General features: G+C 38.7%; 4 protein-coding genes across 14 annotated transcripts; 1 reads left to right on the top strand and 3 right to left on the bottom strand.

The window, feature by feature from the left end:
• Positions 1-18772: 18772 nt before the first annotated feature.
• On the bottom strand, positions 18773-35274 carry MAT2B (methionine adenosyltransferase 2B). Of its 2 annotated transcripts, none has more exons than XM_025388960.1 (7): positions 34918-35274; positions 26200-26394; positions 24410-24524; positions 24083-24235; positions 21403-21596; positions 20444-20557; positions 18773-19924 (listed from the first exon to the last, which is right to left on the bottom strand). In XM_025388960.1, exons 1-7 carry the CDS (start codon positions 34945-34947, stop codon positions 19754-19756), a joined length of 972 nt encoding a protein of 323 aa, XP_025244745.1. In that variant the 5' UTR covers positions 34948-35274; the 3' UTR covers positions 18773-19753. The 2 variants fall into 2 exon arrangements, with proteins under 2 accessions (XP_025244745.1, XP_025244743.1); XM_025388958.1 differs by lacking the exon at positions 34918-35274 and adding an exon at positions 32595-32816.
• An 11168-nt stretch (positions 35275-46442) lies between these two features.
• On the bottom strand, positions 46443-79086 carry HMMR (hyaluronan mediated motility receptor). 4 transcript variants are annotated; one of them, XM_025387131.1, is made up of 18 exons: positions 78702-78999; positions 75647-75745; positions 74821-74900; positions 71910-71957; positions 69547-69735; positions 68149-68235; positions 67957-68057; positions 66175-66249; positions 65870-66048; positions 65227-65375; positions 63752-63966; positions 60640-60756; positions 56608-56754; positions 56222-56374; positions 56028-56127; positions 54745-54921; positions 47839-48001; positions 46443-47270 (listed from the first exon to the last, which is right to left on the bottom strand). In XM_025387131.1, the coding sequence occupies exons 1-18, from the start codon at positions 78745-78747 to the stop codon at positions 47251-47253; spliced, it is 2145 nt and encodes a 714-aa protein (XP_025242916.1). In that variant the 5' UTR covers positions 78748-78999; the 3' UTR covers positions 46443-47250. The 4 variants fall into 4 exon arrangements, with proteins under 4 accessions (XP_025242916.1, XP_025242917.1, XP_025242918.1 ...); XM_025387132.1 differs by having other exon boundaries at positions 71910-71954; XM_025387133.1 differs by lacking the exon at positions 71910-71957 and having other exon boundaries at positions 78702-79086.
• A 44-nt stretch (positions 79087-79130) lies between these two features.
• Positions 79131-85892, top strand: NUDCD2 (NudC domain containing 2). Its single transcript, XM_025387142.1, has 4 exons — positions 79131-79593; positions 81831-81879; positions 82374-82525; positions 85423-85892. Exons 1-4 carry the CDS (start codon positions 79405-79407, stop codon positions 85504-85506), a joined length of 474 nt encoding a protein of 157 aa, XP_025242927.1. The 5' UTR covers positions 79131-79404; the 3' UTR covers positions 85507-85892.
• Positions 85893-94139: 8247 nt separating this feature from the next.
• CCNG1 (cyclin G1) lies at positions 94140-101843 on the bottom strand. 7 transcript variants are annotated; one of them, XR_003119780.1, is made up of 8 exons: positions 101314-101548; positions 99631-99894; positions 97512-97765; positions 96881-96959; positions 96703-96801; positions 96283-96477; positions 95237-95486; positions 94140-94813 (listed from the first exon to the last, which is right to left on the bottom strand). XR_003119780.1 is itself a non-coding variant. In XM_025387135.1 (7 exons), exons 2-6 carry the CDS (start codon positions 99892-99894, stop codon positions 96286-96288), a joined length of 888 nt encoding a protein of 295 aa, XP_025242920.1. In that variant the 5' UTR covers positions 101314-101843; the 3' UTR covers positions 94143-95486; positions 96283-96285. The 7 variants fall into 7 exon arrangements, 6 of the variants coding, with proteins under 6 accessions (XP_025242920.1, XP_025242921.1, XP_025242925.1 ...); XM_025387135.1 differs by having other exon boundaries at positions 94143-95486; positions 101314-101843; XM_025387136.1 differs by having other exon boundaries at positions 94143-95486; positions 96881-96956; positions 101314-101843.
• Between the last annotated feature and the right edge of the window lie 37127 nt (positions 101844-138970).

Here is a 138970-nt window from a genome sequence, read left to right as displayed (position 1 = left end):
AGAAGAAACCCTAAAAAAAAAAAAAAAAAAAAAAAAAAAAAAAAAGCTTATCACTGATCAGAAATGCAAATCAAAACCACAATGAGACAACACCTCACACCAGTCAGAATGGTGATTATCAAAAAGTCAAGAAACAACAGCAGATGCTGGCAAGACTATGGAGAAATAGAAATGTTTTTACACTGTTGGTGGGAATGTAAATTAGTTCAACCATGGTGGAAGATAGTGTGGCGATTTCTCAAAGACCTAGAAACAGAAATATCATTTGACCCAGCAATCCCATTATTAGGTATATACACAAAGGAATATAAATATTCTACTATAAAGATACATGCACATGTATGTTCATTATAACACTCTTCACAATAGCAAAGACATAGAATCAACCCAAATGCCCATCAATGATAGACTGGATAAAGAAAAATGTGGCACATATACACCATGGAATACTATGCAGCCATAAAAAGGAACAAGATCATGTCCTTTGCAGGAACACAGATGGAGCTGGAGCCATTATCCTCAACAAACTAACACAGGCACAGAAAACCAAATACCATGTTTCTACTTGTAAATAGGAGCTGAACAATGAGAATATATGGACACAGGAAGAGGAACAACACATACTGGGGCCTGTGGGGGGTGGGGGAGGTGCGGCAGGGGGAGGGAGAGCCTCAGGATAAAGAGCTAATGCATGCTGGGCTTAATACCTGGGTGATGGGTTGATAGGTGCAGCAAACCACCATGAGACATGTTTACTTATGTAACAAACCTGCACATCCTGCACATGTATCCCAGAGCTAAAATAAAATAATAATGGAGCAGATACATATGTACAGCTATAAAATGACCTACAAAACATGCTATTCAATGAAAAAAGGCAAGGAATACAACAGTATGTACAACATCCTTTCAGCTGTATTTTTAAAATGGAATATGTACATAAATATATGCTTAATTTATGCATAGACTATATGTATAAAAAAACTAACTAATTGGTAGTTTGCAAATAGCCATTCCAAAAATATTAATATGTTTGTATAGCATTTGTATATGTTTTATTCTTAGCTCTTTAGCTCTTATTCGATTTCAAGATCTTTAAGGATGAAGATTGGACTTGATTTTTTCTTTTTTTTTTTTTTTTTAGACGGAGTCTCGCTCTGTCACCCAGGCTGGAGTGCAGTGGCCGGATCTCAGCTCACTGCAAGCTCTGCCCTCCGGGTTCACGCCATTCTCCTGCCTCAGCCTCCTGAGTAGCTGGGACTACAGGTGCCCACCACCACTCCCGGCTAATTTTTTGTATTTTTAGTAGAGACAGGGTTTCACCGTGTTCGCCAGGATGGTCTCGATCTCCTGACCTCGTGATCCACCTGCCTCGGCCTCCCACAGTGCTGGGATTACAGGCTTGAGCCACCGCACCCGGCCGATTTTTTCTTGATGTTTCCAAATGCACAGGAAAACACACAGAGTAGATAATAAATGCCTGTGGATTAACACGCCCAAATTTACGTGGGGAAAATTCAAGTAAAGGAAGGGGTGTAGAGCGAAATATTAGTTCAAGCTGATGATAAAAATGATGTGAGGACTTATTCGAGGAAGGGCTCATTTGTTGAATACAACAAATTTTACATATCCTTTTCATCGTATATCAATAAGTGTACCTGAAACTTCGCAATAGCCTGTGATTCTAATTGCTGTTGAGATAAGTGTAACAGAAAAGATAAAGCTTTCCATTTTGTCCCCAGAAAGTGGGTACCTCATCATGTTTATCCTGCAACCCAATCTTGCACACAGCCATCTGCAGTTTTATTTGCCATTGTAAAATTAACAGCCCGTGTGGTTCCTAGAAAAGGTCCAGGTTGGAAAGGGAAGTTCTCACTGCACTGTGTGCAGTCAGAAACAGCTGGCCCTGTGGCCGGGGAGGATTCTACTGCTGCCTCTGCCCAGGCATTTGCCATGGGTCATTGCCATTCTTGGAGCACCAGACCGTCCCATCAGCTCTTCATGATATGATACAAACCCACAAGCAGGTGGTTGCTGCTCCACTTCATTTCTTCCTTCAAAACATTTCCGGAAGATCATTTCACTTACAAGAACATGTAAGTGAAATATAAAAGATCCAGATCAAAAATAAGTACACCCAAGCACGTGTGACTTGGTCCAATTTCAGAGATGTAACTCTTCCTAGGTGGACTTGTAGCATTGAAAAGTCCACCAACCTGAAAAGTCACGATACCTGAGGTTACCTTAGAAGCAACATATTAAATCTCTTCTTCTTCAACACACAAAAATTAGTTAATTTCCTTTGCAAATTATGAAGCTGAGAACATTGAAGGAGAGAAAGAATTATCTGACACTTTTTTTTTTTTTAGAGACAGGCTGGAGTACAGTGGCAGTTGGCAGGCGACACCACACCGGCCAATTATTTTGTAGAGACAGAGTCTCACTTTGTTGCCAAGGCTGGTGTCAAACTCAGTCTCCAAAAGTGCTGGGATTACAGGTGTGAGTTACCACACCCTGCCTTAGCTGACATTTTAAATTGTATCAAGCACCTACCATGGTCATGGACTTTGACAGGGGTTATCTCAGTTTTCTTCACACAAATATCTGTTTCACTGTTGAGGAAACTGAAGCTCAGTGAAGTTGCTAAACTTGCCCAAGGTCAAACTTCCAGGGTGTTTATATGTAAACGTCAGGATCTGCATTCAAACTCAGGTCTCTCTGACCTTAAAGCTGATACTCTCCCCAATACAAGAGCCAGTGAAAAACAGGGGTAAGCAGTGTGAACTCTGGAGCCAGGTCACCTGGGCATGAATCCTGACTCCACCACCTGACAACAAGAGGCCAAACACTTATCACTGTGTCTCGGGTCTTCCACCTATGAAATGGCACAATAATAATATGCAATAGGGTTATTTTTATCACAAATTTATCACAATTTATACCAGTAAAGCACTTAGAAATGTACTTAGTAGGCACCATTATTATGTCAAATGATAACTGAGCAAATCAAGAAAAACACTTTGGTGAGAGATAAAAAGGAATATGATCAAGGTATAAAGCAGAGGAAGGTAGATGGACATAACAGAAATAATCGGGAGGTTTCAGAGTTTCTACCTGTGATGGTGTGGATGAAAATTGGAAAAAGCTCGCCAAGAGAGAACACGGACTGATGAAAGTGGAAGAGAACATTAATGAAGACAAACTTAGAAATTGGAGTCATCCTGTGGATATGAAGACTCTGAAGTTTGCTTTTTTATTGGCTTTGTTGTTGTTGTTGTTCCCTAGTCTTTAAGCAGAAAAGACATCACTTTGTTAAACTGTCTCAAAAGGAATTGTTTTGAGAATTTGTGTTTAAAGTAAAGTCTATACAATTTGAACTCCTGTGAGGGATTTATTCCACCTTCCTCAGCTCAGGCAAAGGCTTCAGGAAACAAAGTACCAACTTTGATTCCTAAATGAGCATCAGTCCCCGTGGTTCAGTTACTCAAAGCTTCCCGCAGCACTGGGCCTAATAGCTCATGCTGCACAGCTGGGTTCTGAGCCTGGGGCTCCCAATGACTTTTAAGAGAGCTTCATGATTGGTTTGCTTCCATGGGATTTGGATCAAGATAAAAAATAAGCCCAAGGTTATTTGGAAACAGTTCATATTTAAGAGACCTTCAAAAAACTTCACAAATAAAAAGTGGTCTATAAATATTGTATAATAACCCTATAATAACTTCCCACTTGCTAATGTTTATCATGGGGGAAAAAATTAGCAATGAGCACATCCATACTTCAAAAGTTAGGAAATTGAGGAAAAAAATCCAAGTAGCTTAGAAGAGTTGAAATCAGTTTACTCACAGGGGAATAGTAGTTCATAAGGGAAGAAAATTGCATTTGAATTTCCCAGCACTGTGATAAAAGTACTCTATCTAGATGACACCTCGTTCTGACTAAGCATCCCCAGCCTCCAGCACCCAATCCACCAACCCCTGCCCTGAGAAACTTATTATCCGTGATCCATGGAGATTGCATTGTTCTGTAGTTACAGGGATGGGGTTATGCAGATAGAAGGTTATCTGTCTATCTTTAATGCATAACGTAGAAACAAACGCAACGATCTCAGTGACACTTAACAACTGGAATGTCTTTCCAATTACCATCCATCACCATCTTTTTGTGGCATTTGCACTAACCCTTACCCTTCATCCTGGCGCAGAGCTGCCCTTTAGAACACACTCTACATCAGCCAGCCCGATCGGCCATTTTTCATTGCAGACCTGCTGGCTGAAAAATCAGCATTTACAAAGCAGCTTGTGATGCAGTGAAGAGCCCAGACAGAAATGTAATAAACAATGTTTTGAATTACATTTTGGACATTTAAAAATGCTCTGGGCTCAATTTCAAAAGGCATTTGCATTTGTAATGAAAAAAAAAAAAAAACCATCAGTGAGCTTCCAGTCTCAGTCTCAGGTTAACAGGACCTTTTATGTTGTAAATTTTTTGCAGGAGCAATTACAAATTGTACACAGATTCATTATTTCTTGAGTACTTTATCAGGACATTTTCCCATACATCTAATTTGTCCTGTCTGAAATGTAACTTGACATAAGGGATTTTCTTAATTGCTTTTGAAGCCCTTCCAAGATAATCAGCTGCTTTTTGGAGCATGCTAAAAGACAGTAGACAATATTGCCAGTCTGTCTTCGGATCACACGCTGAAGTTTTTGGGTAAGAGATAGCAAAGAAAGGCAACATTTGCCTTTTAAACTATTCAGTAGCTCCATTTTAATTTGCTTTTCATTTGAATGATTTTGTCAGTGTCTAACAATAGCAAAAAGAAGTTGCTCCATTTTTATATGCCCTATTGTAATGGCTGTCACTTTGGGGGTCGATGCAGTCAATATTTACAAAAGGATTAAAGTATAATCTTTATTATTTTGAAGAATCTTAACCAAAGATTAAAGATAAAACCAAAACTAAAGTAACCCAATTTTGGGAGGAGAAGGTATACTGTAAAAAGCCAGTTGTGTTTCTGCTATCTTCCTTCAACAGATTTAAGCAAATAATACAACACGTATTTATTTTGGGAGAATGTTTTTACCTTGAATTTTCAAGCTGCCAATTCTAAACAACTTCATCTTTTAGTTACAGAACAAACTGTATTTACTGCACATGTAGGCAGGATGATGTTCCCCCACAGATGTTCATACCCTAATCCCCAGAACCTTTCATGGTAAAATGGACTTTGTAGATGTGATTAAGGTAATGGACCTTCAAACGGGGAGATTGTTCTGGATTATCAGGAAGTACCCAATCTAATCACAAGCATCCTTAAGATTGGAGACTATATCCATGCTGTTTTCAGAGAGCTGTGGGATAGAAGAGTTGGAGAGATTTGATGCGAGGTTTCAACCTGCTGCTGCTGGGGGTTGAGGACAAGGCCACAAGGTAAGGAAGGTGACTCCCTCCAAAAGGTGGGAAGAGTCTTCAGCTTACAACCTGCATGAAAACAAGGACATCAGTCCCAGAGACTCAAGGAACTGAATTCCACCAACAATCCAAATGAGCTGAAAACGCATGCTCCCCTAGATGCTCTAGAAAGAAGTGCAGCCTGCAGATACCTTGATTTTAGCTAAGACCTGTGTCAGATTTCAATCTTTATTTTCAAATTAATAAAGATTGTACTTTAATCCTTTTGTAAATATTGACTGCATCTACCCCCTTACACTTACTGACCTACAGAACTGTAAGATATTTGAGTTGTTTAAGCCACTCCATTTGTGGCAATTTATTAAAGCCACATAAAAAATTAGTATGCTGTCCACAGCATAATATCCTGTTTTCATGCCCAGATCATCCTTAAAGTGCCCAAATACAAGAGATTTAATACCAGTTTTACTACACTTAGCGTTTAGTCAGCACCACCTTATGGAATGGAAATTCAAATACTGCTTGCTAAAATCCAATTAAATGGAAAATATAAAGACTGTAGGCTCGCTTCAGGAAGCTAACGTTATTAACTTAAGAACACTGATTGGAACATTGGGTAAAAGATGAAAATTATTAGCTTTGTTTTAGATCAACAATGTTAATCTGCCAGGCTGACCCTTAATCGTCTCCCAAGAATTGCTATTGGCAGGAGTCAGAAAATTGATTTTTCTCAATTTTAAAGCTTAGCCTTGAGAGTCTGTAATAAGAAGTCCACAGGAGTTCAAGGAATATTTAGATCTTTTCAACTAAAAGCTACTCCAAACATGATAGGAATTATTACTAATAACAGCATCATTTTTTTTCCAGGTGAAGGCAGCCATTATTAGTAGCCAAAAATGAAATGGCTAGTTTACTACTTCATTTGTATTAAATGATAACCATATCTAAGATCCTTGTGTTCCAGTTGTAGTTAATTAACTTTCCCAAAGACATAATGGCAAAGAGCAGCAATTCAAGTGAGCCAGAGGATCACACGCTGCTATGTAAGGTGTCAAACTAAAGAAAACTGAGAGCTTCAGCTCTTAAACTGGGTTAGGATGTTCAAGATCCAAGCCTGTAACATCAATAACGGTATGGTGTTCCATAATAAGATAGTGCATTGAATACATATATCAAATTTTGTTTTCCTCTCAAAACCCCAAGGAAAAATTTAAAAAAAAAAAAAGAAAAAGAAAACAGACCTAACACAACTAGAACAGAGAGAACACGAAAAGAGACAGCAGAACAAAATTTTGGACGCTGAAAAGCAGGGAACTAATGGTAAGAGATTTAACCTACCTAAAAGAGTGAATTTTGGCTAGAAGTGGATTGAGAACTAAACTAACTTACTCTGAAAATCCTCAAAAGGCTTGGGATCAGATACCTCTGAAATCTTGGGTAAACGGGAAGGGACAGAGTAAAGAAGAAAAAGTGACGTTAGATTCCCAGACACCCTCCCCAACAGCTTCTGATGACTGGACATCTATTCCTTGGAGAGACCAATGCAGATAGGTTCTATTTTCTCCCCTCCCTGCCCCTCCTTTTTTTTCCCCAGACAGGGTCTTGCTCTGTTGCCCTGGAATGCAGTGGCGCCATCTTCGCTCACTGCAGCCTCGACCTCGACCTCCCAGGCTCCAGCGGTCCTCCCTACTTCAGCTTCCTGGGTAGCTGGGACTACATAGCGCCACCATGCTTGGCTAATTTTTAATTTTTTTGTAGAGACAGGGTCTCACTATGTTGCCTAGGTTAGTTTCAAACTCCTGGGCTCAAGTGATCCACCTGCATCAGCCTCTGAAAATGCTCAGATTATAAATGTGAGCCACTGAGCCTGGACAGAGATGTGGGTTCTAGACTGAGGTGTGTGTGTTGGGGAGTAAATGGGCAGGTACTATGCTGAAAACAGGAAGATTGAGTGAACATATGAAGGATGAATGCTAATTGCAGCAACTTCAAACTGTGTGAGAACTCTAATATAATCTAACAAAGAGTTCAAAATTGTTTGCCCTGTTATCATGGGACTAGGCCTCTACTGGATGAATATCACATTCTTTTTTTTTTTTTTTTTTTTTTTTGAGGCGGAGTCTCGCTCTGTCGCCCAGGCTGGAGTGCAGTGGCCAGATCTCAGCTCACTGCAAGCTCCGCCTCCTGGGTTTACGCCATTCTCCTGCCTCAGCCTCCCGAGTAGCTGGGACTACAAGCGCCCGCCACCTCGCCCGGCTAGTTTTTTGTATTTTTAGTAGAGACGGGGTTTCACCGTGTTAGCCAGGATGGTCTTGATCTCCTGACCTCGTGATCCGCCCGTCTCGGCCTCCCAAAGTGCTGGGATTACAGGCTTGAGCCACCGCGCCCGGCAGAATATCACATTCTTAAGAAAGCCTATTTTGTAACAGGTAAGCTTGGTTCTAACCATGAGCCTCTACATGACTAATTATGTGATCACCCTAAGTAGGAAGTGGATGGCATGAGAGGAGCCCTGGGTGCTAGCTCAGCTGGCCTAAAGGCATGATAGTGATGTGGTGAGCTCTCTCTTTCCCCTAGCATCACTTCTCTGTGATAAAACTTTTGCATGTCCTGGTGCGGTGGGTCACACCTGTAATCCCAGCACTTTGGATGGCTGAGGCAGGTGGATCACCTGAGGTCAGGAGTTCAAGACCAGCCTGGCCAATATGGTGAAACCTCATCTCTACTAAAAATACAAAAATTAGCTGGGCATAGTAGAAGGCACCTGTAATCTCAGCTACTCAGGAGGCTGAGGCAGGAGAATTGCTTGAACCCAGGAGGCGGAGGTTACAGTGAACTGAGATCATGCCATTGCACTCCAGCCTGAGTGGCCGAGTGAGACTCGTCTCAAAAAAAGAGCAAAAGTTCACCTTGATGCACTGTCATTTAGTAGCTTAACAGTAGGTATCTCAGGTTGCTTCTTCCATCCACTTAACCAGGCCATGGGCAGTCAGACCTTTGCCCTCCACACAGGAGACTGGAAGAAGCCCGAGAAATCTAATCTCCCAGGAGGAAAAACCTAAAAATAATGACAATAGGGGTTTCCCAACTGTGGGGAAAAGAAAGAGAGATCAGACTGTTACTGTGTCTATATAGAAAGAAATAGACATAAGAGACTCCATTTTGTTCTGTATTTGAGATGCTGTTAATCTGTGACCCTACCACCAACCTTGTCCTTGCAAGAGACATGTGCTGTGGTGACTCAAGGTTTAACGGATTTTGGGCTGTGCAGGGTGTGCTTTGTTAAACAAATGCCTGAAGGCAGTATGCTTGTGAAAAGTCATCACCGTTCTCTTAATCTCAAGTACCCAGGGACACGTACACTGCCAAAGGTCGCAGGGACCTCTGCCTAGGAAAGCTAGGTATTGTCCAAGGTTTCTCCCCATGTGATAGTCTGAAATATGGCCTCGTGGGAAGGGAAAGGCCTGATCGTCCCCCAGCCTGACACCCGTGAAGGGTCTTTGCTGAGGAGGACTAGTATAAGAGGAAAGAAGGCCTCTTGGCAGTTGAGATAGAGAAAAGCATCTGTCTCCTGCCCATCCCTGGGCAATGGAACATCCTGGTGTAAAACCGATTGTATGTTCTGTTTACTGAGAAAGGAGAAAAACGCCTTAGGGTGAAAGGTGGGACTTGCAAGCGCAATGCTGTGCTATAAAGATATGCACTAAAAGGTTGATGGAGATATTTACATACGCATATCAAGGCACAGCACTTTTCCTTAAACCTATGTCACAGAGATCTTTATTCATATATCTTACTGCTGAGGACATTCTCCCTAGGATGATCCTATTATCCTGCCACTTCCCTTTTTCTAAGATGGTAAAGATAATGATCAATAAATCCTGAGGGAACTCAGAGACCGGTACCGGCGTGGGTCCTCTGTATGCTGAGCGCCAGTCCCCGGGCCCACTTTTTCTTTCTCTATACTTTGTCTCTGTGTCTCATTTCTTTTCTCAAGTCTCTCGTTCCACCAAACGAGAAACGCCCACAGGTGTGGAGGGGCAGGCCACCCCTTCACCCAACTACATTTTTACCAATATAAAAACCATTTACATTGGTACCAGAATAGTGCTTTTCCACTGAGGTGAGGAAAAAGACCAAAAACAAAACAGTATGGAGGAAACATATATCCTGAAGACAAAAATAAAAGACAACAAAAAACTCCACACAACGAAAACAAAATTACTGTTGATATTTCTGAGCTATATGAGAACCCATACATCCATGAAACATGATAATGATGCAATTTTTTTTTTAAAAGGAAGCATACAGAGAACAAAGAAAAGCTATTAGGAATTAAGAAGATGGTAGCAAAAAAGAATTTAGTAGAAGAATTTGGAGGGGTATTAAAAAGTCAAAGCAGCCGGGCAGGGTGGCTCACTCCTGTAATCCCAGCACTTTGGGAGGCCAAGGCCGGTATATCACAAGGTCAGGAGTTCAAGACCAGCCTGACCAATATGATGAAACCCCGTCCCTACTAAAAATACAAAAATTAGCTGGGTGTGGTGGTGCACACCTAAAGTCCCAGCTTTTCGGGAGGCTGAGGCAGGAGAATTGCTTGAACCCGGGAAGCAGAGGTTGCAGTGAGCTGAGATCGTGCCACCGCACTCCATCCTGGGCGACCGAGTAAGACTCCATCTCAAAAAAAAAAAAAGTCAAAGCAACCTCTCAGAATGTAAAAAGACATAGAGCTGAAAAATTGGGAAGAAAATATGAAAATCAAAGAATCCTTGTATTAGTTTCTTATTGATGCTATCACGTCTTGCGTAAATAACATGAGTTTACTGTCTTACTGTTCTGGAGGTCATTAGCCTGAAATGGGTTTCACTGGGCCAAACCCAAGGTATTGTCGGGGTCATGCCCCCTCCGGAGGATCTAGGGGTGAATCCGTTTTCTTGCCTTTCTAGCTTCTAGAAGAGGCCCAAATTCCTTGGCTTGTGACTGCTTCCTTGCATCACTCCGACGTCTTGCTTCCATCATCACGTTTCCTACTTCTTTGAATTCCTGCCTCCCTCTTAAAAGGACTCTTGTTACATTGGACACACCAGGATAACCTCCTCATCTCAAGATTTTTAAATTTAATGACATGCTGTAAGAGTCACAGGGTCTAGGGATTTGGACATGGATATCTTGGGGAAGGGGAGGCGGTCATTATTCAGCCACTACAGGCAGAATAGGAGATGTGATATCTATAAAGTAGAATGAAAAAGAAAATAGGAGAAAAATAGCAGTGAAATAGTGAAGGATTTAAGTTTAAAGATTGAAGGAACCTACCAAGTACAAGGCAAAATGAATGAAAAGAGAACTACAACAAGGGACACCACTGTTAAATTTCAGAATACTAGAGACACAGAGAAGATCTGACAAGCTTCCAGAGAAGGGAGGAAAACATACAAAGGACAAGGAATCATAATGTCTTTGGACTTCACAAAATCAACTCTGGAAGCACAAACACAATGGAACAATGCATTCAAAATTCCAGGGAAAAATGATTACCCAGCTTAAAATTATATACCCAGGCACTCACAGTTGAGTCTTCACATTTTTATCTGTTACGGAGCCTTTCTCAGGAAGCTACTGAAAGATGTGCAGCCAAAACTAGAAAGCACAACAAAGGGAAAGAAATGAAACACAGGTAACAGGAGACCCAATACAGAAGAGACAAAGGAAATTCTGGAACAATAGTGAAAAGAGATGGGAAATACAAGGCAAGAGGTCCAGATTGGCAAAATGACTTACAAGAGTAAGTTGAGGGCGTCTGCAATTGCACCACCTCTTATTACTAAGAGGGCTTCTGCAACTGTACCACCTTTTTTCATTAAGTCTTAGAATGCCAGGATGAGCCTGGACCAGCTTCTTATTTGTTCCTTCTCTGCTCTCCATGCTGTGATGACTGGAATACATGAGGATCCTTATTTTACCTTCCAAGCATAAGCCTGAGAGTCAGATGTGGGGATGATTAGCTCAGAAACCGAAAATACTGGGTAACTCTGTTTCGCTTACCACATTCTTACTGACCACCCCGTCCCTGGTTCAAAGTACCATCCTGTGGTAGATCTAATTTTCCCAAGACTTACTCATGCCTTTGCCCGCTGGATCCTAAGGAGCTCTGTAAACTCTCTGGAAAACTGAAGCCAAAGACATTCAGTTAATCATCTCCTGGGAACTGTCACTTAGCAATAGAAATAGTGTGCTTTTTCCCGTAGCTAGATGTGTGCTTGTACCTATTTTTCAAACTAAATAATGTATAGGAGATACATACAGAGATTGTAAATAACCATAAAGATAATCCAGAATCTGATACAAAAGTCAGCATACCGGTCAGGTGTGGTAGCTTACGCCTGTAATCCCAGCACTTTGGGAGGCTGAGGTGGGTGGATCACCTGAGGTCAGGAGTTCAAGACCAGCCTGGCCAATATGGTGAAACCCCTTCTCTACTAAAAACACAAAAATTAGCCAGGCGTACTGGTGCGCACCTGTAGTCCTGGCTACTCAGGAGGCTGAGGCAGGAGAACTGCTTGAACCCAGGAGGCAGAGGTTGCAGTGAGCCAAGATAGTGCTACTGCACTCCAGCCTGGGTGAGCCTCCATCTCAAAACAACAACAACAACAACAAAACAGGATACCACATCACCCCAATTAGGATGGCTACTGTCAGAAAAATAGATCAAAAATAGAATTACCATGTGATCCAACAATTCCACTTCTGGGTATATATCCAAAAGCACTAAAAGCAGAATCTCTCAAAGAGAGATTTGCCACCCATGTTCATTGCAGCATGCTACAACATAGATGAACCTTAAGAATGTTACTGCTAATTGAAATAAACCAGTCACAAGTCAAATACTGTACGAAATACTGTATGATTCCACTCGAATGAGTTATCTATAGTAGGCAGATTCAGAGAAGAATGCTAGTTAGCAGGTGCGGGGGGGAGAGAAAAGGGGCAGTTGTTAATGGCTACAAAGTTTTAATTTTGCAAGATGAAGAGTTCTGGAAATGGGATGCATAACAATGTGAATGTACTTAATGCTACTGAACCGTATGCTTCAAAGTGGTTAAGGTGGTAAAGTTTATGGTATGTATATTTCACTACAATTTTTTTAAAGTAAAAAAAAAAGTCAGGATAATGATTACCTCTGGGAAAAAAATGATACTATTATGGTTAATGTTATGTATTAACTTGGCTGGGCCATGCGCTGCCAAGATATTTGGTCAATTATTCTGGGTGTCTGTGAAGGTGTTTTGGATATGATTAATATTTAAATTGGTGAATTTTGAGTAAAGCAGATTGCTTTCTGATATGGTTTGTGTCCCCACCCATATCTCATCTTGTAGTTCCCATAATCCCCATGTGTCATTGGAGTGACCCAGTGGGAGGTAATTGAATCTTGGGGGTATTTACCCTCATGCTGTTCTCGTGATAGTGAGTTCTCATGGCATCTGATGATTTTATAAGGGGCTTTTCCCCTTTGCTCACCATTTTTCCTTTCTGCCACCATGTGAAAAAGAACATATTTGCTTACCCTTCTGCCATGATTGTAAGTTTCCTGAGGCCTCCCCGGCCATGCTGAACTGAGTCAATTAAACCTCTTTTCCTTATAAATTACCCAGTCTTGGGTATGTCTTTATTAGCAGCATGAGAATGGACTAATACATCTTCCATAATGTCAGTGGGCCTCATCTAATCAGTTGAATGCCTGAGTAGAATAAAAAGATTAATCTTCTCTAAGCAAGAAAGAATTCTCTAGTAGTCAGTCTTCAGACTTCACTTGCAACATCAGCTCTTCCTGGTTCTGCAGCAGACTGCCTTTCAACTCAAACTGGAACATTGGCTCTCCTGGTTTTCAGTCTGCCAGCCACAAGCTGAGCACAGTGGTGTATGCCTGTAGTCCTGTCTACTTAGGAGGCTGAGATGAGAAGGTTGCTTGAGGCTAGGAGTTCCAGGATGTAGTGTGCTATGACTGCACCTGTGAATAGCCACTGCACTTGAGCCTGGGCAACATACTGAGACCCCCATCTCTTAAAAAACAAAAAAATAACACAGACACACAGACACACACACACATACACATCCTATTGTTTCTTTTCTCTAGAGAAAAATTTATGCCTAATACAGAAACAATAGGGGGAAAGCATTTGCAGAGCTTCTAAGGTACTTGCAATGTTCTTAACTTGAGCAGCAGGTACACAGGAGTTTATCATTATTCCGTAAACTGTACATACATTTAATGTACTTTCTTGTGTGCACTATTCTTTTCACAATTAAAAACATTTTTTAAAAAAAAATCTTAGTTTGGGATGCAACCAATCTATTCACCAAAGTTCAAATCTTTTTCACAAGTCTTCAAGATTTTTTAAAAAATAAATAATCTGGGTCTGATAACACTGTCTGTAGGCAGAGACTGTGTTAAATTGGTTTGGCAGACTGAAGTGGGTTATAGATCATAGATCTGTAACGGGTCATTAAGAAAAATTCAGAATGTTTTGGGGTTAACTTTATGAAAGATGACTGTCCCTCATGCTGCTGAGAGAAATGTTATCCTACTACATAGATATTGGTGTCATCTTATTTGGTATCATATCATATGGCATCTATTTTTTCCTCTTCTTTTCTTGACTTCTAGTTTCAGGGTGAATTCTAACTATAGACAAACACTTCTGAAAGCCAGAACCATCATCCCTCTTTCCACTTTCCAAGGACCTTATGTGTTCTAGGCACATAAAGCCTGAGGGTGACACTGTATAAGGAAAATAAAAAATTATTTCCAGCCCTCCTGTATGCCAAAGTGTTTGACTTATCCTGAATACTTTTTAACATCTCACATTAAAACATTTTAAAGCCTTTATATCAATTTTTCATTTCAAAGTCAACATTTTTCTAAATCTACAACAAACTGGGGGGAAATTGAAATTGTTCAATAATATGTAGTGTGTATATATGTCAAAAATTAGAATTGAAATGGGGACTACGGAAAGCAAAGTAACTGTAGACAGAGCTGGGCAATTTCATGGCCATCTTTCAATGTAAATCACTTGCAAGTAAATACATGGAGTGAATGTATTCAAATTCCAGAGATATATTTATATGCATACAAATTCAAGTATTCTGGCTATTTCTGTAGCAAAATACAGAAAATAACTTTCAGAAGTCCTTAGGTAAAACAAGTTACAAAAATAATTTATCTTCTTTGAAATATTTTTAAATGCATTTCCAAAATACTAAAAATAAATCTAGAAAATACTTAAAAATCCCAAAGAAAAACCACTAGTAATCTTATTTATGAGAGAAAACTCCTAATATCTTACAGCTGAAAGTGAAGGTAATATTACAAGACCACCATTTCTCCCCCATACCCCCACCCTTGGGCATTTGTTAAGTCCACAGCTACATTTGCTATCTGTTCCAAGTATTTCCACGACAGACGTGTGAAATAGGTGGTATTCCTTTCATTTAACCCTAAAAACTACTTCAAGCTCTGAAAGGAAAAGCAACTTGCTACTAGCATGTGAAAAAAATCACCTTTGAATCTAGAGTTGTTTCTTTTCACTATACATAATACTTCCTTCAAGTAAAACAATTATCTTGAGTAGCCTACCCTTGAATTAAAACCTACTGCACCAAAAAACATAACAACAAAAAAAGCCTACTGCTATATTTAATGTTGATGAGATAGATGATTTGACTGCCAAAGGGGTATAATTAACTTATATTCCAATCAGATACCCAGCTTACAATGGGGTTACATCCTGATGAATCCTTCATACGTTTAAAATATCCTAAGTCAAAAATGCATTTAATACACATAAACCTACTGAATATCACAGCTTAGTCTAGCCTACCTTAAATATGCTCAGAACACTTAGATTAGCCTACAATTGGGCAACATCTAACACAAAGCCTATCTTATAGCAAAGTGTTAAATATCTCATGTAATTTACTACATACTAAACTGAAAGTGAAAAACAGAATGGTGGTATGGGTACTTGAAGTATGGTTTCTACTGAATGTGATTACTTTTCACACCATTGCAGTCAAAAAATCCTGCTGAACCATTGTAAGTCAGGGACCATCTGTACACCAATAAATTGTGATTCCCTCATTGACACAATGGGATACATGCAGCCAAAAAAGGAAGGAGTTCCTTCTTTTTGGTGCTCTGCTGGTAAATAGTGGCACATGTGATTCTTGGTGCAGTGCTCTATGGGTCGGGAGGATCCTTGACCAGGTACAGTGGTCCCCGTAGTCACTGGCATCAGGGCCAGGTCACATGGGTCTGGAAATGATCAGCTGGCACGGAGGCCTGTGTAAAGTGGGGAGCAGAGGAAGGCTTGGCTAGTGTCATCAGAATGATTCTTATGGATGAATGAAGCAAATGAATAAATATAAGAATAATGAGGGCCAAGGCCGGGTGCGGTGGCTCATGCCTGTAATCCTAGCACTTTGGGAGGCTGAGGTGGGCAGATCACGAGGTCAGGAGATTGAGATCATCCTGGCTAACAGGGTGAAACCCCTCTCTGCTAAAAATACAAAAAAAAAAAAAAAATTAGCCGGGGGTGGTGGTGGGCACCTGTGGTCCCAGCTACTCAGGAGGCTGAGGCAGGAGAATGGCATGAACCCAGAAGGCGGAGCTTGCAGTGAGCTGAGATCACGCCACTGCGCCTTCAGCCTGGGTGACAGAGCGAGACTCCATCTCAAAAAAATTAAAAAAAAAAATAATGAGGTCTGAGCACTGTGGCTCATGTCTGTAGTCCCAGCACTTTGGGAGACCAAGGTGAGTGGATCGTTTGAGCTCAAGAGTTTGAGAGCAGCCTGGGCAACACTGCGAAACTAAAAATACAAAAATTAGCTGGGTGTGGTGGCACATGCCTATAGTCCCAGCTACTCAGGAGACTGAGGTGGAGGCTGCAGTGAGCCAAGATTGTGCCACGGCACTCCAGCCTGGGTGAGACTGACACCCTGTCTCAAAAAAAAGAATTGAGAACTAGGTTGCTGTCAGAGAAAGGTGCCACAAACATGGGAAGAGCCAAAATAAATGCTGTGGAGCAAGACTGGAATTGGGGCTATCGATGTCAACTTAAGGTTTCTTGTGCAAAGAAATGTGAAAAAGGTCAAAACCATGAAAGACAAACACTGAGGAAATGTTCCACCTTGAAGCTAAAGCAACATGGCAACACACACTAGTAATCTTGGACTGCATAGACCTATCAAGGACAACTAGAACAACTGATGAAATCTGAATGGGATCCTACACAATTGAATGGTAATTTCTTGATTATGATTACATTATGGGGTATGTAGATGTGTATCCTTATTTTTAGAAAATATACACTGAGGTTTATGTACTAAGTGAGTGATGAAGCATCATTATCTTCAACCTACTCTTAAATAGTTCAGTATACACATGTGGTCTGCATGTAGAAAGAAAATGATTGGGTAGATGTGCTTCACACTGACAACTGGGGCATCTGGAAAGGGAAATAAAAGCATACCCCTTTTTTTTTTGAGACGGAGTCTCGCTCTGTCACCCAGGCTGGAGTGCAGTGGTGCAATCTCGGCTCACTGCAAGCTCCGCCTCCCGGGTTTAAGCCATTCTCCTGCCTCAGCCTCGCGAGTAGCTGGGACTACAGGCAGGCGCCCGCCACTTCGCCCAGCTAGTTTTTTGTATTTTTTAGTAGAGACGGGGCTTCACTGTGTTAGCCAGGACAGTCTCGATCTCCTGACCTCGTGATCCGCCCGCCTCGGCCTCCCAAAGTGCTGGGATTACAGGCTTGAGCCACCACGCCCGGCCAATATAAGCATTCTTTACGCTATCGTGGCAACTTTTCTGCAAGATTGAAATTTTTAAATTAAGTTTTTAAAAAAGGACATTCTTGGCTGGGCACGGTGGCTCATGCCTGTAATCCCAGCACTTTGGAAGACCGAGGTGGGCGGATCATGAGGTCAGGAGATCGAAACCATCCTGGCCAACATGGTGACACCCCATCTCTACTAAACATATAAAAAAATTAGCTGGGTGTAGCGGCGCGTGCCTGTAATCCTAGCTACTCGGGAGGCTGAGGCAGGAGAGAATCGCTTGAACCAGGGAGTTGGAGGTTGCAGCGAGCTGAGATCACGCCACTGCACTCCAGCCCGGCTATAGAGCAAGACTCCCTCTCAAAAAAAAAAGGACATTCTTTATAATATACAACAAATTCCAAATGAAAAAAACTTCAGAGAATTGTATGTTATTCTTTGTGAGGGCAGAGTGAGAGCATGGACACATGTGTTTTGTGATTACATTCTTCCATATGCAGAGTACCTCTAGAAATGTATGCAAGGAACTGATCTACATCGATTTCTTCCACAGATGAAAAATGGGTGGCTAGAGAAGAATTACACTTTCTACTCTCTGAAACTTAATTTTGCACTATATGAAATGTAGTTAACTTAAAATATAAAACAAAATGCTTTAATTTAGTGGTTGCCAAATGCGATGCCAGACTGGCAACCTTAGAACCACCTGGAAGACATCTAAAAATGAATTAATAGGCCTCAATTACCAAAATGTATGTCAGTAAGCCCAGGGTAGGACCCGGGTATCAGTAAAATTTCCCCAGTTAATTTTCTCAGCCTACTCAATATGAAGATAAGAATAAAGAACTTTGTTACGATCCAGGCCAGGTGTGGTGGCTCACGCCTGTAGTGCCAACATTTTTGAGGCCGAGGCAGGTGGATTGCTTGAGGGCAGGAGTTTGAGACCAGCCTAACCAACATGGCAAAGCCTCATCTCTACTAAAAATACAAAACTCAGATGGGCGTGGTGACAGGCGCCTGTAATCCCAGCTACTTGAGTGGCTGAGGGAGGAGAATCGTGTGAACCCAGGAGACGGAGGTTGCAGTGAGCTGAGAATGCACCACTGCACTCCAGCCTGGGCGACATAGCGAGACCCTGTCTCAAAAAAAAAAAAAAAAGAACTTTATGATGATCTACTTCCACTTAATGAATAAATATACTTTCCCTTCCCTGAGATTTTCCTAACATTTATTTTCTCTAGGTTACTTTAAGAATATAGTATATAGTACACAGAAGATAGAAATATGTTAATCGACTATGTTTATCAGTAAGGCTTCTGGTCAACAGGTTTTTACTAAGTATTTGGGGAGTCAAGAATTATAGTGGATTTTAGACTGTGCAAGGTTGATGCCCCTAAACCCATACTGTTCAAGGGTCAACTATATAACAAGATTATATAGCTATTAATTTTTAGTTAAAAAAAATCAGTTGGCACAAATAGATACAGTATCTAACATTCTAGGATGGGGTGGTAAGTTCACATTCTGGATCAAGTGTTAATTTTATTGTGTTTTATTCAATATATACTAAACTATATTCTTTTGTATGTATCAGATGTTACATCAGAAGAATGTAATTTTTAAAAATTAAAGCAACAAAAGAATTAATTCGTTTAGAAGTTTGGTCCTTACATTTAAAAAGGTAAGTAAATACAAGAAAACTAAGCATTACATGCCAGCAGTACACATTTATTATTATTCATGAACGGTGAAAAGACTTACAAGGCCCATTATTATGAGTATAACCACACATATGAAATATCACTTAGCGGCGACATGGGATGAAAAGGACAGTTATATATTTATATTAAAAAAATACACGTTTGCATTCAATGTTTGCCTAGGAAAAAAATACATGTACACACGCTCTTTCAAGTGCTCCCCATAAACTGCTATAAAAGCAGGAAGCATCAAACTGTAGAAGTTCCAATATACATAACATGTTGAACTATCTCAAGCATAAAAACTGTACGTAACTTGCAAAAATAAAGTTCCTTTCTTCAAACATTTTGATCTGAGCTCAAGCAAAGCAAATAATGAACACCAATGATTTTTATACCATTTCACACAATTTAAAATAATCAACATGAAAAGGTCAACAGCTTCAAAAATCCTGAAAATATGGAGGTTATGAGAATGAACAATGCGTTTCATCTGAAAAGTCTACAGCAGATCTGCTTCATCCTGGCTCTCAAAGATTTAAGGATCATAATTTACTATACTCAAACTCCAAGTTTAGCCAGGACAAACAAAATGATAAAAAGAAAAATTACTGCAAACAGGGCAACATTGCCCTTTAGTTTCTTTAGACAATTTCACTAGTGCAAGAGCATCATTTACCTGAAAGATCCTAAGAGTCACAATTAAAGTACTCATACAAAACTATTTCCTTTGTTCTTTAAAAAGTGCCACATACTATACTTTTCATTAAAAAAAAAAAAACAAAAAACCCAACACAAATAAACTAATGAAAGACCGTTTGTCTCCATCTCTTGTCAATGAGGAAAGGCCAAAGTGATTCTTTGATTCCAATTCGAAATGGTGTTCGTTGGCCAATGCCCAAGGTCTCCAATTTGGAGCAGTCAAGCTGAGCATTTCTTGGACGCTGTGCTCCTAGGACAGGGCTGTCAGTAATCTTTAAAGAAAGATAAACAAAAAAATCAAAAGTAAGTGAAAGGTTATATTTGAGGGCTTTGTTCCCCCCGACCTTTTTTTTTAATATGTATATATTTTTAAACAGAGATGAGATCTCCCTCCACTGCCCAGGCTAGTCTCAAACTCCTGGGCTCAAGGGATCCTCCTGCCTCAGCCTCCCAAAGTGTTGGGATTACAGGCATGAGCCATTGCGCCTGGCCATTTTGAGGTTTTATATTTGCTACTCATTTTTGCTCTTAGCGTAAGAAATCTGGTTTGATAGTCCCTGGAAAAATAAACCAAATGCCTGTCACGATCAAGACAATAATACATTTTCTACAAACTTCAATACTCATGATCTTCTCTATAGATGATAATTTTGAGAAAAGCAGCACTATGAACAGCCAGCATACAAGCAAAGTTCACTTTGATTAGTGCTGAGAAATGAAGTTACCCAACACAGCAATAATATATACCATAGCGATGGATCTAGAGAAGGTTTTTAAAGCCATGTACTTACAGGTCTTAAGTGACTGCTGGGGAGGTTGAAGGCATCTGCAATTGCACACGCCATTTCATACTTAGTCATCTGTTCATTGCCAGACCAGTGAAAGGTTCCCTTAATTGATGGATCCTAAGAACAATGACACAATGAATTCAATAGTTTCAACTTTTTGAGTTGAGTAGAATAAGAGGTTTGACAAAAAAGCTTATTTAGAATAAGGTCTAGGAACTAAAATGCAACCCTCTTTTTCTGGAAAGCTCTCACCAAGATATCTAAAATCAAATTCCTACTAATACTCCCAGCAAAACACAAAAGAGCAATTTCTGGAATTTAAACCTTAAGAATTTTTAAAATCAAAAAAAGGCTCCAGTTTTACTTAATTGGTGGGAATATAAAATGTGATTACAGATTTTTATAAAAACAGTCCAATTTAATGAGTATTTTTAATTACCCTAAAACAAAAACTTAATAGAACCATTCAAGTTGAGCTAAACTTTCTTAAATATTGTCATGTTATGTATTACAAAATATAATTCTCATATATTAAAAAACTGTGGTCATCCTATTAATATTCTAAACTAAATCAGTCTCATCTTTCTTTGTATGGATATTATATTTAATACTAACTTTTTCAAATGTGCTGGGATTACAGGTGTGAGCCACCATGCCCAGCCCCCAAAGAGTACCTTCTTAACAGACATTAGGTGATTATTTTGAAGTTTTCTAACACTTTGCAATAAAAGAAATGATGGGGTCCATAGTACCTAAGAAATAAATGCAGATAGAAGAGCATACTATTTTTATTCTTCATGAATACAGTGTACTATATATAAACCACTTTTATTTGGTCTAATAGTTTTTAAAAAGCACTTCCGGCTTTCACTCAGTAACACTCCAAGTATAGCTATGAAAGTTCAAGCATGGAAAAGACAAAGTGGACCTTCGCTAAGACAGGTCTCAGGAATCCTTCTTACCAGCATTCTCTTCTCTGCTAGCTGCCGGCACACAGTGGCCACATCTTTGACATGTGTGGGGAACCTCTGCTGCCAGTGATCCATGTTTGCTGACTTGTTGCTGAACTGCACTTTATCAAACATAACAGTCACAGCACTTTCTTCGAGCTTTTCAACTTCCCCATACAGAATAGGAATCCTCAAAACAGCAGCTCCTAGAGAAGAATAAAAACAAATATTTTAAAGCTGACTGGCTCTTAAATTTTGATGTAAGATACAAGGGTGTGGATTTAAATAATATCAAAGTAGAAACCTTGCCTTTTAATTTAAAAAAAGCATAATGACACAGCTCACTTGTGACAATGCAATGTAAAAATAGTCAAGGCCAGGCGCAGTGGCTCATGCCTATAATGCTAGCACTTTGGGAGGCCAAGGCAGAAGGATCACTTGAGGCCACGAGTTCAAGATCAGCCTGGGCATCATAGCAAAAATTGTCTCTACAAAAAATTAAAATGAAAATTAGCTGAGCATGGTGGCACACACCTGTAGTCCCAACTACTTGGGAGGCTGAGTGAGGCAAGAGGATCTCTTGAGCCTGGAAGTTCGAGGCTGCAATGAGCCATGATTGCAACACTGTACTCTAGCCTGGGCAACAGAGTGAGACCCTGCCTCAAAAATAAAATTAAAAACAGTCAAAGGCTGAGTGTGGTGGGGCTCATGCCTGTAGTTCCAGCACTTGGGAGGCCAAGGCAGGAGGACTACTTGAGCCCAGGAGTTCGAGATGAGCCTGGGCAACATAGTGAGACCTCATCTCTACAAAATGTAAAAATATTAGCCATTCGTGGTGGGAGGATCGTTTAAGCCAAGGAGGTCAAGGCTATAGTGAGCTGTGTTCCACTGCACTCCAGCCCAGGCGACTGAGACCCTGTCTCAAAAAACAAAAAAAGAAGAAAACTCAAAAACACATTTGCTAAGTATCTTCTGTCATTTGGACTAGTTTTTATATATAAAAATCCTACATTATTATGATCATTAAAAATAAAACCTATCATGACAACTAAGTGCAATTAATAGTCTTTGGATGCTACATTAAAAAATAAAAGCAATAAAGGACATTTTTGGCATAAATGAGAAAATTCCTACATAGATTTGTATTTGATTACAGTATCATATTAATGTTAAGTTTCCAATGTATGATAACTGCATTGTAATTATTTAAAGAACATTCTTGGTGTTAGAAGATAAAAGGTAAAGTATCTGGAGATGAAATTCAACTAATTATCAATGGGTCTGGCAAAAGCATACGTATAAAACAAATGTGACAAAACATTAAAATTTGTGAATCTATGTGAAGGGTATATAAGCGTTCACATTAGTTTTACAACCACTCATTAATATTTAGATTATATAATGGTCCCTGCTGATGGTATACAATAACATTTTAACTGCAAATCAAACATTTTCTTTTAAATTATATGACAAGAGAACTTAGATATTGCTATGGTTTGAATGCTTTTGTCCTCTCCAAAAATCCATGTTGAAACTTAATCCATGAAGCAACAGTGTTGGGAGGTGGGGCATTTTGGGAGGTGTTTAGGTGGTCATCAGCGCTCTGCTCTCATGAATAGATCAATGCCATTATAAAAGGGCTTGAAGGAAGGAGCACATCCCTTTCTGCTCTTCTGCCATGTGAGAACACAGCATTCCTGCCCTCTTGAGGGCAAGAAAGATCCTCACACCTTGATCTTGGACTTCTCAGCCTCTAGTACTGTGTGAAACAAATTTCTGTTCTTTATAAATTACTGAGTTGTTGGTATTCTGTTATAGCAGCATGAAATAAACTGAGACAATGTATTCAAGGATGATTTCGACAGAATAATTTGTGATACAAGAAAACTTAAAAAAAAACCTAAATGTCCATTAGTAAGGTATTCTATGCTAGGGCTGCTTCTCAAGGCCATAGTACAGTCTAAGGCAGTAGTTTTAGTGCAGGGGCTCATTAAATTAAGTTCTATGCAGCCACTGATAGGAGTAAGATATCCCAGAGCTCGCTCCACTTGTACTGAAATGCAAAGATGTTGAGGGAGAAAAAAACAGGTTATGAAACAACATGCATACATTTTTTGAAAATATATAAAAATGCTTCCACACTTAATCACATTTGGTGTTTCTCTCTCTGAGGCAGCATTTATGAGAATTTTTATTCTTAGTAAATTTACATTTTTTCTAAGGAGTGTATACTTTTTACATAAGATGTGTATTATACACAAACTCACATACAGGAAAAAAGAAACACCATACATATAACAGAATGCTAACACATATAACAGAATACATAAAAACAAAATACATATATGTATTAACAGAATTACATATAAAAGAATACATATACATATAACAGAATATCTCACTCTATTATACTGCCCTGTTTTCTGAAAATAAGTTACAAAAGCTTGCATTACCTGACTTGTTTTCTATGTGTAAAGATGAATATGTAAACACTGATAGTGGAAACTGTCTTGAAGGATTCACGTAGTTATCTCTTAGAATTTTTTATTTTTTTATTAAATATATTTTAATTTTCTCTAATGAGTCATATTCATTGATTAACATTTTAAATTTAAAAACATTTATATGTATAAGTATAAAAGATTTTTAAAGTGTTAAAAAACAATCAGGGGCTAAAGAGATTACATCTTACCTAAATTGTTCTCCAGGACAGCCTTTTCTCCATCTAATTTTGTTTTGCCATACAAATTTAGGGGAGCTGGTATGTCTTCCTCTCTGTAAGGTGGATTTGTTCCATCAAATACATAATCTGAGCTAATGTAGATAAGAAATGCTCCAACAGCAGCTACAAAAAAAAATAAGACAAATCCATTAAATTTTTAGATGACATTACTCTTTCATGGAATTTAGAATGGTTTTTCATGATATATAAAAACGAATAACCATCTACAAAATTTTAATTTTTAAAAACTCAGCAATCACTTAATATTTTATGAAAATTTTATAAAGTCATCATTACCTGCTTCCTTTGCTAAATTCCCAGAAGCATCCACATTAAGTTGAGAGGCAGCATCTGGCTGATTTTCTACAACATCTGGTCTTCTCTCTGCTGCACAATGCACTATAACATGGGGCTGGAAGTTAAGCATTGACGTCTTTTTAACTCAAAATAAAATGAAAGAGGTATTACAGCCTTCTTAAAATTAATTCAGAGAAAAATGTGCATTAAATCAACATTCCTTCAACTAAGAATAAATCATTGTAATTTCTAATGTAATTCTGTCAAGCTGCTTCTTTTCCCTGCAAGGTTCAAACTTAAAATATTTATAGGGACTGAAAAGAGTATTTCATAATATGTAGACACAAACCAGAAAAATAACTGTCAACTACTGTATTTTTATTCTGGTGTGATGGCTCATGCATGTAATTCCAACACTTTGGGAGGCTGAGGTAAGAGACTGCTTGAGGCCAGGAGTTCAAGGTAAGACTGGGCAACATAGTGGTACTCAATCTCTACAAAAAAAATTAAAAATCAGCCAGGCATGGTGGTGTGAGCCTTTAGTTTTAACGGTTGTGGAGGCTGAGGCAGAAGGATCACCTGAGTCAAGGCACTCAGGGCTACGGTGGGCTATGATCGATCTGTCGTACTCCACGCTGGGCGACAGAGTGAGACCCCCTTTGAAAATAAAACAACTGTGTTTCTAGGCTGGGCGTGGTGGCTCAAACCTATAATCCCAGCACTTTGGGAGGCCGAGGGCGGATCACTTGAGGTCAGGAGTTCAAGACCAGCCTGGCCAACATGGTGAAACCCCATCTCCACTAGAAATACAAAAATTAGCCAGGTGTGGTTGCGCAGACCTGTAGTCTCAGGTACTCAGGAAGCTGAGGCAGGAGAACTGCTTGAACCCTGGGAGGCGGAGGCTGCAGTGAGCTGAAACTCCACCACTGGACTCCAGCCTGGGCAACAGAGCAAGACTACGTCTCAAAAACAAAAACAGAACAGATTAAAACAAAAGTGTTTCTTTTTTTTTTTTTTTGAGACGGAGTCTCGCTCTGTCGCCCAGGCTGGAGTGCAGTGGCGCGATCTCGGCTCAATGCAAGCTCCACCTCCCGGGTTCACGCCATTCTCCCGCCTCAGCCTCCGAGTAGCTGGGACTACAGGCGCCCGCCACCATGCCCGGCTAGTTTTTTGTATTTTTAGTAGAGACGGGGTTTCACCATGTTAGCCAGGATGGTCTCGATCTCCTGACCTCGTGATCCACCCGCCTCGGCCTCCCAAAGTGCTGGGATTACAGGCTTGAGCCACCGCGCCCGGCCAAAACAAAAGTGTTTCTAAATCAAAACAAGTTTTATCCCCCAATTTGGACAGGAGGAAAGAGCTATCATTAATGCAATTAACATGATTTAAGTATCTAATAAATCCATGTCAAAGGAAGAATAGTATCAGTGATACCAAACACCTGACCCTGCTTTCTCAGCTCTAAAATGAACATAACTATTTTGTAGTGTTGTGAGGTTTACAGTAACATCTGAAAACCATCTGCAGAGAAAGTATTACTTAGAAGGCACTCTATAAACATTAAGCTTTTTACAAAATGCTTCATATTTGTCTTTGTCAACGCGTCAAAATTTAACTTTAAGGATTACATATGCCATGTCATACTAACTGAAAAAAATGCTACTGCATAATAAGTTAGAGCTTTAGCGCTTTCAAGCACAGTAATTTCCTTGAGGGCAAGGATATTTTCTATATCATCCAGACAATTCTTAATATTGTTCATGTGTACGCTAAAATAACCTAAATCATACCTGAAAATCATGAATGATGTGATGAACTGCATTAGAATCCAACAGATTAACCTGTTCAAATTTTGGTCTTGCTCTTCTAAAACCACAGCCAACAGCATGCCAATTATTCTGCTGAAATTCCTTGTGTACAGCTCTGCCAAGAAGCCCAGTGGCACCAGTAACCAGAACCCTCCTATTAGGGATATTAACTTCCTCCTAAAAGGTGAAGGGGGAAAGAAAGAGTTACTAACTTTGAAAATAATTCTCTCAAATAAATTAGTCACCATCGTTGTTCCCTAAATTTCTTAATTCTACGTATTTCGGTTCATGTCCCATATCTGCAAGCCAATGCTAAAGTTAAGTTAGAGTAATTCCAACACTTTGGGAATGCGAGGCAGGCAGATCCATTGGGCCCAGGAGTTTGAGACCAGCCTGGGTAACATAGTGAGACCCCTGTCTCAATACAAAAAAAAAAGTAAAAATATACTTTATATTTTTAAAAATAAATTTTTAAAATAAAAAGAAAATATACTTAAAAATGTAATAAATAAAGTTAGAACAATGATTAATCAAACCATATAAAAAACTGTATCCCTTAAGAAAAAGTTTTTGCCAGGCATGGTGGCTCATGCCTTCAATCCCAGCACTTTGGGAGGCCAAGGCGGATGGATCACCTGGGCCCAGGAGTTCGAGAGCAGCCTGGGCAACATGGTGAAATCCCATCCTTACAAAAGAAAAAAAAAAAGCAAAAATTAGCTGAGCTACAGGTGGTGCATGCCTGTAGTCCTAGCTACTTGGGAGGCTGGGGTGGGAGGATCACTTCAGTCTGGGAGATCGAGGCTGTAATAAGCAAAGATCATGACATGCACTCCAGTCTGGGGGACAGAGTGAGACCCTGTCTCAAAAAAAAAATTTTTTTTTAATTAAAAAAAAGTTATAATAATCTTTCCCAAGGAAAAGAACACAAGATGATATGCAAGGAATTATGTAGATTTATATTTCCTATGTTAACAGAAAATCCTAGTTTTATGATTGACAATGCCCAAATGAATAAACAGCAACTTTTTTTATACTTTTGCTCCAAGTACCTAAATAGTAAATAACATTACATTTTTCAGTTTATAAGACTTTACAATTTGTCTTGCTCCTATAGCTATGACTGAAGGTGCTCTTTGAGTATCTAGAGAGAAATGTGTTTTAAGTTTACCTATTTTAAGGCCTGATTAGTATTTGGGTCAAATCTGCCAATATATTTACAAGCTGACATTTCTGGTCTTCAGATTTTAATCCCAAATATTCTTTCAAGTCTCAACGATTTATCATACTCTGATGGACCCAAGGTAGAGAATTAATCAACATTTCAAAGGAATTTATGAGGAGGAAAAAAAACTTGGTCCTTACAACACTTAAATGCTTTCTAAGTTTAACCAAATTGGTAAATGTTCCTTAGTTAACCCTAAATTTACCTACATAGAACAGTTAAAATTGGCCAGGCGCAGTGGCTCATGCCTGTAATCTCAGTGCTTTGGGAGGCCGAGCTGGGCAGATCACCTGAGGTCAGAAGTTCAAGACCAGCCTGGCCAACACCGTGAAACCCCACCTCTTCTAAAAATACAAAAAAATTAGTCAGGCGTGGTCGCAGGCGCCTGTAATCCCAGCTACTCGGGAGGCTGAGGCAGGAGAATTGCTTGAACCCGGGAGGCGGAGGTTGCAATGAGCCAAGAGCGCGCCACTGCACTCCAGCCTAGGTAACAAGAGCGAGACTCCATCTCCAAAACAAAAAGCTAAAATTAATAAACACAAAGGATAAGAAAAAATATTTTAAGCAGATCTGTGTTGCTACTGTGAAACAAATAAATTCCTACACACACAAATGAAAAAGAACCATTATTTAGGAAACAATTTAAGTTCTATGTTTCCAAGCATAGTTCCAAAAATGTCCCTTCTTCCCAAGACGGGTAACACCAAGTTTCCCACCAGGATCTTCAATAAAGTCAACTTTTACTATTAAAAAAACAAACCAGTTATTTATCTCAAGAGTTGTTATAGTCACCTAATTCTGAGCTACCAAAAACTTTAAATACATATACAATAACCAAAGACTGTTTAAAGCCCTTAGCTCAATTAAATGACTTAGCCGAATACATACATTTAAAAAAAAAAATAAAAGACACCAAAATCAAGTATTTCTAGCATATCAAAAACCTAAAATGAAAAGACTAACAGGGAAAGATAGTATAAAGGTAAATTCTTAGGATTATTTTTCCTTAGTTTAACCAATTTCAAGACATTTTAAAAGTTGAAAGCAATTTCATTCAGGCTGCGTTGCAAAACTTGGCTCTAAACCAATTGATCTATGAAAACAAGGATTTCAGCCAACAAAATATTTTCTTTGAAATTTGGCAAGAAAACAGCTCTACAAAGATTGAACTGTAAAGAGGAGAAAACATGCCAATTCTAGTACAGATACAACAGACAAAACAATTTACACAGGGTAAATACTGTAAAGATCCCTGAAAAAATACTATAAAAGAGAGAATTTGGTTTCTTCCGAGTTTCTCACTTTTTAGTTCACTGTAGGGAAGCAAAGAACAGGTAACCACAGTTCCCAAGGTCAGTGGTTCTCAGGTTTCAGTGTGCATCAGAATCACCTGGAGGGCTTTTAGATCACAAAGGTCTGGGGTGGGACTTGATAATTTGCAGTCCCAACAAGTGATGCTGATCATTGTGATTTGGAGACTGCACTTAGAGGACAAGGGTACTCTAACTCCAGGAAAGTTCAAAGCTTTCATAAAAATCTGTTTTATACAAGCAAAACAAAAAGCGCCATCTACCTTTCTCAAAATGACAACAGTATCTTTCCTCCTTAAAAAAGAGAACTTGAAATAGAAGCCAAAGCATTATACAATCCACAAAAGTTACTAAACAGTGAATTAAGATCTGCGAACTTCACTGATTCTGTGAAGTACACTTGTTTCATTTTAACATCTGTTAAATGAATTAAAAAAAATAAATCTTAAGAATTGTCATAGTTTGGCAGTATTTTTTGCTAACTTAGTGCAACCTAAATAAGAGCCCAGATGATCTTATTATAATTAAGAGCATTTTGGAGTTGATGCAGTGTTAAGTATAGAGAAGAATAAGGCTCTTTAGGGAATATAACAGGCTTAACTTAAAAAAGGAAGTGGAGTTGCAGGAGAAAATGCAACTTTGTATCCTTATACCCCTAGGTTACTATGTAAGGCCTCCAGTGCGCCCCCGGCCTATTCATGTTAATTTTCAAACAGAATGTTGTGCAGTATCATTTCCATTTCAGTAAATGCTTGCACTTCAGATCCTCACTCTTAATAAAAATCTTCAGCACTGACATCCGACCGCTGGGTACTGTACACTGTTTCATATTTTTTTAGGTAATTTTAGGTAATCTCGGCTACTCAGGAGGCTGAGGCAGGAGAATCGCTTGAACGCGAGAGGCGGAGGCTGTAGTGAGCTGAGATCGCACCATTGCACTCCAGCCTGGGGAACAAGAGCGAGACTTCGTCTCAAACAAAAAAAAGAAAACATGTTATATGAGTATATAATCATAGTTAGTTGTTTTTGTTTTTTTAGTAACAGCAGTTTGAGGCCGGGTGCCATGGCTCACACCTGTAATCCCAGCACTTTGGGAGGCCAAGGTGGGCGGATCACCTGAGGTCAGGGGTACAAAACCAGTCTGGCCAACATGGTGAAACCCTGTCTCTACCAACAATACAAAAACTAGTCGGGCATGGTGGTGGGCGCCTACAATCTCAGCTACTTAGGAGACTGAGGCAGGAGAATCGCTTGAACCCTGGAGGCAGAGGTTGTAGTGAGCAATGATTGAGCCACTGCACTCCAGACTGGGCGACAGAGCAAGAAGGGGGAAGGAAAAAAAAAAAAAAAAAAAAAGCTTGTTAGAAAAGGTATTTCCAAAGCGAGGAACAAGAAGTCCGGTGTTAAAGGTTTTGTCTACAGTAAAAAAGCTGGAACCAGAATCTGAGTCTTCTTGCTTCTCTGGTCAAGTCAAATACACTGCATTTTGTCTCAATCCTTTGAACTAATATTTGGTTTCAAGAATGATTACAGTTTTATCTGTTCTGCCACAAACTGGTGTTAAGAAGTTAATTCTATCTCTATTGATCTAATTCCTCACTGGTACAAGCGGGAGGCATTTAGACAAAATGACTAAGGCTCTTTCAGCTTTAAAGTTCTACATTTCTAACAGTTTCCACATTATTCCTACCACAAGGAGTCCGAATAATTTCGTTCAGTTAAACAAGGTAACTTTTCCTCTGAATAAGCATTACTCCGAAATTTAAAATATGCTAAACAAATATCTCTATTTTTGAGCTCCTATATAAACAGTACTCTGCCTCTTACACTGTTTTGTTGGGGCTTTTTGGTTCGTTCTTTAGAAAAAGAAATATCTCTCTAAAAACTACTTTGGACCTGCACTCCATAAATTATTTTAGCTGTGCACAAGGAAGAAATGGCTAAACACTTTAAGAAACTCAGAATGAAAGAACAAAATGCTATCTAGTTCACTCAAGGCACAATAAAGAGTTGATAATACTTTGCCTGAAGTCTACTTTTTCTCAACTTTTATTATACGGGGGAAAGTAGATCTAGTATCAGTTTAAGTTACTCTAAACGTATCTGCCTCTTATTGTCTAAACTTTGAAGTACGGAATTCAACCACTCCAAGGGACCAGATTTATGGACACCAAAAAAAATTTCTTGAAAAATGAAATACATATAAATAAATGTGGAGCTACTGTTATTATTCTATCTAATCCAATGATACCAAATTGTATAGGTAATGGGAGATATATGGCTCTTTCTGAGTGGTCCAACACAGTTCTCTGGGACAGTGATTTCTACTGTAGCACACTTGCATTACTATCTACTAAAAAATGCCTAGAAAAGTAAAGAATGGACTATTACTAATATGTGGAGGGGGGCTTCCCTAAATGTCAGTGGTAAATGCCTTGTCGTTTTTGGAAACTTTAAAACTTGGCACAGTTTCATGTTTATTTTTTAATTCCCCAGAAACAGACCTTTTAAGTAAACATTACTGGGCTTTACTTTTTAAGATTCTCTAACTACTTAGGTGGGACTGGTCTAACTCCTACTGTGCCCCACAGACAGTATTACTAACAGGAACCACTCTAGGCTGCTTCTCTAACATTAACTATGAGACAGTTCTCGTTCTCATGAGTCAGTAAGCTTTAATTCTACAGGTTTTGACAGCAGTCTGTGCCAAGCTCTTCGTTGTTTCATTTTTAATGAAGGAAAACACGAAAAGCTATTTTCATTTTTATACTGAACTTCTTTTTGTCAAAGTAGATTAAGCTTTATATGCACACGTACACATACGAATGCATACATATAAATGTAAACATACAATACGTATACATGCACTCAGCACCGTCTGGAGGACCTAGGAACATAGAGGTTTAACAGACCATTTATCCTAACTTTACCCTCAAAGAACCAACGTGATTTGAAAACCCTAAACCCTAAATACATTTGGAAGCACGAAAACTGCATTAACAAAAACAGCCATCTCCTATATTCTCTCTTCTCTCCAAAAGACATGATCTGGGCATTAGCAGTGTTCTTATCCCCAGGGTTGGATATGTTCTGTTGTCAGATTAATGCTGGAAGCCCTTAAGTGGAATGGAACAAGATGGAGCGGGGGTGCGAGGGGCACCAGAGATGGATCTTCCAATCATCATCATAATCTTCCTTCAGGGATACTCCGTAGTGGTTCAAAGCCCGAGACAGTCACACAAACCTGTATCTGAATTCCAGGCTCCAACCTTACGGAATGAACGCGGGCCAATGTCTCACCCTCTATGCCTGTTTTCTCATCTCTAAAATGAGGCAATAACAGTATCTCACAGTGGAGGATTAAAGTAAAGCCCGTCAAGGGCATAACAGCGCCGATAACTTAAAGAGTTCCGTAAGTTGTCATCTCCAGCACTGCTATTTGTGTGAAGTCACCTTTTCCTGTTCTTTCTCAAACCTACGAACTTGTAAGATCGAGGAATACGAACCAAAGATGAAGAAACGGGGAAAAACAAAATCAAAACAGACACAACTCTGAAAAACCTCTTCGCCGTCAGGAGCCGAGACTGAACTCGAAAGTAAAATCTCCACCTACTTGCTTCCTGCCGCAGTGGCTGGAAGAAAAAAACACTGACCCGTGTGCGCCGAGATAAACAAACTCGGTGGCGCCCCCCTCGGATCCGGGGCTGGGAGGGTGGCGGTGAGACCACTCCTTGCCGGAGGCTCTGACCCGGGCGGAATACGCCTGGAAAGCCGCCCGCGCCCCGGCGGCTCGTTCCCCTCGGCGCCCCCGCTCCCACCGGAGACGCCCAGGCCGACTCCCTCACCTCCACCAGCCGGCAGCTCCCGGGAACAAAGTGTATAGAGAGCTCTTTCTCCCGCCCCACCATGCCCGCCGTCTTCACGCCGCAGCCTCACCGGCCGCCACCTCCTCCAACCCAGGATCGACGCGGGCCTCAGCTCAGACGCCCTCGGCCCGCCTTCCCTAGGCCCAGAACGACCCCGCTCGCCGCTTCCGGCTTCCGCTGCCATAGCCGCGCCCGTTGATTGGCCACGTTCTGCCGACGCCCCAGAAAGAGGAAGGGCACGCGCGGTCCGCCCCCAGCCCACGCGCCGGTGGTTAAAGCTACACACAAAAGAAAGGCCCTGACCTTAGGCAGCGAACTCAGGTTTTGTTTCGGAGATTTTATTTGTGTGCTTTTTTTCGTCTACTTTTTTTCTATTTTTTCTTGACTCGGGAAAAGATTGAACTGCATCGCCTTGAGTTTCAAGTTTGCAGACTGCTTAGTGCATGAGGATCGACTGAGCAATATATAAAGTAGAATAAAAAGCATTTTAAAGTCATGGGGGCGGGGGCGGAGGTGGGTAGAGCATAATGGACACATCTCTAGAGCCCTAGGTGTGGGTTTTAAAGATTTAGAAAAGACAAGGAATAAAAAGAAAAGGGTTGGCGTTTGAGCCATTTGTCTTCCTGGATGCTTAAAAAAAAACCTGTGTGTGAGATTTCAAAAATGTAAAACTATTTTTAATTAAAAATAAAAAGTTGTGGGGGAAAGGAAGATGAATTACTTAGGTACCTCTTCAAAACGCAGGTCCTTGGACTTTACCCATAATTATATAATGAGAAACGAGCCCAGGGTCCGGCTTCTTAACGGGTTTAACCAGAATCAAGCCCACCCTTTGAGAAACACCGCCTCGGGGACTGCAGGATTGGGCCACGCGAGCCCAGCCTTGGTAAGCACCGGGACTTTAAGCAGCAGCGTGTAATGCTGGGCGTTCTACCACCTTTTTAAAGTCAATCAGCCCTAAGTGCTGATGCCGACTTATTTCCCTTCCAGTTCAAAATCGCAAAAAGTCCCCACCCGGGTCGGACGCCTGTGAAATGTATGCAGAAAGTAAACCCTGGCACAGGCCGTGTAGGATTTGCCAACTTTGCACCGAATAGTCCAACGGTTCTTGTGTGCCCAGGATAGCAAGCTCTAAACGTCGCCCACAAACGTGACCACTGCTTGGATTTTCCTAGGGCCTTTCCCCGTCTCCTAATCCTTTTTGCTTTATTTTCAAACTAAAGACTAAGCAGCCTTTTAAAGAAGTTTTTCCACGTCAGAACACCGAGACTTTCCTTTCTCCCCTACCCCCAACAAAAACTCATTTCTTCACTCGTGTAAACATAAGTTTCTCTAGAACAGTAATCGAAGACAGCCTGAGGTTTCTTCTGTTCCGATTTTTAAAAAAAATACAGGCTATTACTGTTCATCAGTTTAGCATTATTTAGGGAATCCTTGAGGACTGCCCCAGCGCTAAACAAGTATAATCCCGGGACAACAAAGAAGAGGGCGGGAGGAGAGCCGGGGGAGCAGCCAAGATCATCTTAATACTCCTCTCTTAAAAACTGGGAATTCGGTTTCAAGTTTCTAGTCGCAACACATGATGTAATCTTACCTTTCTATGGGAGAAAAGAAAATTAATTCTTCCTTCTTCAACGAGAAGAAGGTTTAAGGGCAAGCATGTGCAATTAGCATTCTGACTCTCAGAGCAGCCTAGTCTTGAGGAACAGAAAGAGTTTAACTTGGCTACTTTCGAGAATCTGACTTGATACTTTCCCCGTAAAAGTTGGGTACAGTTCTAGGGGCATATGTTTGGATATGGTTTTTAATCATTTTCTGTAATGATGGTAGGGTCTATGCGAATCCAACGCCATTCTTACATAGACAATGTACAACTTGGTGTGGTGGTGAAGTCTATACATTTAAAGAGAGCAGCCTGAAACTAAAAGTTATGTTAGCAGATTAAATTCATACAAAGACAAAGAACATCTGGAACACACAACTATAGATAAAAACCTTATTTATGTAGAAACTTTATATACATAATTGCATTTAAAATGGTAAATGAAACTGCAGTTCTGTCTTGCATTTTATTCTTGTCAGCTAATGAGACTTAGCTGAGTTCTTCATAACCTGGTTCTCTAGGTCAGTAACTAAAGTTGGCTTATTCTTCCTTGTCCCGAGGTTATGTTTTAAGGAAATGAATGACTCTCGTTTCTATTTTCTTTACACAACAATTCTGTTTTTAGCAGGCGTTCACTGGAATGCTTTTAAAGCATCTCTTACTCTAGAATGCTTCATTTCTTGAATTGCTAGTTCTTACCTGCTCCATGTCCTCTGGCATTTCAGGCATGACTCCAGAATTATTTCAGGAGAGCAGATACGGGATGGGTCTTAGCCTCTGCCTTCTCTTGCTGGGTCTTTGTTCGCTGCTGCCTGCAGAGAGCGCAGGCACGCCAAAACGTGAGGCGCAGCTTCACTTGACCTTTTAAATTAGCATTTTGATTCCGATCCCGGAATCTCGTGCAGTTTTCCACATGGCAGTAAGCTGGTAGCTGATTCCCCGTGGTAGTCTCGAAAATACCCAATGAGAAGTTTCATGTTTAATTGCCAGTCAAGCCTGGGTCTATTTGCAAAACTATTTGGTAGAACTATTTAACAAAAACAAAAACAAAAACCCAACAACTTCCTGTCAAGACTGGTTTTAGTTTTCTCTTGCGGAAGAAGAGTGAGCCACGCTTTTGGAAAGCACACAGATCATGCCGTTGATTCCTGTTCTAAAAGGCACCGTTTTCTGTCATTTTATTTAGTTACATCTTATTGCAACAGATTATGTTTAGTAAAATTCTGCAGTGCTTTCCCTTCCCAGAGTGCTTTTTAATTATTTCAAAGGAGAGTAAAAGGCGGTGGTGGTAACAGCACGCAAGAAGTAAAATGCAACGGGTCATTTCCATTAATACTACCCTGCCCTCTGAGAAAATGGTAGATGGAGTGGACTTAAGTTTCACAAAGCATTAAGGACTTTTAGATAAGTGATTTCCAAACCTGCCTGCACCACAGAACCTAAGGAATGAAATCATTCTCTAGGAGTGAAGCCCAGTAATCTGTTTTCGAAGACTTTGAAGGGTAATGAATGTGCTCAGTGAGCTTTGCACCGCTATTCTGGATTATGGCTCTGTACCAATTTAAGAACATCAAAAATTGCCATTCGAATTGAACTAAAAGAATCATCTAACTTTTAATGTTATATTCATTTAGAGCACACAGCACATGGTAAACTCTAAGAGGCATTCAGAGAAATCTATTAATATAAATTATGAAGAATTGTTGTGTGTGTTTGCATTTGTGAACAAATGTGAACCTGAAAAAGCCAGTCTTTCAAGATGGATCCCAAGTCGCTAACTGGGCATAATGTATTTATTTTTATTGTTTCAAGACAGGGTCTCCCTCTGTCACCCAGGCTGGAGAGCAGTGGTGCCATCACAGCTCACTGCAGCCTGGAACTCCTGGGCTGCACGTAATTCTACAGCCTCAGCTTCCCAAGCAGCTAGGACCACAGGCGTGCACAACCACCACCAGCTAATTAAAAAAATCTTTTTGTGTGTTTAGAGACAGGGTCTTGCTATTGGGAGGGGAAATCTCTCTCTCTCTCTCTCTCTATATATATATGTATATATATATATATATATATATCTGAAAAGGACTAATATTCAGAGCAATTAACTCCACAACTCGATAATTTTTAAAAAAACAAGTTCTAAAATGGACAGAAGTTTTTAACAGACATTTGTCATGTCAGACCTCTATTGACTCCAACAGGAATGGCATCGTGTATGAGAGGCTGAAGAAAAGACCCAGAGACAATGAACCAGATATAGGGTTTATTGAGGGAACTTAAATACAAGGACAGTCCAGTGGCAGTGGGCTGGACGGGAGAACCACTGCCGTTTGTAAAAAGTATGGTTTATATAGCATTTTCACTTAGCATGTTCCACCTAGCAACCTCCATTTAACCCATAACAAAGGGCCTCCATCACCTGTATAGCTTGTGTTGCAAGGGATGAACCAGGGATTCAGATGTCCTCCATCGATAAGGAGTGAATATTCGCCTTGGCCATTCCTGGATTCTTTAGCTCCAAGCACACATTCTTCTTAGACCACAGGGTCATTCTCAGGGTAGGCTTAAAGTTATTGCTGTCAGGTGGATCTGCCATACAATGCTATTTATTTATTTATTAATTATTGAGACAGAGTCTCACTCTGTCTGCCAGGCTGGACTGCAGTGGCACGATCTCGGCTCACTGTAACCTCTGCCTCCCGGGTTCAAGCAATTCTCCTGCCTCAGCCTCCCGAGTAGCTGGGATTACAGGTGTATGCCACCACACCCAGCTAATTTTTGTATTTTGAGTGGAGTCAGGGTTTCACCAGGTTGCTCAGGCTCGAGCTCCTGACCTCAAATGATCCACCTACCTCAGCCTCCCGAGGTGCTGGGATTACAGGCATGAGCCACCACACCCGACCTGGACAACACTTTAAAAAGGAAGATATAAGAATAGCTGATAAGCACATAAAAAGATGCTCAACATTAGAGAAGCAAATTAAAACCACGTGAAGATACCATTACATACGTAACAGAATGGCCAAAGTTAAAGACTGAAAGCATCAAATGATAATATAAGGGAGGCAAATTTTACTTCTGTCTTTTCAGGGTTTTTCAGCTAGACTTAAGAATTAAATTAAGGTAGATCAACAGGAAAAAAGCATACAAATCTACTTTATACAAGCGTTATGTGGCATGGGTCCTTCCTAAGAAAGTGAAGACCCAAAGATGCAGTTAGAGTTGCAATTCAACACCAAATTAGACAGAGTACTAACTTGGGAAAAAGTAACTACATTTTTGAGGCTAGAAGATCAGTTATTTTAATAAGGTTGGTACAGAATTATCTGGCATTCACTTCCTGTCTTTGGTGATAGGAATGTTACTTTACTTCTAGTATGGGAGGGCATCTTTCATGTGGGAATGTCATCTCCTGCTTTTAAGAAACAGAAAAGTCACAGTGATCTTCTTGTGCCTGCTGTTTTTTAAGTGTCTTTAACTTAAAATAGTCAAAATGCCAGGGTGGCATATTTTGGGATAGCATATTCTCAACTCCTTCACTAACAAGCATTTTGAATAACTAGAATACTCTTATTGCTGGACGGAGTATAAAATGATACAACCACTTTAGAAAATTGAAAGTTTTTATAAAGTTACATGTATGCCTCAGAGAAATAAGAACAATAAGAAAAAAAAAAAGGAATAAAATAAAATAAAGTTAAACATACACCTATTCCGGCCAGGTACAGTGGCTCACGCCTGTAATCCCAGCACTTTGGGAGGCCAAGGAGGGTGGATCATGAGGTCAGGAGTGTGAGACCAGCCTGACCAACATGGTGAAACCCTGTCTCTACTAAAAAAAAAAAAAAAAAAAAATTAGCCGGGTGTGGTGGTGTGTGCCTGTAATCCCAGCTACTCAGGAGGCTGAGGCAGGAGAATTGCTTGAACCCGGGAGGTGTAGGTTGCAGTGAGCTGCGATCGTGCCACTGCACTCCAGCCTGGGTGACAGAGAGAGACTCCATCTCAAAAAAAAAAAAAAAACCAAAAGCAAACAAACAAAAAACATACACCTATTCCATGACCCAGTAATTCCACTTCTAGGTGCTTACCGAAGAGAAATAAAATACATGTTTATAAAGACTCACACAAGAATATTCACAGCAGCTTAATTCAAAACAGATTAAAACTGGAAACAACATAAACATCCATCAGCAGATGAATGGGTAAACAAATTGTGGTGTATCCATACTGTGGAATATTACTTAGCTATACAAAGAAATGAACTGTGTAAATGAATCTCAAAGTCATTATGATGAGTAAAAGAAACTAAGTACAAAAAAGTATGATTTTACTTATGTGACATTCTAAAATAGATTAATTTATCGTCATCTTGTCTCCCAAATCTAATCTTCCTCTTAACCTCCCAGGTTTGTCTGAAAGATACTGTTATACTGATTAACTCAGCTAGATTCAAGTATGCATATGAAAATTTATTAGGGGATAAAGATAGTAAATTTAAAATGGATCATTAAAAAAAAATCAGGCTGTCAATGCTTTGTGTGGAAACTGAAAAAAAAAAAAGACTGGATTCTAATTCACTTATACTAAAATAAGTTATTTACAAATTTAAAAAGTTGAACTCTTGTTTCATTTATCATGGTTAAAAAAAGTTAAACTATAACAAAAGCATGAGAAGAGTATATATAAAATAATCTTGATGTGAGGAAACCTTTTATAAGCATATTATGCCATTTAGAAACCAAAAGGGAAAATATCAATAAATTAAACCACATAGATTATTGTAAACAGCTGCACAACAACAATAATGATAATTAACAAAGTCAAAAGACAAACTGAAGGAAAATAAGATCAAATGTAAAAAGCAATTCACAGTTGATAAAGGTCAAAAGGCAAAATCACATAGGACAACATGCTGGAACTTACCAGTAGTCAAGAAAATGAAAATTAAACTTGACAATATTTTAAATTAACAGATTGAAAAATATCTAAAGACTAAAGCTTTTTATTAAAAAGTAATATTTTTGTCTACTTTGTTAACTATGGTGTTTATTTGTCAAGATAGGCTAGTTTTACACTAGGGTAACAAATCCAAGATCACAGTGCTTAACCTTAGAAAGTTTTTACTTCCCAGTCAGGCTATACATCAGAGAAGTCAGCCAGATCTCTGCATCACACAGTTTCCCAGAGAGCAGGTCCAGGGAGCTTCCTCCCTTCAGTGGCTTCAAAAATATATAAGAGAACATTCCAGGCAGATGAATCAAGTGCACAGAAGATAGGCCTACTCAGCCTAATGTGCTCAAGCTTCTGTAAGGAGTCCAGTGTGGCTAAAAAGAATAAAATAGGGAAAGCTGGGCCAGGTGGCTCACACCTGTAATCCCAACACGTTGGGAGGCTGAGGCATGTAGATTGCTTGAGTCCAGGAGTTTGAGACTAGCTTGGGCAACATGATGAAACCCCATCTTTATAAAAAAAAAAAATGCAAAAAAATTAGTTGAACGTAGTGGCACATAGCTGTAGTCCCAGCTGCTTGGGAGGCTGAACTGGGAGGATCACTTGAGCCTGGGAGGTTGAGGCTGCAGTGAGCTTCAGTCTGGGCAACAGAGCAAGACCCTGTCTCAAATAAATAAATAAATAAATAAATAAATAAATAAATAAATAAATGGAGAAGGAGAAGAAAAAAAGCCAGAGAAGGAAACGAGTGGAAGTGTGAGATTGTAGATCTGTTAGAGCCTTTTGGGCCACTGGAAAGACTTACTTCAGCTTTCACTTTTGGCATATCCAGATATCTGCCACAGACTGAATAATCCTTTAAAGACAGATCAGCTTATTTTACTACTTGCTTACAACCTTTCAGTAACCTCCCATCTACAAGGCCCTGCAGGATCTGTGCCCCATCTTTGACTCCACCTTCCTTGTCTGCCCTTCTCCTCAAATAGTATACACCCCAATCTTAATTAGACTCTCATGTTTTCCTCTCTCATAGTATCCTATACCTGTATTTTATAGCATTTAAAAGGTGTATGTGACCATTATTTACTTCACATCTGTCACCTTTCATGTAAAAACTTAAGGGGCAAAGTCGTGTTCTCCTCTGTGTACCAGCACCAAATTCAGTCCCTGGCACAGGATGAATATTTTATAAATATTTTTGAATATATAAATGAATGAATAAATGAAATGCAGTATAATCAAAATCAAAAGCATGACTTATAGATGAATCTGTTTTATCCTCAGATCATTAAATTCTTAAGTGTGTAAATATATGAAGATAATACTTTTTAAAATTGTTTCTCCCAGAAAAGAGAATTGATTTTAAACAATTTAAATCAGTTGGCTATATGTATATAATTATTCACTTGTTAAAGATAATTAGTTTGCCTTTCACTCCTTTTCTTGAAAACTACAAAGTCCCAATGAAAGAAGAGACAACAGGTTGGAAAATGGATGAATGTTACTGTGGCTAGAGATGAAGAGACAAGGTATTGACCCCACCCTCTTTGTTGTAACAGTTTCTGGAAAATCTATTTGTCAAAATTTGCCTTGTGATGGGAGCTTAGATGACTCCTAATTTAAAGGACTGATGAATAAGCTAGAGTTGGAGTCTCAAGTAAAACCTTCCTAAGGATAGGTGTCTTGGGGTCCAGCTTCACCCACAAATAGGTGCTGGGGCCTTGTTTCATATTGTCACCACCTCTGTCGTCCTTCTCACCCTGTTTTAGAGGGTGTTCACATAGAAGTCATGAACAGCAGCAAGAAGAGGATCTGAAAGAATGATACTGAGGAAAGAGGCAGGGCATCCTGACCTCTGTCCTCTCGTCAACAGTGTGATACATGAACAAGTATTCAAGGTTAAAGGCTATTGCAGATAAATAGGGCATGAGTTAGACTAGACAGGGTGTTCAGTTCCCCAACCCAGTGTGATATTTAATTGGGATGTTTAATTTTTATACATCAACTTGACTAGATCATGGGCTGACTGTGGGCACTACTTCAGGGGGTGTCTGTGAGGGTGTTTCTGAATGAGGTTAATATTTGAATTAGTGGATGCACTAAAGCTGACTGAGGGTCCATTGAGGGCTGAGTAGAACAAAAAACAGAGGAAGGGAGAATTAATTCCTTCTTCCTGACTGAGCTGGAATATCAGTCTTTTGCTGACCTTGGACTGAGACTCACACCCTCTGCTCTGATGGTTCTCAGGCCTTCAAGCTTGTACTGCACACCACCTGCTTTCCTGGGTCTCCAGCCTGCAAATGGCAGGTTGCAAGCCTTCTCAGCCTTCATAATCATGTCAGCCAATTCCTCATACTAAATCAACTTTTCTATGTATCTCTTACTGGTTCTTTTTCTCTGGAGAACTGTGACTAATACAGATTTTGGTACCAAGAGTTGCTCTAGGGGGACAGAATATTAAGGATGAGTTTCCTGATGATCCCAGAGTTTTTGGAATTGATCTTATTAAATCAATTTTGATCTTATTAAAGATCTTATTAAAGATGTTAATAAGATCTTATTAAAGATGTTATTAAATCTATTTAAGATCTTATTAAATCTTTAATAACATCTTTTATATGTTATTAAAACATACATTACTCTGATCTTATTAAAGATGTTAACGATTCTTTCCAGTTAGTAAAGTGAGCACTGAGTGCATAGCATGATCTAGCAATAGAAATATGCAAAATAATTGCATTGGCTACTCCTAATCAACCAGTTATAAGAGGCAAGGAGCTGGTTAACTGTGTATATGATTTTTTTGGGGGGATTTTTGGAAAACTAATTGTTGATGGCTGTTATGAAACCTTGTTCTGTCTTCTTAGTCTAAAAGAACTTAAGAGACAGTGAAGAAGATGCAGTATAAAGCAATTCATTGCAAAGAAGAAATAATATTTTGAAAGTTGAGTGCACAATAGATAGTACACCCTTAGAGAGAGGATTCAGTACAGGCCGCTGGTAAGGATGAGACCGCAAAGAGTGGCACCAGGGAGACTCCCTTTCTGGGAGTCTTACATGATTAATCATAAAGGGGTGGGAAGAGGTGTTACTAGTAAGCATGTTCTGGGTGTTCCTCTGGGTGCACAAGAGCAGTAGCTGTACATGCTTGCTCATACATCGCATGTCTCATTAGCATCTTAAATCTGCACCCAGTGGTGGCTTTTCTACTATTATAATAAGCAAAGGATCAGTCTGAGGATATGTAAAATCAAAATGTGCATGCTGTCTACAGGGAAATGTCTTACTGAAGATAGCTTTGCTTGAGTTAGCTTGACTACAATGTGAATGCTGGGGCTTATTTTGTTGAAGTGTGTGGTGCAGTAAGCCACAGTTGCTGCATACCACAGCCATGTTTACTTCCTTGACTACCTATTCTGCCTCTTAATCAGTATAATGAGGACAGTTGGTTGTTTCTAATGTCACTGGATAAAGTGGTGCTAAAAAAGGTGAGTGTAGGGATTTTTATTCCCAGCTCAAGTACTCCATAAATAATCAGAAAGCTTCTATGTACACTCTGAAGAAAACCCTATCTCCTGTATTCCCAGAGCCGAGACTGTTGAAAATCAAACACAGCATCTCATCCTGTGACTGGCTGAATTACAACACAAATTAGAATTCCAGCCTTGCAGAGTGACTATTGTTAAAAAGAGGGCACTTACTGAAAAAAATGAGATTCTATAAATTAGAATTTGGACATGTAGGAAGACCTTGATGAAGCTGGGGACATTAAGCCCATAAATTCTGATGAGTCTTCTTTGCTGGTGGAGAGACTTCTCAACCCCAGTGGAAGCAGCTTCTCCATTTCCAGTGATAGTACCCTCCAACCTGTCTGAGATGATTAACACTGCATTGCCTGAGGAAATTGTAATGGTCTCCTTTGAGGCAGTTGATATACAAGACAATGCCCGTTCTCCTCCAGACCCATCTCCACCACCCTTCTTTGCTTCTAGACCTGAAACTAGACAGGAACAAAGTGTTACCCATGAAGAGATGTGCTATACTCCAAAGAGTTACTCAAAGTCTCTAATTTTTACAGACAAAAATCTGGGAACATATGCGAGAATGGATAATAAAGATGTCGGAAAATGATGGAAGGAACAAAAAGTTGGATCAGGTCAAATTTCTTGACATGGGCTCACTAAGCAAAGAGTCTGCATTTAACACTGCAGCTTGGGGAATTAGAAAGGGTGCTTACGGTTTAATAGGCTTACTGAAACATGGAAAAGATGAATTGGAAGGGCTGGACATGCCTTGGTTTAATCTAGAGGATGGGATTAAAAGGTTTAGGAATATTGGGAAATTGGAGTAGATTTTTCATTTAAGAACTACTCATCCACACTGGGAATGTCAAGAAAGTATACCTTTCACCAATACTATGAGAAATAAATTTACGAGGAGCGTTCCAGCACCTTTTTCAGAACTCTGTGATGGCTCTTCTCTGTAGGCCAGAGCTCACTGCAGTCACTGAACTGGAAAACCTAAATATAATGGAAGTAACATATCCCAGGGTGGCATGGGTCAAGTAACGGGACTCAACCACCAAAGGCAAGGTGAAGTGGTTATCATAATGACAGAGCCAAAGGAACAATGAGAATAATCTGACTTGTGTAGACCTGTGCTTTGGCTAGTTGATCATGGCTTTCCTAGAAGTGAAATAGATAGGAAGCCTACTAAAGTCTTACTTGATCTGTATGAGCAGAAAACTTCTAAGTCAAGTGACAAAAGTTGAACTTGAATCATAAAAACAGAATCGTGGTCCCTTAATTCCCAGACTTGAGCCATTTTATAGAGCCAAAACCCTTCGATTGAAGAGGAGGACCTCAAGGGGACCCTGGTCCATAACCAAACGTTTATACTGTTAGTCTTTCTCCTAGTCCTCCCCAAAGGGACGTACAGCCTTTTACCAACGTAACTGTGCATTAGAAAAAGGGAATAATCAGATCTTTTGTGAACTAGTGGACACTGGCTCTGAAGTGACACTAATTTCAGGAGATCCAAAGTGCTACTGTCAGGGTAGCAGCTTATGGAGGTCAGGTGATGAACAGAGTTTTAGCTTAGTTCCATCTCACAATGGGCCCAGTGAATTCCTGAACCTATTCTGTGGTTATCCCCCAGTTCTAGAATGTATAATTAGAATATAGTCAGCAGCTGACAGAATCCACGCATTGGTTTCCTGACCTATGGAGTGAGGGCTATTATGGTGGAAAAGGCCAAGTAGAAGCCACTAGAACTATCTGTACTTATGAAAATAGTAAACCAAAAGCAATGTTCAATTCGTATAGGGAGTGAAGAGATTAGTGCCACCGTAAGTACTTGAAGGAAGGCTGGGTGGTGATTCCTACCATATCTCCATTCAACTCACCTATTTAGCCTGAGCAGAGGACAGATGGATCTTGGAGAAAAACAGTGGATTATCACAGACTTAACTAGGTGGTGACTCCAATTGCAGCTGCTGTACCAGATGTATTGCTTGAGCAAATTAACATAAACCCTGGTTCCTTGTATGCATCTACTGATCTGGCAAATGCCTTTTTCTCCATCCCTGTCTAGAAGGCCAACCAGAAGCAGTTTGCTTTTAGCTGGCAAGGCTAGAAATGCACCTTTATGTCCTACCTCAGGGTATATCAACTCACCAGTCCTGTCCTAATTTTGTTCACAGGAATCTTTATTGCCTTTTCTTTCCACATCACATTGACCCATTACACTGATGACATTATGCTCACTGGACTTAATGAGTGAGACGTAGCAACTACTCCAGAACTATTGGTAAAACATGTGCATATCAGAAGTGGGAAGTAAATCCAACAAAAATTCAAAGGCTTTTTCATGTCTCAGTAAAATTTCTAGGGGTCCAGTAGTATAAGGCATATTGAGATACCCCTCCTAAGGTAAGTTTTTGCATCTGCCCCCTCCTACAACCAGAAGAGGCATGACATGTGGCAGCCCTCTTTGGATTTGGGTTTGTTACTCTGGCCCATTTACTGAGTGTCTTGAAAAGCTGCTAGTTTAGAGTAGGACTTAGAATAGGAAAAGTTTCTGCAATAGGTCCAGGCTACTGTGTAAGGCGCTTTGCTGCTTGGGACACATGAACTTGCAGATCCAATGGTATTTGAAGTGTCAGTGGCAGATAGAGATGCTGTTGGAACCTTTGGCAGGCCCATATAGATGAATCTCAGTGCAGACCCTTAGTATTTTGAAGAAAGACCTGCTATCCTATGCAGATAACTACTCTTTTGAGAAACAGCTCTTGGCCTACTGCTGGGCTTCAGTAGGGACTGAATGCTTACCATGGTCAATTAAGTTACCATGTGACCTGAGCTGCCCATGATGAGTTGGGTGTTATCTGACCCATAAGCCATAATGCTGGGTGTGCACAGCAGGAGTACATCATCAAAGAACATGTTATGTATGTGACTGGGCCCAGGCAGGACCTGAAGGCAAAAGTAAGTTACATGAAGAAGTGACCCAAATGCCCATGGTCCCTGTTCCTGCTACCTTGCCTTTTTTCTCCCAAGCTCATGGGGAGTTCCCTATGATGAATTGACAGGAAAAAATGACATGGGCCTAGTTTATAGATGCTTCTGTGTGATATGTCGGCATCACCTGAAATTGGATAGCTACAGTATGCCAGCCCTTCTCTGGGACATCCCTGAAGGACAGTGGTGAAGAGAAATCCTCCCAGTGGGCAGAACTTTGGGCAGTGCACCTGGTTGTTCATCTTATTACCCCATCTTGGCTAAAAGTAGAAGTCCTGAAGCATTTTAGTATTTATTTATATATTTTTTAGAGATGAGGGATCACTATGTTGCCCAGGCTGATCTTGAATTCCTCCCGCCTTAGCCTCCCAAAGTGTTGGGATTACAGGCGTGAGCCATTGTGCGCAGCCCATTAAACCATTTTATTGGACAATTTTTCAATTCCTACATTTCTTCTGAATTTAATTTAAAAAATTGCATTTTAAAATTCAACCATGTATTAAGATCTAATAAAATAATTATGAAAAGCAATTCTGACTGATAGTCCCTGTTGGTCGATCAATGAGGACATATTATAAAAAAGGTAGCTTATCAATATTATACCAATGTGCAAAACAGACATTTTAGAGAGAGATTTACCACTTTCTAAACAGTATCTTTTGTGATTCTGGGGACAAGGTGGTGTGGGTAGGGTAGAGATAATAAATACATCTTATATAGAAGCATTAATGTAACTTCATAAAATACAAGTTGAAAAATTAATTGGTTAAATGACTCACTGTGTAATTTTATTTCATATTACACAAATATTAATCAAATGCTCAGTAGACATGTAGATGACAAGCAGTATATGACAAACTCTAAAGAAATAGTTACATGCAGAGTTTCTCAGATTTTCAGTGTATTTAAGAATTAACTGAAGAGTTTGTTAAAAATGCAGGCTTAAGGCCAAATCACAGATTATAATTTCATACAAATACGATGGAGCCTAAGAACCTGTAAATTATTACACAACTGATTAAAAATGGAGAGGTTCCTATGAAGTTAGGCTCGTTCTTAAATTTCTTATTTCAACTGGACAAGTGGAAGGATAATAGGTGAGCATTATCAGAATTGAAGTAGAGGCAAGAATAAACCAAGGTGTTTTAGCCTAGCTAAAGAAGCTCAGACTAGAAAAGACCTCCAGCATCAAGCTGAAAAATCTGGGGATTAGACTCTTGAAAGTAAGGTTTCAGAACAGGAGAATAATAATATGATACTGACTTTTAAAGGAATATTAAGTTGATGAGATGCATTGTAAGCTGGAAAGCCAGTGAGAGGGTTCAGAATGAGGTGATAAAGGTGAGAATTAGGTAGGAGGCATTTACAAGAAAAAATAAAATCTCAAAAGACACTTTGGTAAAAAATGTTCCTTTCACATATTTAAGGATTGGCAGTTAAAATTAAATACAACATTATAAAATACCATGTCAAACATAATAACAACATCAATAACAACAATACGAATGAAATAATCTTCAACAGGTTTTTCAGATGTTTACTTCCATGATTCTTGTCACTCCATAGGAGCTCAGTAACAGTTTGTACTGCCTAGAAGAATTATGGAAAAGAAGTATTAGTAATCTAGATTAAAATGAATTTATCCATCGTTATAAACTAAAAACAGGCCTTGTATCTTCTCCAGGCAGATGAAGCAATATATTCTGCAAGATAATTTTATTTACAAGTCTTTATCATTTCAACCAATTTTAATTTATTGTGAAAGACAAACATTCAGTCAAGAAATAAGAAATTACTTCTCTAAAACTAGAAATTAGAAAATGATTAAGGACCTAAGAGACATTTAGGTTAAAATGCTAAGGGTATTATAGAGGGAGTAAAATTGGGGAGTGTGGGCAGGGGCAAAATAGTCAGGCAAAGCTTCAAGGAAGATATAATTTGACCCAGCCTTGAAGAACAGGCAGAATCCAGGTATACAGAAAAGAAAGTGTAGAAGGAGGGAAAAAACAGTCATTTGTACACAACAATCTCAGTAAGGATTGCTTTTATCAGAAGGTGTCAACAAATTTTCACAGTTCATAAGATGGATGACTTGCTAAATGCTGTGAAAGCAAATCCAAAGGAAGAGGACACTTTTATATATTTATTCATGTCTTACCTTCTTTTAATGGGGTTTTCAGGGCAAAATTTTCTTTACTTTCATGATGAAAAGCCTTTGAAGGATCAAAGTGTTTGATACCTAGGACTTTATTCAATTCCTCTTGAAGTTTTGTCTCACTTTGTTTTTTTTTAGCAAGCTGACAGCGGAGTTTTGATACTTCCTAGGTAAAAAAAAAAAAAAAAAAAAAAAAAGTAATAAACAATTATTAAAGATTATGTCAGTGAAATGTGTCACCAATGTTGTGGGCAAATTCCAGAGTTGTTTATGCACTATCACACCCAACGGCAACAATCACTGCTAGACAGAGGCTTTAAGACTGAATTACAAAATGACTTGAAACAGCTGTGACAAAGGAGATACAGTCTTAAATCTCCTTGCCCCTCTACAGCTACAAGGCTATTTTTCTGATAAAAGATCAACTCAAAAGTAACTGCTGAGATGGACTTCTGGCATGACAGCATGAAAGTTCTGCTGACCTGCTCCCTAGTGAAACTAAAAGTCATAAGATGTTAACCAGTTAAAGCCTCTGAAAATTGACCTACGGGAAAAACAGCAAATGAAGAAACATCTATTGAAGAAAATCTGCAAAAATTTTGTGAGAAAGATGAAAGCCTGCAGTATTGAAGCCAAAACTCCCTTCCCTCTTCCCACTCCCAGCTTAGCAAGGCAAAGTCCATGCCAGATGGCTACAGTCAAAAGCACAGGGCCCTCTTTTCCCCCACCTCTGAGTCAGAAGCTTCCCTCCCAGGAGGACCAGGACATCAGAGTTTCTCATCTTGTCCCCAGCTCCCTGTGGCTGTGGTTATATCTTGGACAAATGCAGTCGTGAGGTGGGGGATCCCTTCCTCCACTCAGCCCCATTCATGGAACAGGGGCTCACCTTGGGTACAGCGTGTTGAAACTACTGGGCCCCTGATCACCCTTTCTCTGGCTCATGACGGGATGGTTCTACACCAGGAGAGGTGAGTCAAGAGGGCCTGGGGCGATTCCTCATCTCTTCCCCACAAGTCCACTGAAAACTCAGCTCCTAGGGCAGAGATGTCTCTCAGAGAGAAAACTGCCATTGTCCCCAATTTCAATTCTAGTTCTGGCTCAGAGATATTGTCAGGGGAGGGGGAAAGGAGGGCGGAAAAGACAAGTAGGCCATAAAACAGGTAGTCCTCATTTCTTTTCAAAGGAACTGACTTCACCTGCAACAGAGCTTGGAGAAGCTGAAGCCTAATGGTGCTCTAAAGCAGGGGTCCCCAACCTCTGGGCTACAGATCGATACCCATCCATGACCTCTTAGGAATCAGGCTGTAGAGCAGGAGGTGAATGGTGAGCCAGGAAGCATAAGCATTACCCCCGAGCTCCTCCTCCTGTCAGATCAGCTTCAGCATTAGATTCTCATAAGAGTGTGAACCCTAGTGTGAACTGCACGTGTGAGGGATCTAGGTTGCATGCTCCTTATGATAATCTAATGCCTGATGATCTGAGGTGGAACAGTTTAATAGCAAAACCATCCACACCAACCAATCACGAGCTGGGTGATCTGGTCTGTGTAAAAATTGCCTTCCACAAAAATGGTCCCTGGTGCCAAAAAGGTTGGGGACCATGAAAGAACAGTGGTGGTTATAGTGATAGAGAATTGGGAGGAGATTTAAGATATAGGCTCAACAGCAGACTAGTTAGTTTGCAGGAGAAAACTAGGGAATAAGACAGCTGGGACAAGCCCTTCTGTAGTCAATAAATATCCAGCACTGCTCTCAGATGCAATCCCTACAGAGGGGCCAGAATTTGATTGGATTAGTTGATAGAGCAATTTATGCCCTAGGGTACTGTTGAAAATAATAAAGCAAGGAGCCAGCATCTACTGGAGTTTATAGCCTACTATGTTCACAGAAAGAAAGGAAGGCAACCCTACCAAAGCAAGTGTCATCCCAGGGTAATTGTGGATATACCTAAAACTGTACCTCCCTGCACAGCAACATCAGAGGCACAACACTGTTGGGGTCTGGGGAAGTAGTAGGATAGGCTTCACTGAAATCATTGAGCCGCTCATTAAGCAAATAAGCAAACAAAAAGCCCCAAAAGGTGGGGGAGCTGTACCTAGAAATGCTACAACATATGATGTAAAAATTTACTCTCCAGTGAAAAATTACAAGGCATGCCAGTAAACAGAAAAGTATAACCTATACATTTGGACAAAAGGAGAAAAAATGTCTTTGAGAGTAATTGGATGTTGGATTTTTCAGCCATTAAACAAGGGCTGAAAAACTGCCTACTGAGCACCATCCTTACTACCTGGGTGATGGGACCAGTCATACCCTAAACCTCAGTATCATGCAATGCACCTATGTAACAAATCTGCATATGTACCCTCACATCTAAAACAAAAGATGAAATCATAAAAAAGAAAAGTTCTTGGCCAGGTGCAGTGGCTCAAGCCTATAATCCCAGCACTCTGAGAGGCCAAAGCAGGTAGATTGCTTGAGCCCAGGAGTTCCAGACCAGCCTGGGCCACATGGCAAAACTCTGTCTCTACAAAAAGTAGAAAAATTAGCCAGGTGTGGTGGTGCACACCTGTAGTCCCAGCTACTTGGGAGGCTGAGGTGGGAGGATCACCTGAGTCCAGGGAGGTCGAGGCTGCAGTGATCTGTGATTGCATCACTGCACTCCAGCCTGGTGACAGAGTGAGATCCTGTCTCAAAAAAACCCCCAAAAACCAACCAAACAAAAATAAAGTTCTTTCTCTACTAAAAATTTTTAAAAAGAAAGAAACTTAAATAAAAAAAGACTCAAATTACTAGAATCAGAAATAAAGAGGAGCCATTACTACTGACTTTACCGAAATAAAAGATATTATAAAGGAATACTATGAACAATTATATACCAACAAATTAGACCTTTATAGAAAGACATAAACTACTCAAGAAGAAAACCGACTCAAGAAGAAAGAGATAATCTGAATAAGCCTGTATCAAGTAACGATATTGAATTAGTAATCAAAAAATATTCACAAGAAAAGCCCAGGTCCAGATGGCTTCACCAATAAATTTTACCACATATTCAATGAAGAATTAACACCAATTATTCAAAAACCATTCCACATAGAAAAGAAGGAACATTTCTCAATTCATTTTATGATGTCACCGTTACCCTGATACCAAAATGAGACAGACATTAAAAAAACAAAAACAAAACAAAGAAAACCCACAGACCAGTATCTCCTAGGAATACGGACAAAAAACCCCCTCAGCAACATATAAAAATAATTATATGCCATAACCAAGTGGGATTTATCTCAGAAGGTTAGATTAACATCTAAAAATCAATAAAATATATCAACAGAATAAAAAACAAATTACGTGATAATCTCAATAGAAATAGAAGAAGTACTTGATAGAATTTATCACCCTTTCATATAAAAATGCTCAACAAACTAGGAAACAGAAGGGAACTTCCTCAACTTGATAAAGAGCATCTGTGACAAATCAACATCTTTGTTTTTTTGAGATGGAGTTTCGCTGTTGTCTCCCAGGCTCAATGGCTCCATCTCGGTTCACAGCAACCTCTGTCTTCTGAGTTCAAGAGATTCTCCTACCAAAGTAGCTGGGATTACAGGTGCCCGCCACCACACCTAGCTAATTTTTGTATTTTTAGTAGAGACGAGGTTTCACCATATTGGCCAGGCTTGTCTCAAACTCCTGACCTCACGTGATCCACCTGCCTTGGCCTCCCAGAGTGCTGGGATTACAGGCGTAAGCCACTGCGCCTGGCTGACAAATCAACATCTAATAATGTCACTCTACATACATCGTATAGCTAATATCATATATCATGGAGAAAGACTGAATGCTTTCCCCCTAGATCAGGAACAAAGAAAGTCTGTCCATCCATTTTCATTATTTCTAAATTCAACATTGTATTATACTACAGGTTTTAGCCAGAGATATTAAACAAGAAAAAGAAATAAAAGGCATCCAGATTGGAAAATAAGTAAAACCATCTCTATTTGCAAAAGACATGATCTTCCATAAGAACATCCTAAGGAATCCACTAAAAAACTATTAGAACTAAAATGAGTTTAGCAAGTGTGCAGGATACAAGATAAATATATTAAAATCAATTGTATTTCTTTTTTTTTTGAGATGGAGTCTCTCTCTGTCGCCCAGGCTGGAGTGCAGTGGCCGGATCTCAGCTCACTGCAAGCTTCGCCTCCTGGGTGTAGGCCATTCTCCTGCCTCTGCCTCCTGAGTAGCTGGGACTGTTACAGGCACCCGCCATCTTGCCCAGCTAGTTTTTTGTATTTTTTAGTAGAGACGGGGTTTCACCGTGTTCGCCAGGATGGTCTCGATCTCATGACCTCGTGATCTGCCCGTCTCGGCCTCCCAAAGTGCTGGGATTACAGGCTTGAGCCACCGCACCCGGCCAATCAATTGTATTTCTATACACTTGCAATGAACAATCCAAAAATGAAATTAACAATTTCTTTTACAATAGCATCAAAAAGAATAAAATAGTAATAGATTTAACAAAAGAAGTGGAAAACTTATACTTTGAAAACTACAAAACATTGTTGAAAGAAATTAAATGATATCTAAATACTTGGAAAAATATCCCATATTCATATATTAGAAGACTTAACCTAGTAAAGATAATAATATGTCCCAAACTGATCTATAGATTCAATGCAGTTCCCATCAGAATCCCAGCTGGTTTCTTTGTAGAAAAACTGATTCCAGGCTGGGCACAGTGGCTCACGCCTGTAATCCCAGCACTTTGGGAGGCCGAGGTGGGCGGATCACCATCCTGGCTAACACAGTGAAACCCTGTCTCTACTAAAACCACAAAAAATTAGCTGGGCGTGGTGGTGGGCACCTCTAGCCCCAGCTACTCGGGAGGCTGAGGCAGGAGAATGGCGTGAACTTGGGAGGCAGAGCTGGCGTGAGCTGAGATCGCGCCACTGTACTCCAGCCTGAGTGACAGAGTGAAATGCCGTCTGAAAAAAAAAAAAAAAGAAAAAGAAAAACCGATTCCAAAATCACTATAGAATTGCAAGAGGTCCAGAATAGACAAAACCATATTGAAAACTACAAAGAGGACTCACGCTTCCTGATTTCAAAACTTACTACAAAACAACGGTAATCAAGACAGTGTGGTGGCACATAGGTGTATAGATCAATGGAAGACAGGTGAGAGTCTAGAAATAAACCCATACATGTACAGTCTAAATGATTTTTTAATTGGATGTTAACTCCATTAACTGGAGGCAAGAATATTCTCTTTAAAAAATAGTGTGGGGACTATTGCATGTCCACATGCTAAAGAATGAAGCTGGACCCTTACCTCACACCACATACAAAAATTAACTCAAAATCAATCAATAATCTAAATGTAAGAGCTAAAACCATAGATCTGTTAGAAGAAAACACAGGGGTAAATCTTCCTGACCTTGAATTTGGCAGAGGAGATAGATACCAAGGAACAAACAAACAAAAAAATAGACACACTGGACTTCATAAAAGTTTTTTGGGTCAAAGGACAACATCAAGAAAGTGAAAAGACAATGCACAGAATGGGAGAATAAATTTGCAAATAATACGTAAGAGACTTGTGTCCAGAATAGATGAAGAATTCTCACAATAATAAAAAGACAAATAATCCAATTTAATAATGAGCAGAGTCTGAACAGACATTTCTTTTATGAAGATATGCAAATGGCCAGTAAGCACATGAAAAGATGACCAACATTACTACCAATTAAGAAAGTTCAAGTTAAGCCACAATGGGATACCACTTTATACCAAATACAATGGCTAAGATAAAGAAGTCAGATAATAACAAATGTTGGTAACTATGTGGAGAAATTGGGACCCTCATATACTGCCTGTAGAATATAGACTGGTATGAGCCATTTTTGAATACAGTCTGACCTTTCTATGGCCATACCACCCTGAACGTACCTGATCTCATCAGAATATAGTCTGATACTTCCTGAAATGATTAAACGTAGAGTTATCAAATGATCTGGCAACTTCCCTCCCATTATTTTCCAGGGAAATAAAAACAAATGTCCATATAAAAACTTGTATATGAATGTTTATGGCTATTATTTGTAATAGCCAAAATGTGCAAACAATTGTTTATCAACTTACAAATGAATAAATAAAATGTGGTTTAACCACATAATGAATTATTAGGCTATAAAAAAAAAAAAGTACTCTCCATGCTACAACACAAATGAATCTTGAAAATACTATGCTAATTGACTGAAAGAAGCCAGTAACAAAAGGCCACATATTATTTGAATCCATGAATATGTCAGGTCTGTAATAGGGAAATCAACAGAGACAGAAAGTAGATTAGTGGTTGCTTAGGGCTGAAGGGTGGGGTGAGGAGATAGGAGAGTGTTAGGAAAAGGAAAACAGGGTTTTGTTTTGAGGTGAGGAAAATGTCCTAAAATTGACTATGGTGACGGTTGCACATATCTGTATATGTATACTAAAAAACACTGAATTGTCCACTTTCAATGGGTAGATTGTATGGGATGTCAATTATATCTCGATACATATGTTAAAAAATTTAAATGTCCAACTATTTTTGAACACTGCTTCTCTTTACAGTTTTACATCAAGGAGTTTGCAATTTTGCAAATGGAAATAGATATGTAAAGCTTAATGCATTCATCCAATTACTCTAGTAATTTTCAATATATTAAGAAGGCAGCTAGAAAACTTTAGAACATTGAAGGCCCATCTGGTCAACACTCTAAAATAAATCCACTAAATCGCAGCCCAATTTTCCTCTATAAACTTTTTTTTTTCCTGATACCAAAGATTTTCATTTTATTTAAGTATTATAATTAGAATAACCCCCACTCCCTCCAATATCTTTAATAAAATGAAATGTCACTTTACAAACCGATTTGAGTTGGCTATTTTCATCTTTCAACTTCACAACATGCTTGATTTTTTGTTTCAAATTCTGATGACCCAGTAATTTAGCATATGAATCTCTTATTTTATTTAGCTGTTCCTGAGCTGCACCATGTTCATTCAACAATGCCTGTTTTTCTGCCTCAAAAGCATCTAGTTGTAGCTGAAAAAGATTTTTTAAATAAAGACTTAAAACAGTTTGATCATACTAGTTTCATGTAAACCATAAACACTAAAGAAAATTAAAAACACAAATAAAAACAGGGTATGTTTACATATTCTCAGGGCTCTCTCTAGATTCTCTACAAAACTCTTTTAAACTTTGTATTTTTCATTTTAAAGATCATTAAAACAGAGGAAAACAAACAAGGTAAAAAAGCCAGCTGGCCAGTTTTATCTGTATCAGTTACATCACCACATTATAACCAATACTGTACTTCTATCTAAGTTCCAAAATCAGCATTTATTCTTTTTTCTTTTAAAAGATCAGTGTATTGAGAAACAATGAATATTTGCAATAAGGTAAGTCATATCACAAATTAAAATTGGTTAATTATCAAAAGCTCATACCAGGCAAGCCCTCTGAGCCAAACTTTTAAGTTCCTCATTACAGTTTTTTTTTTTTTTTTTTTTTTTTTTNTCTGAAGGCAAGGTAAGAAATCCCCAGTGATCATGAAAAATTCACAAGGTTTTGTGGTTCCCTTCATCTTCAAGTTTTTTTATTTTTTTATTTTTTATTTTTTTGAGACGGAGTCTTGCTCTGTCGCCCAGGCTGGAGTGCAGTGGCCGGATCTCCGCTCACTGCAAGCTCCGCCTCCCGGGTTCACGCCATTCTCCTGCCTCAGCCTCCCGAGTAGCTGGGACTACAGGCGCCCGCCACCTCACCCGGCTAGTTTTTTGTATTTTTTAGTAGAGACGGGGTTTCACCGTGTTAGCCAGGATGGTCTTGATCTCCTGACCTCGTGATCCACCCGTCTCGGCCTCCCAAAGTGCTGGGATTACAGGCTTGAGCTACAGTTTTTTTTTAAACCACAAAGGGTCCATTGAAAAAATTATGTCAATTAAATTTGTTAATTATACTTCAAAAATGTGGGAAAAAGTTATGCATAGTAATTTAACAATAAACCTTTAATAGTGAGCTAAATTGGCACTGTAAGTGCACAGCAAAATGATCTTGCAGAAAACCCAAGTCACTGTCCTCACTATATAATAGGGAACAAAGTGAATTCCTAAAATAAACACAAGTAAGTTTACTCCTAACTGACAAACCTGAAAAGGTTTTGTTTTATTATATAGTTCTTCATAGAGGAGACGCCACTTGTTAATTTCTTCAGTTAATTCTGCTGTTGTATTTTCTTTTCCAGCTTTTCTGCATGGAAAAATTAAATTAAGAAAAACATAGTTATCTAAAAAATAACATCATAACTGAGTTATAAGGCACTCAGGCTCTAATCACAGAATACCTTCCTTCTTCATCTTCCAGCTGTTTTCTAAAGTCTTCCTCTTGTTGCTTGAGTTGGTTCTGCAAATCAGTTATTTTTTGAAGAAAAGAAACTGTGATTTCTTTAATTTCTGTTTCTTTTAATGCTGACTTGGTCTGCAGATCTAGAAGCATCCTTTGGTTTGAGAGAGAAGAGTTCACTAAACATTTTATAGCCATTTTCATTAATTTTTCCCTTTAAAAAAAAAAAAAACCCCAAGGAACTCTTCAAGAAGCGTCATTTTTTAACTGAGTAAATTCTTAATTTGCAATGTAAGATGGCCAAAAGCAAGCCAAGGGACAGTTACCAGCTGGCTTTCAACATTAAATTGTGTTAATGGTTCTAAGGCCATTATTAGCTGTATATACCGTGCATATTCTTGATTTGAGCTCTCAGTTGCCAGTATCTGAAGCTGAACATCCTCTGCACTTTTTCCAGCCTTGGCCACTGTTTCCTGTAATGATGAGTTCTCCAGCTTAAGATCTTCTATCTCACTGGCTGTTAATGCTTTATAGCTTATTAAAAAGAAAAAAAAAGTCAAAGTAGTTTTCTAACTATTACATATGACAATCATAACTGATCAGTTTACATTTTATATACTTTTAGGTAAAACTAAAACGTTTTTAATGTATTCATGCATTTAACACAGGTAAGAATTCAGTGTTCTGAGCTAAGTACTAATGAGTTTACATGGCATCTGCTGTGTATTCAAATAAAAAAAAATCAAGTGCCTACTAGGTGCAGGAAGTATACATACAAGAGATGGAAAAGAAATCAACTACCAAACATGAAAATTACTCACAATCAAAAAATAAGAAGTGAGACTAGAGCCTAATGAGTAAGAAAGGCTGGAGCAGAAGCTGGTGGCATGAGGGTCATCAGAGCAGGGCACAGTGGGCTTACCTGGGGGATAGACAGGAACCATTAAAGGTGTCCAAGTAGGCCAGGCATGGTGGCTCATGCCTGTAATCCCAGCACTCTGGGAGGCTGAGATGGGTAGATCACCTGAGGTCAGGAGTTCGAGACCAGCATGACCAACATGGTGAAACCTCCTCACTAATAAAAACACAAAAAATTAGCCGAGCGTGGTGGCGGACACCTGTAATCTCAGCTACTCGGGAGGCTGAGGCAGGAGAATCACCTGAACCCGTGAGGTGGAGGCTGCAGTGAGCTGAGATAGTGCCATTGCACTCTAGCCCGGGCAACAAGAGCGAAACTCCGTCTCAAAATAAATAAATAAATAAACAAACAAACAAATAAATAAAATAAAAAGGTGTTTAATTAACTGTGTAGCTCACTCTAGAGCTATGAGGAGGATGGATTAGGGCAGGGGAAAGAATGGAAAACTGAAGGATCAATTATTTGATCCTTCTATAAATAAAACAATTATTTATCAGCTCAGGTGAGTGATAAAGGAGGCTCAGACTAAGGAGCTAGCAATGGAAAGACACAAGATCTCTTTTGGAAGCAGAGTAGAAAAATTCAAGAGATAGATTGAATATTGGGGGTAAGGAAGAGAGAATGAAGGATGACTCTAAGATTTATAGAATGAAAAGCTGGGAAGATGATGTCACTGATTATAATAAAAAACAATGAGAGACTAGGGATAGAAAGCAATGGAAAGATCAAGAGTTGGTTTGGATAGGTTATTAAATTTGGATAATATAAAAAGACAGTATGATGTCTGCTTGATGTCAAGTGGGTAACTGGATATGTGAATATGGAGCCGTAAAGAAAGGTCTGGTTTGATGAAATAAATTTTAATACTATGAGTATATGGATGGTGAGTGAAATAACAGAATAGATAAAAACCTCCTGAAGCACTATTCTTCAAACTAATGAGAAGGGAAATTCCTTTACAGGATTGATATTAGCAATAAATATATATGTATAATTTATATATATATATTTATACAATTTATATGTTCTGATACAATAAAAATTATAAATAAAACATATACACATATAAATTATTTATCTATCTGTCATAAGGTATCACATGTGGGAACAGATCACTGGGGAAACAAGGTACAGTTTAATGAATTTAAGGTACAATTAAACTAGGCAATTGGTTGTCCACAGGGAAAACAAAAAATGAATTTGATCTCTGTATTGCTACACAGATAGAAATCAGTTCTAGGTGGAAAAATGGAAAATGAAATTTTAAAACTTTTAGAAGAAAACTAGTTGAATACCTTTACACCTTGGGATAGAAAGAAGGTCTTAAATGAGAAGCCAAAGTGCCCACACACAGATAAATATTTTAACCATATTGAAAATGAGAATTTCCACTCATCAGAAGAAACCGAAAAGAAAATAAAAATAAGCTAAACTGGCCGAAGATACCTGTAACCCATATGGCTGATAAAGAAAATCTCTACAAATCAGTGAGGAAAAGATGATAACCCTATAGACAAATAAACAAAAGTCATAAACAAGCCTTTTATGGAAAAGGAAAGATGAATTATCCACAATAAGAAGCCATTTTACACTAAGTACACTGGCAAAATTTAAGAAGTCTAATAAGCTTTGGCAAAGAAGATAAATGGAAACTTATATAACACTAGTGGGAGTGTAGATTCTTACTCCCACATTGGAAAATGATTTGGTATTAAGTTTTAGAGTTGAACATTCATATACCTTTGGCTTTAGAGAAATTCTTACCGACATGCATACTTATAGTCACTAAATAACTAATAATAACTAAACAAATGGGAAACAACCCAAAGTCCAAAGAATGAATAAGTAAGTTGTGGTATATTCATACAATAAAATACTCATAGCAGTGACTATCAACAAACCATAGCCTCAGACAACATGATTCAATCCTGAAAACACACATAATGCAGAATGGAAAAATAAGTTCCAGGAAACAGTATATACCATGATGACATTTTTTGGTAAAGTTCAGGGAGAAGGAAAATTACATAATGCATTATTTGTATGGATATATGTGTCATAAAATTATAATACACAGGGGAGAAAAAACAAGGAAATAATGTAGACTTTGGGACAGTGTTATCTGTTCAGGGAAGGCATGAAAATGGGATGGTAGAGGAACTTATACATGGATACTAAGTTGTTGAAAATCTTTTGGCTTACTGGTTGTCTTTTATAGGTTCATGCATGTCAGCTTTATCTTCAAGCTCTATAGTTTATGTACATGTTATGCATTCTTTTGCATTTACTAAATAAAAGAAAGGAACCTCTCTGCCAAAATGAGCTAAAGTAAAAGTGATACATAAAAATGTTAACATTAATATATAAGTATTCATTATATTGGCCTTTGTAATTTGTAGTTCCACCCAAAATAAACTTTTTATTTAAGGAGAAAATAAGTAGAAGGCACGAGAGGTGAGGAAGTGGATATAGAGACAATCTTCTCTGTCAAGAGAAGGAAAAGGAGAAGGACAAGGACTGAAAAGGAGTAGAATTTTGGGTTAAGAAGGGAATGACTGGTGGTGTTAGACAGCTGCAAAAGGAAGTTAAAGTCAGAGGAGTTTTTAAAACAATTTGTGTATTTTATTTATTTTTTGTTTGTTTTGAGACAGTCTTGCTCTGTCACCCAGGCTGGTGTGATCTTAGCTCAGTGTAGCCTGGAACTCCTGGGCTCAGGTGATCCTCCCGCCCTCAGTCTCCCAAGTAGCATGTGCCACAATGCCTGGCTAATTCTTAATATTTTTTTGTAGAAACAAGGTCTTACTCTATTGCCCAGGCTGGTCTCAAACTCCTGGCCTCAAGCAATCTTCCTGCCTTGGCTTCCCAAAGCACGGGGATTACTGGTATGAGCCAGTAATCCAGCTAATTAATATATTTTAAAGATCGATGTATATTATCATGTTTTAATATTGATTGGAAAAAATCCAGTAAAAAGGTTTCAAATTATGAGAGAAAAAAATGATAGAATGAGGTCACTGAAGATGAAAAGACTAGGACATTTCATCTGTAATAAGTGGGAAGATAGGATGAGTACAAATGTGGGTCTCTTTATAGGTCTAATGAGGAGATAAAAATTTCTGATTTCTTTATGAAAATGATAACATCAAGAGAGTAAGGCAGAAGCACCAAATGCTTCTAAGTGTATGACTTGATCCTCCCACCTCAGCGTATGGAGTGGCTAGGACTACAGGCATGTGCCACCGCACCTGGCTAAGTGCATAAAAGTTGAAGTGGATAGTGAGAAAGGGGGAATTTCTATAAATTATAAAGGGGAATTATATAAATATAATAAGATTACCAGATAATGCTAAATGCCCACTTACGGTTGGTGATTATGGAATTTAAACTAATACGAATCATCCTTTGTGTGATTGCTTTGTTCACAGTTCACAGATTTCCCTGGGTAAACGTCCCTTTCTGCTTATGTTACATTTAAGAGTGCAGGCTCAAAAGAAAAATACCTTTCAAATTGAGCAGTAACATCTTCAAGGCTTTGCACTGTACTGTTATACTTTTCCTGCAAAAGCAGGGTGGCCTGGTTATGAGCAGCACTACTTTTCTCCAGTTCAGCCTCCTTCCTAAGAAAAAGAAATAATTAAAAGATAAAATGCCACCTACAATTATTACCCTAAGAAAGAAAATGGTATTTACCTTTGAAACTGTGAATCATATAGCTCATATCTTCACCATTGCATTACCTGCTAAATAGCTCAGATCCTAATTTATGACTTACCTCGAAAGACATGTTTTCAATGTATTTTTCTACTAGCTTCAACTTATCTTTCCTGCTTTTTTACTTTAAAAATTTGGGGGAAGAAGGTAGTAGAATATAAAAGACTATAAAACAAAATCTTAAGATATTAGCCAGGACTAAAGACTGCAAAAGATTAGCAGTTAAAAAACATCTGGATTGAATGAAGTTCCATTCTCTCCATTTAGATACTTGAGAAAGACTATGAACAATTAAAGACACTTCATTTTAAATTACAGAAACAGTTATAAGACTCTGTAGATTTATTCTGATTATATGAATAACCCACATAACACACTATTACTGAAAGATTCATTAACTTCTTTAATGGATTATTTTGCATAGACAGAATGGGTTTTAAGTCATCTTTATAAGCACATGCTATTAAATCTCAGAGATATTTTGGAAATAACATATTTCCAAAGTGGTGATAAAATTTTTAGATATGCATATGAGCTTATGAAACATCTTTTAAAAAACATATAGAACTAAAAATTGTAAATAAGCATTGTGTACTTATAGACTAAGTTGGACAGTGAGATAAGAAAAACAGCTGATCAAATTCATTCTGTAACAAGTGTGGGATTTCAAAAATATACACACCACAGCAACAGCAATCGAATATTACTAAAGAGTGTATAATAAAAATATTTTCTTCCCTGTCCCCTAGAAGAATTATTTTCAATTCTTAGTTGGTTTTTCTCTTAAGCTTGAAATTTCCAGGCTAGAAGGAGATCATCTCATAAAATTCTTTTATGAGTAGAAAATGAAGTAGAAAATGAAAGAAACTAAGATTGTCTTGCTCAGAATCAACTAGCTAGCTAACAAAATTAGTAATAAAAATCATTATCTCTTGACCATTGGACCACAGTTTTTTGGGTTAGAATAAATAATTATCTCAACTTTCCTCTCTGAAAATGACATAATCTTATTTTCCCAAGATTCCTGTTCCCTGAGATTGGCTGTAATATAGAACACCCCTAATAACAATTTGTATTGTTTCCCCAAAAGCAGGGATATGAAAAACCTTGCTGTTCATTCTCATTACTAATCACAAGAAAACAGAAAAGATTAATAACAAAAGTTTCTACCGAGACAGATACACAGGTGTGAGATATATTACAATAACACAAACTCCTATCTAGCCCATAGTCCTTTGCCAAAAAGTGTTTTAATGATGAGATCCCAAGGATTTAAATAATATTTGAAATTTGAACTCAAGAATCAAACCAGACTTTGTAACTTAAGTGTAGTAGTTTGTCACTGACCTGTGTTCCTGAACTATGAAATAGGACTATGTAGGCTAAGGAATAGTTTCTCTTAATAAATAAAAAATTAGCAAATACGATGGACAAAACAAAATGAAATAAATAAGTGTGCGGGAGAAGGAAACATAATGTGTTTTAAGGAAATTATAAGGAACTAAATTATAAGGAACTAGAATTAGGGAAAAAAGTGAGATTTCAGTCTTTTTTTTTTTTTTTTTGAGACAGAGTCTCCCTCTGTCGCCTAGGCTGGAGTGCAGTGGTGCAATGTCAGCTCACCACAACCTTTGCCTCCTGGATTCAAGCAATTCTCCTGCCTCAGCCTCCTGAGTAGCTGGGATTACAGGCATGCGCCACCACACAGGGCTAATTTATTTTGTATTTTTAGTAGAGACAGGGTTTCACCGTATTGGCCAGGCTGGCCTCAAACTCCTGACCTTGTGATCTGCCTGCCTCAGCCTTCCAGAGTGGTAGGATTACAGGTGCGAGCCACCGTGTCTGGCTGAGATTTCAAAGTCTTTCTACTGTAAATATTTCTTATTTTTGAATGTTTCCTAGTTCTAATTATTTTTTCTCATTTGCTTTTTATCAGTTATTGATTCAGAGGGCATCTTGCTATGTTGCCCAGGTAAGAGTGCCATGGCTATTAACAGGCACAAGCATTGAGCACTACAGCCTCAAACTTCTGATCTAAAGATCCTCCCATCTCAGTCTCCTGAGTAGCTGGGACTTTAGGCATGTGCCATTGTGCCAGCCTGCTTTGCATTTCTGAAGTATTTGTGCTCCCTGAAAAACATAATTAAAGGTGTAACTTATACTATGTAAATACATAGACAAAAAATGGGAATGCTATTTATTAATGGGAGGGATTCTTTATTTTTTTCCCCAAGTTCATTTTTTTTTTTTTTTTTTTTTTTTTTTTTGAGACAGAGTCTCACTCTGTTGCTCAGACTGGAGTGCAGTGACATGATCACGGCTCACTGCAGCCTTGATCTACTGGGCTCAAGTGACTCTCCTCCCACAACTTTCTAAGTAGCTGGGACTACAGGCACACGCCAATATGCCCAGCTAGTTTTTTTTTTTTTTTTAATTTTTAGTAGAGATGAAGTCTCACTGTATTGCACAGGCTGGTCTCAAACTCCTGAGCTCAAGCAATCCTCCCACCTTGGCATCCCAAAGTACAGGAATTGCAGCCCCGAGTCCATTATTGTTCTAATGCTGATGTCCAATAAATTTCAGAAATTATCAGAGCAGTAAAGAAGTGCAAAACTTTTGTCATTTGTTTATTAAAACTCTCTTTGGACTTAAAAAAAAAAGGGGGCAATACGTTTAACTTTTAACTTAAAAAAGGGGGCTGTCTTACTTGTTTGCATGTACATTTGGTGTACACATTCTGTGTCTACTACTTAATTGTAAAATAATAATTACTACTTAATTGTAAAACAATTCCAACCTCACACGCTCACATGATTGATATGAGAATACTAAAAAAATGTACTCAAAATAATTTGTGGCATCTGTAGTCATACATAAACATGAGATCCTATTAATACAAACCCTTTCAGCTTTCCTTCTAGGAGTTTTAATTCTTCAGCTCTAGATTTTGCTTCCTCTTCCAATTGCTTGACCAGCCTTTCAGCTTGTTCCTCCTTTTGCTGTAATTTATCAAGCTCATCCAGTGCTTGCTTTAATTCTTCCTCAAAGAGATTCTTCTCTTTAACCACTTCCTCTTGAAAAGAACAGAGCTTCTGATGAAGACTAGCGGATAATTCCTATAACCAAACAGAAGATCACCAAAATAAATTGGAATGCCATTGTGAGGTTGTACTAGAAGACAAAAAAAAAGTACAGATAAAGAAGGATGAAACCTAAATGCAAGAGATTCAAGGAAACTTAAAACAATATAGAAATAGCATATTTGTTTTCATAGATTATTTCCTACACCTTGTTAACATTGCAGCAAATATCATCTTAGGCTTTTTTCTATGCAACGCACATGCAGAAACTTCTTAAACTAAAATTATATTTTTTATATATATATATCTGCTTTCCAACTGGCTTTGATATTAATATAATGTTTCACATATTATATAAAAAGTATGTGGTGATTTCCATATTATATAAAATTATTTTTTAAGCTATACAATAAACAAATAAATCATCATTGTGAAATAATTCTAATATTACAAATGATGTTAATATTATCTTTGATGACTTCCTCCCCTAATTTTAGTTTTCCCATTGCAGAGATAGCTACGAGTTTGGAATATATATGCCTTCTGGTATTTTTCTATACACTTATATATACATACACATTTGGGGAGGGATATAAATGATATATACTCTGTTGTTGATATCTTTCCAGGTCAGTATATATTCCTCAATTCCTTTAGCTGTTGTAGGTTGTCTAACACTATAATATTTCACATCAGTGCATGTAAGAACCTGTTGGCTTAACTTTCACCAGTATTTTATATTATCAAATGTTTTAATTTGTGCCAATTTTGTAAGTGAAAAAAATATTATTTCTACTGCCTTGGTTACTACTAAGGTGGAGCATCTTTCTACATTTACAGGCCATCAGAACTTCGCCTTCTCTTTTTCTATCCTATGCTCATAATTTTTTAGTGGACTTTCTTTCTTCTCACTGATATGTAAAATGTTCTATAAATAATCTGGATTTTAAAAATTGCTTTGTTTCTTCCGTAATTAGACACTCTTTTACAAAGTAAGTGTAAATGTTTACATAGCCTAAATCACATAAGCATGAACCAGAAAATTTTTTAAAAAATTATTTCCCTGTTTTGCTGTATCTGTTGCCATTTTCCCACATTATTCATAACCCTGTGGTGAACATGTAGTGAAAATATGTAGCTAAATCCTCAGCATATCCATGATTATGTCCTCAGGATAAGACTCTAAAGATACAGAACTCTTAGATCAAAGAATATACACAGTGTAAAGGCGTTCAGAGACATAGGGAAATGTATGACACAAAATAAACGGTTTAAAAAAATATGGTAGTAAATTACTTTCTCTTGCTGCAGAAGTGAATCAACTTGCAGTTGTTTTTGTTGAAGCTTTTCACATTCCTGTTGTTCAAGAATAAGCTTCTGTTTTAAGTTTTGCATCTCAGCATTTAGATTTTCATTGTGTTCTCTATTCCTGTTGATATGGTCTTCTAGAAAGTGCAAAACATGAAAAATACTGGAATTAGATAAGAACATTAACACTGAGAAATTGGACTCCCATAATATTCCTTTATACTGCTTTTAGCATGGTATTTCCAAAGAAAAAAACACAACTGTGAACTTTGTATCATTACATATAATATATATTATGTGCTACATAATAAAACCCACAAATCTTGTTCTGTGTATCTACTGATTTGTAAATAGCCACCTAGTGGAAAAGTCAAGAATTATACGACTGTATATATTTCAATCAAGACAGGTAATATGCTGTATTGAAACAAACAGAAAACAAACATTATAAGAGTAAAATATTCTAAAATGCAGTACAAGTTTTTGCTGTTGTACAGCTATATAGCTAATTATATTTAAAATGTTAGTATAGCTAATTATATTTAAAAGGTTGTTTTAGCATAGCAGTATTTTTCCTAAATGTTGTATGTAACACTTATGTAAAGAAAGTAACTATAAAACACTGTAATACCTTTTTCTTTTTCAAGCAGCTGACATTTTGCATTTAGATCGTCTACTTGTTTAGATAATATAACAATATTCTCCTCAAGAGACTGCTTAAGGCTTAACATTTCATCATTCTTCTCTTTCAAATTTTCTTCTAACTGGGCAACATCTAGCTTGTATTTTTCCACTTGATCTGAAGCACAACTGCATTAAAACAAATTGTCTTAAAAAGCACATCTATTTAGGCACAGGGAAAAATAACAGAAAAATGATAAAAATGATTCATTATTAAAAAAATAAGGTTCAATTTAAAGCTACTGCTCATATTACCTAATTTCTTCGATGTATTCTAAGAGTTTTTCTGTTTCAGATTTTTCATCAATCTTTTCTTTCTCTATCGAAACACTAAAACAAAAATTGCATATGTTAATACATTCTAGTTTCATTACTTAATAATCATACATAATGCTTATGTACCAGATACTGCTGTATCAGGCAGGCTGACTCCAGAGTCCTAACTCTTAACAATTATTTTATGTGATTTCTCAAATTCAGAATTTATATCCAAATACAAGACTAAAATTTTTATTTAAGTGATAAAGTTTTCTGAATATACACTGACAAAAAACCTGTAATGACAAGAACCATCATTACAGTATCCCAAGTGTTAGAAATATTTTTTTTTTTTGTGGTCTTGCTGGTTTCCCCACCCACCCAACATACTAAATAGCATTTTGTGTGCCATAAAGCTTTTGTCCCAGACTACCTGGTATTCGATTACTTATCTGTTTACCTCCACCAAACCGTCCAATGCAAGAAATGGACAAAAGACTTCAACAGACACTTTGCAAAAGGTGATATGCACATAAAATGGTCAATAAGCACATAAAAATATGGTCAACATTCATAGCAACAAATTAAAATCACAAAGGAGATACCACTTCCTACCTAGTAGAAAGGCTAAAATCAAACAGACAACATTAAATGTTGGTGAGAATCTGTAACAACTGAAACTGTCATACATTGCCAGGGGGTGTATAAAAATGGCAAAACCACTTTTGAGTTTTAAAAAACATTATATATACACTACCCTATTACCCAAGAATTCTACTCCTAGAAATTTATCTGAGAAATAAAAACATGTCCATAAAAAAACATAAAACATGTTCACAGCAGTCTTTTCAATGGCAGAAACTGGCAACAGCCCAAATAATGATCAAAAGGAGAGTAAAGAGATGGAGGTATATTCATAGGGTGAACCACTACTCAGAAATAAAATAGGAAAAATTATAGTACACAGAACAGATTGGATGAATCTTGAAAAATTACATCAAACAAAAGAAGCCACACACACACACATGCTCTTTCTCTCTTGCATGTCCTACAAAAAGGCAAAACTGGACAGGTATAGCGGCCATGTCTCTAATTCCAGCACTCTGGAAGGTCAGGGTGGTATCACTTAAGTCCAGGAGTTTCAGACCAGCCTGAGTAACACAGCAATGCCCCATCTCTAAAATAATAATAATAACAATAATAATGATAATAAATAAAAAAAGGCAAAGCTAATTTATGATGATGTAAGTGAGAAAGTAGTTGTGGGGATGGAGACATGGCACAGGCAGTAGCAGGGAGACAAGAAGGGGTGTGAAAGAACTTTCTGAAGGGATGAAAATGTTCTCTATCTTGTTTGGTAATGGTTACATAGGTGTATACAACTGCTAAAGTCACCAAACTGAACACTTACTAGCCACACATTTTATTATATGTAAATTAAAGCTCAAAATCAAAGCCTATGATTGTGCATAAATCACAACTTCCTATACCAGTGTTTTTCCATTTCAATCTAATGACCACTTTCATAAGATCATGAAACCTTTCCTCATCATTAATACAGAAGATGTACAAAAGTAATGCACTCATACAACTTTCTAGCACATGTTTGAGAATGATTAGGGCTCATTCTCATTTAAAAAAAGAAATAGGGCAACTGGAGGGAGGCAATGAGATAAGTACTAAGAGAAGTCTGAAGTCTCAGTAAACAATAATTTGTGAAGAGAGTCAAATCAAGAATTGCTTCCACTTAACAAGTTCTCTTCACATTCAGTCACTTACAGTTTTCCCTCCAGTTGGGCTATTTTCCCCTGAGACTCTTCGAGACTTCTTTGGGTGACCTGCAGCTTCATCTCCATGCCTTCTTGCTTAGCCATCATACCCTACACAACAAAGATACGTGTTTTAGGAAATGAGAAAGTTGTACTGATCCCCAGATCCAGACACAGCAAACCTGCCAAAGGCAGCACTCACCCTCATCTTTGTTTCTCTTTTGTTTCTAAGTTTCATCAACTCCAAGCTTAGAATTCTCAAATTCTTCTGGTTACCATTTTCAGAAAACTAAGTACAACAAACACATAAAAAAATCAGAAATATTTTCTGCTAAGATATATTTAAAATACACAAGTATTGATTTTTCTACCTATCACTGGGGTTATGTTTTTGACTGTAATATGCTTTGGTAGAGAGAACAGTCTTTGACCTACACCATAATTACTGATTGATTTTTTTTTTCTTTTGTTTTTAAGAGATCAAGTCTCGCTTCGCTGTCCAGGCTAGAGTGGCGTGGCATGATCATAGCTCACTATGATCTCAAACTCCTGGACTCAATCCTCCTGCCTCATCTTCCTGAGTAGCTGGGATTACTGGTGTGCACCACCACCATGCCTAGCTACTTTTTCAAGTTGTTTATAGACATGGGGTCTTGATATTTTGCCCAGGCTGGTCTCAAATTCCTGGCCTCAAGCAATTCTCCAGCCCTCAGCCTTCCAAAATGCTGGAAATACAGGCATGAGCCACTGCACCGGTCTACTGTTCTTATCCCTCTTTTCCTTAATATGACTTGCTGGTTTGTTTTGATTTTATTTTTATGAGACAGAGTCTTACTCTGTCACCCAGGCTGGAGTGCCGTGTTGCTCACTGCAACTTCCACTTCCCGGGTTCAAGCGATTCTCATGCCTCAGCCTCCTGAGTAGCTGGAATTACAGGTGTGTGCCACCATACCTGGCTAATTTTTGTATTTTTAGTAAAGATGGGGTTTCGCCATGTTAGGCTAGGCTAGTCTCAAACTCCTGACCTCAAGTGATCCATCCGTCTCAGCTTCCCAAAGTGCTGGGATTACAGGTGTGAGCCACTATGCCTGGCCTGCTGGTTTAGTTTTGAAAGGTTGTTTGGGTGGTCACTTACCTCTGTGTGCTGGAAAGTGCATTGCAAGATTCTAAAGCAAGTCCCTGAGAAAGGATTTCTTGAAACATGTTTGCTTAACAAAATAAATCTGAATTGCCTGGTATACTTTGTTTTGTTTTGTTTTTTTGAGACGGAGTCTCACTCTCTTGCCTAGGCTGGAGTGCAATGGCGCCATCTCAGCTCACTGTAATCTCCACCTCCTGGGTTCAAGCGATTCTTCTGCCTCAGCCGCCAGAGTAGCTGAGGTTACAGGTGCCCGCCAATGTGCCTCGCTAATTTTTGTATTTTTAGTAGAGACGGGGTTTCTCCACGTTGGTCAGGGTGATCTTGAGCTCCCAATCTCAGGTGATCCACCCGCCTTGGCCTCCCAAAATGCTGGGATTACAGCCGTAAGCCACTGCGCCCGGCCCGAAAAAACATGTTTATATTTATTCAACTGTAAATGTTATCATGAGGCTCAGATACCTTAGATTTTAGTAGTTCATTAGTCCTGGTCAATTCAATAAGTTGTTTCTCCAGTGTAGCATTATTTGCAGAGAGAGACGTTTTTTCCCTGAGTGCAGCATTCAGCCTTGCTTCCATCTTTTCCAACTCAGTTTCCAGATCCTGGATCCGCCTGTCCTGGGCACCACGTTCCTGTAGAAGAACACGAATCTGGACAAAAACAAGGTGATAATAAATGATTACGAATAATCACCCCGAAAGTTTCTGGAAAAATCTCTGATTTTGACATTATGCTTGTAGATATTCTAATGTTACTAGCTATCTGAATAATCATATTTACCTATGATACATCTTAAAAGTCTTAATGCATTTTAAGAACAGAAGAACTTTAGTTGCCATAAATTCCAAGTACAATTAAGCTATTTATTCACTTTTTTTTTTTTGAGATGGAATCTTCCTCTGTTGCCCAGGCTGCAGTGTGGTGGCAGCATCTCGGCTCACTGCAAGCTCCGCCTCCTGGGTTCAAGCAATTTTCCTGCCTCAGCCTCCCGAGTAGCTGGGACTACAGGCGCCCCCCACCACGCCTGGCTAATTTTTTTGTATTTTTAGTAGAGACAGGGTTTTACTGTGTTAGCCAGGATGGCCTTGATCTCCTGACCTCGTGATCCACCTGCGTCAACCTCCCAAAGTGCTGGGATTAGAGGCATGAGCCACTGTGCCCGGCTGCTATTTATTCACGTTTAAGGCATTTCCACCTATAATAGTTATTTTCTGTAGCTTCAATTACACAAATTCAAATTAGCTTAAAATACTAAATGTTTTTTATTTCAAGAAGGCAGAGCTGGGCTTCTGAGGAGAATGTACTAGGCATTGGCAAGCCATCATTCTTGCTGCTATTACCAGATTTAAAAAACAAAACAAAACAACAAAAGCCCCCCAGACCAATATTTGTCCACAGAAAATGTGGAAGCCAAAAGACTATGAAATGAAATGATATTTTTAATGTCATGGGGGGAAACCTGCCACCCTAAAATTCTACACTGAATGAAGTCACTGATATAAATTATTAGTTCTAATCCTGGCTCTACCACTCACTCACCAGCTATCTGACTGAGACTCAGTGATTATTCCTCAGTGATTAAATATCAACCCCTACATGTATCCTCAATAAAACGATAGCTAACATGATTAGAATACATACAAAACAATCAGAGCAACTGAGCAGACATCTACAGTTACTCTGACATACTCTTGGTCAAAAGCCAACATTCGACTGTAATCAAATGAAAGATTTTAATATATCGAAAGAATATATCCATGAGAAAAAGAGTTGGTTAGCAACGGAAACAAAAAAAAGACGGCAGAGAAGCAAAGTTCACAGTGAGCTGCTTAGCATTGCTAGGAAAGTAAATGGGTTCTTTAGGTCAGTACTGTTCAATAGAAATTTCTGTCATGGTGGAAACGCCCTGTCCAGTATGGTAGCTGCTAATCACATGTGGCTATTGAGCACTTGAAATGTGATTAGTGCAACTGAGGAATTGAGTTCTTTTTTTTTTGAGACGGAGTCTCGCTCTGTCGCCCAGGCTGGAGTGCAGTGGCCAGATCTCAGCTCACTGCAAGCTCCGCCTCCTGGGTTCACGCCATTCTCCTGCCTCAGCCTCCCGAGCAGCTGGGACTACAGGAGCCCACCACCTCGCCTGGCTAGATTTTTGTATTTTTTAGTAGAGACGGGGTTTCACCGTGTTAGCCAGGATGGTCTTGATCTCCTGACCTCGTGATCCACCCGTCTCGGCCTCCCAAAGTGCTGGGATCACAGGCTTGAGCCACTGCGCCCGGCCGAATTGAGTTCTTAATTTTATCTTATTTAATTTAGACAGTCACATGTGGTGAGTAGCTACCACATTGAACAGCATAGCTCTGTGTTATTTCACCCATGAGGAAGGCCTATACCTATTGTGCAGAGCAATGCATGGAGTTAGCCTACCTTCATCACAGTCTGACCAGCTGGGATTGCATGCTCACTAAGAAATCCTCTAGCTATGTTGTCTTAACATAAGTCAGCATACAGGAAGAGTGTGAACGATGGATAGATATAAATATCTGATCCACATATCTAATTGTAATCAACTGACATAATGATTTTCAGTTATCAGTTTTTCATTAAGTGGGCTATCTTGAATCTTGGCGTTGCCAGCATACCACATTAACATAGCCTGGATAGATCTGTGAAATATTGTAAGAACTGTTTTCCCATACACACTGTTCTGAATGGCATGTTTCCCTCACTGCAGGACTCCTCACACTGCAACAGAATCCTTATCTCTTAAATCTATGTAACTGTTTCTATCATATGTACTTTTCAATAAGTTGAAAGCACTGCTTACCTCTTTCTCTAATATCTTCAAATCTTTATCATTCTTTTGAGATTCCTTCTGTTTAAAAGCCAAAGAAAACTTATAAGCAAATTTAGATGTCACAAATATCACAGCCAAATTTGTTTCTTAGTTACCAGAAAAGATTAAGGGATCCAAACAGTTTCTATTTCAAACATTACACTGAGTCTGTTAAAAATTTTGTGGGTCACTCATCTGATAACTAAAAGATTCTAAAAATCTCAAGATATTTTAGGTTTAAAAGTTTTCAACCCAATAAATCAGGATTTTCCTAATCAGCCTAGTGAAAAGAACAGGTGGAACTTTATGAATAAAGCTACTGACTGCCTCCCTCTAATGTTAAACAGCAATACATCTTGAATATTTCATTATGCTATCTCAGAAAGAATCTTACAAAGAGAAATCAACTTAAACTTTGATACCCAAAGAGGAAAATATACAGATGCAAAGAAATACAAACTGAAATAGCATAAGCTCTGATTCTAATTTTCTCATTGGCTTTATTCTAAATAAGACATACAATTTTCACACTGTATCTTTTTATATCCAACAGACTTTCTGACACAATGGCTAGAAAAAGACTATCTTTTCCATCTAAAAATGGAAGAAAGGGATCAACATCTTGAATGAAATCTGTTTTAGATGTTTCTAAGTGGGGCAGGAGGTGGGAGTGACATCAGTGTCATGTTTATTAATTTCACACTCCATGAAATTTTTTATGGGGAGGGACTATTATTTTGGGGCTCCATACAAACTTGTATGTAATTTAGTTTTCTAAGGGGCTTTATAAATTACAAAATTTCAGGACAGTTTCTTCAAGAAATTTAAGTCAAACCACTTACATCAATTTCTAAGAAGAGTGTCTATAATAGTCCTGCCCAATAAAAATAATGCAAACCATGTATGCATTTAAATTTTTCTAGTAGTGTGTTTAAAAAGTAAAAATCTTAATATATTTTACTTAAGCCAATATATCATATATATTACTTCAGCATGTCACTAGTATAAAATTATCAATGAGATGTTTTATATTTTTGTACTAAGTCTTTAAAATTTTCTTTGTATTCTACACTTACAGCACATTTCAATTCAATGCTAAATTTTCATCAGAAACATTTATGTATGTTTAGTTTCATAAAACACAGAGAGGAGAAAGTAAATTCACATACTCAAGTTGTTCCAAAAATATTTAAAAGTGTTCCACTAACAAAATTGAGTATATCTTTAAATATATATTAATTAAAATTAAATAATATTAAAAATTTAGTTATTTAATAGCACTAGCCACATTTCAATTGCTCAACAGACACATGTGGCTATGCCTCCATGCTGAACAACACAGCTCTATATTACAGAATATGAGGCTTAGGCAACTGCCAAATGAATGAAGAACCTAAGCCTAACTTTTCCCAACTCTGAATATTTTTCACATCAAAAAACCTAGTAATTTGTACAAATTTTTAACTTTATTTTTTTTTTTGAGATAGGTCTCACTCTGCTGCCCAGGCAGGAGTGCAGTGGCAGGATCTAGGCTCACTGCAACCTCTGCCTCCCTAGGTTCAAGCAATTCTCCTGCCTCAGCCTCTCGAGTAGCTGGGATTAAGGCACGTGCCACCACACATGGCTAATTTTCTTGTATTTTTAGTAGAGACGGGGTTTCACCATGTGGGTCAGGCTGGTCTCGAACTCCTGACCTCAAGCAATCACCTGCTTCAGCCTCCCAAAGTGCTGGGATTACAGGCGTGAGCTACTGTGCCCGGATGTCTTTTTTTTTTTCTTATTTTTGGAGAGACTGAGTCCTGTTCTATTGCCCAGGCTGGAGTACAGTGGCGCCATCTCAGCTCATTGCAACCTCTGCCTCCCAGGTTCAAGCAATTCTCCTGCCTCAGCTTCCCAAGTAGCTGGGACTACAGGCGTGTGCTACCATGTCCAGCTAATTTTTGTATTTTTTAGTAGAGACGGGGTTTCACTATATGTTGGCCAGGCTGGTCTCGAACTTCTGACCTCAAGTTATCCACCTGCCTTGCCTCCCAAAGTGCTGGGATTATAGGCGGGAACCACTGCACCCCTCCAGCTGTCTTTTAAAAAGTATTATATGGCGGCCAGGTATGGTGGGCCACGCCTGTAATCCCAGTTCTTTGGGATAGATCATCCGAGGTCAGGAATTCGAGACCAGCCTGGCCAACGGGCCAACATGGTTAAACCTCACCTTTAGTAAAAATACAAAAATTAGCCAGGCATGGTGGGATGTGCCTGTAATCCCAGCTGCTGGGGAGGCTGAGGCAGGTGAATCGCTTGAGCCTGTGGGGACAGAGGCTGCAGTAAGCTGAGATGGTACCACTGCACTCCAGCCTGGGTGACAGAGTGAGACTCCATTTCAAAAATAAAAAAAGTATTATGTAGCTTGCCTGATTATAAACTTATGAAAATAGTAATAGTAGCTCTTGCACAAGCCACAAGACTATTAAGAATTTAATCTGTCACCACTCCTTAATAGTTTCTCAGTATCTTTCTTAGATATTGGCATTTTCCCCCTTTTCTTCAAAAATACTTACCCTTCCCTACAAACAAATACACAAAAACAAAACAACTCAAATGGTGGTACTCAATAAATCAAAGCATCACATAATTTTGAAATCTTTACTAGGTAATAAACAATTTAAACATGGAAGTGACTGAGAATTGAAGACCATTGTAATTGTGAACTAAGGGTACATTTAAACATAATGACCTAGGCAGAAATGGAACACTTGCTAGAGTTCTAATGATAACTCATTTCATTAATTCACAGATTTACTTATAACCTTGATTCAGACACTTAACCCATTCTAATCAAATACAATACTTCAGATGTTTTTGATGACACAGTTGATAAACCAGCTGGCATATAAAAGCTCGTCACCTTTGATTCCGAAGACTTAACTTTTCTAGCTGAAGCAGGCAAAGTAGTATCTTTGTCAACATTAAGATTTTGTTTAGATTCTGCAGAAAAATGAATTGTACAGATCATGGTTGGTGTTAACATGTTTTAACTACACACAAAACACAATTTCCAGTTTTTTTTTTTCTTTTTGTTTTTTGAGACAGTGTCACTGTTACCCAGCCTGGACTGCAATGGTGTGATCTTGGCCCACAGCAACCTTTGCCTCCCAGATTCAAGCAATTCTCCCACTTCCCTCCCTAGTAGCTGGGACCACAGGCGCACCCCACCACTCCCGGCTAATTCCTGTATTATTAGTAGAGATGAGGTTTCGCCATGTTGGCCAGGCTGGTCTTGAACACCTGAACTCAAGTGATCCACCCACCTTGGCATCACAGAGTGCCGGGATTACAAGCATGAGCCACCTTGCCCGGCCCCAGATTTCTAATTGCAACTTTTGATGAAACAATATATTCTTTTCTTAGTTGCACATTTTCAAATAATTACACAATATTTTTACACATCTAGCATGGTTCTGATTTTCCTAATATTCCCTGACAGGTCAAGGTAATTATTAAAAGGCAAGCTACATATCAATATGAGTGTCTTGCTTAATTTTCCTGGTTATATAACAACGTAATGATGACAGCATTATTCCGTACTTGACCCTTTCATAAATCCATCAAATACAATTTAAATATAGTTCTAGCTTCACATTTTAAAAAATGCTATAACATCTTTAAATATTGTTATTCATAACTTTAAACTTACAAGATCACATAACCACTGTTCTTTGGTGATCTATTACCTTTCTGTTGTTTAAATCTTTGTGATTTCTGAAACGATACTGGTCCTTTCAATACTTCTGAAGTTTTAACATCATAAGCACCAGGAGATGGTGCGCAACCTAGAGGAAATAGAAAACATTAATATATCATCTAATGTTATTTATGATCTTAAGTTAAAACACGTCATAATAAAGTGAATATAAATGTAAAAATGTCATTAACAAACTGCTTCTGTTTTTTTAAATGTAAAAAATTGCATCCATTTGATATTATAAAGAAGGCCTCTCTATGAAGAACAATATCATCTTGCCCTTTATATCAACTGGGTCAAAGGAACACAGGCAACTGAGCAAACGACAATTTTTGAGATGAACATCATGTATTACAGGCAATATATGGCTTTTTTACTAAGGACTGAATATAGCAAAAAAAATACTTGGTGTCAACTCTACTCAAAGAGAGTCACAAAGGTAACTACTGTTGGTTTCTAGAAATAAAGTAATTAAAACTGTCTATCCCTCAATGTTTAGCCTAGAATAAAAATTTATAGTGATAATCCATCTCTGGCTAATGTCAATACATCAGACCTATTGAAGATGTCAACTGCAATTCAAACACACGGAAGAAAAGCAACCACACTAGAGCAACTAGAATTTTTTGAGCACTTACTAAATGCCAGACATTATGCTAAGCATTTTATAGATGTCATTTTATTTAATCCTCACAAGAACACTATGTGATAATTTACAGATAAAGAATGTGAGGCTTAGGAAATTCAAAAAGCCAATGTTATGCAAAGTAAAAACTGTACTAGACTATATTTGTATGTTCCAAAAGTTTATACTGCATAATTTCACTTAACTAAAGTCCCAGATTTGAAGGCATTTCTGAGTAAATAAACATAGCAGATTTGAGATGGGGCCCTTAGGACTTAAAATAATTAAAATACTATTAGCCTAAAGCTTTAGCTGATTGGGAACAAATAGATTAATACTATTCTCTGAAAAGCTATTTACTTCAGTCTAGAGTCTCACGCAAATAAATAGGAAGAGCAAGGAGCTTGGACCATTCTCAGGCAACTACTGCAGTCCCCTAAATGTTTGTCAAATGGTAGACAGAAACTCATTATTATTATTATTTTGCGATATTGTCTTGCTCTGTTGCCTAGGTTGGAGTATAGTGGCACCATCTTGGCTCACTGCAACCTTTGCCTCCTGTGTTCAAGTGATTCTCCTGCCTCAGCCTCCCAAGTAGCTGGGATTACAAGCTCCCGCCACCATGCCCAGCTAGTTTTTTTTGTATTTTTAGTAGAGACAGGGTTTCACCATGTTGGCCAGGCTGGCCTCAAACTCTTGACATCAGTTGATCAGTCTGCCTCAGCCTCCCAAAGTGCTGGGATTACAGGTGTGAACCACCATGCCCAACCCCGTGAGTAGATCTTGATTAGCATTTTTGAAAAAGTAAAAACAATAGAAAAAGCATGACTCATACGCTGCAAAGTTAAGCATTGTTTTGTGAAACTTTTCTTTCATATATATGTGTAGAGATATAAAAATACATCTTAGGTTGAAATATAAGTTTCTGGGCTTTTTTTGCTTTTTTGTTTTGAGACAGAGTCTCGCTCTGTTGCCCAGGCTGGAGTGCAGTGGCGCGATCTCCACTTACTGCAACCTCTGCCTCCTAGGTTTAAGTGATTCCCCAGCCTCAGCCTCCCGAGTAGCTGGGACTACAGGCATGCGCCACCATGCCTGGCTAATTTTTGTATTACTATTATTATTATTTTTATTAGAGATGGTTTCACCATGTTGGAACTCCTGGCCTCAAGTGATCCACCCGTGTTGGCCTCCCAAAATGCTGGGATTACAGGTATGAGCCACTGCGCCTGGCCTAGAAATACAAAATTTATTTCTCACCCTGGGAAACAGTTTAAAAAGTATTCAAGTCATTGCTTTAATGAATTCTAAGTAAACCATAAAAACTCTATTAAGGACAGAATTAAGTATCCATTCCTCTATCTGGAATAATGATCATTTAGATGTACTCACACAAAGACTCTAATGCTGGAAACTTTCAGATCTAAATGTGGTCAGTCAAGGGTAGAGGTAGTGGATTTCCAAGCAGGAAGGAGAGTCTCAAAATGAGGTGTAGAATTCAGGACAGTAAGGTCTACCACTTACTGGTTGTGCAAGTTACAAAACCTCTGTTTTCTCATCTGTAAAATGGGGTCAATATCAGTACCTTCCTCACTTGGCTTTTGGAAGGAATAAACAAAATCTAGTAGCACAGTCCCAGCATACAGGATCTTAAATGATGAATGCCTACCAAACACATCTAAGGCTTCCTGGTTACTGTGCTTATGCATTGCGGTGTTAAGAGCACATGATGGGGGCTGGGTTCTTATTCCAGTCCGGGCACTTTGGTAGTGCAGCACTGAGCGAATTTAAGTCTCAGTCTTTTTATCAATAAAACAATGAATAATAGGATTACCCCTTAGAGTTGGGGGGAAATTAACAACTAATAATCGATGTAAAGCCTTAGTATGGTGCTTGAGGTATAAGTGGTCAATATCAGCAATGATAACTTCATTGTTTATGTTTTCAATAAGTACTACTGCTCTAATTTTACACCTAGAAACTGCCTTTACGGATCTTCCTGCTTTTATGCCCAAATGGAATATACAAAAGAAATCCACAAGTTCAGACTAAAAGTAATACTCCAATGTTGTTATCAGTGAGGCCCTCTCGGACTTGAAAATCAAATAGCTACCAACGTCTCGCCTCCATTCCCTTCGCTCTGCTGTAGTTTCTCCATTACCGCTGTTTATTGACAGTATTCCCCGCCTGAATGTAAGCCCCAAGGGGCGGGGACTGTTTCACTCCCTGCGGTATCCTTAGCATCCTGATTAGTGCTTGGTATGTAACAGATGCTTAGAGCATATTTGAGAGAAATCAATCAATTGAATGAGCCCCAGCCCGATCCTAAAATCGCCTCCTGCTTGCCTCCCAAGAAGGGAGCCGAAAGAGGCAAAGGGCGTTAGGGCGTCTCCCGTCCCCCAGCTCCTTCCCCCTTACGCACCAGAAGGGTCATTGAATCTTTTCAGGGGCGCCTTAGGAAAGGACATGTTGACGGCCAGCTCCAGAAACTGAAGGTCACTGGCACTCCTCGGCAACTGAATGCGGATTATCACTGCCTACCGGCTTCGAATTCAAAACTCCCCACATTCCCCTCCCACACCGGCGTTAGCCAATTGGAAAGTCAAACCCCTGGGCACACCAATCCCGCAGAGGAATACAAAGAAAGACTGCTGGGTTCTGACTGCGTCCAATTAGCTGGTCTGTGAGTTCTGGCTGCCAGCCAATAGAAAACCGTTACTGTTCCCCGCCCCACCCACCTACCCAGTCATTCCCGGCGTTACTCAATTGTAACCTACGCACCACTAGCATTTGCGCAAGCGCACTTCACTACGGAGGCGTTTGAAAGCGCATTTTGGCGTCACTTAGGTGACTGTGTAGTAAGTTCCGGCTTCACTGGTTCCAGTTCTGTCCCATTGTGCGTTGCATGTGAACTTTTCTGGGTTTCAGTTCTTTCATCCGGGTTCTGCTGGTGCCGTAAATGGCCATTCAAAAGGGAAAACGAACAGGAACACCGAGACGCCAACTTGCGTTCCTGCGCATGTGCAGTGACCCGAGCAGAGTGGCCGAGGCGTAGCCTGAGCGTGGGATTCCGCGCGTGCGCTCGGCTCCGCCTGGTGCGGCTACGGCCGGGAAGCCACTGGACTATGTCGGCCCCATTTGAGGAGCGGAGTGGGGTGGTTCCGTGCGGGACCCCGTGGGGCCAGTGGTACCAGACCCTGGAGGAGGTGTTCATTGAAGTTCAGGTGCCTCCAGGCACGCGCGCCCAGGATATCCAGTGCGGCCTGCAGAGCCGGCATGTGGCGCTGTCGGTGGGCGGCCGCGAGATCCTCAAGGTAGCAGCAGCTCGGGGCTTGTATTCAGTTTCCTCTTCCCAGCCGCCCCTTAAAAGTTCATGGTTTCCCTGAACGACTGTTGGGTGTCCTCACGGCTCCCGTGGCTGGCAGAAAGAGAAAGAGGATAACACTGACCAGGTTTGGGTCTGGTCAGAGCCCGCCTCCTCAGGGCAGATGCTGAGTTGTGGAAATTTGAGGAGCCCATTTTCCTATTTAGTTTTCAAACCAAGTCAGACTGCTGCTTCTGCTTCTCTGAAGGGCTTCAGCTGGGAACAGATTAACTAGGTTGCTAAAGGAACAAATACTTCTTCCGTGCGCTGAAGACGGGAAGGTGGCAGGAAGGCAACGAGACAGATAACATCCCTGCAGTGGAGCGTAATTAATAAACAGATAAATATAGGAAAGGACAACAAAGAAAATAGGGATAGAATAACGGGCAGAGAATTTAGAGATGTCAGGTGATTAGTTTTGTCATCTAAAAGTTTAAAAATCCTGCATGTTTGTGGAGTGGTCAAGCACGTGGTGAAGAGGTGTGTGCAGAAAATAAGTAGTACCCCTTTTATTTCTTTTCACCAATACCCGTTGGATCTGGACTCGCTTTTTCTTTGTTAAGTGTATAGTTAAGTGAACAGGTTGAAATTAGATTTTGTTCTCAGATTAGATGCCCAAGATGTTTGATGGCAGTGTAATGTGGTGAAGGGAGATTACTTGTTTCCTAGTTTTGTAAACTTGGGCAAGAGATTGTTCAGTGTCTGTATACCTTCCTTATCCACAAGATACGGTAGTTATAGTACCCTTCTCATAGGATTGTTTTGAGCATAACATGGTATTCATGTGTATGAAGAGCTTGGAGTATTCACTGATATGTAATAAGTTCATTCTATATGTTAGCTATTATATATATTACAGTATATGGAGGTGCTTTGAGTGCCTCAAGATTCCTGTGAAAGACATTAATTTATGTCAGCTTGGATCTCTGTGACTTCTGAATTGTACAATTCATAGTTTCCTCAACAATGGTTTTAGATTACGATTTAAATTTAGTAAATCCAGTAACTTTCGGAATTTAGCAGTAACTCTGGGATTTTTGATGTACATATAGACCAGTGGGAGTTTTTTTTTTTCCCACTAATTTTGACATATTTGAAAATGTGGGCTTTTTCTAGTGACACTTTAATTTCACTTTCTATAACTTAAATTTGGCAGCAAATTAAAATGGATTTGAGCTTATGCATTCTCTCTCTTTTTTAAAAAATATTCTTATTTATTTATAGAGTCAGGGTCCCTGTCTCCCGTGCTGGAGTGCAGGGCTGAGATTGTAGCTCACAGCAGATTCGAACCCTTGGGGTCAAGCAATCCACATTGGCCTCCAAAGTGCTGGGATTACAGGCCTGAGCCACCTGACCTGGTGCCGTCTCTTTTAAATTTATATTTTGTTTATTTGTTTATTTATTTTTTAAAAACATGAGTTTGTGAACAGTCACAAGTAATCTTTCAAATCTGGAATATGTAAAGTTTTTTTAAATGCCGATTGCCCAACAAAAAGATTAAAATGTTTTTAAAAGTTTACGTTAAAAACAACATTTTGCTGGGTGCAGTAGCTCATGCCTGTAATCCTGACACTTTGGGAGGCCTAGGCGGATGGACCACGAGGTCAGGAGTTCGAGACCAGCCTGGCTAACACGGTGAAACCCCATCTCTACTAAAAATACAAAAATTAGCCCGTTGTGGTGGCGGGCGCCTGCAGTCCTAGCTACTCGGGAGGCTGAGGCAGGAGAATAGCTTGAACCCTGGAGGTGGAGGTTGCAGTGAGCCAGATCGCGCCACTCCAGCCTGGGTGACAGAGCGAAACTCTGTCTCAAAAAAAAAGACAACATTTTTTAGTTTTAGCAGGAGATCCCTTCTTGTGGTTAATTTTAATTGGTAGAATTAAAGCATTTCAGATACTAATTTCACATTTGGCTAGTGGTCAGCATTATTGTATCTTCTAAAAATTAAGGAGCCCTGATCTTTCTTTGGAGAGCTCTGTGTTCTTTGCCATAGTAAATATCCCTTGCAGTGTAAACTAGTTTCCATTTTACCTGCTGGAAGAAAATTTAGGTTGGGCACCTATAAATGTCATGGTGAAGTGGTGGTATAAGATGTGGATTAGGTAGGAAAGTAGATAAATCTTAATCATGGAAACTTTATACAAATTAAATTCTGTATTTTTAGCACCTTGTATGTTTATTTTTCAGGGCAAACTCTTTGATTCTACAATAGCTGATGAGGGAACATGGACTTTGGGTAAGGGTAATTACTATAATTCATCAAATCTTTTTTTAAAATTAATTTTGTCTTGGTATCTTTTCCCCTTTTGTATTAGGTCTTTTTTGTCTTTGCAGCTTTGAAAGATAAAGCAATAGAAATGTGTTGAAAACCGTTGTATGTCAAAATTACCTACTGGGGGGAGAAAAGATTACTTAGTGGTTTTTGAAAATATAAAATTTAATGAAGAACTTCTTGAGACCAGCCTGGCCAACATGGTGAAAACCCGTTTCTACTGAAAATACAGAAGTTAGCCAGTCATGGTGGCGCATGCCTGTAATCCCAGCTACTAGGGAGACTGAGGCAGGAGAATCACTTGAACCCCGGGGTGGGGGCGGAGGTTGCAGTGAGCCGAGATCGCGCCACTGCACTCCAGCCTGGGCGACAGAGTGAGACTGTCTCAAAAAAAAAAAAAAAAAAAAAAACCAACTTGATGAAGAACTCTAATTTCTTTGTGTGTGTGTTTTTTTTAGAGGATAGAAAAATGGTTCGTATTGTTCTCACAAAGACAAAGAGAGATGCAGCAAATTGTTGGACTTCTCTACTAGAATCTGAATATGCAGCGGATCCTTGGGTGCAAGACCAAATGCAGAGAAAGCTTACATTAGAGAGATTCCAAAAAGAAGTAAGTCAGATGAAGTGTATGAGTATGTGTAATTAAATATATAAAAATCATCGAATAAATACTATTTGAAATTGAAACTCAAATGTCATTATGAAGAGTTACAAACATTTTCTAGAAGAATTTTTTAAGTGAATGGTTAGAATCATGGCCTTGTATGGATTTGATTTTTCAAAAGATTTTCTTGAGAGGAATTTATTTGTATTGCTGTGATTTGTGAGTTTAAGCTTACTTTTATGTACATCAGTAATGCATGAATAAACTCTTACTATAGTTGAATCAATATAGACTTACATAGTGTAAAAGTGAAAGGCCCCTTCACCACCATTCTTCATCTGTCTCATTTTCATCTCATATGTTGGCTATTGTTTGTTTTGTTTTTTAGCATAAATGGAGGATCACACTGTGTGTATTGTTCTCCTTGTTGCTTTTTTATTTAATAATATGCCGTGGGTCTCTTTCTGTACTAGTACATAGGTATAAAACTCATTCTTTTTAACTGCTTCAGAGTATTCTGTAGTTTGGATGTGTTATCATGATTTAGCTGTTTGCCTTTAATATGATTTAGATTTCTTCATTTTTCTCTATTTTAAACAAAGCTGTGCTTTCATCTCTGTGAAACTACTCAAGTGTTCTAAGATATCTTTAAGATAAATATCTGGGAGAGGAATTACTAGATTGTAGCACTTGATAATGTACATCTTTATGATAATGATTTCCAAATGTATATCTCTAGCCTAGACTTTTTTTCTGAATTTAGGACCTGCATACCCAGTTGCCTATTCAACATCTCCACCTGGCTATCTAATGTATATTAAGCTCAACATGTCCAAGTTGAACACCCTAACAATCCATCTATATTTGCTTTTACCCGTAGCCTTCTCATCTCAGTTGATGAAAACTAGTAGTTCAGGTCAAAAAAATTTGGGACTCATCTCTGATTCTTACATCATTCTCATACTCTATCCAATGTATTAGGAAATCTTGTTGATGCTACCTTCCAAATATATTTAGAATTTGACCACTTCTCACCACCAGCTCTACTACCATTCAGATCTGGACCACATCTAATGTCTTGCCCGGATTACTCTAATAACGTTCTAATTAGTCTTCTCACTTTTACTCTTGCCATAGTCTTCCCAAAATATCAGTTTTTTTGTTTTTGTTTTTGTTTTGTTTTGAGACGGAGTCTCGCTCTGTCACCCAGGCTGGAGTGCAGTGGTGCAATCTCTGCTCACTGCAGGCTCTGCTTCCTGGGTTCCCGCCATTCTCCTACCTCAGCCTCATGTATAGCTGGGACTGTAGGCTCCCGCCACCACGCATGGCTAATTTTTTTGTATTTTTAGTAAAGATGGGGTTTCACTGTGTTGGCCATGATGGTCTCAATCTCCTGATCTCGTGATCCGCCCACCTCAGCCTCCCAAAGTGCTGGGCTTACAGGCATGAGCCACCGCGCCCGGCCAGTTGGAGCAGTTCTTTTAAAATCCAAGTCATATCATGCCACTTCTCAAACTCTGCAAGTCATTTCTCTATCTCTTACAAGGCCATATCTGTTCAGTTATTCCATTATCTCCTTGACTACCTCCTCCCCTACAGCTGTCCCTCTTAGTGATTCTGCTTTTGCCATACTGGCCTGTTTGCTGTTGGCTTAAAGAACATGTCAGCCCATCCCTTTGCTATCGTTCTGACTGCAATGCTCTTCTTCCACAGTTTGGCTTTTATGTTTTCATATCATTGCTCAATGAAGCATACTTTGATCATCCCATTTAAATATTATCATTTTATTTCCCTTATCCTGTTTTTTCTATTATCACTTACCAACTTTTAACACTAGATCAGGGGTTGGCAAACTACAGGCTTTGCGCCAAATTTGGCCCACTACCTGTTTTATAGCTTTTCTAGAACACATATATGCTCATTTGTTTGTATATTGTCTTTCAGATAGTTGAGTATTTGTGTTAGAGACCATGTGGCCTGCAAAACCTGAAATGTTTACTACCTAGTTCTTTAAAAAGCCTGCCAGCCCCTGTACTGATTGATTTATGGTTTGTCTCCTCCTGCTAGAATGTTAAGTTCCGCTAGAGCAGGGAGTTTTGTTTTTTTTTCACTCTTGAATTCTACATACCTCTAATGGTCTTCCAAACAGTAGGAGCTCAACAAATGTTTGTTGGATAAATGAAATAGCCCACCAAAAAGACTAAGGCCTAACATACTACTTTACAGGATTGTTGTGAGGGTTAAATGTCTTACATATATATAGCTCTTAGAGATTTGTGTGGCACATAGAAAGCTCTCAAAAAATGCTAGCTATAGGCCGGGTGCCGTGGCTCACGCCTGTAATCCCAGCACTTTGGGAGGCAGAGGCAGGCGGATCACCTGAGGTTGGAAATTGAAGACCAGCCTGACCAACATGGAGAAACCCCGTCTCTACTAAAAATATAAAATTAGCTGGGTGTGGTGGTGCATGCCTGTAATCCCAGCTACTCGGGAGGCTGAGGCAGGAGAATCTCTTGAACCCGGGAGGCGGAGGTTATGGTGAGCTGGGATTGCACCATTGCACTCCCGCCTGGGCAACAAGTGCGAAACTCCGTCTCAAAAAAATAAATAAATTAAAAAAATTAAAATGCTAGCTATTAAATCTATCTGCGGACTTTTATTGAAGTATATGTTTCCCCATACACTTGCCAACATTGTAGTGTACGTATAATTTCTAAATATTTATAACTAGGAGAGTTGAAAAATGCTTCATAGTTTTAAATATTATTTTGGTGATAACAGTGAAGTCTGTTATATTTTCATGTATTTATTGGTCATTTATATATCTTTTTTATCAATTGCCAGTTTGTACTTGTATTTTTCCTTTTAGGTTTTATTTCATTATATATTTTTATATCTTTTAGAATCCTGGTTTTGACTTCAGTGGAGCAGAAATCTCAGGAAACTACACTAAAGGTGGACCAGATTTCTCAAACCTTGAGAAATAACTGCTTTTTTTTCCTGCATTCTGTGGATCCTAGCAGATATTGCCAGCTTAATCAGAGAAACAGATTATGTAATGGAAGAAAAATGTGGATGCCTACAGTTAACAGATTGCAAAATATATTTTAAAATGGTTCTAAAAATTGCATTCAAACATGATTTACGTAGGAAATGTACTGTGGGAACTATTCTATGGATATATGGTAAAGTTGTTTTGGACTTGTTTTTGCTCAGCATGAAGTTTTATATGCTGCATTTTACTAATTCCATATTTAACCATATTTTTAATACAAAAGAACATTAGAGTATAGATCATGTGAAATGAAGGGTGCCTTTGGGGAAAATTAACTTTTGATAAGTATGATATTCAATAAAGTTTTCTAAATAGGAATTGTGTACCCCTTTGTCTAAGTATAACAATTCACACAAAATTATAGTGCTGAAAACAATGTTAAGAAAGGAAAAAGTCCATAAATGTATTTTAAATAAGAGGTAATGAAAATTTCTTAAAGAATATTATTACTTGAGGGATTACTTTATGTCAAGAAGTTTAAAAATAGTTAAAAGCCTAACAGTAGACGTGGATTAACACAAAAGAGAAGTGTGAACATGGTAATTAGGTGAGTCCTTTGTTTGTGGCAGAAAGTGAAGGTCCCTAATTGTATATCAGTGGCATTGTTTTTATCTTAAGTGATTTAGGCGTATAGGTAGGAATTGTCTATAGACATTCAATATCCTATTTATGTCCTTTTTATTTATATTTTGCCCTTTTTAACTCTTGAAAAAAATTTAAATGTCATGCATAGAAAAGTTACAGATAATTCTTTTCTTTCTGAACCATTTGTGAATTAGTTGAAGACATGATTCCTCATTACTGATTACTGTTTGCTTCAAATTATCTTACATGACTAGAATGCAGCCATTAAAATCAGGAAATTTCCGTTAACACGTTACCACCCACTAATCCTCAGACCTTCACTTCATTCACATTGAGCCAATTGTCCTAATAATGTCCGTATAGCAAGAGGATCCAGTCAGAATCGTGCCTTCCATTTAAATGTCAGCTGTCCTTAGTTTACTTCATTCTGGAACAAGTTCTCATTTTGTTCCTTTTACAACTTAGTGCTTTTGACAATTATGGGCTAGTTTTGTAGAACATCCCTTATTTTGAGTTCTGTCTAATACTTCATGATTAGGTTGAGGTTATTCATCTTTGGCAGGAATGTGATAGAAGTACATCTTGTCATAGTTTAATAATTTCAATTTGTCTCATTTCTGATGGTGTTTCTTAGATGACTGATTAAGGTAGTGTCTACCAGACTTCTCCACTGTAGTTATTTTTATGATTATTTTTTGAGAAGATAGTTGCAAAATACTACCTTATTTCTCATCAGACTTTAAATTTATCATATCTTTATAATCTCATTATTTTCTATTTTATTCAGTGGGTTAAAAACCTATTCTCATTACATTGATGCTCAAAATTATTGTACATTTGGCTGGTAGAAGTCCATTTTGGGTGGCCTCTGTGTCCTTCTGACATGTTCCCATCATTATTCAATCAATTTGTTACTCTCTGGCGTAAGATATACCAGGCTTCTCATGCTCTCCTTGACCTAACCCAAGAATCAGCCATTTTTCCGTAGAGCCTGGGTTCTCTTTAGTGGGTAATATTTAAAAGCCAAGATCTGTGCTAGTGTGCAATTGCTGTTGGTGTGTATATATAATGCATGTCTTTACATCTGTATTTCTGCATCTGTGTATATTGAAAACCATGAGTTCACATGTAAATTCTAATTCCGTGGGCTTCATTTTCATTTTTTCCCTTTCCATATTTATAACCCCTTTCAGTACCAGTGAGAAACCTGATGCCTGTTTGATTCTCTATTTGTGTGTATTTTTTTCTTTTTTGAGTTGGAGTTTTACTCTTGTCGCCCAGACTGGAGTGCAGTGGCGTGATCTCGGCTCACTGCAACCTCTGCCTCCTGGGTTCAAGCAATTCTCCTGCCTCAGTCTCCCAAGTAGCTGGGATTACAGGCATGTACTGCCACACCTGGCTAATTTTTAATTTTTTGTAGAGATGGGGTTTCTCCATGTTGGTCAGGCTGGTCTCGAACTGCCGACATCAGGTGATCCACCTGCCTCGGCCTCCCAAATTGCTGGGATTACAGGTATGAGCCACTGCGCCTGGCTTGATTCTCTATTGTAGGTCATCTCTCCACATGAATGTCTTCCTCACCCTGCTTAGGCTTCGCATCCTATGCTGAGCAGGGATATCCTCCTCCTCACCCTGCCTGGACCCTAACACCTCACTCCAGGCCATGGCAGTCCATTCACCCTATGATTCCTGTCTTGCTCATTTTAAGAATGAATTGTCAGGGAAGAGTCTATTTTTCTTTTAAGTTTATTCTCTTTGACACTTAACAAAATTTTTTATTTTGAGTAAACAAAGTAAAATTAACATTTTTGGTGTATAGTTTGGTGAATTTTAAGTACGGATATGTGTAAACACCTCCACAATCAGGATATTGAAGCATTCAATCACCATAAGAGCTCTTATGCTCTCTTTATAGTCACACCCTACTCCCAGCCCCTAAACCTTGGAAACCACTGATCTAATCCCTGTCTCCATATTTTTGTCTTCAAGCATGTCATAAATGGGATCATATGTAATTAAGAAAAACAGCTTTATTGAACAACATACATTTCACCCATTTAAAGTGTGTAATTCAGTAGCTTTTAGTATATACACAGATAAATGCAACCATTCCAATAATCAATTTCAGAATGTTTTCATCATCTCAGATAGAAACCTCGTATAGTTTAGCTTTTATCCTCCCGTCATCCCCCGCCATCCACCACTTTTCATCTCATGGATTTCCCTATTCTGGACATTTCATGTACATGGAATCGTAGTATGTGGTCTTTGGTTACTGGCTTCTTTCACTTAACATGTCTTAAGAGGTTCATCTATATTCTAGCATGTATCAGCACATTCATTAGTATGTCTGAATAATACTTCATTGTATGGCTATATCACTTTGTTTATACATTTGTAAGTTGGACATTTTGGGTAATTCCACCTTTTGGCTGTCCTGACTAAAGCTGCTATAAACATGTACAAGTTTTTATGTGCATATGTGTTTTCATTTCTTACCTAGGAGTAGAATTTTTAGGTTATATGATAACTATGTTAATCATTTGAGGAGCTGTCATTGTTTCCCAAAGCAGCTACATCTTTTTACTTTCCCACCAGCAGTGTACACAGGTTCCAATTTCTCTACATCCTTGCCAACACTTGTTTACTTGACATTTTGATTTTAGTCATTCTAGTAGATATGAAATGGTATATCTATGTAGTTTTGGTTTGCTATTCTCTGATGACTATGTTGAGCGTTCTTTCTTGTGTTTATTGGCTATTTGGGTATCTTCCTTAAAGCAGTGTTTATTCAAATTCTTTACCCATTTTTTGGTTGTTGTCTTATTGAGTAGTAAGGGTCTTTATATATTCTGGGTACAAGTCCCTTATTGGGTATATGATTTGTAATTTCTCCTATTCTCCTTTTACTTTGTTGATAGTGTCTTTTGAAGCACAGACTTAATTTTGATGAAGTCTTATCCATCATGCCGTTGGTGGATCACGTTTTTGGTGTCATGTCTAGGAACCTTAACCCCAGGTCATGAAGAATTTTTCTTTTTCTTTTCTTTTTCTTTTTTTTTTTTTTGAGACAGACTCTCGCTGTCACCCAGGCTGGAGTGCAGTGGCACAATCTCCACTCACTGCAACCTCTGCCTGCTGGGTTCAAGTGATTCTTGTGCCTCAGCCTCCCAAGTATCTGGGACTACAGGTGTGCCCACCACTCCCAGCCCTTTTTTTTTTTTTTTTTTTTTTGTATTTTTAGTAGAGATGGGATTTCACCGTATAGGCTAGGTTGGTCTTGAACTCCTGACCTCAAGTGATCTGCCCACCTCGGCCTCCAGAGTGCTGGGATTACAGGCATGAGCCACCGTGCCCAGCCTATGGAGTTTTTCTTCTAAAAATCTTATAATTTTAAGTTCTACATTTAGATCTGTGATCCATTTTAGGTTAATTTTTGTATAAGCTGTGAAATTTAGGTTTATGTTTTGGCATATGGATGTTCAGTTGTTTTAAAATCATCTGTTGAAAAATTGTCTATTTCCCATTGAGTTGTCATTTCACCTTAGTCAAAAATCAATTGCTATTTATGTGAGTCTAGTTTTGGACTTTATTCCATTGATCTATGTGTTTATCCTTTCATAAATACCACATTGCCTTGATTATCATAGCTTTATAGTAAGTCTTAAAACTGGGCACCATAATTCCTTCAACTTTATTCTTTTTCAAAATTGTTTTGACTAATTTAGTTTCTTTGCCTTTCATATGAAGTTTAGAATTAGCTACTCTGTATCTACAAAAAATCCTACTGGGGTTTTGAATGCAATTTTGTCTTCCAATCCATGAACATGAGGTATCTATTTAGGACCTCTTTGATTTCAGTTATCAGCATTTTATGTCATTTTTCAGCCTATATTCCACAGTGTTCATTTTGGGGGAACGATTGTTAAATTGTATTATTTTTGAAACATGGGTTTCCAATTGCACATTGCTAGTATATACAAATGTGTTTGATTTTTGTTTGTTGACCTTGTATCCTGTGACGTTGCTAAACTTTATTAGTTTTGGGAGTTATTTTGTTGTTAACTTGTTAAGTTTTCTACATAAACTACAAATAGGAACAGTTTTATTTTATCCTTTTTATTCTGTGGGCCTTTGATATTTTTTGCCTGATTGCAGTGGCCAGAACAATACAGTGGAGAAAGTGGCCATCCCAGTCTTGTTCTGGATCTTAGGATTTTGAAAGCATTGTCTTTGACCATTATGTATGCAAGCTGTAGGCCTTTCGTAAATTCCCTTTTGTCATGTTGAGCAAGTTCCCATCTATTAATTTGTTGTTAGCAGAGTTTCATGAGTGGATATTGAATTTTCTATGCTCTTTCTGTATCAGTTTGGTCATTTTTTTTTTTCTTTAGACTGGTAAAATCATGGATTTTATTGATTGATTTCAGAATTTTGAAACAGCTTATATTTCCTCCCAACCCCAAACTTGGTCGTGGTACATTATTCAGTTTATGTATCTAGATTTTTATTTTTTGAGGATTTTTATGTCTGTGTTCATTTTGGATATTGTGCAATTTTTTTTTTCCCTTGTATTATCTTTATCTTGGTATGGTATCATGTTAATTCTGGTCTTGTAAAATGAATTGAAAAGTGATTATTCTTTTTGGAAGAGATTTGTAGAATTTGTGTTAAGTCTTCTTTAAATGTTTTATGAATTTGCTAGTAAGGTTTTAAACAATAGTTCAATTTTTAAAAATAGAGAATTTATTGAAGTTTACTTTAGTTAAGTTTTGGTACTGTGTGCCTTTCAAGGAATTGGTTCATCTAATCCTATGTGCATAGAGTTGTTCATGGTATTTTCTTTGTGTTGTTCTAATGAGGATCTATACTGTTATCTTTTCTTTGATTCCTAAGATTGGCAGCTTCTCTTTTTTTGTCAATCTTGCCAGAGGTTTATCAAATTTACTACTTTTTTCAAAAATTAGTTTTTGTTTTGATTGTTCTCTATTAACTTGTTTACAATTGCATTGATTTTCTGCTTCGTTTTTTTTTTTTCCTTCCTTCTGCTTGCTTTAGGTTTAGTTTGGACTTTTTTTCTTTTTTTAAATAGACTGGTCTCACTTCATCACCCAGGCTGGAGTAGTGTTATGATCATAGCTCACTGCAGCCTCAAACTCGCAGGGTCATGATCCTCCTACCTCAGCCTTCTGAATGGCTGGAACTATAGTGGTGTGCCACCACACCCAGTTAGAGTTTCCTAGTTTCTTAAAGTGGGAGCTTAGAGTATTAATTCAAGACCTTTTTCTTGTTTAGTAAAAAGCAGTCGATTGTTATAAATTGCAGCACCAGCATGGCTGTATTCCAAGCACAATGATATTTTCATTTATTTAAAAATATTTTTTGAGACTTTTCTGTAGAATCATGAATTATTTAGAAGTGTGTTGTTTAATTTCCAAGTGTTTGGAGATTTTCTTGCTGTTACTGATTTCTATATTATGGTCAAAAAACATACTTTGTATGATTTCATCTCTTTTAAATTTGTTAAGGTTTACGACCCATGATGTGGTTTATCTTGGTGAGTGTTACATGTGTACTTGAAAAGAATGCTTATTCTGTTGTTTTAGGTGGAAGGGTTTTATGTCAATTAAATCTAGCTGGTTATTAGGATTATTCCATTTTTCTACATCTTTGCTAATTCTGTATTAATTCTATAGACTACTGAGAGAGGAATGTTTAAGTCTCCAACAGTAAATGAAAATTTGTCCAGTCCTCCTTTTAATGCTACCAATTTTTGCTTCATTTTTTTTTTTTTTTTTTTGAGTCTTACCTTGTCACTCAGGCTGGAGCATAGTGGCTCTGTCGTGCTTCACTGCAGCCTCAAACTCCTGGGCTCAGACAGTCTTCCCACCTCAGGCTCCCCAGTACCTAGGACTACAGATGTTCATCACTATGTCCAGCTAATTTTTACTTTTTTTTTTGGAGAGATAGGGTCTCCCTAAGTTAAGCAGGCTGGTCTTTAACTCTTGGCCTCAAGCAATCCTCCCACCTTGGTTTCCCAAAGCATTGGAATTACACGCATGAATGAGCCTCTGCACCTGGGCTCTTCATGTATTTTTAAGATCTGATAATACGTGCTTCCTTTTAGCACTGTCTTGGTGAATTTTATCATTACATAATGTCCCTAATTATCCTTGGCAGTTTTGGTTGTTCCTAACTCTACTTTGATGAATATAAAAGTGGCTTTTTAATTTATTTTTTGAGACAAGAGCCTTACTCTGTTGCCCAGGTTGGAGTGCAGTGGTGTGATCTTGTCTCACTGCAACATCTGCCTCACAGGTTCAAGCAATTCTTCTGCCTCAGCCTCCAGAGTAACTGGGACTACAGGTGTGTGCCACCTAACCTAGCTGCTTTTTGTATTTTTAGTAGAGATGGGGTTTCACCATGTTGGCCAGGTTGGTCTCGAACTCCTGGCCTCAAGTGATCCGTCCACCTCAGCCTCCCAAAGTGCTGGGATTACAGGCATGAGCCACTGCACTTGGCCTTAAAAATTGGCTTATCTTTTAATTCATCTTATTTGACTCATGTTTACTGTTTTTTGGTTTCTGAAAAAAAGGTTTAATAAATAATAACATATTTTATCAAAGTTATTCTATTAGTATAGAGAAATTCTGAGTGTTATTATTCTATGATCATGATGACAGCACAGAAGTTAATGTGGCCAGAATATAGTTTTGATTAAAAATTATACAAGCAATTTCACTTGAGTCCAATTAATCTTCTATTTTGAGAGGTAATGTACGGAGTGGTTCAGAGCACAGCCTCTGAAGTTAGAACTGCCTGGCTTTGAATCCTACCTCCAAGTACCAGGTATAGACCAGGGGCAAATCATTAGCGTCTGTCTCTCTATTTCATTTGCAAATTGGGATAACCTCATTCAGTTGAGAGGATTTTAATGAGATGATTCATAGTACCAGACAGTAAAAATTATCACTGCCAGCCACAAATGTTAAATCGAAAATATGTTTTTAGATAGGATGTCTCATAATTGTTACATACAAGGTTCAGATACCTTTTTAAAAAATACTATGAAAAATTATTAAATAAGTCTAAGGCAAGTCAGTTATAAAAGGAGGCTTTTATGAACAATTTTTCTTTCATCAGTAACTCCTTGTAGTGTCGCCTTTACAGGATGTGAGTTTGAACATGAACAGTTCAAAATCATATTAATTGCTTCAATTAGAATAATAATTACAGTTGATCCAAGCAGGCTAACATAACACATGGTGGTTACTTGGCATTAGCAACCATGCTGCTGAAATGCTGTTTAATTAGGTAAGAGGGCTTGCACAAAACTTCAACTGGGCTGAAACTAAGAATAAATATGTATTAAGAATAGCATCCATAGCAGTGATGAATCTGAGTGATAAACAAGATTAATAATGCGTAAACACCAACTTTTAATGCACATTAAACAATTATTTGTCATCATTCTATGTCTATTAAAAAAACATTAGAGGCTAGGCACAGTGGCTTATGCCTGTAATATCAGCACTTTGGGAGAACGAGGTGGGCAGATCACTTGAGCCCAAGAGTTTGAGTTGGAGATCAGCCTGGGCAACACAGTGACAACACTGTCTCTACAGAAAAAAAAAAAAATTAGCTGAGTGCGGTGGCAAGTGCCTGTAATCCTAGCTATTTTGGAAGCTAAGGTGGGAGGATCTCCTGAGCCTGGGCTGCAGAGGCTGCAATGAGCTGAGATCGCGCCACTGCAATCCAGCCTGCGTGACAAGAGTGACCCTGTCTCAGAAAAAACAAAAAGTAAAGTGTCAGCTAATAATCATACTATTAATAGGGATTTTATTGTTTCTGGTACTATGCATCTAAATTTAGCACTAAATTTAAATATACTGAGTAGAGATAGCTTTTTATAATGTTCTGTTACCATACTGCTAAAACAGTTAATTAAATCAGAGGAGAAAAAAGCTACCCAGCAAAGGATTTAATTTCAGTAACTTTATTGAAAGGTATATCCCTTAGTACTAAAACATAATGGTAGTTGGTTAGTTTACCTCTGCCAACTCAAAATTAACAATGATGTATTCAAAATACTGAAATTTATCAGCCTTTTGAGAAAACTGAAAAGTTACCCATAAAACATGGTTTACAAAAGTTAAGAATAAGATATACGTGGTTCTTTGGTTTTTCATTGTGTATTGATCCATAACGTGATGTCAAATTGGTTACAGCCATTCTGGATAGACTCAGGCTATACATTGCACTAACTGTTTACAACACTTTAACACAGTACTTCTTACACTCAGTAACTGACATGGAGAATCCTAAACACTACCTCAGCAGCTTCATTCATAGTTATGAAGATGTCTACTTGCTTTTCTTAAGACTTTTTTTGCACAGTAAGGGCATCAGTGGAAGTATATTCTCTTTTTATAAAACTGCCATCACTTCTAACTGAAAAAAGTCTTTAGTAAAAAAACTTCTGGAGTGTTGAATCTAGCCTGAACTTACCTTAGTGTGGGAAAGCAAGTTTTCGAAGTGGTAATTTATTTTGAGTTACTAATACAATAGAAACTGATTTTCTTGATGGGATTCAGTTTGCGACAGTAGGATCTGTATAAAAATTTTTTATTGTAGATACAAATGTCACCTGTTTTCTAGAAAAAAATATTAAAAGATAACTTAATGAATATGCCAAACTTGATAGGTCTGTATTTTTCTTTATATAAAATGCCCTCAAATTTAAATGTAATTCCCATATAGCAATAAAGTCCACATCTCTAGATTATCTATTACTTGCATTATGGGATGTGTTTATACTGCCTAGAATGTTAACCCTTATTATGCCTTAAAAGTGCATTTGTGAAATGTTCCTTTTGACATAAACCTCATAACTTAAAATTTAATATTTAAATTAAGTAGGAGTAGGATTAGAATAATGAGAGTGATTGAAGCTGTGGGAAGACTGATAGTTGATAGTATTAGTGTGACTCCTCCAATACCATTTTCAATACCATCTAAATATATTGATCCAATATCTAAAGTTAGATCAATGATAGAAATGAAGATTCACAGTTTACCTTCTTAGGCTTGTCATTAGCATTTCACATTTAGGCTTTTAGCTTTGATTTGAATGCTTCACAGATGAATTCAAAGCTAAACAATTCTACTACAGCGTAACATTAGGCAGTTTTCCCAAGTCTGAGACCATCATGCTTATCTTGTGATGTTTTGAGGCTTCATAGCTTAAATCCATTGTAACATTATGGAATCCATAGAACAAGGTTGTGGAGAAAGGCTTCAGCGAAGTTTTTTGGTGCTGTAATAATCCTATTTAAATAAAGAAAACAAAATCCAACTTAACAGAAGCCAGTCTGCCTAAATACTAAATATTAGATATGAAATGTTCATATCTAATATTCATAATCATATGTAGATGTATTAAATGTTAACATTTAGTTTAGAGTAAATAAATCATCACTGAGTTAGGAAATTTAGATGGCAAGAATGTATATCACATATGTAGAAAGCAAGTTTACATTTTTTATGCATATAACTACTTTTTAGTAGTCCAGCTGCTATAGTAATGATAGGTTACTATAGTGTTGATACATTCTGACACTTTCCAGATACCCAATGTAGAGACTATCTATCATATCCTACTTTTTCTTTTAAGTACAATATCCAAGTTCATATTGATTTTGCTTATAAGTGAACAGTCTGAAATTAGTTCATACATGGTTCAGACTTCTGGTGCTGTTGTCCTGCTCAGCTTATGTAATTTTAAATGAGTCAGAGTTTGGGTCTACATACAGCAAGATCATGTACAATTAAAAAAAAAGCATGATTTTAGTGCTACAAGGAGGATGCTGTTCTCTAAGCTGAAAATTTAATGAAATGGCTAACGTATGTATCAGAGGTTCGATAATTCCGTACTCCTAAGGTGTTGTACCTTGTATATAGTAAAGGCCTTCAAATATTAGTTGACTAGATCAGTGATGTTATCTCCCCCTTTACTATTCCAACTCCATTTTGTTTATTTTGAAGATAATTACTCTTTTTCAGTTGAAAATTATGGCATTAGAAAATTTTCTGTATCTGGAGAATAATAACGGACCAAATTTACCAGTTAAGGGACCATTTCAGGAATTGTTGGAAGGTGAGTTATTCTGTAGTAACTATGCTTCAATTGCCGTGCAGTACGCCCAGAAACAATCCATTTCAACTTCTGAACATTTGGTTTGGAACACTTGTTTGATGAATATTCAGTTAAACACTTGGATACAAGCTCTTGCCAGAAGGTCAAATCTCTGCCATTTATCTGTACATAAATTAAAAAAATTATTACTCAAAGTAAGTCCCACCTTATTTAACTACATTAATAAAAGGAATCCTATGAACATGTGTCTTTGCTCATTAAAAAAATTTAAGGATAGCTTCTTAAGTTTCAAATAAACATATGACATCTCATTTTACTTCAGGAGATAGAAGGGGTTTAGTTTCTTTTACAGCTGTTAATAGGATTTACGCTACGTCCTTGACATACCTTGGAATGTTTCTGAAGACATTCTACTCCTTCTGTTAACTCTATACACTTCTGTGCTTGGATCTCTAATGCAATGATAGACAATGCTAACACAGAAGGCTAAAAGAGATAAATTTCAAGTAAATGCCAAATATAAAAACAGGTCACAAAATAGGCGTAATCTTTATAAAATATTTACCTTTGCTTTAGAAAATATGATCCTGCAATGACATGCCTTAAGTTGAGCTTCTAGTCTTTCAAAATTAATGCTATTTCTCCTTTAAAAAGAAAATGGTATTACTTTTATTAGATAATATTACATCTAGTCAAAAGATGTTTTTAGAAAAACACTGAAGTCAAGTTTTAAAGTGAAGCTTACGCACATTTATCATAGCAAGTGAACTATTTAAAGGAATTCCCCTTCCATCAGAGATACTAACTTCTTAAGGCACCACATGGGAGTTTTAAATGATTTGGGCCAAAAAATTAAAATGAACAGTACTATGCCACAGATACCAATATTTATTTTCTTTTAGCTTTAATAAATATTTCAACATCTACTGGTCTTTTTTTCCATAAATTTGTGCTAAATGCTTTCTTACTAGTTTCTATAAAAGTCAAAATGTACTTTAATCCCAAGAATTAGCTTTAATGAAGCTATTGACAATGGAACATTTTCTCACTTATGATTGACATTAAAGTTCACGGAGCCACAGCTGTCATTTTACTTATTTTTATTAGAATTCTATGAGGATACTGATTTTATGCAATATCCATATAATACCATTCTGATTTCCAGATCTCTCTTGTTCAAAACAAAGGTCACTTACCTTTCAAGTGGCAAGTTCTCTTGAAGGAGTGAATAATACAGTTGCAGAAATTGAAAGGCAGTAGTAGCTTTGACTTTCCAACACACCTTCTCCAATACAATCTTTTCCATTCTCATCAAGTCTGAAACCGTAAACCTATATTGACTTATTCGGATCAAGTCAGTTGCCAATGGGACATTCCTTTCCTCTTCTATTGATTTTACAGCCAGATAGAAGCAGCTCAGTCCAACACACCCAAGGTGCTTGGGCTGTACCTAAAAAAACAAAAACAAAACCAGTAAGCCCATGACTCTACCTTATTTCAATTAAAACATAAAGGATAATCTAGAACTCAGACCCAACAGTTTGAAAATGTATATCTGAGGTTTATTTCTCAGCTGTGATGGACTTAACACAATCCACTCATACCTAAACTACAGCCTGTCAACACTATGGACCCCACTTAGAAGCAATTTTTGAGTAACTGGACTGAGTTTCAGTATGTTTGGCTCAGCATAGAAAAATTGTGTTTTTTTTTTAATCACTGTAGAAGTATAAGTAAACATTGTTCTAGTTTGATCAAATAAGTTAACTAGTCAAAGATATATGAGGACTGAAATACTTTATGGCTTATTTACAAAATAAGCCATTTCTTTCCAGGATGTTGTATTTTTTCCAGGCTCTTGTCTTTGTGGGAACACATATAAAACAGTTTTAAAATACTATGGCATATACTGTTTACTCTGCCTCTAAGGGTTCTATCCACTAGTAATCTTTATCATTTAATTTTCTGAATGTCTGCAGTATGAGGCACAGCCAAAACTTTATCCAGTTGTTTACTTCCAGCTCACATGAAACTAAGCTGTTACCAGTATTAATATCTCTGTGCTCTCTCTCTTCTTGTAACCTCTTCAGCAGTACACTTATACCTCTTTAAAAGAATAAGGTAGTTACTTTTCTTACTATGACTTGTACATAAGAGCAATGATCTTATTCTCACATTAGACTGAATTATACCTGAGGGGACAGCTACATATTATTCATTTATGTAACATTTATAGATTCAAAGGTAGTGACTACACATGTGAAATGTCAAGAGGTTAATTAGTCTATTGAAGCAAATTTCTTGAATCTTCAACAAATATTGAAGTCCTTTCTTGTGATACACTGTATTAGATACCAAGGACTAAAATATGAGTTTCCTTCTAATTGCCACATCATCTTTTTTTCTTCCAGTGACCATAGGTGTACGGGAAAGGGAGATGCATTTGTTTTTTTTTTTTTTGAGACGGAGTCTTGCTCTGTGCCCCAGGCTGGAGTGCAGTGGCGCGATCTCGGCTCACTGCAAGCTCCGCCCCCCCGGGTTCACGCCATTCTCCTGCCTCAGCCTCCCAAGTAGCTGGGACTACAGGCGCCCACCACCTCGCCCGGCTAATTTTCTTGTATTTTTAGTAGAGACGGGGTTTCACCGTGTTAGCCAGGATGGTCTTGATCTCCTGACCTCGTGATCCGCCCGTCTCGGCCTCCCAAAGTGCTGGGATTACAGGCTTGAGCCACCGCGCCCGGCCAGGGAGATGCATTTGTAACAGTTAAGCTCTGAAAGTGACATAGTCTTGTTTATCTAGTATAGAAAAATAGTTGCTCCTCCTTCAGATACACTCTCCTCCCCACTGCATGTACACTGAAGCTGGAAATGCCAAGCATAAGCAAGTCTTGACTAGGTCTAAGGCTATAACATTTACAATTTTATATATGGGTAGTGATTAAGAAATATATTCTTAGCCACAATGTAGCCTCTAATAAATTTCTGCCACTAATACATTTGTTTATATCTAAAAATAGTAAATAAATGGACAAATCCAACCTATCAAGAAGGGTTTTTTAAAAACAGCCAATTTTCTTACTAGGAAAATGCAATTAGTTACTTGATATTAGACTATTTTTCATTTCAGAATTTAAGTCTAATACCTGATGTACTCTTATGATAAGAATCATATTAATGCTGTAGTAGACAAAATTAATGTTTTGGCTACGTGCTGAAAATAAAAAAGGTCAAGTTTATGAGTATCAGCCAAAAGGTAACAATTCCATCTCCAAAACACACTGAGCAAAATTACAAAAAGTGTAGCTTCAAACATACCTTCATTTTAGACAGGAATCTGTCCAGTAAATTCACAGCTAGAGAAAATGTCTCTGTGTCGAAGCCAAAGAACTGAGTTAGACTAAGAAGATCTTTTACTTCAAAGTCCCTTAGTCTTGCGGTCATTCTGAGGCCATTATCATGTGCAGACTCAATTAGTCTCAAGCCACAGACCTTTGGCTGACATCTAGACTCCTGTTCCAACAGGGCATTCAGCTGGTGTAGCAGTTTCTGAGAGTCAGTTGTTGTCAGTACCTCTATCATCTATATATAGAAAAAAAGACCAGCAAGGAGTGTAAGTAGTCCTTCCTGCTTTCCTTGGCCATCTTTGCACTGGGCCAAGAAATGATTTATAAGTCTCCCATCCCCCAATGCGGCTAGTGCATCTAAGTCATTGCAAAGTGCCATCTGTTATTTATTTCCCTTCTACAAGTTGGTCACATCCTAAATGTGTTTTTTTTTTTTTTTTTTGGAGATGGAGTCTCCCTCTGTTGCCAGGCTGGAGTGCAGTGGCACGATCTTGGCTCACTGCAACCTCCGACTCCCCGGTTCAAGCAATTCTCCTGCCTCAGCCTCCCAAGTAGCTGGGATTACAGGGGTGCGCCACCACGCCCAGCTAATTTTTATATTTTTAGTAGAGATGGGGTTTCATCATGTTGGCCAGGATGGTCTCGATCTCCTGGCCTCGTGATCCGCCCACCTCCGCCTTCCAAAGTGCTGGGATTACAGGCGTGAGCCAGCGCGCCCGGCCGGAAACATGCTTTTTAGAAAAATAAAATGCAAATCTTCAAGAAATACTTGTTCAACTTATACCTTGTCAATAGATAACCACGAATAATCACCGTAAGGCAGGATACCGAAAGTGAAAAGCAGATGGTAGTTAAGTATTCTGCCACATTTTAACAACATGAACGGTTCAAGTTACTTAATTGTACTTAGTTCCTCATTTATAAAGTAGGGATAAGGTTTATGACCTACCTCACAGATTTGTGTGAGCTAAATGAAATCACGTAAAGAGCTTAGCACATATAGTAGGTGCCTAAAAAACACTGAACAATAATGAGCTTGAGCTTATTTCTAGATTTATAAAATGAGGGTAACAATATCTGTCGCTGAATGTGAAGACTGAACAAAATTCACCACTTATGGAGTATAGCACAGTTCTTGGCATACAATACTCAGTATTAGTCAACTTTTATTGTTGTTAGGAAAGGAAACTTAAAAGGTGGCATTAATAGCACGCACTGGGGCGGCGGGCGGTGGGTGTTGCTAACCTAGTCTGAAAGGTGAACCTGGGAATTCCATTGATTTAAGTGTGCATAACACAACCATGTCCCGGGCACAAGCTAAGCCCTAGATACACGGAAGGTCCCTCCCCACACCAACCTAAAGACAGGAAGGCGGAGATCTTCAGAGTTGGTCATGTGAGGAACCTCTAACTGCAGGGGTTCCATTCTTCCTCCCCTGGCTACTCCCTGGGACTGGGCCGGCAGACACTAAGGCACCCCAGGAGGCCGGATCCGGCTCCGCCCCTCCAGCCCCGGACTAGCCTGGGCTTGTGCTCACAGCAGCGGTAGAGTTAACTGCGGAAAAGGGCGCGGGCCAGACCTACTCCTCGCTCCACGTCCCCAACCCCGCTCCCCACCCGCACCTGGCGGTCAACCCCCGCGCAGTCCCACTCACCTTGACAGCGACTGCAGCTCCTCAGCGGTAACCACCCTCCCCGGGCCTGCTCCCCTCACCCCACGATATTAGATCCAAGAGGCCTACGAGGAGAGGGGACTCGTAGGCAAGAGGAGGGAGGCCCGGGGAGGGGGCGCTGTCCTGGGTGGAGGTCTCGGCAGCGCAGCCGAGACGACTTGGCCCTGATCAGGGTCAGCTCGGAGCCGAAGGGGCCGCGCCTGCCCTGCAGAGGAATATATTGGAGGGCGGGGCTTTCTCGCGAGAAGGGGGCATTTTCAACTCTGATTGGTGTAATTCTTTTGATGGATGGCCTCCGCTATCCGTAAAAGGCTGGGCCGTGGAGTGAGAAGCCCGGCCAATCAGCTCACACTTCCCGTTATCTGGCGTCAAATTCCCCGGCCCTCTTCCACGCCCCTACCTCTAAGCGTCTCTCATTGGAGAATTTAACAAAGTGTCTTCATTCAGTAGGGGGCCGAACTAAATACTCTATGCACCAACCCTTGCCTGGGTCAGGTCAATCGGCTGCCAGCCGGATTGGCCAGCGTATCATTCCAGAATGTACTGTTTGTTCTGTGGGGTTTAGGAGTTCTACAGTGGTTCTGCCCCATCTTTCTAAAAATACAGTGAGTAGTTAAAAAAAAAAAAAAAGTCAACCTTTGATTTTTTCATTACAGATAAAGAGGGAGTGGAATTTATATAGTGCGGTGGTTTATCAACTTCCAGAGTGCCCTCTTCGTGAACTTTGAAAGTCAGTTGATTCTTGCCTTAGTTTGCTTTTTGTACAATTTATCAAATAATGGAGTTGGACTGTGTAATTTCTTGACCCTCTAGCAATTTTCTGAATTTGCTTTTAAAGCAAATTTAAAGAGAAAAGTTGGTACAATTTTTCAATTGCTTAAAATGAAAGGTGTGTGGCAGACTGTTATCAGGAATAATTGTGGTGAGTGTGAATCCCAGTCTACAGAACAGAATGTAAAGCAATATTACTCTTTTTATTTACTGTAAATAATTTAATCTCTATGAACCTCTCCTATGCCAGGTTAGTGGGAAAATAATTAGCCTGAACTCTTCTTAGACTCTCCTCACTCTCGCTCTCCCAGATCATCACAAGTGAGAAAAGTCCATTAGTAAAAGGGCCTGAAAAAGGGTGCACAAGGAGTCAGTTCTAAACTCTTATGAATTACACAGTAGTTGGATGTCTCTGTTCTCATGGCCCCAGTTCAGTCTCTCTTACTTTGACAAAGTGAAAATCTGGAAGATTTGCTGTCACCTCTGCTGTTTGCCCTGCCATGTACTTACCTAAGGCAATGCCACAGAACAAAACTCTGGAAAGGGGGAAAAGGGGTGGGGAGGAACGGGAAGGAAAAACAAAAGAAAACATTAATACCTCACAATAATACCTTAGCCACGTAATCAGGTCAGTTTAAAAAACTGGGACTCAAATGAGGAAGAGGCCTTTCTTCCTCTTGAAAATAAAAGCTTACCTAGTGAATATAAATTGGCAATTTATAACCTTTAACAAATAATTTTATTTAAAAATACTTTTTGCTCTAACGTGTGAGTTTATAAATGTGATTTCTCCTTTTGCCTTTTAGTTCCTATTATTAATTCCTAAAATTAGGAATGTATGTGCACAATTTTAAAAAAATGGCTATATTAATTCCTAAAATTAGGAATGTATGTGCACAATTTAAAAAAAATGGCTAAAGCATCATAAAATCTTTATGGCAGACTGGGCACGGTGGCACACACCTATAATCCCAGCACTTTGGGAGGCCGAGGCGGGTGGATCACCTGAGGTCAGGAGTTTGAGACCAACCTGGCCGAGATGGTGAAACCCGTCTCTACTGAAAATACAAAAATTAGCCGGGCATGGTGGCATGTGCCTGTAATCCCAGCTACTCAGGAGGCTGAGGCAGGAGAATCGCTTGAACCTGGGAGGCAGAGGTTGCAGTGAGCTGAGATTGTGCCACTGTACTCCAACCTGGGAAACAGAGCAAGACTTGGTCTAAATAAAAGAAAAAAAATTCTTTATAGCAATGAAAAGCATGAATAAATTAACTAATATTTCATAGCATAAGCCAATGGAGAACAAATTAGACTGTTACCCATCCTTGTAGAACATGTAACCTGTGGGCAATATGAACACATGGACTTTAGAATAAAATAAACTTATATTCATATCCAGGAATAGCTCATAACTAGTCATGTGACTTTCAACAAGTTAATCACATTTTCTTTTCTCAACAATAGGAAGTAAAAAATACATTATTCATGGGGTTATGAAGAGGATTAAATAATAGAAAGTGCATAAAGAGGTAGTCACTATTCCCAGATCACAGTAGATTTCTTGATAAATGGTAGGCTTTATTATTAAATTACTATTTCTTTTTAAATATCTTGCTCAAACACACTTTGGTTGTGTTTTCTCTGTTGTCAGACTTAGTCATCTGTTTTCAGCCTAGAAGGATAATCAGTGTGTTAGAATTGTTTATTTAACACAGGTAAAAGTATCTAAAGTGCATGTATTAATTTCTATACGTTTTTATACTTGAAATTTTCACTTGAGGGCTTTTAGGTAATATTTTTTAGGTAATAAAATATTTTCTCTTACATTAGAATATTTTTAGTTTTTATTAAAATCTCTCACATAAAAAATTATTTCACCAGAATTGGAGAGACATTAATTAAATACAAATCAAGTCAAATTGATATTCTTTACTTTTCTTCCTCCCTTAACCCCCTCTGCCATTTTCATTTCAAAATGTTAGAATATAGACCATCATTTAAATAATTGAAAAGACCTAATTAGCAAAATGTGGAAATGTAATACTCAATTATCCACTCTTGTAAAATAAAGATAATGAGCCCTTCATTAACTATGAATTTATTTTTAAAGAAGTGTGGATTTAATCATGAATTCCTATTAAAAATTTGTTAAATGACTGACTTCTGGGGGTATATTCTAGGCTCAATGATGTATTCAATTTCTATCCTCATACTTTCTTCTCCATTAACAGTTAAGTACAACAAGAACTAATGGTCAGAATAATGGCCTTGAGGCTGGGCAAGAATCCAGGCAGTAACTGGAAGATTTAATCATATTCTCCGCATGGTAGGCTGTAGACGTGCCTTTGAACAACAAAGATTATAACAAGCAGATATAAAACAGTGGCAGTGTGTCAAATACTGCCCTCACAGGGAAATTCCCAGTTGGCTTTGTTTCCATCTTGGAGATGTGGCAGTCTGTGCCTTCCCTCCTGCACACAATGTCCAATCACCTTAACCTCTTTTCAGGCTCCTTGGGAAATGTCCAGTACTTTTGTGTGTAGCCTTGTCCAGCTATAAGGGCCAAGGAAGTGAGGGTCAAAAAGATCTCAGCTGAGTCCCCTTCTGCTTTCTGATCCTTCCTGTAACTATGCATTACAGCCTCCTCCACTTCTCTAGCTGTTCTCTAGTGCATCTAGTCTATCTTATTCATTTGAAGATAACATGCTTGGCAGTGGCTTCTTTGATTCTTTATTAGTTCCTGGGACACCAGTGAAATTAAATATGGTTGGGAGGAGAGAGAGAAAGGATACATAAAAAACATAGATTAACAATTTCATGTATATGCTTCTACTCAGAGGTTCTAGCTACCACTTCTATACTCAGATAAAGTATAGAAAACCCTTCCAATTAATTGAGGTTTTACTGTATATTTCGTGAAAAACTAAATTTTTGACTCGTCAAGTAACCACTGCTATGTAAAGGCACTGGGTCACATTAGAGGGGGATCCTCTGTTCTCTAATGGCTTTAGACTCTGTTGAGTACAAAGCTCAAAGCCAAGACCAGCCAAAAACGTAGTATATAGGGTTTGCTTTTATTATATATTTCCCATGTGCCAGGTCATTGTGCTGAACTTAAACACACATGCTTTTGACGACTCTGATATTATTATCTTCAGAAATGTGGGATATTTTATATATCTTCTGTTTAGTAACTGTTTGCTATTTACTAAATATACTTTACACAAAACATGAATTTGGATTTTTCTGCAGTTTTTAAAAAAAGTTTCTATTTAAGAACATTTCAGACTCATTACCCAGCTTCAATAATCAACATTTTGCCCATGTTGACTGTTTACTTTGTTTGTCCATCAACAAGTATTTCTTGAGAACTTTGTAAGTGCCAGACCATTGTATTTTGTAATCCTAGATAAAAAAAAAATTGCTGCTACAGCTTTTGAGCCACAGGATGTGTTGGCTACTGTTCTCTGTGAAGGTAAGAGGTCAGAAGGATCAGCTGGGTCATTGTCCTCCAGTCAGAAGCCAGTACTGCAGGTGTCTCTGTTGTCTCCTGCTTTGGAAGGAGAAGGGATAGGAATGGGAGAACAATTTCCTTTCTTATCCAGGTTTCTGCCTAGATTGCTAACCTTCCTCCCCCAAAAGCAAACACACACACACACACACCCATGTACACAAAGCATTTTGGCAGAGTTGAGAATTGGAAAATGAAATACTGCAGTTAAGGCCTTCCTTGTTTCAGGTTACTACTTTCTTTATCTTTCTAGCCTTTTAACTCTTTTATCCCCCTCTATGATTTCGCCAACCCTTTTCTCTTTTCTCTCCCCAAACCTCAGTTTTCTAATAATTAGTACATCCCAAGGTTGTTTTTCACTGCCTCTACTGTCGGTAGGGTCAAAACCTCTCTGTGGCTGGCAGGTTCTGTGGCTGGTAGAGGGCAGTGAGGAGCCCGCCCTTGGCATTCCAAGGGTTGGTGGGTGAGTGTGGAGGAAAAACACCCAAGTTAGGGTAATGTATTCCACATTATAGTTTGTCTTCAAAACAAAACAAATGAAAAACTTTCCAGGGAAATGGATGAATAACCATAAAATAAGTGCTATGACAGAGCCATGTGTAGGGTACCAGGGGAACACACAAGAAGACTTAAACAAAATTAGGGGGGTCAGGGAAGGAGTGAAGGGAAGGGGTCTTTGTAGAAGTCTTCCAAGATACTGTGACTCCTGATCTGAGTTTTTAGGAATTTAGCCAAGTGAAGAGGCTGGTGCAAAGGACACTGCAAACAAAATCAACAGTATGTGCAAAGGCACAATAGAAAGAGAGAATAAACTGATTTCTGCAAATGAAATAGAGATTACTCTGGCTACAGTACAGAGGCTGTTGAGGGAGGTGGTTTAGCAGTGGCACTGGGGAGGGAAGCAGTTGTTCATGTTGAGGGGCCGTGTACACCATGTATACCGTTCTCGAATGTAGGACTTTGCAGACTTTGAGGAACCAACCATGGACTTTAAAAAGAACACCACAATTGGGTATGTGATTTGGGATGACTACTTGGCATCAGGTGAAGACTGGAGAGATGGGCCAAGACTGGAGGGAGGAAGAACAGTTTAAAGGTCATTGCCTTAACCTAGGAAAAAACAGAAGGTTGCACTGAGCTTTAGCAAAAGTTTGAATTGGGATTCTATTTATGTGTTTATCAGGGAATACAGAAAAAAGACCAGGTTTGCTGGAGGAAAACTTTTAAGTTCAAGATGTCTGAGGGACTTCCAGGTGGAGGTGTTGAAAAGGCAGCTAGAGAAACATTTGTTGCTGCAGATAGCTTTGGGACTCATCAGAAATAGGGGATGATTTGAGTCATGGAAATAGATCAGTTCAGGAGAGTTGAAGAATCCAGGGAAAAGGAGTCTCCAAAGGGAATCTAGGAGAAGAGAGAGAGGGAAGAGTAAAATAAGAAGAGAGGATGTTACAGGAATCAGGAGAAAGTGTTTCGAGAAGAGAGTGAGCACTGGTATCTGATGCTACAGAGAGGATAAAACATAGTATGAACAAGAAAGAGAGAATATGAAACCAATGAGTATATAAACCATTCTTACAAGGAACTTGACTGTAAGGGGTAGAGGCATGGCCAGAGGGTGGACATGATGATGAGAAAGAGAGTTTGCTTTTCAAACATTAGCTAGATATGTGCCTGTTTAAATGATGTCAGGAAGGAACCAACAGGGTAAAGATGTATGTGACTGCTGGAACAATCTGAAGCCTCATATGACACTGGTCAATTTAATTGACACTAGTCAATTTACACTCAGTCCGCTGTATTGTTATAGAAGCTTCTATTCCAATACAGACTACAATGGAAGCAAACAACACAAAAGAGTAGAAATTCTATGTATTTAGCATGCTTTAAATTCTCTGGGTAGATGTTATGATCACAAAATGTTTTATAAATGTTTGTGTTTTCTGTAGCTATTTTATATGCCTGATTTTTCATTTCAAATTATTCAAAGGTCTCTTCCTGATTTAAAATAGTCTCACTTGTCAAATTTAGGAGCTTTACATCAGTGTTGTAGTAAGAGTAATACATAAAAACATGGATTTTATGTACCCTTATGTTGTGAAAATATGATAGAACAGCACATCAGTTTGTTCAAGCCTTCTTAAAATACCTAGCTTTTGTTGGAAGTTACCCATGCATAGATTTAGGTCAAATAGAATAAAATCTTTAGGTATATTATGGATGTTTCTATTTTCAGTGAAAATATATATTTACATCATGTAATGATAAACACAGTATGTATGGATGTGAAAATACTTGGAGGTGATAAATAATAGTACCAAATCACATTGTGCAGATTTTTGTATGAAACTTTCTGTAATTCCTGGCCTTATAGAAGAACTTTTAATAACTCATAGCAGTGATTTGGCTGAGGCACTAAGGGACCAACTACAGTTTGGGTCCCAGTTTCTCTACTTACAAGCTTTCAACCTCAAGATGTTCATATTTTGAATAACAGTACTACCCAAAAAGTTGTTGTGAGGATTAATTGAGCTAATAGATGGAAAACAGTATATGTAAGTGTTCAATAAATGTTAGCTATTATTATTATCTGTAGAAACAAGTCATCTTCTGAGAGAGGAATAAATTACAACCCATGGCACTGCTGACATCAATAACTGGGCAATTTTATCAGGGTCTTTGTCCTTACAGTAACATTAGTCTTCTCGTTGTTCTGACCATAAAGTGGACTTCATCTCCTAAGACCACATAAACTGGGAGAAGTTGACCTAATACAAATCAGCTAATAAACATAAACCAATATTTTTGTTTTTTCTTTGGTCTTCTGTTTTCCTTAAGTAGATTGTCCCTTATACATGAAGACAAATGATGATCCCATGAGATATAATAGTACCTTCTCTTTTTGGTAAATTTCATAGTTTACGAAGGACTTTCACATTTATTTTATCATCCACTCTTTCCAGAATCCTTGCCAGATTTTCAGGACAGCGATTATGTATTAGTTTGCTAGGGATGCCAAACAAAATTCCATAGACTGAGTGGCTTAAACAACAGAAATTTATTTTGTTGCAGATCTGGAGCTGGGAAGACCGAGACCAAGGTGTCATTAAGTGTGATTTCTTCTGAGGTCTCTTTTTGGCTTGCAGGTGACCACCTTCTTACTTTGTCTTCACATGGTCTGTGGGTGTCTCTTCTTGTAAGGATGCCAATCACATGGGATTTATCTCAGTTATGTGTTTAAAGGCCCTGTTTCGAATAGAGTCGCACTGGAGGTCAGGGCTTCAACATATGAATTTTAGGGAGATACAATTCAGTCTATAACAGATTGTGATCCATATTTTTTTTAGAGAGAACAATAAAGCCAGAGAGGTTCAATAATTTACTCAATGTCACTTGGCTTGTGGTTCATGAGTTAGGACTCAGCTCAAGACTTTTCATTCTCCTGTTGTTTCCCATTGCACGTCTCACTTTCCCTTCTGGAATTACATCTCCAGAAATGTTTTCTTAATGGTATGTGTTTATGAAATGATTTGAAGTTCATGAACAAAGAAATGCTATCTTATGTACCTGTGAAAACTAAGCTCAGAATTTTATTGCTTAGTTATACTTTGTTCAACTGAATTCACTGTCTTAGACTTCACTATTGATATATATGTATATATAATATATACATATATTTATATACATAATGTGTGTATTTTATATATACACATATATATATTCTTTTTGAGACAGGGTCTTGCTCTGTCATCCAGGCTGGAGTGCAGTGAAACAATCATAACTCACTGTAACCTCAAACTCCTTGTGATCCTTCTGCCTCAGCCTCCCCAGTAGCTAGTACTACAGGCATGCACCATCATGCCTGGCTAATTTTTGTTTTATTTTATTTTGTAGATGCGGGGTCTCACTGTGTTACCCAGGCTGGTCTTGAACTCCTGGGCTCAAGCGATCCTCCTACTTCAGCCTCTCAAAGCACTGGGATTACAGGTATGAGCCATTGTGCCTGACAACTATTACTTTTTAGACAAACATTTCACAATAAATTTTGAACTATCTTGAGTAATTAAGGGCTAACTTGTTCAAATACTCACTAGCGCATAAGTCCCTTAACAGTAAGCATTTTAGAAAGGAAAAGGGCCTATTATGAAGTTGCTGGTGAAGGATAAGATATTAAAAAGCCCTCTTGGGCCAATAAGTCATTATTGCTGCAGTTTCAAATGTTCTTTCTTTAAAAAACAAAACAAAACAAAACAAAGCAGGTGAACTCCTAAGAACATCTTGTGAATATCAAAACAAATAAAATGTCCACTGTGGAATAGAGAGTGTCAGTTCCTCTGCCCTCCACCAACCCCCAGTTTGTAAGGAGCAGCCCTCTAATTCATCTCTTTCCCACAAGGTTCAAAAATGTTGCATTATTCATTTTATCACTGAAAGTTTGTATGCTTTGATTAATATCTCTCCATTTTCCCCACTCCCAGCCCTAACAATCACCTTTCTACTGTTCAGGGGATCTAATATACAGCATGGTAGTGACAGTTAAAATGAGCAGATAATATGAAGTCTCTATCAGTAAAACTCATACAAATTTTTTTTCTCTGTCCAAAAACAAAACCAAAATTTTATTTTATTTTTTTCATTTTTCCATAAATTATTGGGGTACAGGTGGTATTTGGTTACATGAGTAAGTTCTTTCGTTCTTTTGTGGTAATTTGCGAGATTTTGGTGCGCCTATCACCTGAGCAGTATACACTGCACCATATTTGTAGTCTTTCATCCCTCACCTGCCTCAAACTCTTTCCCCCAGGTCCCCAAAATCCACTGTGTCATTCTTATGCCTTTGTGTCCTCATAGCTTAGCTTCCACATATCAGTGAAAACATACAATATTTGGTTTTCCATTTCTGAGTTACTTCACTTAGAATATAATCTCCAGTCTCATCCAGGTCACTGCAAATGCTGTTAATTCATTCCTTTTTATGGCTGAGTAGTATTCCATTGTGTAAATACATATACATACATATATGTGTATATATATAGTGTGTGTATATATGTGTGTGTATATATAGTGTGTGTATATATGTGTGTGTATATATAGTGTGTGTATATATGTGTGTGTATATATAGTGTGTGTGTATATATCCATATATATGTATAAAATCACAGTTTCTTTATGCACTCAATGATTATTGGGCATTTGGGTTGGTTCCACGGTTTTGCAGTTGTGACTTGTGCTGCTATAAACATGTGTGTGCAAGTATATTTTCCATATAATGACTTCTTTTCCTCTGGGCAGATACCCAGTAGTGGGATTGCTGGATCAAATGGTAGTTCTACCTTTAGTTCTTTAAGGAATCTCCACACTGTTTTCCATAGCAGCTGTACTAGTTAACATTCCCACCAGCAGTGTAGAAGTGTTCCCTGATCACCGCATCCATGCCAACATCTACTGTATTTTGATTTTTTGATTATGGTCATTCTTGCAGGAGTAAGGTGGTATCACATTGTGGTTCTGATTTGCATTTCCCTTATCATTAGCGATGTTAAGTGTTTTTTCATATGTTTGTTGGCCATTTGTATATCTTCTTGAGAATTGTCTATTCATGTCCTTAGCCCACTTTTTGATGAGAATTTTTTTTCTTACTGATTTGTTTGAGTTAGTTGTAGATTTTGGATATCAGTCCTTTGTCAGATGTATGGATTGTGAAGATTTTCTCCTACTCTGTGGGTTGTCTGTTTATTCCGCTCACTATTCCTTTTGCCATGCAAAAGCTCTTTTTTTTTTTTTTTTTTTTGAGACAGAGTTTCACTCTTTGTCCAGGCTGGTGTGCAGTGGCACCATCTCAGCTCACTGCAAGCTCCACCTCCCGGGTTCACGCCATTCTTCTGCCTCAGCCTCCCGAGTAGCTGGGACAACAGGAACCTGCCACCACGCCTGGCTAGTTTTTTGTATTTTTACGGAGACGGGATTTCACCGTGTTAGCCAGGATGGTCTGGATCTCCTGACCTCATGATCCACCCACCTTGGCCTCCCAAAGTGCTGGGATTACAGGCATGAGCCACTATGTCTGGCTGCAAAAGCTCTTTAGTTTAATTAGGTCCCAGCTATTTATCTTTGTTTTTATTGCATTTGCTTTTGGGTTCTTGGTCATGAAATCCGTGCCTAAGCCAAAGTCTAGAAGAATTTTTCCAATGTTATCCTCTAAAATTTTTATAGCTTCAGGTCTTAGGTTTAAGTCTTTGATCCATCTTGAGTTTATGTTTGTATAAGGTGAGAGATGAGGATCCAGTTTCATTCTCTTTTTTTTTTTTTTTTGAGACGGAGTCTTGCTCTGTTGCCCAGGCTGGAGTGCAGTGGCGCGATCTCGGCTCACTGCAAGCTCCACCTCCTGGGTTCACGCCATTCTCCCGCCTCAGCCTCTGAGTAGCTGGGACTACAGGCGCCCGCCACCACGCCCGGCTAGTTTTTTGTATTTTTAGTAGAGACGGGGTTTCACCATGTTAGCCAGGATGGTCTCGATCTCCTGACCTCGTGATCCACCCGCCTCGGCCTCCCAAAGTGCTGGGATTACAGGCTTGAGCCACCGCGCCCAGCCAGTTTCATTCTCTTACATGTGACTTGCCAATTATCCCAGCACCATTTGTTGAAAAGGGTGTCCTTTCCCCACTTTATGTTTTTGTTTGCTTTGTCAAAGATTAGTTGGCTGTATTTGAGTTTCTGGGTTCTCTATTCTGTTCCATTGGTGTATGTGCCTATTTTATAACAGTACCATGCTGTTTTGGTGAGTACAGCCTTATGATGTAGTTTGAAATCAGGTAGTGTGATGCCTCCAGATTTGTTCTTTTTGCTCAGTCTTGCTTTGGCTATGCATATTCTTTTTTGGTTCCATATGAATTTTAGAATTTTTTTTCTAATTCTGTGAAGAATGATGATGGTATTTTGATGGGGATTTCATTGTAGATTGCTTTTGGCAGTATGGTCATTTTCACAATATTGATTCTACCAATCTATGAGCATGGGATGTGTTTCCATTTGTTTGTGTCATCTATGATTTCTTTCAGCAGTGTTGTGTAGTTTTCCTTATAGAGGTTTTTTGACTCCTTGGTTAGGTATATTCCTTTTTTTTTTTTTTTTTTTTTTTTGCAGCTATTATAAAAGGGGTTGAGTTCTTGATGTGTTTCTCTGCTTGGTCGCTGTTGGTGTATAGAAGAGCTGCTAATTTGTGTACATTAATCTTGTATCTGGAAACTTTGCTGAATTCTTTTATTAGTTCTAGGAGCTTTCTGGAGTAGTCTTTAGAGTTTTCAAATTAAGCGGTCATATCGTCAGCAAACAGTGACAGTTTGACTTCCTCTTTACCGATTTGGATGCCCTTTATTTCTTTCTATTGTCTGAATGTCCTACTTAGGATTTCCAGTACTATGTTGAAGAGGAGTGATGAGAGTGTGCAGTCTCAGAGGGAATGCTTTCAAATTCTCCCCATTCAGTATTATGTTAGCAGTGGGTTTGTCATAAATGGCTTTTATTACGTTAAAGTATGTCCCTTGTATGCTGATTTTGCTGAGAGTTTTAATCATAAAGGGATGCTGGATTTTTGTCAAATGCTTTTTCTGCATCTATTGAGATGATCATGTAATTTTTGTTTTTAATACTGTTTATGTGGTGTATCACATTTATTGACTTGCATATGTTCTTTTTATCTTAAGTTATTTTATTTATTTATTTATTTGAGATAGAGTGTCACTCTGTCACCCAGGCTGGAGTACAGTAATGTGATATTGGCTCACTGCAACCTCTGCCTCCTGGGCTCAAGTGATTCTCCTACCTCAGCCTCCCGAGTAGCTGGGACTACAGGTATGTGCCACCATGCCCAGCTAATTTTTTGTATTTTTAGTAGAGATGGGGTTTCACCATGTTGGCCAAGCTGATCTTAATTCCTGTCCTCAAGTGATCCACCTGCCTCACCCTCCCACACTGCTGAGATTACAGGCGTGAGCCACTGTGCCAAGCCCCTTAATTATAATATTTTCATGGCATCTTTAGAGTTTTCCACATATAAAATCATAAAACTAAGATAATTTTACTTTTTAATTTCCGGTTTGGTTTTTTGTTGTTGTTGTTTGTTTGTTTTTGAGACACAGTGTTACCCAGGCTGGAGTGCAGTGGTGCGATTTTGACTCACTGCAACCTCCGCCTCAGCCTCCTGAGTAGCTGGGATTACAGATGTGCACCACCACGCCTGACTAATTTTTGTATTTTTAGTAGAGATGGGGTTTTGCCATGTTGGCCAGGCTGGTCTCTAACTCCCGACCTCAGGTGACCCGCCCACCTTGGCCTCCTAAAGTGCTGGGATTGTAGGCATGAGCCACTGCACCTGGCCTTTATATCTAATTTGAATGCTGTATTAATCAGGGTTCTTTAGAGAAACAGTAATAATTATATATATATATATATGTAAAATGAGAATTGGTTCATATGATTATGGAGGCTGAAAAGTTCCATGATCTGCTGTCTGCAAGCTGGAGAGCCGTGAAAGCCAGTGTTGTTATTCAGTGCATATCTGAAGGTCTGAGAAACAGGAAAGCTGATGGTGTATCTCCCAATCTGAGTCTGAAGGCCTGAGAAACAAAAATGGGAGGAAAACTGGTGTAAGGCTACAGTCCAAAGTCCTGAGAACCAGGAGCTTTGATATTTGAGGGCAAGAGAAAAATGGATGTCCCACCTCAGGAAGAAAGAGATAATTGTCCCTTCTGCCTTGTTATTCTCTTCAGTCCCTCAACAGATTAGATGATGCCTACCTACACTGGTAAGGGCAGATCTTCTTTACTCAGTCTGCTGATTCAAATGCTAATCTCTTCCAGAAACACCCTCACAGACACACCAGAAATAATATTTTATCAGCTATCTTTGTATTCCTTAGCTCAGTCAAGTTGACACATTAAATTGACCATCACAAATGCTTTTTATGTATTTTTCTTGTCTAATCGTTCTTGCTAGGACTATGTGGAATATTGAAAGCAGGCAATTTTTCTTGATATTAGAGGATAAACTTTTAGTCTTTCAACCACTGAATACGATATCAGCTGTAGGCTTTTCATTTATGGTTTGTTCTGGGAAAGTAATTTTTTTAATTCCTAGTTTGTTGAGTGATTTTATCATTAGTGTTGAGTTTTGTCAAATGCTCTTTCTGCCTCAGTTGAGATGATCATACAACTTTTTCCCCTTCATTCTGTTAATATGGTGTATTACATTGATTTTTATATAATGAACCATCTTGGTATTGATTCTTTTTTAAATGCTTGATAGAATTCATCAGTGATGCCATCTTGACATGGACTTTTCTTGTGAAAAGTTTTAAAATTACTAAACTGATTATATTTAATTATTGTAAGGTTATTCAGATTTTATATTTCTTTTTGCGTTAGTTTTGAAAGTTTGTATGTTTCTAGAAATTTTTCTATTTCATCCAAGTTATCTAACTTGTTAGCATATAGTTATGAATATTACTTCTTTGTAATTCTTTTTATTTTATTGAGGTTGGTTGTGATATCCCTCTTTCATTCCTGATTTTTGTAATTTGAATTTTATTTTTTTCTGGTCAATTTAGTTAAAAGTTTGTGGGGGTTTTTTTTGAGACGGAGTCTTGCTCTTGTTGCCCAGGCTGGAGTGCAGTGGCACGATCTCAGCTCACCACCAGCTCCGCCTCCCAGGTTCAAGCAATTGTCCTGCCTCAGCCTCCCCAGTAGCTGGGATTACAGGCATGAACCACCATGCCCAGCTAATTTTGTATTTTTGGTAGAGACGGAGTTTCTCCATGTTGAGGCTGGTCTCAAACTCCTGACCTCAGGTGATCCGCCCGCCTCGGCCTCCCAAAGTGTTGGGATTACAGGCGTGAGCCACTGCGCCCGGCGTTGTTTTCTTTTTCTTTTTTTTTAGTGGAGTCTCACTCTGTTGCCCGTGCTGGAGTGCAGTGGCATGATCTCGGCTCATTCCAACCTCCACCTCCCGGATTCAAGCGATTCTTGTGCCTCAGCCTCCCGAGTAGCTGGGATTATACGTGCGCACCACCATGACAGGCTAATTTTTGTATTTTTTAGTAGAGATGGGGTTTCACCGTGTTGGGCAGACTGGTCTCAAACTCCTGACCTCAGGTGATCCAACCGCCTTGGCTTCCCAAAGTGCTGGGATTACAGGTGTGAGCCACTGTTCCCAGCTAAGGTTTGTCATTTTAGTTCATCTTTGCAAACAAATTTTTGTGATTTTAAAAAATTTTCTCTGTGTTTTTCTCTTCTCCATTTTATTTATTTTCATTTTAACCTTATTATTTCCATCCTTGGTCTTGCTTTGATTTTAGTTTGCCCTTCTTTTTCTAGTTTTTTTTTTTTTTTTTTTTTTGTAGGGGTTTTCTATCTTTCGCCCAGGCTGGAGTGCAGTGGCCGGATCTCAGCTCACTGCAAGCTCCGCCTCCCGGGTTTACGCCATTCTCCTGCCTCAGCCTCCCGAGTAGCTGGGACTACAGGCGCCCGCCACCTCGCCCGGCTAATTTTTTTGCATTTTTCAGTAGAGACGGGGTTTCCCCGTATTAGCCAGGATGGCCTCTATCTCCTGACCTCGTGATCCACCCGTCTCGGCCTCCCAAAGTGCTGGGATTTCAGGCTTGAGCCACCGCGCCCAGCCCTTTTTCTAGTTTTTTAAGGTGGAAGGTGACATTGTTGAGTGGAGATTTTTTTTTTTTTTTTAAAGCATTTAAAGCTATAAATTTCCCTCTGAGCACTTGTTTAGTTGCATCTATAAGCTTTGGTATGTTGTTTTTATTTTCATTCGTCACATGGTATTTTCAAATTTAAATTTTCTCTCTGTTCCATTGGTTGTTTGAGACTCTTGTTAATTTTTAATTATTCTGTAGATGTCTCAAACTTTCTCTCAATGTTATTTTCTCATTTTTTTCTTTGTAGTTGGAGAATATATTTTGTATGATTTTAATTCCTTTACATTTATTGAGACCGGGCTTATGATCTAGTCTATGGTTTATTCTGAAAAATGTTCTATTTGTGCCTTAGAAGAATGTGTACTGGCTGGGTACAGCGGGTCACACTTATAATCCCAGCATTTTGGGAGGCCATGGCAGAGAATCACTTGAGCACAAGAGTTCGAGACCAGCCTGGGCAGCATAGCAAGACCACATCTCTATTAAAAAAATATAATAATAATAATAAGAATGTGTATTTTACTGTTGTTGGGTAGAGTATTCTATAGATGTACGTTAGGTCTAGTTAACTTATAGTGTTGTTCAAGTCTTTGGTTTCCTATGAAATCTGTTGCATAATTGTTTTATTCATCATTGAAAGCAGAGTATCAAGTATCCAGCTTTTATTTTGGAATTGCCTCTTTTACCTTTCAATTCTGTGAGTTTTTGCTTCATGTACTTTTTAGATCATTTTAAGTTTCTCCATAGTAACTTTTCATGCAGTTTTTTTTCTTGTTATGATTTTTTTGGATGGATTTAGAAACTCCTGCATTTTATAATTGATTTCTCTCCAGGGAAATTATGCCATAATGACAATATTAAACTAAATAACAATTAGTAAGGTAAATCATTTGCTATATCCATTTGTTTATTATTTTGCGACACTTTATTCTATTCTGTCATCATTGAGGTTAAAAATATGTGTGTATGGGATTCTTTTTATATATATAGTTATACACCTAGGAGTGTGTGTGTGTGTGTGTATATATGTATTACATAGAAAGAAGTCACAACAGTTTCCTGAGGACAGTAAGTCATATGTATCAAAGTCTGTGGATAACTTGAGCTTTCCTGGTCTAGAGAAAAGGGGTTGTAGAAGGTTGTTTTCCTCTGAAATGCTTATTATATATGGAAGTGGCATAGAAAACTCTGCTGAAGATAGTTTGGAGTCTTGGCTACCTCATAAAACATGGAATGAAAAATTGGTCTTGAAAATTACTGATAATGGTAAATAAAACTAGGCATTGCATGTTTATTTTTAAAAAGTCTTATTGCTCTAAAATATGGAATGCTAATCTATACTCCCCATCCAAAGAATTTGTTTTTGGAAATTCTTACTTATATTCTCCTACTGCCATCATGCCATCTCTCTTCTCTCCTCCCCTTCCCATCCCTGCCAGGTCCACTCACCGTAAGTAGAAAAAGTCTTGCTTTAGATACAGTAGTTCCCTTTTTCCCTTTTCTCTTCATTAAATCTTATCTTTACCATGCTATCATCCCCGTGGTTCTTATATCTGCTACAAAATTGCTAATCTAAAAAACTAACTTGTACCAATATTAATGTGTTAGTCCTGTTTTGATTATCTATGGCTACATAAAAACAAAACAAACCACCAAAAATAGAAAAAAAAAAAAAGCCCCAAAATGCAGTGACTTAAAGATATGATGTCATTTGCTTTACCAACAATTCTGTAATTTGGGAAGACTTGCGGACAGCTCATTTCTACTACACCTGGCTAGCGGCAGCTCAAGTGGCTTGGAGGCTGGTAAATGGAATCTTCTGAAGGCTTCACTTCCTTACATGTGTGGCTTTAATGCTGGCTGTGAGCTGGAACTTCAACTTTGGTATGGCCAGAATACTTACATGTGGCCTTTCAATGTAGGTACTTGGCTTCCTTGCATGGTGTCCGGGTTCCAAGGATGAGCACAGAGATAGAGAGATAAAGACAGAGAAAGAGAGACAGAGAGAGCGAGCGCATGCCATGCAGAAGCTTTATTGTCTTTTATGAACTAGTCACAAAAGTCATGCAGCATCTCTTCTGTTTTCTCACTGGTCAAGGCAGTCCAAACAGTCTACCTCAATTCAAGGAAAATGAAAAGAGGCTCCGAATCTTGATGGGGAGTGGTAACGATCTGATGGAGTGGGTGAAAGCGGAAATATTGCTGTGGCTATTTTTGGAAAATACAATCTGCCACATTTCCCGATGGTAGTATACAAATTTTAATTAGGTAACATTGGGATCTAAAGGAATGAATGTCAAAGTGGAAATTTTAGATTATAACACACACCTCTCAGGGAGATATTTAGGCAGCATGTTCAATAACTTTCAAATACTATGGAGGCAACCACATATTCTACAATACATGGGTCAGTTCTGTAAAGAAACAATCGACTTTTCTTTTGTTTTCTTTTTATTTTTTGAGACAGAATCTTGCTCTGTCACCCAGGCTGGAGTGCAGTAGCATGATCTCGGCTCACTGCAAGCTCCGCCTCCTGGGTTCACGCCGTTCTCCTGCCTCAGCCTCCCAAGTAACTGGGACTACAGGGGCCCGCCACCATGCCCGGCTAATTTTTTGTAGTTTTAGTAGAGACAGGGTTTCACTGTGTTGGCCAGGATGGTCTTGAGCTCCTGACCTCGTGATCCGCCCACCCTGGCCTCACAAAGTGCTGGGATTACAGGCGTGAACCACCACACCTGGCCGAAACAATCAACTTTTCTAAGGACTAAGTGAGCCCCGCTTTCCATGCAAAGTAGAATTTATTTTTGTAAATGTACTAATCTCAAAATATGAAGAGAGTGTTCTAAGAAGCCTGTTGTCACTGCTGCTTCAACTTGTACAGAAATATTGCCATCCAAAATGATCAAAATATTATCAGTGTGGGTTCTCTTTTAAAACTCTGAAACCACCTAATTATAAAATTAGTAAAGATTAGACAGTTTGTAAGATGAATGTCAAAAAAGGGAACATGTCAAGGAAAGTCAGAAAAGGAAATGGACTTGAAAGTCATATAAAATTCTATAAAGAAAGAATGATTCTGTTGCAACTGAGTGCCAAGAATATCAGCAGTGCCTTCTTCGTGTTGTTTTTGGACTTAAAGGCTAAAAGCGATTGACATTTCTATAACCAGGCCTGATAATTTCCATGGTCAATATGTGCCCATTGAGAAAGTTCCACAGATGGCGGGGAAAAGAACTACTCCAAAATTTTTTTGTTTGTCCCTTTGCCAATCAGAAAGTTCTAGAAATGGACACATTTTATACTTTTATGCAAATACCAGTCTGATTACTGGCACCAAATGCTGAAAATTACTGGAATAGAGCATTAAGTGAATATTGGGTTGTGAGAGTTAGTTATGATTCTGATTTGAGAAGAGATTGTTGCTTCATACTTTTTTTTTCTTTTTTTTTTTTTTTTTTTTTTAAGACAGACTCTCCCTCTGTCGCCAGGCTGGAGTGCAGTGGCAGGATCTCGGCTCACTGCAACCTCCGACTCCCTGGTTCAAGTGATTCTCCTGCCTCAGCCTCCCAAGTAGCTGGGATTACAGGCAGGCACCACCACGCCCAGCTAATTTTTGTATATTTAGTAGAGGCGGGGTTTTGACGGCTGTTGTGGTGGTCTGTTGTTGTCACTCCCTGTTTACTCCCATGTGTTGTAGGTTAAAGGTTAGGGAAACCCAAAGCCCGCCCTTCCTTCCTTCCTTCCTTCCTTCCTTCCTTCCTTCCTTCCTTCCTTCCTTCCTTCCCTCACCCTCCTTCCCTCCTTCCCTTCCTCCTTTCCTCCCTTCCTCCCTTGCTTCCATCTTCCCTTCCTCTCTTCCTTCCTTCCTCCCTTCCTCCCTCCCTTCCTTCCTTCCTCCCTTCCTGCCTTCCTTCCTCCCTTCCTTTTTTTCTTTCTTTCCTGAATAGGATTTCTTTTTTGGAAACTTATTTCCTGAAGTCATGTTTTAAGGTTTCTCAGCTCTGGTAAATCAGTTACCATTCCTTTATCAACTCTCAATCTCAAAAAAAATGTTAATTTCTTCTTCATTGTCTCCTCTCCCATTCTCTTTACATTTTGAATTTAGACTTTTTACATTTATTTCACTATTGCTTTAGTGAGTTTTTATTGAACTGGAGTGACAATCAACCATATATTCAGCATGCCTTGTTAAAAGGCAGTTCAAATATGCCCTTAATCTTTTTGCGTGGCTTTAGAGTATCAGATAATTTTTAAAAATGATATAAAATAATGAAGCGATTCATATTACAGAGATTCATCATCTCCTTTTCTGGGATAGGGCATCTAATGTACAAATAAGGGCAAATGACCAGGGGCCACACATTATCAGGCCTGAAACAGCAGTCTTGACTGGAGAAAATTCAGACTGTAGGGGCAGCAGGCACGTGGGCACCTTTGGCCTGTTTATTCTAGGCCAGCGCAGAGTTCTAGCAAAGCCAGACTTCAGACTGCCTGAGAGGGACTTTCAGCTGCATAATTAGAGATGCTCTAGCCCCTCTCCTAGAGTGGTAAGAGGCCATGATACAATAGCAATATGACGTGATGGAATCTTGGCAGCAGCCCTAGCCCTTACCTAGAGAATGACAAAGCTGCAGAAGAAACTGCCAAGGGAGTGCTCAACTCCAGGAGCCTGAAACCTAGGATGGTTTGGCAAAGTGCCTTGCACCCCAGTGTCAAGGCTGCGGGGGAGCCACCCACTTCAAGGGGCCCTGCAGAATCAGACAGTGAGGACAGTGGCAGCAATCACAATGGGCTGAAGATTAAATCACTTTTGTTGATTTTTTTCAAGTATTTAGAAGCTCCCCAGATTCCCATGGAACTCTACAGAAGGACATAATGAGAAAAGTAGGTTTAAAGGAAATAAATGTGAAATTTCTTACACACTTGAGTTGGTGAGTTAAACGCCATGTAGTCTATATGTGGTTTAAATGCTGTCCCATTGTCTCATTATGGCCCGATGTAAATTCACATGAAACTAGGATATTTAAAAGCTTATTGGGACAGCAACATAGAGTTGATTTATTCACTGCAAAGATTATGGAGACCATTTATTGCTATGAACATTTCATTATGTTGGCTCCTTGAGATTCCAACCCCAAGGAGACATGATAGTGATGAAGATGGAGAAATACAAGTTTAAACAGCACAATTTGAAGAGGGGACAAAAGCAACACTTTGATGAACCTAGATCATATAGACCAGTATAAGGTCAGCAGAGTCTGGAGGACCATGTGCTGTCTCCCTAGATTGGACCGGAAGCCCAGGCTCTACTTTTAGGAACAGGCTCAGAGAGCGCCCACTGAACTCGCCTCTGACGTCTTAGGCAGATCAAGTGCTTCTCTGGTCCGCTGGCTGCTCTCACAGATGGAGGATCAGGGGTGTGTGAGCACCACCCCGCTTGGTCTTGGAGATGGATCAGATCCAGACTGGTGAGTTCTGGGGGCTTGGGCAAAGTATGAGTAGAGTTTCTGAGGGTAAGATGATGAGGACATTTGACTTGGGGGCTGAGAAGGAACACTTTTCCTACGAAATTAAATCTTTATTAAGACTACTACCATTAGGGGCAAGTACTGAAGAAGACCATGTGTTTCAAAGTAAGTAGTCTGACAAGATCTTGTTTGGGTTAAAAATACGTATTTATCTTATTTTACAGGGTTCTCTATTAAGAGATGTTATGAATTGCCAGGTGTGGTGGCTCCTGCCTGTAATCCCAGCACTTTGGGAGGCTGAGGCAGGTGGATTGCCTGAGGTCAGGAGTTTGAGAGCAGCCTGACCAACATGGTGAATCCCCATCTACTAAAAATACAAAAATTAACTGGGTGTGGTGGTGCATGCCTGTAATCCCAGCTACTCGGGAGGCTAAGGCAGGAGAATTGCTTGAATTTGGGAGGCGGAGGTTGCAGTGAGCTGAGATGGCGCCATTGCACTCCAGCCTGGGTGACGAGTGAAACTCCATTAAAAAAAAAAAAAAGAAAACGCTCTGAGCAAACAGCATTGCACAGTTAGGTAGTTTACAGGATCTGTGGAAGAAGACAGGGAGTCTCTTACCAACAACAAAAGGCGTTCCAGTGCCTGGAATTCAACCATATGGATACACAGTATGTTCTAGTTATAAAGTGGCTGATTTTAGGTAAAAGGAAAAAATAAAGGAAAAAAATCCTGTAGTGAGTGGGAAAGAATAAATACCTATGAGGCAATCCTTGGCATTCCTTGGCCTGTCACTCCAGTCTCTACATCCAGCTTTCCATAGCCATCTCCATATTTCTCCTTTTCTCAAATCTCCCTCTCTTTTCTCTTAGAAGGATGCTAGTCATTGAACACGGGACCTTCCTAAATCCAGATCATCTCATCACAGGATTCTTTACTTAATTACATCTGCAAAGCCCTTTTCTCCAAATAGCATCATGTTCGCAGTTACTGGCGCTGGGGCCTGGATACATCTTTCAGGGGCCACTATGCAACTCATTACAAAGGCCTAATTCATTTTTCATGATTGGCCCACACTGCTTCTCCCTCCTCTGGGGTCCTGCAGTACTGTTCTGTTTGTGTGATCACAGGAGCGATTAGGAGATCTTGATACTTGGTGTCTCTAGCACAACGCCTGATGTACCATAAGGCTTCAATGTGTCTGTTGAACGTAAGCAAAGCATCGCTTGCATCACGTCCTGAGTGTAAGCCTGACTCACAGCAGTGATATGTTACTCAGATCACGGCCACTCACGATGCTTTGGGAAGACAGCATGCTCCTACCAAGTCCAGACAACTCGGAACTGGAAAACACTTTACTCAGAGTTACGCATCTTTTTTATGTCTTATAGGAGGGGCCAAGTGGAGAGGGCAGCTACTCATGTACTCATTTTTATTCATTCGTTTGTTCATCCATTTAAGAAACACTGAACACCTATTCTGAGCCAGGCCCTGCCCCAGGCATTTGAGATACAATGTGTATGTGGTATAACCCTCAGCATCTGGCCTGGGATTGGAACAAGTGAACCCTCAATTTACATTTATTGTGGTCATGGCCTGAGTGTGGAAGGAAGTGTAGGTGCTGTGAAAGTCCTCAGACAGGCCCCGAACCTAGACTGGTGGTCAGGGAGATCATCCTGGAGGAAGTGACATAAATGCTGGGACTTGGAGAGAGGTGGTGGTCACCTCAAGTGCAGTGGTGGCAGTGGAGAATGTAAGAAATGTAGGTGGTAACATAGGAAAGGTTTTTTTTTTTTTTGTTTTTAGACAGAGTCTCGCTCTATTGCCGAGGCTGGAGTGCAGTGGCATGATCTTGGCTCACTGCAAACTCCGCTTCCCGGGTTTATGCCATTCTCCTGCCTCAGCCTCCCTCGTAGCTGGGACTACAGGTGCCCACCACCATGCCTGGCTAATTTTTTTGTATTTTTAGTAGAGACAGGGTTTCACCCTTTTAGCTAGGATGGTCTCGATCTCCTGACCTCGTGATCTGCCCACCTCAGCCTCCCAAAGTGCTGGGATTACAGGCATGAGCCACCGCGCCGGCCTTTTTTTTTTTTGGGGGGGGACAGAGTCTTGCTCTTCACCCAGGCTGGAGTGCAGTGGCGTGATCTTGGCTCACTGCAACATCTGCCTCCTGGGTTCAAGCATTCTCCTGCCTCAGCCTCCCGAGTAGCTGGGACTACAGGCGCGTGCCATCACGCCTGGCTAATTTTTGCATTTTTAGTAGAGACGGGGTTTCATCGTGTTGATCAGGCTGGTCTTGAACTCCTGACTTCAGGTGATCCACTGCCTCAGCCTCTCAAAGTGCTGGGATTACAGGCGTAACCCACCACACCGGTTGCAGGGAGGTTTTTAAAAGCAAAAAAATGGGAACAGGGGGTGGCTGTTATAAAATTGTCAGAAATTCTCATTGGTTTATGGAAATAACATTGATTAATGATTGGCTACACATTGTTAAGTTATATAGTGTGGATTATGTTGTCCATTGTTGCATTGTTAGTTAATTTATAGTTACTTATAGCAACAGTAATCAGTTTCAAGAAATGAATACATAGTTCAAAGGGCATGATTCTGGTCTCATTTTAATGTCTCTCTGGGCCTGGTAATTTAAAATAATTTGTGTTGTTCACATGTTATTTTCCTGTCTCAGTCTGCAGAAATGCCTTTTTAAAATGGTCTTGCTCATCAGCTTTGTCTCATTATGAAATTCTGTCATTAGAAGTTGGTCCATCATTCCCAAATCGTGGTCCCCAGATAAACAATATCATATTCAAGGAGAAAACTTCCCCTTTGCCCTCTGAAGGTTTGCTGAAAAATGAACTCACAAAAGGCAGATTAATTAGAGAAAAGGTATGCAAAAATCTATTAACGTGTACATGGGAAGGACTACAGCCTGACTGCCCAGCCCCGTAATGGAGTGTGCATCTCAAGCTTACAGAAATAATGAAGGCCCACTGCATGGCCGAAACCAGGTTATGGTGGTCAATCAGGTTATAGTGGCAAAACAGGTTATGGGAGGGGGAGAAGCAGCGGCTTGATTAGCAAAGGTGGTCTTGCTAGGTAACAAAGTAGCAGCCTTCAGAGAGGATAGGTGGTAAATGTTTCAGATATTTAAAAGTGTCAGATTCTCAGGTAATCTTTCCTAGATCTGGACAAGGGAGGACCTAGCTGCATTAATGCAGATTCTCTATAGATGCAAATCTTCTCCACAAAAGACAGCCTTGCAGGGCTACTTCTGTTTGCTGGCTCTTTGACAACCGTCTCAAAATATGTCAAGTAAATATACTTTGGGGTAAAATATTTTGATTTCCTTCAATAGTATCTGGGAACTCATTAGAAAGTCACATTTTCAGAAAGCGTAGTGATGGGGCCCCGTATTCTGAGCTTTAAAAAGCCCTCCAGAATATTCGGATGCGCTTTGATGCAGTTGGAGAGACACTGCCTTAAATAATCGCATAGCCAAGAATTACATAGTAAGAATTACATAGTAAAAATTACATAGTAAAACCCAATGCAAAGTCAAACAGTATCTAAATGTAATCAAATTAAAATGCAAATCCCCATGGGGTTACTTTGCAGTAGGAATTATTTTTAATAAGATTACAATGTAAATGAATCAGGTTCTTTTTAGGGTAACAGCTGGCTGACAGCTGGTTTTGACAGGGTGGAAGCCTGTGAAACCACAGAACAGCAAGGCCTTGGCTGGGAATGTGGGGCACACAGTGGAGGAGAACTCGAAGAATGTGTCAGTAGTTTCATTGCTGTGATTAAGGAAGTTGGCACGTTGTTGCCAATCTGCCAATCAAGTCTTGTGTTGAGGGGGTGTTTTTAAAATTAGAGGTGCCTTTTGGAACGATTCTCTAGCCCTGGCTCCTGAACACAAGGGGTTTGGTTTTCCTCCACGTAGCCACTAGATGGCAGTCTCACGCCATTTTTCAAGCAGCCAGCCCTGTCTAAATTTAGGGGGGGAAATGAGCCTGAGTTTGAAAAGAATGCCAGCTCATTCGTTTTTATCCTGCGCGTGGTTTTGACATTCTATTTTTTTGGACTTCATCCATTAATTATGACACTCAAAGTTTTTTGTTCACTGAGAGGCAAAGAGCCAAAGCTTTAATTAAACCCGTGGGGGCACTGCCTTGCGGCAGAGAAGGGTAACTACCATGTGGCAGCGCTTACATAAATTGTTTCATTTCATTCTCACAGCATCCTCATGAAATACGTGTTATCCACAGTTTTACATAGGAGAAAACTGACGGTCAGAGAGGCTCAGCAAGAGCCCCAGACCACCCAGCTGAAAGGTAGAAATGAATTTGCCAGTAAACCATGCTCATTAAATTCTTGAAGGATAGTCATTGCGATTAGTAGATTTATTGCATCTTAGGAAAGTACAGCTAGATTCAACCCCAGGTTTTATGATGAAATAAGAATCATACACAAGTTTTTAAAAAAAATATATATTATCAGCATTGCAACATTATAAGTTCCACAGGTTTTATTTGCAGGATGGCATGTTGGCCTTTTCTAGATTTGTTATAGAATATAAATCAGTTTATTTTTATGTTTTTTGAGACAGAGTCTTGCTATGTTGCCCAGGCTAGAGTGGTGCAGAGGCGCGATCTCGGCTCACAGCAACTTCCGCCTCCCGATTCAAGCTTTTCTCCTGCCTCAGCCTCCTGAGTGGCTGGGATTACAGGCGCCCACCATCACGCCCGGCTAATTTTTGTATGTTTAGTAAAGACAGGGTTTTGTCATGTTAGCTAGGCAGGTCTTGAACTCCTGACCTCAAGTGATCCTCCTGCCTTGGTCTCCCAGAGTGCTGGGATTACAGGTGTGAGCCACAGTGCCTGGCTGGAAATAAATCAGTTTTAATTAGGATTTAGAAATTAAATCTCTGATTCTAACTGAATGTTAGAATTGTAACCCCTGAGCTCCAAACTGTAATTTATTTGCATAGAAATTTAGGTGTGATTTTCCTGTAGCAAGCACCACTTTCTACTTTGTATTAAAATTGCATCCATACCTAAAATCCTCTACTTCCTTGTGAATCCAGGAAGACAGGCTCCTTGCCTGAGTCATTTTTTAATATTCTTGGCTTACGTTGCCTTTATCGATTATTTCGAAAGCATTCAACTTAGTTCTCATAGAAATAGCAACCTTTCTCCCTTTTTGCAGTAATTTTTCTTTGCCTTATGTATTAAATTTTACTGTCTAATTACAAACACACTCTCAGTAAGCATGCAGCACAGGTGGAGGCAGCAGAAGTGTGTGGGCATTCCAGGAGGTCATGTACAAGCCTCAAACATTCAGTCTGCCCTGGCCACTAGTCAGTAGGTTTTGCAGAGGAGATCAAGAATTTCCATTAATCTACTGAGTTTGGTAAGAGAGTTTCTACTGTATCTGAATTGTGTCTATCACATAGGCTGACAAAACCACAAGGTGGAAACCATGAGTGGTATTAGTCCATCTCAATAATAAAGCAACATTTGGCTGCCATTTTATCTGTCTGACTTTTCTGTATCAACTGCTATCTCAGCATCATAGAGAGGCAGCTTCGTTTTTGTTTGTTTGTTTTTGAGACAGAGTTTTGCTCTGTTGCCCAGGCTGGAGTGCAGTAGCATGAACTCAACTCACTGCAACCTCTGCCTCCCAGGCTTAAGTGATTCTCCTGCCTCAGCCTCCAGAGTAGCTGGGATTATAGGAGTGTATCACCACGCCCGGCTAATTTTTTGTGTTTTTAGTAGAGACAGGGTTTTGCCACATTGCCCAGGCTGGTCTCGAACCCTTGAGCTCAGACAGTCTGCCCGAGAGCCAACTTGTTGGGAGAAATAACCAGTTTGAATGATAGATCCTATAAAGGATTGGTTGATCTTCTTGGGAAGAAAAATTAAGTAAAATAATTAACCATGTAAAGAAAAGACTTAACAGATATCTCTTGTCAGGCAAGGGAAGTAATGTTTATTTAGCACCAATTTTATGCTCTGCACTGAGTGAGAGATTGCACACATGTCACCTGATTCGCTCCTTACAACAGTATGATAAATTAAAAATGCTTATTCCCATTTTACTGATGAGGAAACTGAGTCTCAGAAAACTTTCAGTAACTTCCATGTGATAAAACAGCTAGTAAGTGGCAGGAAGTTATCAGGAAGAGTGTGTATAATCAGGGCTGGGGCAAAACTGGTGCAAAATAATTTATGATGAGTGAAACATCTACATTTTTCATTAAGAACAGTGGAGCCCGAAGCCAAAGGAGTTTTTTGATGTCCCTTAAATTCTGTGCCAAGACAGGAGCCTCATTTGCTTCAGGCCCAGCACTGCAAATACTACAAAGCGCTTCTTCAGAAAGCTTTTTTCCAACATTTATCTAATAACAATTTATTGAGTGGCTACTGTGCACCAGTCACTATGACTGGGTTTTGAAACAAAACACTAAGTTAAAATGCACCTGATTTCTGCTTTCCTTATACTTGTGGAACACCCTGCTCAAAGCTGGAAAGTATTAGTATATAATAGATGACTCTTAGCTGGGAAGTATTATTAGGTGATAGATGACTTAGTCACTTACTCCTTTGTTGTAGGTAAGGAAAATTTGGCAAACTTGAACCACGGAATTGGACTTTCATGGCCCCTATGTCTCTGCCGAATTTTGTAGCTTCAGAAAACAATTTGTAGATTGAGATCACAAAGTATTATGTTTGATCTGTTGAATAAACCATGTTCTTCAGTATCTCCTCTTTCATTAGTATTCTCTGACCAGGCAGATTGGAATATTGTCCTAATCATGGAGACCATACATTATTTTTCAACTTCACAGTGATTACAAGCATGAGTTTTGGCACAGCCAGACTTGATTCTGTGAGTTATTAACAACAACTGGGGCCAGGCATGGTGGCTCATGCCTGTAATCCCAGCACTTTGGGAGGCCGAGGCAGGTGGATCACGAGGTCAGGAGATCAAGGCTATCCTGGCTAACAGTGAAACCCTGTCTCTACTAAAAATCCAAAAATAATTAGCCGAACATGGTGGCACGTACCTGTAATCCCAGCTACTTGGGAGGCTGAGGCAGGAGAATCCCTTGAACCTGGGGGCGGAGGTTGCAGTGCGCCGAGATCGTGCCACTGCACTGCACTCCAACCTGGGTGACAGAGGGAGACTCTGTCAAAAAAAAAAAAAAAAAAAAAAAAAAAAAGGAACAACTGGTATCCCAGTTCTACTGGTAACTTTGGAGAACTTATTTAATATCTCTGCTACTGTTTCATCAGTAAATGGTGGGTAATAAGAGTAGTAAGCTAAACTATATCAGGTGCTTAGAACAATTGATGGTACATAGTAGATGCCTAATGTAAATGAGCTTCTACTATTGTAGTAACGGCAGCAGTAGTTTTGTCACTAAGTCTGTGATCCCCTGTAAATTACTTGGCTTATGTAAGCTTCAGTTATCTCAATTGACAAATGAAAGGAAATAATTGTACCTACATCCTGAGGCTCTTGTGATGACTAAGGCAGAGAATAAATGAAGATCACTTGGCTTGGCATATAAATGCTTGAAAAAATGTTAGCTCTTTTCTTAAAAAATGACTCTTTTTAACTAAAGATCCTTCAAAATTCAATGGCAGTTATAGATCATTCATCTTCTGTACTTGATGTTGTTCATAGCGCCTGGGACATAACAGTACTCAAGAAATCTTTGATGAAAGCATATAGAAATAAATAACATTAGAGTCATAAAAGCCCATAAGTAGCTGAGGTGTGCATGCAGCGGTGAAGTAAATAAAGGTCATTTTCATTGTGTGTGTGTGCGCGCGTGTGTGTGTCTGTGTATAAGTGGGGGAGGGAAGGAGGAGGGAGAGAGTCGGGAGGGAGAGAAAGAGGGATAACATATAAGAAAGTAAATGAGAAGCTCCATTGAATTCTGGTGAATTTTGTGCCTCCCTTGCTTATGTTTAATAAAGATCACACAGAAGGAAGTGTCAAAGAGACAATGCAGATTTTCACAAGTGGAAAAGAATATTCTCAGTTCTATGGCTATCAGTTTCTCCGACAAATCACCCAAGTCCAGTGGAGTTATTCAAATAGATATCAGAATAGATTATTAGTTCATTGGAAAAATGTAAAGCCAAAGAGACAGAACATTGGCGTTCTATTTTTTGATCCTCTCCTTGATCATGTTCTTAGCTGAGCTTACCCTTTAATTCTCTTTCCACATCTTTCTCAAAAGTTCAAGAAAAAAAAAAAACCAACAGGGCAATCAATATTTACTTTGAAGACGAAAAGCTCTAACTTTCTTAGAGCACATATTTTAAGCTGATGTCACTGAAATGAGAATACCTGAGCCCTCCACCCCACGTTCAGAAATCTTTTATCTGTATTTACTGCCAGTTAAATCGTTTTGAATAATTGACAATAAGAAATAATCAGCTCAGTTTTTGGGAGACCAGGCCGTAGTGTTTTTATCACCACAATGTCAAAATAGTCGGACTTAAAAAAAAAAAAGATCATCTTTTAGCATTTTGCTTGTCCTTATTAAACAGCTAGTTGGATTAAACCATCCACTTAAGAAAAAACTAGTTAGGAGTATGAACTTCTGGGTCACAATGCATGGCTTTGAATTCCGATGATACTGTCTCTCATTGGTGAGATTTTGTAGTTTATTTAAATTTTCTGAGCCTCAGCTCCCTCCTCTATAGAATGGAGATAATAATATCTGTCTTATATTGTTGTTGTAGAAATTAAACAAAGTAATGCATGTAGAGTGCTTGGCAGCGTTGGCATACTGCAAATGCTCAATAAATAATAATTATCATCATCATTAGGCAGCTGATTGGGCATCAGAGACCTGGAGCCACTGACGAAGTCACTTCTGTAAGGGGAAAAGTCAGAGTGCACATTTTTTCCAAGGTTGCTATTTTGCAAACTTTAATATTAATGCACTCAATTCAAGATGAGCTTCAGAAAAACTGGATAGCTGCAGAGGAAAATTACCTAATCAACAATGCAATTTGAAAAGGTTGCTTCAAATTACACCAAATGCTAAAACTGAATGGTTAGGGAATAAGAATATGAATATGTCATGCTCTGGATTATTTTATCTTCTCATTTGCACCCCACATACACTTTCTTAAAAAATATTGGTGACTAGAAGTTCTTGCCGTGATATGGGAAAGAATGTTTTGTATGTAAACTGTCTCTTTGAAACGGATTACGACAACTTTTGCAAAGAGATTAAAGCATATCAGAAGTTTCCAAACAGTTAAACACAAAGAAATACAAGTTCAGGGTAAAATATTTCAATATAATCACTTCTACCACCAGGTAAAGATGAATGGGTATTAGATTTAGGGGGAAAAACTGATGGTATTTCTGAGCCCATTCTAAAGAAACTCATATGAGTGAAAATATTTGAGGGCTTACTATTTGATAAACCTTGTATTTACAACTGTCAAAAATATTTCTGAAAGAGATCAAGAGCCTATTCATTTCTCTATTTGATGAAAGTTATTTATTTATTTTACTTTGCTGCACAGTTTCAAGATAATCCACCAGCAGTTTTCATATAGAGAATGATTATCTATTGACAGTGATCAGGTCTAACTCTGACTTTTGCAGGAATTCGTCAAGCGTAAGGCTGATTTTTGTGCTTAGGCACTATTGGCAGACAGGATTCGGGTTTTAGAAGCTTTGTAAGAATTGTGTGTGAGACCTGAAAAAAAATTGTTTTAAGTGGCTCAAAAATACAAGCAAAAACAATTAATATTAAATCAAATACTCATAAAACATATTTTGTCAATTTTAACGATTCTTTAATATATTAGTCATAAGAATTCTGTTCAATTTAAAATCTTTTTTTGGGATTAAGTTTCTGTCCTCGTAAGCATTTCTAAGTATTTGGGATGATTGCTTGTATGAACAAAGTATAATATATTACTTAGAGTCTGACAATTTAACAAATAAAATTTATAAAGGGTTTAAGGAAGTTATTCCAGCAAGAATTATTTTTAATGAGGGATTTGAGATGCATTTTCCTACGATTGATATGATGAAAGGGGAAAAATTGTAGATGTAAGAGTGATTGTGATCGTCTCAAAAGATCCAAGGCCTGGTTTTTAGTTTAGCTGGATATTTCTCTCTACATGATCAATATGGTGGTAGTTGAGCACCATGACGGGATTAAGGGCTAAAAGCAAAGACAGTAAGCTCTATTTGTGCCTGTGCCATCATTAAGTCAACAGAAAATAAGTAAGGTAGTTGCTTTTCAGTCAATAATGTCAGCTGGGTACTGTACTGCTATATTGGCCTGTCAGCTCTGATCCACTTATATAGAAAGAAAGTAGAGGTGAGGGGGAAATGCCATTTTAATCATTGTCCTGAGAATCAACATGGTGTTTCTCTGTAACCAAACCAGAAAAAACTGAAGCGTAAGTGCTGATTTCTTGAATAGCCAGTGGAGCTCAATTATCAAAAGAAACACAAAATCTCCAATGTAATAACCAGTTTTAATTTTAGAGGGTGTAATAGTTGCCTAGAATCAAGCCAGTGCTTCAGATTGGGGAGTGAAGATTTTAGAACCACCAATGTACTAAACTTGCACACTGCAATGAATTTAATTAATTGATAATAGTTTTGTATTAACGAAGAAAGCAAATCAAGTGCACTGAGTCCATATTTTCTAATTCTAACATAAGACAAGTAGGAGTCAGCTCCTTTATTCCTAATACTAGGTAAAAACATTCATCCTGGGTCTCTGCTTTAGCTTCTTTTGCTCATTTTTTCAATAAATATCTGGTGAGCCTTTTTAAATTGCTGGCACAATGCTTGGCATATAGCAGTGAATCAGTTAAGCTTCCTTTTCTTATTTAGCTTATGTAGAACACAGCACTGGTCATTCACACTGTGATGGGCACAAGTAAACGAGCCACCAGGGTGTAAGATAATAAGTTGCTTGGGTTCATGATGCATAATCCAGGATGCCCCTGCTGAGGAAGTGACTCATAAGCTCATAACTGAAGGATGAGAATAAGCCAGTCAATTGAAGAGATGAGGAAGAACGTTCCAGGGAGGGGAACAGCAGGTGCAAAGATGCAGAAGTAGGAAACAGCAGCTCTGTCTTTGGTGAATGGCACAGTAAGGAAAGAGTCAGTAAGAGTAGGGAAACAAACAAAAAAGACAATTCTCTATTTATTTATTTTGTAAATACTTGTTAGGAGGCATTTTACTAAGCACTTTTAGGGATAGAAAGAAGATTAAGATGTAATCCTTGCCCTCAACAATAGAAAAAGATTATTATTTCATTAGTATAGATTAATTCTATAAATCAATGGATATACTGTAACTTTATGTATGCGCATAATATATATCTCAATTTTTTTTTTTTTTTTTTTTTTTGAGATGGAGTCTTACCCTGTCACCTAGGCTGGAGTGCAGTGGTGGGATCTCAGCTCATGCAACCTCTGCCTCCTGGGTTCATGCGATTCTCCTGCCTCAGCTTCCCAAGTAGCTGGGATTACAGGCATGAGCAACAAGGCCTGGCTAATTATTGTATTTGTAGTAGAGACGGGGTTTTGCCATGTTGGCCAGGCTAGTCTGGAACTTTTGACCTCAGGTGATCCACCCTTCTCGGCTTCTCAAAGTGCTAGGATTACAGGTGTGAGCCACCGTGCCTGGCCATATATCTCAAATTAAATTTGCCTAATAAACAGAAAAAACATCTTTTTTTTAAGACAGAAATGATTAGATTTTTAAAGATATAGATTTTAAAATACAAAGATATAGTCATATGAAGAAGCTGAGCCATTGCCCTAAAATCCATAATTATTTTTGATCTCATGGTCTTAAAAATCTCAGATTTACCTTTCTGTGCTTCAAATACATCATCTGAAAAATGAAGGTTTTGTGTGGAACCTAGCTGTTGATTCAGACTGATTTGGGGACTGAATGATGTGTCCACAGAACTGTTGCCAAATAATTACAAAAAAAAAAAAAAAAAGATAGTTTCCAAATGTACTTTGTTTCTTCTTGCTGACATTTTCTTGGAGAAAATGGAAAGGTTAGAATAGACATACAGTAATAAAAATTTGTTGATCTACTACTTTGTCCAGCTACTGGGGTAAGTGCTTTATACGATTTACTAGAGATCTCTTCTGGTACTATCTTTTCGAAGAAAAATCTAAGTGGGATACTTGTAGTCTGGAATTGTTGCTTAAGGGGAGCTCTGAGACCTTTAAAACACAAAAGCAAGGCAAGATACTAACATTTATTGAGTGTGTACTTTGTGCTGATTCAACACTATATTCTTTGTTTTTGTTTTTGTTTTTGAGGTAACGTCTTGCTCTGTCCCTCAGGCTGGAGTGCAGTGGCATGATCTCGGCTCACTGCAACCTCCGCCTCCTGGATTCAAGTGATTCTTGTGCCTCAGCCTCCTGCATAGCTGGGACTACAGGCGCATACCACCATGCCCAGCTAATTTTTGTATTTTTTGCAGAAATGGAGTTTTGCCATGTTGCCCAGACTGGTCTCGAACTCCTGGGCTCATGTGATCTGCCTGCCTTAGCCTCCCAAATTGCTGGAATTACAGGTGTGAGCCACTGTGCCTGACCCAATACTGTATTCTTTACTTACATCTCATTCAATTTTCCCAACGAGCTTTAAGAGGAAAGTGTGATCATTCCCTTTCGCAGATGAAGGTATCAGTTCTGATAAAGAAAGCAAAACATAAGGAGGTTAAGGAACTTGTCCTTAGGCAGATAGCTGGTAAATAGCACAGGTGACATTGAAACTTCTATTTCTTAGAATCACAAATGTGGGCTATTTCCATGAAGAGAAACCAAGTTTTAGATGGGAAGATAGGTGATTTCTAGATGTTTTTGTAATTCCTACTATTTTTGGCTTTACTCTTTGGCCATGTTATAATTTTTTAATTCCTACATCCACATTTTTCACATATACAACGTGTTATTGGTGTGTTTCCTTCTTTTGAAGTTAAAAATCCTTTTTATTTTTTCATTTATTTTTATTTGTTCTTCCTCTTATTATTTTTTGAGATGGAGTCTCACTCTGTCGCCCAGGCTGTAGTGCAGTGGCACGATCTCGGCTCACTGCAACCTCCACCTTCTGGTTCAAGCAATTCTCCCTGCCGAAGCCTCCCAAGTAGCTGGGATTACAGGTGTGCGTCACCATGCCTGGCTCATTTTTGTATTTTTTAGTAGAGACGGAGTTTCGCCATGTTGGCCAGTCTGGTCTTGAACTCCTGACCTCAAGTGATCCACCTGCCTTGGCCTCCCAAAGTACTGGGATTACAGGCATGAGCCACCGCACCTGGCCTCTTTTATTTTTAATTGACAAATGATAACTGTGTATGTTTATGGGATATAATGTGATGCTTTGATCTATGTATACATTATACAAAGGTTCAATCAAGTTAGTTAACATATCCATCAACTCACCAACTTATCACTTGTTGGTGAGGAGAATGTTAAAAATCTATTTTTTTGGCAATTTTGAAATATACAATACATCATTTTAAGCTGCGCAGTGCAATAGATCACTAAAACATATTCCTTCTGTCTAGCTGAAACTTTGTCCTCTTTGATCAACATCTTCCCTTTCCCCATTTCTCCCTTTTTCCAGCAGACTCTGATAACCAACATTCTACTCTCAGTTTTTAACTGAGATCATACATTGTTTGCCTATCTGTGTATCGGCGTATATTTCCAAATTTCCCTTACTTTTTGCTTAGATCATTTTAATACACCCGTCTTTTCCTCTGATTTTCCCTTTGCTGTTTATGACCAAAGGCTGATTGATGAAAGGTTAACAATTCTCTAATTTACGTATTTAATAGACTTTTATCCTTCCTGCCAATGTTGAAGCAACTAATTAATCAGCCCTGTTTGGGAGCAGAGAAAGTTGAACTCAGATAGACCAAGAGAGCCCATCGAAGAGAAAAACGAAGAAGTGGGGTCTCCCAACTCCCTCAGTTCCAGGCCAATCTGTTATCATTGCTTAAGAACAAGGACTCAGATACTTGGAGTCTTCACTGATGCAGAGCTTCAGACATAATGATTACAGCAAATCAGGGCTCATGAATATGCAGCTTATTTCTGCTTTGAGACACTTGAGTTATCTAAATTAAAAATACAAAATTATGGATTGCAAAGAAAGCAGCAGGGACTTTTTTATGTTAACAATTGGAAAATATCACTGGAAATGAAGTCTTCCTGCCAACATGAAGCACATAATAATCATGCCAGGAAAAGGATGTTTTTCTAAATGCTTGTTTTAAATAGATTTTCCCCCAAAAATTCTGTTTAAAGATAGACTACGGAAGCTCTAATTCATGTGATTTTTCTCTTTGTGGATTTCAGTTTCAGGGTTATCCATTTTGGGACAGAGTCTAACACCATCTCATTCACAAGATGTTCCTTAGAGTCAGCTTCTACCTTCAGAAATCCTGAAATAAAGAGGCTTCATTTTGGTGTTTTTTCCTTTTCTATTGTTTTCAGTGTCTCTTCCATGTTCTTAAGTCTGGTCTGTCAAAGACCTTCCATTCTTGAAGTTCCAGACCCTACCCTCATGTTTTAGACCTTATCTCTCCCCACTTTTGGTTTATCAAGATGATTTAGTTGGCGCTGTCTTTATTCAGAATCTTTTGAAGCAATATGATTAATAAACAAGTGTGTGTATGTGTTAATATTTATAATTTTTCAGGTTACCATTTTCTTTTTACAAGTTAAATTTGCAAACCCCATTTTCGAATGTCTGAGCTTGCAACACGAGGTGGCTACCACCTGGATAGAATTGCCTGGATCACATGGCAACTATCAGATGTAGGAACACATGACTGTAATAACTCTTTTAAAAGGAGGTGTATGTGTGTATTTGAGGAAATAATTAAAACAAAGCATAGGGTTTAGTAATACAGAGGAGGGTTGGCAAATATATATCAGTTTTTCCATTTGCCTTTTCAGTGACTATGGCTGAGATTGCTGTATACCCTTTTCCACTAACATCTCAGAATACTTATTAACATAGGACCTGAGCAGCATCTATCAGTTAATAATGAATGGCAATGGGGACAAAGTCACATATTCTTCTTAATATAGAGCAAGCTTAAAACAACAACAACACTGGAATAAAACAAGGATGCTTACTTTCGCCACTCTTATTCAACATAGTATTGGAAGTCCTAGCCGTAGCAAGATCAATCAGGCAAAAGGAAGAAATAAAAGGCATACAAACTGGAAAAAAAGAAGTCCAATTGTTCCTCTTTTCAGATGACATGATCTTAATATATAGAAAAACCTAAAGATTTCTACCGGCTGGGCACGGTGGCTCACAGCTATAATCCCAGCGCTTTGGGAGTCTGAGGCGGGCGGATCGGGGGTCAGGCGTTTGAGACCAGCCTGACCAACATAGTGAAACCCCGTCTCTACTAAAAATACAAAAATTAGAGGGAGGCGGAGGTTGTGGTGAGCCAAGATCGCGCCACTGCACTCCAGCCTGGGCAACAGATTGAGACTCCATCTCAAAAACAACAAACAAACAAACAAAACAAAAAAGAAAGAAAGAAAGAAAACAAAAGATTTCTACCAAAGACTTCACCAAAAAACTCTTAGAACTGATAAACAAATTCAGTAAAGTCGTAGCATATAAAATCAACATACAAAAGCATCAGTAGCTTCCTCAGGAGAAATTAGTTGGACTGGGAGTAATTAGTAGCATTTTTTTCTTCTTTTTAAAGAAATAGTTTCAATTTTTATTTTAGATTTGGGGGGTACACGTGTAGATTTGTTATATGGGCATATTGTATGATGCTGTGGTTTGGGGTATGAATGATCTTGTTACCCAGGTGGAGAGCACAGTACCCAAAAGGTACTTTTTTAACCCTTGCCATTTGCCCCTTGTCTACCCTCTAGTAGTCCCCATTTTCCATAGTTCCCACCTTTACATCTATAAGGGCCCAGTGCTTAACTCCCACTTATAAGTGAGAACATGCAGCATTTGATTTTCTGTTCCTGCATTAATTTGTTTAGAATGATGTCCTTTGGCTCCATCAATGTTTCTGCAAAAGTCTTAATTTTTTTCTTTGTTATGGCTGCATGATATTCCATAGTATATGTGTACCACATTTTCTTTATTGAATCCACTATTTATGGGCACCTGGGCTGATTTCATGTGTTTTCTATTGCAAATACTGCTGCGCTGTACATACGTGTGCATGTTCTTTTTGGTAGAATGATTTATTTTTCCTTTGCATATATACCTAGTAATGGGATTGCTGGGTTGAGTGGTAGCTCTGTATTTAGTTCTTTGAGAGGTTTCCAAACTGCTTTCCACAATGCTGAACTAATTTATATTCCCACCAACAACATTTCAGTGTTCCCTTTTCTCTGTAGTCTTGTCAGGATCTGTTATGTTTTGTCTTTCATAATAGTCATTCTGACTGGTGTGAGATGGTATGGCATTGTGGTTATGATTTGTATTTCTCTGATTATTAGTAACGTTGAGTATTTTTTCATATGTTTGTTGACTGCTTGTATGTTTTCTTTTGACAGGCATCTGTTCATGTATTTTGCCCATTTTTGATGGGGTTATTTGTTTCTTGTTCCTTCAGTTTAAGTTCCTTAAAGATTCTGGATATTAGACCTTTGTCAGATGCATAGTTTGCAAGTATTTTCTTTCATTCTGTAGGTTGTCTGTTTACTCTGTTGCTAGTTTCTTTTGCTGTATAAAAGCCCTTTATTTGTTTATTTTTTATTTCAATAGGTTTTTGGGGAACAGGTGGTGTCTGGTTACATGGATAAGTTCCTTAGTGGTGATTTCTGAGATGTTGGTGCACTCATCACCTGAGCGGTGTACACTGTACCCACTGTATAATCGTTTATCCTTTACCCTCCTCCCACCCCTTCCCTCTAGTTCCCAAAGTCCATTGTATCATTCTTATGCCTTTGTGTCTTCATAGCTTAGCTCCCACTTAAAAGTGAGAAATATGATGTTTGGTTTTCCCATTCCTGGATTACTTAACTTAGAATAATGGTCTGCAACTCCATCCAGGTTGCTGCAAATGCCATTATTTTGTTTCTTTTTATGGCTAAGTAGTATTCCATGGTGTGTGTGTGTGTGTGTGTGTGTATATATATATATGTGTGTGTGTG

Source organism: Theropithecus gelada, chromosome 6 (assembly GCF_003255815.1).
Source record: "Theropithecus gelada isolate Dixy chromosome 6, Tgel_1.0, whole genome shotgun sequence".
Lineage (NCBI taxonomy): Eukaryota > Metazoa > Chordata > Mammalia > Primates > Cercopithecidae > Theropithecus > Theropithecus gelada.
The sequence above is the reverse complement of the archived record's forward strand: the minus strand, read 5'-3'. Positions and strand labels throughout refer to the sequence as shown.

What these genes read in the sequence shown, in the direction of transcription:
- MAT2B (XM_025388958.1), bottom strand. Translation starts at nt 32,657, where the DNA reads ATGGTGGGGCGGGAGAAAGAGCTCTCTATACACTTTGTTCCCGGGAGC. An exon ending in GAATTTAGCAAAGGAAGCAG is followed by an intron (nt 24,236 to 24,409) that starts GTAATGATGACT and finishes TTTTTTTTGTAG; the next exon opens with CTGCTGTTGGAGCATTTCTT. An exon ending in CCAGCAGTCACTTAAGACCT is followed by an intron (nt 19,925 to 20,443) that starts GTAAGTACATGG and finishes CTTTCTTTAAAG; the next exon opens with ATTACTGACAGCCCTGTCCT.
- HMMR (XM_025387131.1), bottom strand. Translation starts at nt 78,747, where the DNA reads ATGTCCTTTCCTAAGGCGCCCCTGAAAAGATTCAATGACCCTTCTG. An exon ending in AAAGAGAAACAAAGATGAGG is followed by an intron (nt 68,058 to 68,148) that starts GTGAGTGCTGCC and finishes TTTGTTGTGTAG; the next exon opens with GGTATGATGGCTAAGCAAGA. An exon ending in AAAATAGCCAACTCAAATCG is followed by an intron (nt 48,002 to 54,744) that starts GTTTGTAAAGTG and finishes TTTTTTACCTAG; the next exon opens with GAAGTATCAAAACTCCGCTG.
- NUDCD2 (XM_025387142.1), top strand. Translation starts at nt 79,405, where the DNA reads ATGTCGGCCCCATTTGAGGAGCGGAGTGGGGTGGTTCCGTGCGGGACC. An exon ending in TGAGGGAACATGGACTTTGG is followed by an intron (nt 81,880 to 82,373) that starts GTAAGGGTAATT and finishes TGTTTTTTTTAG; the next exon opens with AGGATAGAAAAATGGTTCGT. An exon ending in TAGAGAGATTCCAAAAAGAA is followed by an intron (nt 82,526 to 85,422) that starts GTAAGTCAGATG and finishes TATATCTTTTAG; the next exon opens with AATCCTGGTTTTGACTTCAG.
- CCNG1 (XM_025387135.1), bottom strand. Translation starts at nt 99,894, where the DNA reads ATGATAGAGGTACTGACAACAACTGACTCTCAGAAACTGCTACACCAG. An exon ending in GATTCCTGTCTAAAATGAAG is followed by an intron (nt 97,766 to 99,630) that starts GTATGTTTGAAG and finishes TTGTTTTTTTAG; the next exon opens with GTACAGCCCAAGCACCTTGG. An exon ending in TCATATTTTCTAAAGCAAAG is followed by an intron (nt 96,802 to 96,880) that starts GTAAATATTTTA and finishes TATCTCTTTTAG; the next exon opens with CCTTCTGTGTTAGCATTGTC.